General features: G+C 43.1%; 4 protein-coding genes across 7 annotated transcripts; all 4 read left to right on the top strand.

Annotated features, from left to right (window-relative positions):
- Nucleotides 1-19,735: 19,735 nt before the first annotated feature.
- Nucleotides 19,736-20,650, top strand: LOC124003256 (myeloid-associated differentiation marker-like). Its single transcript, XM_046311353.1, has one exon. It carries the CDS (start codon nucleotides 19,736-19,738, stop codon nucleotides 20,648-20,650), a length of 915 nt encoding a protein of 304 aa, XP_046167309.1.
- Nucleotides 20,651-24,371: 3,721 nt separating this feature from the next.
- LOC124002603 (testis-expressed protein 2-like) lies at nucleotides 24,372-82,473 on the top strand. 3 transcript variants are annotated; one of them, XM_046310146.1, is made up of 13 exons: nucleotides 24,372-24,574; nucleotides 25,364-25,453; nucleotides 58,486-60,049; nucleotides 64,188-64,388; nucleotides 64,668-65,010; nucleotides 65,267-65,505; nucleotides 65,704-65,868; nucleotides 66,593-66,692; nucleotides 73,792-73,918; nucleotides 78,129-78,242; nucleotides 78,404-78,613; nucleotides 79,001-79,121; nucleotides 79,400-82,473. In XM_046310146.1, the coding sequence occupies exons 3-13, from the start codon at nucleotides 58,511-58,513 to the stop codon at nucleotides 79,559-79,561; spliced, it is 3,321 nt and encodes a 1,106-aa protein (XP_046166102.1). In that variant the 5' UTR covers nucleotides 24,372-24,574; nucleotides 25,364-25,453; nucleotides 58,486-58,510; the 3' UTR covers nucleotides 79,562-82,473. The 3 variants fall into 3 exon arrangements, with proteins under 3 accessions (XP_046166102.1, XP_046166103.1, XP_046166101.1); XM_046310147.1 differs by having other exon boundaries at nucleotides 25,361-25,453; nucleotides 64,668-64,992; XM_046310145.1 differs by having other exon boundaries at nucleotides 25,361-25,453.
- A 2,043-nt stretch (nucleotides 82,474-84,516) lies between these two features.
- Nucleotides 84,517-88,397, top strand: LOC124004061 (coiled-coil domain-containing protein 40-like). Its single transcript, XM_046312824.1, has 5 exons — nucleotides 84,517-84,540; nucleotides 84,939-85,048; nucleotides 85,300-85,466; nucleotides 86,723-86,803; nucleotides 87,064-88,397. Exons 3-5 carry the CDS (start codon nucleotides 85,350-85,352, stop codon nucleotides 87,367-87,369), a joined length of 504 nt encoding a protein of 167 aa, XP_046168780.1. The 5' UTR covers nucleotides 84,517-84,540; nucleotides 84,939-85,048; nucleotides 85,300-85,349; the 3' UTR covers nucleotides 87,370-88,397.
- Nucleotides 88,398-103,234: 14,837 nt separating this feature from the next.
- LOC124004285 (caspase recruitment domain-containing protein 14-like) lies at nucleotides 103,235-115,364 on the top strand. 2 transcript variants are annotated; one of them, XM_046313076.1, is made up of 20 exons: nucleotides 103,235-103,581; nucleotides 104,834-104,971; nucleotides 105,282-105,607; nucleotides 106,194-106,352; nucleotides 106,539-106,655; nucleotides 106,811-106,936; nucleotides 108,151-108,231; nucleotides 108,348-108,482; nucleotides 108,601-108,704; nucleotides 109,402-109,460; nucleotides 109,805-109,868; nucleotides 110,244-110,460; nucleotides 110,617-110,743; nucleotides 111,472-111,706; nucleotides 112,000-112,063; nucleotides 112,311-112,416; nucleotides 112,828-112,992; nucleotides 113,233-113,351; nucleotides 113,576-113,694; nucleotides 113,893-115,364. In XM_046313076.1, exons 1-20 carry the CDS (start codon nucleotides 103,368-103,370, stop codon nucleotides 114,098-114,100), a joined length of 2,883 nt encoding a protein of 960 aa, XP_046169032.1. In that variant the 5' UTR covers nucleotides 103,235-103,367; the 3' UTR covers nucleotides 114,101-115,364. The 2 variants fall into 2 exon arrangements, with proteins under 2 accessions (XP_046169032.1, XP_046169031.1); XM_046313075.1 differs by having other exon boundaries at nucleotides 106,539-106,658.
- The last annotated feature ends 28,815 nt before the right edge of the window (nucleotides 115,365-144,179 follow it).

Here is a 144,179-nt window from a genome sequence, read left to right as displayed (position 1 = left end):
AAACTCTTTGGCTTGAATGCCAAGCATCACATCTGGAAGAAACCTGGCACCATCCCTACGGTGGAGCATGGTGGTGGCAGCATCATGTTGTGGGGATGTTTTTCAGCGGTAGGGACTAGGAGACTAGTTAGGATCGAGGCAAAGATGAACGGAGCAAAGTACAGAGATCCTTAATGAAAACCTGATCCAGAGTGCTCAGGACCTCAGACTGGGGCTAAGGTTCACCTTCCAACAGGACAATGACCCTAAGCACACAGCCAAGACAATGCAGGAGTAGCTTCGGGACAAATCTCTGAATTTCTTTGAATGGCCCAGCCAGAGCCCGGACTGGAACCCGATATAACATATCTGGAAAGACCTGAAAATATCTGTGCAGCAACGCTCCCCATCCAACCTGATAGAGCTTGAGGATCTGCAGAGAAGAATAGGAGAAACTCACCCAAATACAGGTGTGCCAAGCTTGTATCGTCATACCCAAGAAGACTCAAGGCTGTAATCGCTGCCAAAGGTACTTCAACAAAGCACTTAGTAAAGGGTCTGAATACTTATTTAAATGTGTTATTTCAGTTTTAATAAATTATCAAACATTTTTAAACACCTGTTTTTGCTTTGTCATTATGGGGTATTGTGTGTAGATTGATGAGAAAAAAAATAATAAATCCGGCTGTAACGTAACAAAATGTGTAAATAGTCGATGGATCTGAGTACTTTCCGAAGGCACTGTATGTGCATGCATGCATGTGCTTGCTTGCATATTTGTGTGTGTGTGTGTGTGCGTGCATGTGTGTAACCCAGAAACCCCTTTATGACTGAGGCGGTGGTGTTTCATGGGAACCTGCGTTTGGGTAATCCCGCATTTGGCTGGAGAGGGCTTCTCCAAACAAACCCGTCCACTCTAAGACACACTACTTCTCAAGTGGCTCCTGGGTCTACATACCAACCCTCACCAAGACCCAAGTCTCCCTTTCTTTCATTCTCCCCCCCTTCTCTCCTTTCTTCCCTCACGTTTCATATAAAACAGCAACCTACCATGAGGCAAATACCCCCCACCCCCATCTCTGTGTCTTTCTTTCAGGAGAAGAGGGGGAACGAGAAAGGAATGGGGTGTGGATAAGCCGAGGCAGCGGGGGATTGTCAAGCTCAAAAACTAGCTTGCCTTTTTTTGTGGGCATTTTCTGTGGGCCCCTGAATAATAGAGTCTGGCTGGCAGAGAGGTCTGGCCCCTGGTCAAACAAGAGAGCGGGTGTTGGAGAGATCCTATTGGACTTTATAGTGCTGCCAGCATGGCTATGGATACCATGGGACCTTCCCTGGACTGGCCTGGTGATAATGCTTAAGGGTGATGTTTACCTTAGAAACAGATCTTGGGTCAGCTCTGTAACTGTAACTGTGCTGTTTGTCTTGTTACAGCCGACCAGTACATTCTATGGCCACAGAGATACGAGAGTCTCAGCAAGCTACAATAGGCTATATTGTTGTTATTACTGTGCTGTAGCTACAGTAGAATTCAATAGATTCTTGACATTACGTGTAGCTAGATGCAACTCAGAATTTGAATAACGTCTATCACAATTCAGAGAAGAACACAGAAGTGTACATACGTAGGAGCTTCATTTGGTCACTCTTTTGTTGCTGAGGATTTTCCTGCACCGCATGAAATGCTAATGAGATTTGTGATTTACATTATTTCACTGAACCCACACTAACACGATGATTTTAACAGTATTGCACTTTTCATGTAGCCTACTTTTGGCCAGCTAATAGCCCAACCACTTATCAAGCATCATTCTGGACTCAAAGTTCAAAGCCTGACAATATAGCTCAAATTAAGATCCTACATCTGTAGCTAACTTGCCTGAAATCCAGACCTGTTATCTGCTAACATTTCAGTCCTTGTACTCTGTGTCATGTAGGGTTGACGGTAGGGAGGGGTAGCTCCTCTTGCTGCTCTGTAGGCAAGCACCATGGTCTAGTAGTTGATGCAAAGCCAGTGGAGTGTGCAGAGAAGCAGGGTGCCATGGGTAAACCTCGGAAGGTTGAAAGCCCGGCGGGCTGTAGCGTTCTTCATAAGGTGCTTGGGTTTGATTGCACAAACAGGGAGCCCAGCCAACAGTGAGTTGCTGTAGGCCAGACGGGAAATGACAAGTGCCTGGATTAGGAGCATGAATCTGCAGGAGCGAGTCACTGCTTTGATGTTTGCAGAGAATGAGTGTTGTCCAGGGTGACATCAATGTTCTTTGCACTTTGGGAGGGCGACACTGGAGTTGTCAACCGTGATGGAGAGGTGTATGATCGGGTAGGCCTTCCCAGGTAGGAGCACCAGCGCTGTCTTGTCGAGGTTGAGCTTGAGGTGGTGGGCCGATATTCAAGCTGAGATAACTGCCAGGGATGCAGAGATTGGTGTCGCCACCTGGGGATCAGGGGGGGGGGGGTAGTTAATTGCCTTCCACATAGCAATGATAGGAGAGACCAGAGCTGAGTGTCTTGGTGTATAGTGAGAAGAGGAGAGGGCCTAGAACCGAGCCCTGCGGGACACCGGTAGTGAGAGTACGTGGTACAGACACAGATCCTCTCCACGTCACCTGGTAGGAGCGGAGTGTGAAGTTTGCAATCCAAGAGTGTGCAGCCTGAGATTCCAAGCCCTGAAAGGAGGAGGATCTGATGGTTCACAGTGTTGAAGGCAGCCAATAGATCTTGGAGGATGAGAACAGAGGAGAGAGAGTCAGCTTTGGCAGTGAGGAGAGCCTCCGTGACACAGAGAAGAGCAGTCTCGGCTGAGTGACCCATCTTGAAGCTGGTCAAGAAGATTTTTCTGAGTGAGATAACGAGGGAGTTGGTCAGAGACAGTGTTTTGGAGAGAAAAAAAGGGATACAGGTCTATAGTTTGACATCATATGAGTCAAGTGTTTGTTTCCTCAGGGTATTTTGAAGTCAGCACAACCAGTGGTCAGGGATGAGTTGATAAGGGAAGTAAGGAATGGGAGAAGGTCTCCTGAGATCGTCTGGAGAAGGGGACCGGGCCGAGGTTGTCATGCGGCCAGACGTCACTAGTCACAGGATTTCATCTGGAGAGAGAGGGGAGAAGGCGTAGGGTAGTTCTGTGGCTGTGGAACCAGGGAGGAAGAGGCAGAATCAGGAAGGAAGATGGATTTAGCAGAAGGGAGAGGTGATAGGATAGAAGAGGAGAAAGCAGTGGGAGAGAGAGAACAAGAGAGCCTGGTGGGTGATAGATGACAACAATGTTAAGCTTGAGTGGATAAGTGACAGTGACAGCATGGAATGGAAATGAGGAGATGGACAAGGTGAGAGAAGGAGAAAAGAGAAGAAGATCAAATCTCCAGTTAGGAGAAATGAGTAGCCCTGTGCCACCATCACAACGACCAGATGCTCTTGGACTATGAGAGAAAACGTAGTCCGATGAGGAGAGCAGCTGGAGTAGCAGTGTTCTCTGTAGTGATCCATGTTTCCTTCAGGGCCAAAAAGTCCAGGGACTGAAGGGCAGCATAGGCTGATCGCTGATTGGCAGTTGAAAACGCTGCCAGACACCCAGAATTCCACATGGGTTGTGCGTGCAGGGTACACTAAATTAGAAGGGTTGCAGCCAAGGGGTGGGGAGCATCTGTCAAGCCTACTGGAGAGGCCTACTGGAGAGACCTACTGGAAAGGCCTACTGGAGAGGCCTACTGGAGAGGCCAACTGGAGAGGCCTACTGGGGAGGCCTACTGGAGAAGCCTACTAGAGAGGCCTACTGGAGAGGCCTACTGGAGAAGCCTACTGGAGAGGCCTACTGGAGAGGCCTACTGGAGAGGCCTACTGGAGAAGCCTACTGGAGAGGCCTACTGGAGAGGCCTACTGGAGAGGCCTACTGGAGAAGCCTACTGGAGAGGCCTACTGGAGAGGCCTACTGGAGAGGCCTACTGGAGAAGCCTACTGGAGAGGCCTACTGGAGAGGAAACACTGATTTGCCAAAGCTACTAAAGAGTAAATGATATCATCAGAAAATAACGAGGTAAGATACTACAGTGAAAGAGTCGTGTGGAGCTTTGTTTTGGCAACGGTCTTAGTTTTGCCGACAGGACTGACACGACCGCCGCTTGCAGCTGCTGAGAAACCAGGGGAGATTGAAGTACTAACACTAATTACCTAGCAGAGGTGAACGTCACGCCACCTTCTACTAATTGCTGATTGCCTAGGAGAGGAGAAACCACTCCCCCTCCAAAACTGTCACTGGTTATCAAAACAAGTTACAAAATGCCCTGCCCCTTAATTCTGGTTGATATGTCAACAACCATCTGCAAATGACGAGCAGTCAACAGTTCACACACCAAGTAGGCTGATGGGAAGACAGGCAACACTTAAAGCAGATGGCCCTATCGAGCAAAAAGACAGTACCAGACAACAGATAAAGACAAAAAATGATACTGGAGATACCAGGAGTCCTCTAGCTATAGAATGAAGCACATGTTCTCCATCTCCTCGTCCACGTGGAGCTCAATACATCACTGGTGATGACTTCACTAGTCAATGTGTCGGTCCCAAATGGCATACTATTCCCTACATAGTTTCTGACCAGTGCCCTGTGGGCCCTAGTTTGCCCTATAGTGAATACATATCTAGTTTGCCCTATAGTGAATACATATCTAGTTTGCCCTATAGTGAATACATATCTAGTTTGCCCTATAGTGAATACATATCTAGTTTGCCCTATAGTGAATACATATCTAGTTTGCCCTATAGTGAATACATATCTAGTTTGCCCTATAGTGAATACATATCTAGTTTGCCTAGTTTGCTATAGTGAATACATATCTAGTTTGCCCTATAGTGAATACATATCTAGTTTGCCCTATAGTGAATACATATCTAGTTTGCCCTATAGTGAATACATATCTAGTTTGCCCTATAGTGAATACATATCTAGTTTGCACAATAGTGAATACATATCTAGTTTGCACAATAGTGAATACATATCTAGTTTGCCCTATAGTGAATACATATCTAGTTTGCCCTATAGTGAATACATATCTAGTTTGCCCTATAGTGAATACATATCTAGTTTGCACAATAGTGAATACATATCTAGTTTGCACAATAGTGAATACATATCTAGTTTGCCCTATAGTGAATACCTATAGTGAATACATATCTAGTTTGCACAATAGTGAATACATATCTAGTTTGCACAATAGTGAATAATACATATCTAGTTTGCCCTATAGTGAATAATACATATCTAGTTTGCCCTATAGTGAATACATATCTAGTTTGCCCTATAGTGAATACATATCTAGTTTGCCCTATAGTGAATACATATCTAGTTTGCCCATATAGTTTGAATACATATTTGCTAGTTTGCACAATAGTGAATACATATCTAGTTTGCACAATAGTGAATACATATCTAGTTTGCCCTATAGTGAATACATATCTAGTTTGCACAATAGTGAATACATATCTAGTTTGCACAATAGTGAATACATATCTAGTTTGCCCTATAGTGAATACATATCTAGTTTGCCCTATAGTGAATACATATCTAGTTTGCCCTATAGTGAATACATATCTAGTTTGCCCTATAGTGAATACATATCTAGTTTGCCCTATAGTGAATACATATCTAGTTTGCCCTATAGTGAATACATATCTAGTTTGCCCTATAGTGAATACATATCTAGTTTGCACAATAGTGAATACATATCTAGTTTGCACAATAGTGAATACATATCTAGTTTGCCCTATAGTGAATACATATCTAGTTTGCACAATAGTGAATACATATCTAGTTTGTGAATACACTAATAGTGAATACATATCTAGTTTGCCCTATAGTGAATACATATCTAGTTTGCCCTATAGTGAATACATATCTAGTTTGCCCTATCTAGTTTGAATACATATCTAGTTTGCACAATAGTGAATACATATCTAGTTTGCACAATAGTGAATACATATCTAGTTTGCCCTATAGTGAATACATATCTAGTTTGCCCTATAGTGAATACATATCTAGTTTGCCCTATAGTGAATACATATCTAGTTTGCACAATAGTGAATACATATCTAGTTTGCCCTATAGTGAATACATATCTAGTTTGCACAATAGTGAATACATATCTAGTTTGCACAATAGTGAATACATATCTAGTTTGCCCTATAGTGAATACATATCTAGTTTGCCCTATAGTGAATACATATCTAGTTTGCCCTATAGTGAATACATATCTAGTTTGCCCTATAGTGAATACATATCTAGTTTGCCCTATAGTGAATACATATCTAGTTTGCACAATAGTGAATACATATCTAGTTTGCACAATAGTGAATACATATCTAGTTTGCCCTATAGTGAATACATATCTAGTTTGCACAATAGTGAATACATATCTAGTTTGCACAATAGTGAATACATATCTAGTTTGCCCTATAGTGAATACATATCTAGTTTGCCCTATAGTGAATACATATCTAGTTTGCCCTATAGTGAATACATATCTAGTTTGCCCTATAGTGAATACATATCTAGTTTGCCCTATAGTGAATACATATCTAGTTTGCCCTATAGTGAATACATATCTAGTTTGCATATCTATAGTGAATACATATCTAGTTTGCCCTATAGTGAATACATATCTAGTTTGCCCTATCTAGTGAATAATACATATCTAGTTTGCCCTATAGTGAATACATATCTAGTTTGCCCTAGTTTGCAGTGAATACATATCTAGTTTGCCCTATAGTGAATACATATCTAGTTTGCCCTATAGTGAATACATATCTAGTTTGCCCTATAGTGAATACATATCTAGTTTGCCCTAGTGAATTGTTTGCCCTATAGTGAATACATATCTAGTTTGCCCTATAGTGAATACATATCTAGTTTGCACAATAGTGAATACATATCTAGTTTGAATACATATCTAGTTTGCCCTATAGTGAATACATATCTAGTTTGCCCTATAGTGAATACATATCTAGTTTGCACAATAGTGAATACATATCTAGTTTGCACAATAGTGAATACATATCTAGTTTGCCCTATAGTGAATACATATCTAGTTTGCCCTATAGTGAATACATATCTATCTAGTTTGCCCTATAGTGAATACATATCTAGTTTGCCCTATAGTGAATACTATTTGCCCTATAGTGAATACATATCTAGTTTGCCCTATAGTGAATACATATCTAGTTTGTGAATACATATCTAGTTTGCCCTATAGTGAATACATATCTAGTTTGCACATATCTAGTGAATACATATCTAGTTTGCAGTGAATACATATCTAGTTTGCCCTATAGTGAATACATATCTAGTTTGCACATATCTAGTTTGAATACATATCTAGTTTGCACAATAGTTTGAATACATATCTAGTTTGCCCTATAGTGAATACATATCTAGTTTGCCCTATAGTGAATACATATCTAGTTTGCCCTATAGTTTGAATAATACATATCTAGTTTGCCCTATAGTGAATACATATCTAGTTTGCCCTATAGTGAATACATATCTAGTTTGCCCTATAGTGAATACATATCTAGTTTGCCCTATAGTGAATACATATCTAGTTTGCCCTATAGTGAATACATATCTAGTTTGCCCTATAGTTTGCCCTATAGTGAATACATATCTAGTTTGCCCTATAGTGAATACATATCTAGTTTGCCCTATAGTGAATACATATCTAGTTTGCCCTATAGTGAATAATACATATCTAGTTTGCCCTATAGTGAATACATATCTAGTTTGCCCTATAGTGAATACATATCTAGTTTGCCCTATAGTGAATACATATCTAGTTTGCCCTATAGTTTGAATGAATATCTAGTTTGCCCTATAGTGAATACATATCTAGTTTGCCCTATAGTGAATACATATCTAGTTTGCCCTATCTAGTGAATACATATCTAGTTTGCCCTATAGTGAATACATATCTAGTTTGCCCTATAGTGAATACATATCTAGTTTGCCCTATAGTGAATACATATCTAGTTTGCCCTATAGTGAATACATATCTAGTTTGCCCTATAGTGAATACATATCTAGTTTGCCCTATAGTGAATACATATCTAGTTTGCCCTATAGTGAATACATATCTAGTTTGCCCTATAGTGAATACATATCTAGTTTGCCCTATAGTGAATACATATCTAGTTTGCACAATAGTCGCTCACGTCCCCTTACTTTTTCTTCTGTCTGATATGACAGTTTCCTGTCTTTAGATGTTGTTTTTTTTAAACACATACACAGAGCTGTACATCAGTGTAGAGAAACACACTGTAACACACATGGCAGGGTTTGTCAGTGCATGAGATTCTGAAATCCATGAGATTGAAACAAACCTTTCTGGGGAATGCATGTCAATATGAAGTCCAACACGACACAACAACAAACTACATTGTGGTCTAAAAATCTGGTAAGAGAGAAGATTGTACTGTCAACATTTCTGTATGTTAAGATTAAATATCCAATACACTGATGTTGTGTTTTTTTGTGAAGCACTTAATCTGTATCTGGGAAACCAGACCGATTTTGAAGTTATTAACTGCAATCCAGCCATGTTCAGTGGTGCTGGGGCTGTGCCGCAAATGCCACACTGTTCCTTATGTACTGCACTTCTTTTGACCAGAGCCCCAGGGAATCGGGTGCCATTTGAGGCACAGGAGAGTAATGTGTAATGTGTGTGTTGTTCCTCAGGTCCTAGAGGTAGAAGACTCAAATTGTATTTGTCACGTGCGCCGAGAACAACAGGTGTAGACCTTAGAGCTTACAAGCTCTTTCCCAACGATGCAGAGTTAAACAAGAAGATAAAATACAAGACCAATAAAACACACAAGAATGAAGCTGTATACAGGGAGTACCAATACCATGTCAATTGAATTGAATATCTCAACCCAGGTAGTCTGGTCTCTTATAAGGCACTGACGAGAAGTGAGGTGAGCGAAGCCTCATAACCAGGTTTGAGTGGGTAACTCTAGTGATGTCATAACCCAGGGTTGAGTGGGTAACTCTAGTGATGTCATAACCCAGGGTTGAGTGGGTAACTCTAGTGATGTCATAACCCAGGGTTGAGTGGGTAACTCTAGTGATGTCATAACCCAGGGTTGAGTGGGTAACTCTAGTGATGTCATAACCCAGGGTTGAGTGGGTAACTCTAGTGATGTCATAACCCAGGGTTGAGTGGGTAACTCTAGTGATGTCATAACCCAGGGTTGAGTGGGTAACTCTAGTGATGTCATAACCCAGGGTTGAGTGATGTTTGATTGAGTGATAACACATCTAGTGATGTTTGGGCCTTCCGATACAGCTACAGTGTGTGTGTTGACCCCTGGAGCTCCTTCCATCTGATCAGACAACCTAACAGCTGCTGACCCCTACAGTACCTGTGTCTCTGTGTGTGTGTGTGTGTGTGTGTGTGTGTGTGTGTGTGTGTGTGTGTGTGTGTGTGTGTGTGTGTGTGTGTGTGTGTGTGTGTGTGTGTGTGTGTGTGTGTGTGTGTGTGTGTGTGTGTGTGTGTGTGTGTGTGTGTGTGTGTGTGTGTGTGTGTGTGTGTGTGTGCTTGCCCAGTCCCAGAGCAAGGTGCTGATCTGGTGTGTCATCTGATCCCTGTAACACTGTAACAAAACTCTACTGCGGAGCTTCACCATCCACCTTCACTGATCTCAGTCCAGTTGTTCTATGGAGGTGATCAATCCTGTTTTAAAATGCAGGGGAGATACAGATCTGTTCTGGTGTCAGTCAATCCTGTAAACTTACTCATTTGGCCCTACCTATTATTCACCTTGTGCTACCTTGAGAACAGTGCCATTCAACCATTCCATAACCGCAACATGACGCCACATCACTGATACAGAACCAGAGACTTAACCTTTACAGTACGTTTCTATTACATAGATACATAGAAACAGTATTCCCGCAACACGGCTATAGGAGCCTGCGGCCTAACTGACGATTGCTCAAATATCCACTTTCAATCTAAATTTAAAGTCACAAAGGGTTATTTTAAGAACATTTAAGTAACGTCCTAAGCAGATCAACTGCCATTATATCATCCTGAGGTGGTTACATGAAGCACACCTAGTTTGATTGTGGTTATTGTGTTGCATTATTGTGTGAATATAACTATTTTTGTATTCCAACTGGCTAAACATATTATATCTAATGAGAGACAGAATAGTTTTTGGAATCATTACATAGTACCAGCAGCAAGAGCTGAATTACTTTATTCAATGAACCATTTTCTGATTTAAAAGACCATGTTAGTTGCTCTCTTCAGTTAGAGGGCGCCCTCTATAGACTGGAAGACTGTATGTGGAAGAATGCCCAATCCCATATCAACCCGTCCCCTACCCCTCAGCATGTGTAGGTCATGACGGAGCATTTACCATATTCCTTATCCAATCCTCTCAGGTCTTCACAAGTGGATGAGAGTAGGGGTAAGGGATAGAAGCTAGTGGCTGTTTTGGGATGAGCACCACATGAATGTTCAGTTACAAGGACATCCCCTATTATATTGCACTCCCAGCTATCCCTGCGTCTTAAAGCCCTGTTTGTGTTGCAGTCCTTTCAGTCAGAAAGAGTATGACTATGAAATGCAAATGGGAACAGTGGAGCTTTTCATTAAGATACGCTACTGGAAGCAAGGTGACATCAGACAGAACGAGGGATTTACTCCATTACTCCATTAATCCATTACTCCATTACTCCATTACTCCATTACTATACCACGAACACATGCAAACACACACATACATTCACACACAACAAACACACACACCTACTGAAGACTTTGATTTGATGAAATGAAAGGTTCCTAACAAGACTAAAGGGGACGGCGTGTTTGTGTGTGTGTCACAGGAGGCTGCTGAGGGAGGACGGCTCATAATAATGGCTGGCCCCGAACGGAGTAAATGGAAAAGCATCAAATCATGTGTTTTATGTATTTGATACCATTCCACCTATTCCACTCCGTCTATTACCATGAGCCCGTCCTCCCCAATTAAGGTGCCACCAACCTCCTGTGGTGTGTGTGTATGCGTGTGTGCGTGCCTGCCTGCACTCGTGTGTGTACGTGTGCATGTGTGTGTGTACGGGTGTTTGGGTTCATGTGTGCGTATGCATGTGTGTGTCGTGTGTGCATGCGTGTGTGTGTGTATATGTGCGCACCTGTGTGTGTGTGTGTGTGTGTGCGTTTACATGTGTGCTTGCGTGCGAGTGTGTGTGTGTGTGTGAGAGGTTCTGACCAAACCTGATGCTACCCTGTGGTCTTATAAGGCAACTTCAATAGTGTTCTTCATGTCCGTATCGATCGAGGTAGACAGTGTGTTTGCGAGCCTGCCTGACACGCTCACTGTACACTGTGACAAAGCTTTGATGTCCCCTTCCAAAAAAACACACACACACACACACACACACACACACACACACACACACACACACACACACACACACACACACACACACACACACACACACACACACACACACACACACACACACACACACACACACACACACACACACACACACACACACACATGCCTTCTCCCAGCCCCAGCATGCAATACAATGTTGTTTGGTTTAAAGCGGAGAACAGAGGCGATTCTCTGCTTTTGAATGATTAGCTTCCTAAGTCGGACGTAATGATATAGTTCGACTGAAGTGTGCTGTTTATTAACTGCATAAAGACGATGATATTAGTGCTGGGGAGAAGGCAATCGGCGGGCTTTGCCTTTCAGCTTAGCAGCGGGAGTCTGTGGCTCTTTGATCTGAATCATTGCTAAATGTCTTTGTACGATAGTGTGAGCTGCTGGAACCAGCACCGGGACCGGGGCCACATCAATTATTCACTCTCCTCTGCTTTTCCTTCCCTTTCTTTCCCTCTCCCTCCCTTCTTTCCTTCCTTATTCTATCTTTCCCCCTCTCTCTCTCCAAAATGAAAGAGTTGCTCATCTCTTTTTTTGTGTGTTAGTTAGGCTAGTGGGCGACAACTCCTCCTCTTTCTGTGAGGCGTCTGTGTCCTTGTGGGTAGTCAGTGGTACCCTTGGTCGTTTCTGTGTTATATCATCCACGGCCAAAGATATAAACACTCAATAATAAGGGCCCCAAAGTTCTTTTCCTGGTCAGATCACATAGTCCTGGAAATAGCAGATAGTTCATAATATAGATCAGTCAGTGTCTGTGACTCCCTATAATGCACAGCGGTAAAGGACACAGTGCACTGGAAACTGCAGTGCAGGGACTTGCACAGCATGAGAAAATAATTCTACCTGACTCATGTGAAAGCCACATAAAGGATACGGTCTACTCTCAGTCCTCTGGTTGCGTCTTACATTCGGTTGCAGAAAGCCGCAGTTGATTTTCACACTTTGTAAACCCAGTTTCTTCACTTTTGTCTAATGCCTATAGTCACTGTCTGCATTCATTGGTTACCTTTTCCAATCTGTATTTTTTTATCGTCATTTTGAAACAATTACGTGATGTTATTAATATGATGTGTATGAAATATTGATTCAAATAGACTGAATAACAATGTTAATTTGTACACAGAAACTATGGATGGTTGTAATGAGTAAACTTGTATAGAGATTGTAAGGAGTGTGAGAGTTCACCTTATAGTGATACATTGGGGGTCCCCTCCAGGCCTGCATTAGTACGAGGTCTGGCTGCTCTCGAGAGTCAGTGTAATTCATATATCTACCACATAGTGTCACTGTTATCCAAATTATCACCTTATACACAGATTGCAGGTAATATAGACCACGTTTAGCGTTGTAGATATTGAAGACCAGTCATACAACAGATGCACCTTCTTTACAAAGCTGCCTTGACTGGCAGCTTTGTAAGAATGAATCCAAACAGCCACCCAATTAATAGAAGGGGGATTTGACTAAAGTTCCTTAAAACCAACTCACTCTGAGATATTTGACATCATCCTTTATTTAACTAGGCACTAGGTCAGTTAAGAACAAACAACACTAGGTCAGTTAAGAACAAACAACACTAGGTCAGTTAAGAACAAATTCTTATTTTCAGTGACATATCAATTATAAATTGAACTCATTGAAATCAATGGACAATTTCTACTTTAAAAATTAAATTAAATTCCAGTTCATCTAATTCAAATGTAATAAATTCATCCCCAACCTTGAAGTTCTAAAGTCTCATACATTACATCCATACAGAGAACAACAATGCCAATCTACCTTGCATTGGCATTGGTTGGTGGTTCTGTTGTTTATCTGCTATTGTGTGGCTTTGTGGAATGTGTCTTCTCTTCTCACAAGGCCTGTTTTTGAACTTGAGCAGTGTGACACATGGGAATTGAAGTATCCCGCGTCTATATATAACACAGAAAGCAGGTTCACAACTGAAGTGACTGTGTGGGATCATGACAAGACAAAGACACACACACACACACGCACATGAACAAACGGATGCACACGCACACACACACACACACACACACACACACACACACACACACACACACACACACACACACACACACACACACACACACACACACACACACACACACACACACACACACACACACACACACACACACACACACACACACACACACACATCATAAACAGAACACACCAGAGGTGGGACCAATTCACTATTATTCGAGTCACAAGAAAACCTCAAGTCACAAGGTCTCGACTCAAGTCCAAGTCACGCATTCTAAGAGCAAGTCAAGTCATGTCAAGTCACGTTTTTCCAAGTCAAGTCAAGTTAAAAAAAGAAATCTATACATGCAACGACTTGTTCAACTACAAATCGAGAGCTTGGGACTATACGGTTCCGTCTGACATGTCTGTCCGAAATGAGTTAGTCACATTTCATAGATCTTTAGATGGTTCTTCATGTGTCAGTGAAGTTAGATTTTAAGTGGGGAAAAAAATGAAAAACTACAAAGATCTGCATATAGCTACTTAAACTTGGCACTATAAAGTTCTATCTGCAGTCCAATCACAAGCCTGAACAATTAGAGATCGCCCAATCAGGACACGTCTTTACCATCTCCCTCAAAGTATGGTTTAGGCTAGTCTAGACAGCAATAATGGCACCCAAGCAAAAAAAAAGTCAATGATGTCAGTGTTCAGTGACAGTAATTCGTCTGATGATCATAATACATTTCTTAATGTATTTGATGATGTGTTCTGTCTCTATTTTGGTAAAATGGTGTTGTTCTATCATTTATGTCGTCAAATAGCTACTCTTCTTAAGAACTGAACGTGTCTAATGTGCACACATACATCATGAACAGAATTCACGGACGCATACACGCACGCACAGACAGACAAATAAACCAATGTACACACACACTAACACATTGTATATCGTTTTATACACACACACACACACACACACACACACACACACACACACACACACACACACACACACACACACACACACACACACACACACACACACACACACACACACACACACACACACACACACACACACACACACACACACACACACACACACACTCATTTATCTGCACACCTCAAGCACACATACAAGTGTTGTCAAATGAAAGAGCAACTGAGAAATTCTTCTCCACCTCCGGTACTACTCCCCAGAGGACTGTGTAGAATCAAATGTTCCACATATTGCTCCTCTGAAAAGCACTTCAGTCAAATGATCTACAACACCCTCCAATTGTCAATGGGCCTTGGCTTGCATTAGGAGTACCCAGCTGTAAATCCAGACCTGATATATAATACATAGACTCAAACACCATGTAAACAACATTCAGTTCACACTGACCACATTTATGCCTCCATAAACCTGACCAAAGGGATTGTGTGTGTGTGTGTGTGTGTGTGTGTGTGTGTGTGTGTGTGTGTGTGTGTGTGTGTGTGTGTGTGTGTGTGTGTGTGTGTGTGTGTGTGTGTGTGTGTGTGTGTGTGTGTGTGTGTGTGTGTGTGTGTGTGTGTGTGTGTGTCAGTAACACATTATTTACAGTAACCAGAAATGAATTGTTCGGAATAATACTAGAAAAGGGAACAGCATGTCATGCGAACTGTGTCAGGGAAAACGATAGTGATGTTTGCGACTGTGTTATTGCGGTCACCTGCAGCCACCTACACCATGAGACTGAGAGTGCTGCAACCATAACAGGAAGTGGAGCCAGTGGAGTGAAGAAGTGGGCGGATTTAGCGGGGTAGGGTGGAGGAGAGAGGTGTGGGTATTCAGCCTGGTCTCAGAGAATTTCATATTATTCTCAATGTAAATCCAAGAACCTCCATTTAAAATCACATTTTATTTGTCACATTTGCCCGAATACAACAAGTGTAGACGTTACAGTGAAATGCTCACATCCAAGCCCTAACCAACAATGCAGTTTTGAGAAAAATATGTGTTAAGTAAAAAATAGGTAAATAAATACATTGGGGAGAACAAGTATTTGATACACTGCCGATTTTGCAGGTTTTCCTACTTACAAAGCATGTAGAGGTCTTTAATTTTTATCATAGGTACACTTCAACTGTGAGAGACGGAATCTAAAACAAAAATCCAGAAAATCACATTGTATGATTTTTAAGTAATTAATTGTATTATTTTTAAGTAATTAATTTTATTGCAGGACATAAGTATTTGATACATCAGAAAAGCAGAACTTAATATTTGGTACAGAAACCTTTGTTTGCAATTACAGAGATCATACGTTTCCTGTAGTTCTTGACCAGGTTTGCACAAACTGCAGCAGGGATTTTAGCCCACTCCTCCATACAGACCTTCTCCAGATCCTTCAGGTTTCGGGGCTGTAGCTGGGCAATACGAACTTTCAGCTCCCTCCAAAGATTTTCTATTTGGTTCAGGTCTGGAGACTGGCTAGGCCACTCCAGGTCCTTGAGATGCTTCTTACGGAGCCACTCCTTAGTTGCCCTGGCTGTGTGTTTTGGGTCGTTGTTATGCTGGAAGACCCAGCCACAACCCATCTTCAATGCTCTTCCTGAGGGAAGGAGGTTGTTGGCCAAGCTCTCACGATACATGGCCCCATCCATCCTCCCCTCAATACGGTGCAGTCATCCTGTCCCCTTTGCAGAAAAGCATCCCCAAAGAATGATGTTTTCACCTCCATGCTTCACGGTTGGGATGGTGTTCTTGGGGTTGTACTCATCCTTCTTCTTCGTCCAAACAGAGTGAGTGGAGTTTAGACCAAAAAGCTCTATTTCTGTCTCATCAGACCACATGACCTTCTCCCATTCCTCCTCTGGATCATCCAGATGGTCATTGGCAAACTTCAGGCGGGCCTGGACATGCGCTGGCTTGAGCAGGGGGACCTTGCGTGCGCTGCAGGATTTTAATCCATGACGGCGTAGTGTGTTACTAATGGTTTTCTTTGAGACTGTGGTCCCAGCTCTCTTCAGGTCATTGACCAGGTCCTGCCGTGTAGTTCTGGGCTGATCCCTCACCTTCCTCATGATCATTGATGCCCCAGGAGGTGAGATCTTGCATGGAGCCCCAGACCGAGGTTGATTGACCATCATCTTGAACTTCTTCCATTTTCTAATAATTGTGCCAACAGTTGTTGCCTTCTCACCAAGCTGCTTTCCTATTGTCCTGTAGCCCATCCCAGACTTGTGCAGGTCTCCAATTTTATCCCTGATGTCCTTACACAGCTCTCTGGTCTTGGCCATTGTGGAGAGGTTGGAGTCTGTTTGATTGAGTGTGTGGAGAGGTGTCTTTTATACAGGTAACAAGTTCAAACAGGTGCAGTTAATACAGGTAATGAGTGGAGAACTGGAGGGCTTCTTAAAGAAAAACTAACAGGTCTGTGAGAGCCAGAATTCTTACTGTTTGGTAGGTGATCAAATACTTATGTCATGCAATAAAATGCAAATTAATTACTTAAAAATCATACAATGTGATTTTCTGGATTTTTGTTTTAGATTCCGTCTCTCACAGTTGAAGTGTACCTATGATAAAAATTACAGACCTCTACATGCTTTGTAAGTAGGAAAAGCTGCAAAATCTGCCGTGTATATATTTTTTACATTTAAGAGCAGCAGTAAAATAACAATAGTGAGGCTATATACAGGTGGTACCGCACCGGTTTGTCGGGGTAATTGAGGTAATATGTAAGTAGAGTTAAAGTGACTATGCATAGAAAATAAACAGAGAGTAGCAGCAGCATAAAAGGGGGGAGGGGGCCGACAATGCAAATAGTCTGGGTAGCCATTTGACTAGCTGTTCAGGAGTCTTATATGGCTTGGGGGTAGAAGCTGTTAAGAAGCCTTTTGGGCCGAGACTTGGCATTCTGATACTGCTTGTCGTGCGGTAGCAGAGAGAACAGTCTATGACAAGGGTGGCTGGAGTCTTTGACAATTTCTTTGGGCCTTCCTCTGACACTGCCTGGTATAGAGGTCCTGGATGGCAGGAAGCTTGGCCCCAGTGATGTACTGGGCCGTACACACTACCCTGTGTAGTGCCTTGTGGTCTGAGGCCGAGCAGTTGCCATACCAGACAGGGATGCAGCCAGTCAGGATGCTCTCGATAGTGCAGCTGTACAACTTTTTGAGGATCTGAGAACCCATGCCACATTTTTTCAGTCTCCTGAGGGGGAATAGGTTTTGTCGTTCCCTCTCCACAACTGTCTTGTTGTGCTTGGACCATGATAGTTTGTTGATGATGTGGACACCAAGGATCTTGAAGCTCTCAACCTGCTCCACTACAACCCTGTCGATGAGAATGGGGGCGTGCTCGGTCCTCCTTTTCCTGTAGTTCATAATCATCTCCTTTGTCATGGCATGATGACTCCTTGCTGTCCCCAGTCCACCTGGCCATGCTGCTGCTCCATTTTCAACTGTTCTGCCTGAGGCTATGGAATCCTGACCTGTTCACCGGACGTGCTACCTGTCCCAGACCTACTGTTTTCAACTCTCTAGAGACAGCAGGAGTGGTAGAGATACTCTTAATGATCGGCTATGAAAAGCCAACTGACATTTACTCCTGAGGTGCTGACTTGCTGCACCCTCGACAACTACTGTGATTATTATTATTTGACCATGCGGGTCATTTATGAACATTTGAATATCTTGGCCATGTTCTGTTATAATCTCCACCCGGCAAAGCCAGAAGAGGACTGGCCACCCCCATAGCCTGGTTCCTCTCTAGGTTTCTTCCTAGGTTTTGGCCTTTCTAGGGAGTGTTTCCAAGCCACCGTGCTTCTACACCTGCATTGCTTGCTTTTTGTGGTTTTATGCTGGGTTTCTGTACAGCACTTTGAGATATCAGCTGATGAACAAAGGGCTATATAAATACATTTTATTTTATTTGTCTTGATCACATTGAGGGAGAGGTTGTTGTCCTGCCACCACACGGCCAGGTCTCTGACCTCCTCCCTATAGGCAGTCTCATCGATGTCAGTGATCAGATCTACCCTTATTGTGTAATCGGCAAACTTAATGATGACGTTGGAGTCGTGCCCGGTCATGCAGTCATGAGTGAACAGGGAGTACAGGAGGGGACTGAGCACGCACCCCTGAGGGGCCCCCTTGTTGAGGATCAGTGTGGCGTATGTGGCGTTACCTACCCTTACCACCTTGTGGCGGCCCATCAGGAAGTCCAGGGTTTAGTATGATATGTTACGTTTCGTACGGTATGTGTGGATAATTTGTGGTAATTTGCGGATGTCCTTCAACCATTTTGTATGATATGTTACGAATTTCAATTTATATTATAAGTTATGAATTTGCAAAACGTACAATATGTTACGAATTTGCAAAACTTATGATATGTTACGAATTCTAGTTATGTGGCTAGTTGCTCGGCTAGGGGTTAGGGTTAGGGATTAGGGTTAAGTATAGGAGTTAGGTTAAAGGGTTAGGGAAAGGGTTAGCTAAAAGGGTTAGGGTTAGGGTTAGGCTTAGGAGAAGGGTTAGCTAACACGATAAGTAGTTGCAAAGTAGCTAAAAAAGTAATAAGTAGTTGAAAAGTTGCTAATTAGCTGACATGCTAAAACAGTCCATGATGAGATTTGAACTCAATAACCTTTTGGTTGCTTGACGTTTGCATTATATGCCCACCCACCCTATTTTTGTTTTTTGCCTTATGTAACCTTACAAAACGTAATATATTATAATAATTTGAGTGTTCCTGCTTTATGTTTACTATGTTACGTTTAGTCTATGAGACCAGGCTGGGGTATAGGAAGCAAGGGATAGAAAAGTGGGGGTTTTAATCAGGTTTGCATTGTCAAAGTAATTGGTGGTATGGAACAGAGTGGAGATGACCGCTGGCTCATGCGCTAAACTGTCGGTTTATTAGATTTTTGGGGCCTTTCATTTTGGGCTTACCATATTCTAGTTCTGGAGGGTTCTTTCCTGGATTTGGAGTTAGCAGAAATGAGAAATGTACAAAGGGGTTTGTCATCTGACTAAAAGAGCTCAACACAACAGCGTTCTTAGATTTTTTTTCTCAGTTGGTGCGAAATCTTTTTGTGAGTTGACTCCTCACTGGTGTAGTACATTGTCCTGGTTAAGGTTGTTGACACACTTTTCGGAAGGTGGAAGCAAATTTCTGTTTTAACCTAAATAGACATTACAACTTGAATTTGAGCTTGTCCAAACTGAGGTTTGGATATTTATTAAAGGAAGAAAGACACCATTTTGTTGCTTTACAGACAAGCCCGTTACAACATTATAAACCTCTGTCTACAGCCTTTTTGGACTTTCTGGTTTTGGACTTTGTTTGGGAACCACCACCATGCCTGTAATTGTACTGGAGGCCAGTGATCTGACCAGCCCTCTGTCTCTGGTGCGCATGTGGGCTCTCCTGTCCGGTTGCCTTACCTTCAGCCTGGTAGCCTCCCTGGTTCCCTCGGAGCTGACCTCTGACACCCACCAGTACTCCTTCAGGATCCTCTGCATGTTCACCTGGTGCCTCTTCTTCATCCTCACCCTCCTAATCCACGTGGTCAACATCATCCAGTTCCACAGCCTGGTCCCCATCTCCTGGAAGAACCTGACCGTGACTGTGGCGGCTCTCGCCACCCTCATGACCTTTAGCGCCACAGTCACCTTCCCCTGGGCGGTCATGTGTCATGAAGGTGCCTGGCCCCGTCCTATTGCCGCCTCCTTGGCGTCGTGTCTCACCTTCCTGGCCTATGCAACCGAGGCCTATCTCATCTGCAACCAGACCCAGGACCAGAAGGGCTACATGGCCAGCGTGCCCGGCCTGCTCAAGGTGCTCCAGCTCTGGGGAGGATGTGAGATGATCGTCCTGGTGGTGGAGCAGGTCCGTGGAGCTTTGGTAAAAGTAGGTTTGGCAGCTGTGGGTTGGCAACTATGGGTGTCTGGGGCGTGGTATGCCCTCTGTCTCCTAATGTCCCTGGGTACAGTGATGGTGGTTCTAGGGGACTGTGCTGGGCGATGCCCCCTGCCCTTTGACCGCCTGCTGGCTGGCTTCAGTCTGACAGGGGTGCTTCTCTATGTGGTCGCCACCATACTGTGTTTTACCAGAGTCCTGGAGCTACGGAAACGCGACCAAGACCTCACAGACAGGAAAACTGGGCCCACCCTTGTTGTCATGGAAGCGGTGATGGCCAGCATTACTCTGTTAGCTTACACAGTGGACCTGGCCTTCTCTATCAAACTGCTGCGGGATAGGAGTCATGCCTGAAGAAGACACACCCTGGATAGTTGACCTTCAGAACACATAGCATGTACATTATGGATATTAACTTAGTCAAAGTGTAATATAGGAGAAGGGGACACATTGCCATGAAAGATTAACTTCTGTTGATGTCAATTTTATATTGATTCTAATCAGGGGTACTGGAGCCCTGAAAAATGAAAAACAAATGTCATAGATATTTTCATGTGCATTATCATGTGCAGTGTTGGGAAGTAGTTTCAGGACATGTAATTCATGTAATTCCACTAGCAATCCAACTACTGGTGGTAGTTGAACTAAATTCAAGTCTTTGTCGTGTTTTCAGTAGTCAGTGACCTGTTTGCCATGTAGTGGTGTAGCTATTAGTACAACTTGGTGGTTCCACCTATTCGGTGCCTTTTGAGATGGTTTAACTTGGTGGAAAAAAAACATGTTTGATTTCAACTAATTTGAACATTCTGTTATAAAGGGCACATGTTCAACTTAATAAAAAACAAGTTTTCCTATATGAAAAGGTTAAATAAATAAGAATGATTATAGTAAGTGCCTATTAAGTACCAAATGAAGTAACAGGGTTGACAGTAACGATTTCATCTTAAATCAGCCATTGTGACAGGTGGAATAGAAGCTTGTTGTGTGCAACAAGTAGGGGCAATTGAACGCAAGCGTCACTCAAACAATGTAAGTGTTAAAACATTTCTAGCCTATCTATGAGTTACTGGGTTGAGGTGTTATGCTCGACCCACTCAGTTTTCCTCCACAAAAAAACAGAAATAGCTAAATAAAAAGAGTAGAACCAGCCCACCTACGTTCACAGAGGATTGAATAGGTTACTTTCTAAATGTAATCCGTTAGTTACTAGTTACCTGTCCAAAACTCTAATCAGTAACGTAACTTTTGGATTACTTTAACTCAGTAACATAATTTGATTACTTTCCGTTTTTGGATTACTTTAACTCAGTAACATAATTTGATTACTTTCCGTTACTTTTGGATTACTTTCCCCTTAAGAGGCATTAGAAGAAGACAAAATAAATCCATCAAATGTAGTTTGTGTGTCATCATAGTGGTCTCAGACTTGTGGTCAGACTCAGGTGGAACGAAGTTATGCTGCATTTGCAAACAAGTGGGAAGTGCGAATTTACCACCTACGACTGGGAAAACCCCACTTTAACGACCCCCCCAAATGGTCGTTACTAGTGGGAAACTCGTCCATCATCCTGAGCTGCAACTTCTTTCACATGCTGACTTCTGACGACACCTACTAAAGACATTACCTTGATAGCAGCATTTCCTGCAGTTAAATGCAACAAAACATTATTCATAAAAAGCAATCTATTGATATGATTTTGAACACTATAATTACTTTACAAGCATGATAGCTGTACTTTTAGTGTATTAGTATATGCAGCTTGTTGGCCTTTGGCCAATCAGCAATTCTCAACGAGTTCAAAGTACATGAATGCATCCAACTGGTAGTTATGACTTCACAACTGGTAAATTCATACCTCTCATTTGGTTAGACAACAAGCATGAAACTTGCACCTTTTATCAATGCTGAATTGAATGTCATTGAAAAAACTTAAAGGTGTCATAATGTATTTTTTTTCTGTAAACACCCTTTCTGAATTTAAAAGTAATCCAAAAAAAGTGTAATCTAGTCTTCCAAAAGTATCTGTAATCCGATTACAATGATTTTGCTGGCAGCATAACAATTACAGTTAAAAACATGTTTTAAATCAGATTACTACCCAACCCTGCCTTAACACTCTTATTTGACTATTAGATGTTCAATATTTCCTTAGTAAAAAAAAAAATCAGCAGGAATAGTTTCACCATATTAAAACAAGAGTTTATTTCATGTAACAGGGTTGACCTTAAAATGAGGCACATATTTCTTAAAACAAATCACTACTAACATGAAACAAATAATAATCTTTAGAAATGACAAAATAACTAAGGCTTTACAATGATGGTGAATAAATACTTGGACATATTTTGGGGTTAAGTGGGTTACAATCTTCCTGGAAGTCACAGTGGGTGCATGGAGTGTTATTTGAAAATGCTGGATTTTTGGCACTTTAGCAAATCTTTATTCAAATAAAAAAATTGGATTTATTGAATTCTCCATGTTTTTTAAAATGTAATATTGGTGCACAATTCCTTCTTAAAATATCAAAAGAGATTCATTTCGTGGAACAACCTAACTACCAACTGCATTTCCTACATTAAAAAAGGTTCTTAGATTTGTAAAATGAAGTTGAAATAATCAATAATTTTCATATATTGAAACGGACATAATACAAATACATTTGACTGATCCTGAGACATACACATATACATAAGAAGATTTCAGTCGAAGAGTAAAGTCATATTTCACTAACAGTGAGTGGGGCTTGACGGACTTGAGAGGCAGCGAGGACTTATTAAGGGAATAAATAAAAACAAGACAAACATTACATTTATTCTGTGTCACAACTCATTACCATAACCCCACCGGGGGAGTTGGTAGGCAGACGAACGTCATCACACTGCAGATTTCAGATACTGTGCCAACTGCCATGTTTCTTTCTGGGCAGAATGCTCCTTCAGCTTGTCTGCATGCAAGGGGCTTAGTGATTTAATTTAGAATACTTTGAGTTTGTAACATATATTGCTTGTGGTTCTGTATTTGAGAGATGAAAGATACAGAGTTAGGAAGGGAGTGATTGAATTGATTAAAGACATTAAGTACAAGCAAGGTATGGTGCGGAGTTCTTTCTCAATTCTCTTTGTTTATTTTTGGTATTCTATAAGAGTTCGACTAGAGTCTGTGACTAATGTAAACATAGTCTAAATGTCATTTGTATAGAGTAAAATGTGCATTAAATGTAATGTAGTAGTAATGTAATGTAGCTGTAATGTAGATTCCTGAGATGATTTTCTGTAGTGGATACAAAACATGTCCCAAATGAATTGGGAGAGTAGCAACAGTTATAAGTTATTAACACTAGATGGCAATGCTTCATTACCATACAAGCCTTTATTCCAATCAGTGAAGTCCATTTAAATTGCACTTTTCTCAACCAAGGACAATCTCAAGCTGTGTGAAAGTCATAAAATGGGCACAGCTTTCAGGAGGTAGTGAAAAAAATCCAAATGTGATTTAAATTACGTCATGATCTTGATTGTATTCAATACCGCATCAATGTCATGGTCATCAATAAGTTAAATAAAATGTAAAAAATCAAGATAGAATCCCATTATATTATATGAGAACAAGCAATTCCCACAAAAGTTATGTTTATTTTTTCCAATGGATTCAATGACACAAATAATAATCTACTCTTTGAAATCAAGAGATGGACTGATGCATAATTTCAAGTAAATGCTGTGCATTTAGTGTGCATGTTAGTGTATTTGATGGCTAGATAGTCAAGTATAATTATTTCTTATTTTTGGTAGTATTATGAGACAATCCACAGTGGAAAGATCTAGAGACCAAAGTTACAAAGTGTATCTGTGTGCTCTAACTGTGCTCCATTTATAACCTACAAAGGTCAATATCATTTTCATTTAACATTTTTCATAAACCTTTTATCTGTGACATGTATTTCAAGTCCATTTTATAGTCCTAAAATAAAAAAATATTGGGAAACAATCCCAAAACTTCTGTATAATCAATCCCCGAACGGGTTCGGGTTGATGATCCTTCTTATCGACTTTGATTACTCTAGCCTTGGGAGACGTTAATGGGTATTTTCACTCAGGAACTCTGTGCTTCTAGCAGTTAGCTGTCAACAGGCTGGGCATGAAATGAGGCTCAGACAACGACGCAGTACTTGGAAGTGATAACATTACAACGTTTTGTTACTGTCCGGTAAACTGTTCATATTCATTCAGTGGATTTTGTAATCCTGCTCGCTCGAGAGATGATGAACTCGGGACACGGTAAGCTCGCGCTTGATTAGGCAAAACACACCTCTTTATCGCAGTTTCAGTTTTGACACGTTTGGCTTTGTTGTCGTGAAATGTCACGTAGCCAGCGGTGTACATAGATTGTTTTCCACAAACGACTTCGTTGTTATTTCGTAAAACAAACCATTTCAATCAGGGGTTTCACAAGAGTGAATGTTGAAATGTAAAAGCGAGAGTTGTTTTGAGATTGACGTTTGCTAGCTACTAGTAACTAGCTAAGTTAGCTAGTCATTAGGTTTAGCTGCATCCAAAACTAAACTAGGGAGTTTACTAGGGCTTTGTTTCACCCATGGCTAAACGCTAGCGAGCTGCTGTTAGCTGTCAAAGCTAGCAGTGTATGCATAGTTTATTGAACATAAGCTTACTAACCGATTAAACATTGCCCGTGTTTCCTTATAGTTAATAACACAAGCAGGAAGTTGCTTTCATATGTTTTAAATTGTTCTTTGAATCAACTAAAAAGCCAGATGGGTGACGTTAGTCATTGCATACGTACAGTAGCTAGTTATACTGTTGTGGCCAACATTTTATCTCAAATGCAGACTATGGGCAAATTAGATTACATCTTTGGAAACATTTCTCACCTGAGCAAATTTGTTAGTGATGCCATGATGAAAACCACATAGTTACACAACTTTTGACGAAAGTATTTGTGTGGAAAGTCCAACGTGAAATTAAGTGAGTGTGTGTGTGTTGTGCAAATTTACACGTTTTGATGTACAAATATCTATATGACCATTGTTGAATTGTTCTCTTTAGCAGGTCATTGAACACTGTGGACATGTGAGAGTCGACTCAACATTAATGCAGACGCCGAGACAATGCTGGATTGAATGGCACTGAGGATACGAGGTAAGCACGTTGCCAGTAAATTTCAACTGATCAGTGATCAATTCTCTGTGACACAACTGACCTTTGAGAGAGAGGGGAAAGAAAATAAAACAGAAGGAGAAAGAGAGACACTGATTTATGTAACACACAGCCTTTATTATATTGGAAACGATGGAGATTGCAGCAGCAGTCAAGGACAGGTTCTAGGCGAACCATAGTAAGACACACAGGGCGTGTGGTAATGGCCGCAGCAGAATGAGTGCAATGGTATCAAATATGTGTTTGATGCCATTCCATTCGCTCCTTTCCAGCCATTACTATGAGCCGTTCTCCTCTCAGCAGCCTCCGCAGATCAGCATGTCTCTTTTCAGCCCAAACAAATACAAGGAAATAAACATCATCATCATCAGTCATCATTGACATTCTCTGCTGCTGAGGCGAGGGCCAAATGCCCTCTGCTGTTTATTCTTTTTGAGCAGACCTGAGGTATTTTTCAGGTACCTTGAAATGGATTTGACCAATTGGCCAAGTGAAAAGTAAATGGCTGTCTGTGGCTGCCATTCAGCACTGTGATAAAATAAACACATCAAATAAACAAGTCCTGTGAAATTATTATTCAACCGTTTTCCTTAAACAAATGTGTCCCAAGAAAGACTCAACAGTTTGGGTTTCGTCAAACCTTTTGCACTTGTTGTTGGCCTAGGCTTGTTTTTCATATTCAACAAGTATTTTCCCCCCAGGGTGTTTCCCATTGGCCTATATATAAGGGCTTATCTGTTTGTGCTATTGACAATCATGCGATGTCCTGATAGTGTGTGAAACCTGCTTAATGATCCACTGTTGGTTGCACCCTTTTTACACTGCCCTCTAGCATGAGTCATTTCAAGGCTCCTCCTCACGTGTACTCAATACGATATTGTATGTGCTAGGCAAGCTACCGTAAGGCAAATTCTGAAATCAAATTCTACTAATTCCGACTCTACATCCTTTACTTCACTCTCGCAACACATCACCTAGCCTAACACTAAGGATATTAATAGAATTGCTGTGTGTTTTAGTCAAAAGCACTTTTCCCACATCTGAAAACGTCATCCACACAAGAGACGTGGCCTTGAGCAGCGTGAAATCCTCTGGATTTGTGTGTCGGGTTAGAGTTAGAACGTGTGAATGCGACAGAATGGATAGAGTGCCTTTAGCACCTGTTTTAAGACTCACTAAGCTTAGCCTAATTTGTGTAGCAGGTGCATCAAAAAGAGAAGTCACACCTGTCCATCAACAGCAAAACCGGAGGCATCGTGAAATAGATGTCTGTTATATAGTAGAAAGGGAAGTCAAAGCAAGCCTTCAGTTCCTGTCAAGCAAAAGCTGCCGTGAAATATTTTGACCACATTGGCACATATGGTCGTGAGGTCGAAGTCTTAGGTCTCATGTTAATTTTAGGCCAGATAGTGAGCCCCTACATAACAAGTTAGCAGAACACTAACTGATTTGAGTACAGGCTGAAATGTTGTGTTTTTTCCCCAAGACAAACACCCCATGCTTGTTATTTAACTTTGGCGACTGATGACGGATCTCCATCTATCCTGTTTTGCAATGTCATAGAACAGGTGTGTGTAGGCTGTTCTCTTCACAGTGCAGAGACCTCCCTGTAGATTGCTGGTAATACCACACTGCGTTATTGTGCGCGAGAGTGTCGTTAGACTGGGAAAATGTGCTGCTTATCACAGTTTTATGCTGGGCCTACGGATTACACTGTTGACTCGGCACCTGTTCATGGCTTTGCCCCTGACTCACTACTTGGCCATCTGGCCGCCTAAATATTTCCAAGATGTTGGTCTATTTTTATACTCAGGCTCATTTCTCCTCCATCAGTCATCAAATTAGCATTCACACCATTTTGTAATGGCTCTTTATAGAGCAGAGCACTGAGTTGTTGACTCAACTGTACTGTTGTTTCATGTTGCGTCATGGTCCACGTCACACGTTAGCCGTTCAGAGGCTGTAACAGGTGTGGCAGAAAGCTGAGCAATTGTGGAGGAACTTTCCATTTACGCTAAGGCACAGAGGAGAAACTCAACACATTGCCCTGCCACAGCTGATCAAGTCCAACAGGCTCTTCCTATCAACCCGAGCATGTCTATGCAAATACAGGTCAACGCTGGTGACGTTTAACTCCATGGAATGGCATTGTTGTTGGTTCTGATCTCAACAGGTTTGACTGGGATTAAGGCAGGAGGGCACAATGGCTCAATAAACAGGCATTTCTTTTGGCCTTGTTACCCATTTCTCTAGTAGTCATGAAATGCACATCTCTTATCAGATCAGACAGACATTTGTAGCGTTAGGTGCTTAGGCTAACTGAACCTTCATCTGAAGTGCAACCCAAAACAAATTATGCAAACCAATCCCCCTTATCAGTTTGTCTCTTATGAGGAAAAATACTTATCGATGTTTCTCAATGACTCATCGTTGTTGTGATTTGTTCTCTATGGAATGTGCTCATATGGAATGTGCTCTATGCAGAGCCTCATGTGAGAGATAGAGGAAGAAGTGCCAGTGCTGGAGTAATCAAGCATATTTCAAAACAGATGTTAGTTGTCGGCCGTTTATATCACCATTATTCTCCTCTTGGCAACACCGACATTCTTTCCGGAAGGTGTTGAGAGCAATGCGGCGGAGGCAGCAGCAAAGTTAGGAGACGAGCAAACAGCCCTTGCCTTATTTGTCTAAGAAAAGTGAGGAGAGAGGAAAATGTTCTCCCATCTAGTGGAACGCCTTCCCAGAAGAGTGGAGGCTGTTATAGCAGCAAAGGGGGACCAACTCCATATTAATGATTTTGTTTGATGAGCAGGTATCACATACTTTTATCATGTAGTGCATGTCTAGCTACAGAAATAGAACCGATCCTGCTTGTGTTGCCTGTTTGAGTTTTTGTTTAATAGCCTACTGATTCCGTGAGCACCAAGCCTCACGCAACCAGATAAACAATGTCAGATAAACAATTTCACAAATTTGGCTGTTTTTAATATTTGCTGTAATAAAAAGGCTTTACACTTGTTTTCCGTTAGAACAGCCTCTGTGGTGTTTACACTGTTCAAAATTGTCAGAGAAATGATATTTACTATTATAATAATAGCCTCCCCTTTCTTGATCTCCTTTGTATTGTTATTATTGCTATTACGATCATTAAAGTAAGTAGGCTAATGTCATTATCATTAGTATAGCAGCCTTGTATTAGCCACCAACCATTGAACTTTAGTTCTTTATTTCAATACTTCCAGTGCATTTGGAAAGTATTCAGAGCCCTTGGCTTTTCCCACAGTTTGTTACGTTACAGCCTTATTCTAAAATGGATTCATTTGTTTTTCCCCCTCATCAATCTACACAATAATCCATAATGACAAATTAAGAACTGTTTTTTTTTGTGACATTTAAAAAAAAAACACTCTTTCATCTCTAAGGTTCCACAGTTTGTTATAATGAATTTATTCATGTGATTGTGATACACTAACTGTCAGACCCTATTGGTCACGTGCATGCAATGCATTCATGTGTCATATAAAGAGAGCAAGGGTTGAGTGAATAGGGAATGTTTTTACTAAACAAATGACGGTTTTCAGTAACAGTCAAAAATGTCTGTAATTATGTTGCAGCTTTAGCATCATGGACAGCGAGATTAACACTGATTTTATGTGGTGGTCGCTGCAGCAGGGAGGAGAGCAAGAGAGACCATGGGTGTTCGTCACTTGCTTTCATTTGTATTTTTATTACACAACGCAGCAAGTCTGAGCCTGACCTAGCACAATCAAATCAATTGCGGTTGGACTCCCTTTAGCCTTTCTGTGTGTCTTCATTTTTAAAAATCAAACCGTGTGCTTAAAGCATCAGACAATCTCAGTGGATATAGGTGATTAGATTAAAACACGTCTATATAAATCAACTGAAGACACCTGGCTGAGACTTCCAATCACAGCGGATCACATTGTCCATTCTGTTAACAGGCCCCTCCAACACCAATGAAGATTATTTCAATATGGCAGCTATTCATTTTGTCTTCATAGCTCAGTGATTCCTCGTACTCCTGAGAGCGCTCTTGTCTTTTCCCCAGGTCTCTGAAGACAGTTGTTTGTGCAGATGGGGTCAATGCCCTCTGAGTTCCCTCAGAAATAATGACCATTACAGAAACATGTCAACCTGTTAGCTATGAGCGATAACAGAGGTGGGTCAGGCATAGTCTCTGTACCTAGCAACAGGCCGTCCATCATCTCCTACCCCTAGGATACAATTACTTGTTTACCAGGAGAAACAGCGCTGATACAAGGAGGGTGGGAGGGAAATACATATAGACAGAGTATAAATGCTACTTCCCAAGCCAATGTCTGTCGCTTTAAAAAAAATGGAGATGGCGAGGCAAGCCGTGATTAGTTGCTTTCGTTCCGAGACGAAAGCAGACAGAAATAGAGATGTCTCATCCCAGAAAGCCGAAGCACAGACGGATGAACTGTCATTTTGGACCCGAGCTGTGTCATTCCAGATCCTTCAGTACACGAGGCCACTACCTAAGTGATTAGTCATGGATATTTCTTGGCAGCTCAGTCCATTTCAGAACACATTAGTCACTTTCACTATTGATCAAAGTACCAGAGTTCTTCATTAACAGTCAGCTTAGAAATGCCTAGCCCCTTTGGTTTCTGCTATATACGGTGTTATTAGCAGTGCAGTATCACAAACTATTGATTGTTCTTCCATGTTGGTTTGTTCCTCATTTTCTACAGTCTGTCTAGCTAGGTATCAGTTCTTCAGCACTGTTGTGTGCTGTAGCGTACGGTTGCCTTGGAAGTTGGCTGTTGTGGAACTGTGTCGAAGTGGCAGGAAAACCAAATTACTCCAGACAGATAGGCTTTCACTCTCTTAGGTGTGTGTCCGTGTTTGCACACTTTCACTTGTATGCGACTGTGCGTTCATGTGCTTGTGTATCTGGATGACTGAGTGTGTCGATTAGCCAAGGGGGAGACAAAGTTGGAAGGATTAGAGTCAGTGTTGGTGAACACTGCAGCAGTAGACGGCTGGACAGAAAGGCCAAGAAGATCATCAAGGACCGCAGCCTCCCGAGCCACGGCCTGTTCACTCCGCTACTATCTAGAAGGCGGAGATGGTACAGGTGCATCAAAGCTTGGACCGAGAGACTGATGGAAGCTGTTTATCTCCATGCCATCAGACTATTAAACAGTCAACACTAGCCCGGCATCTGCCCAGTACCCTAACCTGAACCTTTTTCTGTCACTAGTCGGTTACTACAAGGTACTTTACCCTGCACCTTAGAGACAGCTGCCCTAATACATAATCATTGAACACTGGTCACTTCAATAATGTTTACATACTGTTTTACCCTCTTCATATGTGTATATACTGTATTCTAGTCAAGGCTCATTATATATAACTACTGCTGTATACATATTTTCTATACAGATAATGTCCATACTCGGAGGATCCATGCTGACTTTAAAAAAAAAATCACAGATCACGTATGCCTCTAAGTTTAATAACTTAGGAGCGCAATTCAAAATATTTGCGCTAACAAGTCGTTTTCTTTGTAGTAATGGTGCAAGCATGACAGTCATGAATCTGCTCTGTGTATTCTCCATGGTACTCGGGCTGGGGTACAGTTAAGTAATCATTGTAACAATTATCACCTGGTGTTTTTTTGGGGCACACTGGTGCTCCTAAATTAAAATTCCAATTCGCACAGCAAAATATTTTTAGGTGCAAATGTGAGTAAAATTGTTGCACTTTAGAGCCATGATACTGTGTATACACACAATTTGGTAAAAGACCAAGTCCATATTGTGGCAAGAACAGCTCAAATAAGCAAAAAGAAACGACAGTCCTTCATTACTTTAAAACATGAAGGTCAGTCAATGCGGACAATTTCAAGAATTTCTTCAAGTGCAGTCGCAAAAACCATCAAGCGCTATGATGAAACTGTCTCTCATGAGGACCGTCACAGGAAAGGAAGACTCAGAGTTAGGTCTGCTGCAGAGGATGCGTTCATTAGAGATAACTGCACCTCAGATTGCAACCCAAATAAATCCTACACAGAGTTAAAGTAACAAACATCTTAACGTCAACTGTTCAGAGGAGCCTGCGTGAATCAGACCTTCATGCTTGAATTGCTGCAAAGAAACACCTACTGAAGGACAACAATAAGAAGAGACTTGCTTGAGCCAAGAAGCACGCGCAATGGACATTAGAGCAGTGGACATCTGTCCTCTGGTCTGATGAGTCCAAATTTGAGATTTTTGGTTTCAACTGCTGTGTTCGTGAGAAGCAGAGTAGGTGAATGGATGATATCTGCATGTGTGGTTCCCACCGTGAAGCATGGAGGTGTGATGGTGTGAGGGTGCTTTGCTGGTGGCACGGTCTGGGATTTATTTAGAATTCAAGGCACACTTAACCAGCATGGCTACCACAGCATTCTGCAGCAATACACCATCCCATCTTGTTTGGGCTTAGTGGGACTATCATTTGTTTTTGAACAGGACAAGGACCCAAAACACACCTCCAGGCTGTGTAAAGGGCTATTTGACCAAGGAGAGTGATGGAGTGCTGCATCAAATGACCTTGCCTCCACAATCACCCAACTTCAACCCAGTTGAGATGGTTTGGGTTGAGTTGGACCGCAGAGTGAAGGAGGAGTAGCCAACAAGTGCTCAGCATATGTGGGAACTCTTTCAAGACTGTTGTTAAGTTATACCTCATGAAGCTGGTTGAGAGAATGCCAAGCGTGTTCAAAGCTGTCATCAAGGGGTGGCTACTTTGAGGAATCTAAAATATATTTTGATTTGTTTAACACTTTTTTTGTTTACTACATGATTCCATATGTGTTATTTAATAGTTTTGATGTCTTCACTATTATTCTACACTGTAGAAAATAGAAAAATCCTTGAATTGAGAGAGTTTGGGTGTGTCCACATTTTTGACTGGTACGGTATATATATTTATATTTTGGACTCTGGTCCGGAAACTAATTTCCTGCAATTCTATCCATTTTGCAATGTGCTTTTGTACTGTGCAATTAAATACTGTAATGATATTTATATGACTGTTCATTGCATTTTAGTTACACTGTTTATACTCACTGAGTTTTTATTTATATACTGGATTCTTGACATAGCTCACTCTATATCTACAACTGTACATATCATTCTTAGCACATCTTGTGTGTTTGCATACAGTTGAAGTCGAAGTTTACAGACACCTTAGCCAATTACATTTAAACTTAGTTGTTCACTATTCCTGACATTTAATCCTAGTAAAAATTCCCTGGTTTAGGTCATTTATTATCACCGCTTTATTTTAAGAATGTGAAATGTTAGAATGATAGTGGAGAATTATTTATTTCAGCTTTAATTTCTTTCATCACATTCACAGTGGGTCAGAAGTTTATACACACCCAATTAGTATTTAGTAGCATTGCCTTTAAATTGTTTAACTTGGGTCAAATGTTTTGGGTAGTTCTTAACTGACTTGCCTAGTTAAATAAAGGTTTAAAAAAATGAGAACATATGAAAGCTGGTGGTTCCTTTTTAACATGAGTCTTCAATATTCCCAGGTAAGAAGTTTTAGGTTGTAGTTATTATAGGAATTATAGGACTATTTCCCTCTATACCATTTGTATTTCATTAACCTTTGACTATTGGAAGTTCTTATAGGCACTTTAGTATTGCCAGTGTAACAGTATAGCTTCCGTCCCTCTACTCGCCTCGAACCAGCAACACTAAGACAACAGCCACCATCGAAGCAGCGTTACCCATGCAGAGCAAGGGAAACAACCACCCCAAGGCTCAGAGCGAGTGACGTTTGAAACACTATTAGCGCGCGCTAACCAGCTAGCCATTTCACTTCGGTTACACCAGCCTCATCTCGGGAGTTGATAGGCTTGAAGTCATAAACAGCGCAATGCTTGAAGCACAACGAAGAGCTGCTGGCAAAACGCACGAAAGTGCTGTTTTAATGAATGTTTACGCGCCTGCCTCTGCCTACAACCTCTCAGTCAGTTACTTGTATGCTCAGTCAGATTATATGCAAGACATGCTAGATAATATCTAGTAATATCATCAACCATGAGTAGTTAACTAGTGATTTATGATTGATTGTTTTAATAAGATAAGTTTTATGCTAGCTAGCAACTTACCGTGGCTTACTGCATTCGCGTAACACACAGTCAGTCTCCTTGTGGAGTGCAACGAAAGAGAGGCAGGTCGTTTTTGCATTTGGACTAGTTAACTGTAAGTTTGCAAGATTGGATCCCCCGAGCTGACAAGGTGAAAATCTGTCGTTCTTCCCCTGAACGAGGCAGTTAACCCACCGTTCCTAGGCCATCATTAAAAATAAGAGTGTTCTTTACTGACTTGCCTAGTTAAATAAAGGTATAAAAATGTGTTTTTATTTATTTTTTAAATCGGCAAATCGGCGCCCAGAAATACCGATTTGTTATGAAAACACGAAATCGTCCCTAATTAATCGGCCATTCCGATTATTCGGTCGACCTCTAATTAAAACTGCTCCAAGTTTCTAAGTGGAAACTAAGTTCCCATATCACAATAATTAGCCTAGACTATGTAGACCATGCCCCCTCAAACGAGAACTGCAATTGTTATGTCTGGAATTATAGCTTTAGTTCAAAGGAGCTCACCTGTGAGTAGCCTTTGTGTTTAATAACAACAGCGTGAACTCTTGAACCCTTGATTCAACTTGGTAGTCAGTTGCAGACCCAAATGGCTCTGTGTGTCTTCTCAGCCATAGGGAGAATAAATTAACATTGTAGCCTACCCGTAGCCGTAATGGTTGACTGTGCCAACAGCCAAGGTTGTCTAGCTGTGTCACCCATGTAACCAGAGCAGTGGAACAAGATCCCTGTGTGTCGGCAGCGTAGCAGTTCTGTCGCTGTCAAGGCCGTGTAACTCATTCAAAGATAATGTGGGCCTGTTTAGGAAGTTGAGTGGTGGTTAAGTGAGGAGTGCATTATTTAACATGGATGACATGAGTGGTCAATGAACCAATATAGCTCACATTGATTCAGCCTAAAGTGTGCATGTTAAATCCTTTCCCCTCCACTGGAGCCATGGAATTCTGTAAGTGACTTAGACAATCAGGGTTCTCATTCTTTCTCTTTAATCAAATACATTTCTATTTGTCACAGCAGGTGTAGACCTTACTGTGAAATGCTTACTTAGGAGCCCTTAATGCTATTTCTTTAACTGAATTGTTGGTTAAGAAAATATTTACTAAATAAACTCAAGTAAAAAATAAAATCAAAAATTACACAATAAAATAACGAGGCTATATACAGGGTGTAGTTTGTTAACAAGAAATTGATGCAGTGGTTAAAAAACAAGTTTTAATCACTCCAACCAAAGTGTATGTAAACTTCTGACTTCAACTGTAGGTATTACAGACTCGGTCAGGGAGAGGTTGAAAACGTCAGTGAAGACACTTGCCAGTTGGTCCGTGTATGCTCTGAGTACACGTCCTGGTAATTCGTCTGGCCCCGGGGCCTTGTGAATGTTGACCTGTTTGAGGTCTTGCTCATATTGGCTATGGAGAGCGTGATCACACTGTCATCCGGAACAGCTGGTGCTCTCATGCATGCTTCAGAATTGCTTGCCTCGAAGCGAGCATAAAAGGCATTTAGGCTGGTAGGCTTTGTTACTTACATATTGAAACCAATACCCTTGGCTTGCTATAGAAATGTAGTGCCCTATAAAATCGGTTTTTATGCCCTATAAAATGCCCTATAAAATCCTCATGCCGTTTTGTTTTTCCAGGTTTAAGTTTTTCACCTTCAAAATAGAAAAACTATTTTATTTTATGGTTTTGGTACAAAACAGTACTTAAACCACATCATTAGACCAGTTTTGAGTTCTGGGAAAAAATCTATGAAAGTCATATTCTGCTAGGTAGGCATAGGCATCTTCGTAGTTAGCATTTTTTTGAGAATTTTTTTGGGGAAAGCCTTTCCATCTACCAGCAGGCGGTTTTAGTTATTTTACTAAAAATACAAATTTACACCAAAGAAAACAAGTGAAAGACAAAACAGTACAGATTAAAAAAAAACAGGTTATCATTAGCATTATCACTAACGGCTACACCGTGTAGACTAGACACCCACAACACACACTAACGGGCATTCCTGTGCCGTTGCAGGAAAATACGAAGCTTATGCATTTTGTTCAAGTCCTGTGATTAACTTAGGCAAATTCAATGAATTGTCTAATAAGTTCAATACATTTAAGGCTCTGTTCAATCAGATCCACTTCAGGCAACGTCTGCATAGCGGATGTTTTGGCAGTGTCGAGGTGGAACTGCATTAGAGCTGTCAAATCTACAAGCGGCTCCTGTCATTAGAGGACATTTGTCTTTGGCTGCACGTAGTTGCATTATGTGAAATGCAGCCTTATTTACACGTTAGAACACTGTAATGTGAGATGTAATCTACACCTCCATTAGGCTGATAGAAATCCTCTTTTTTCATTACGCTATTTTTTTTCAATTAGAGCGTAATTATTTCTATATAGGCTACATTTTCGCGATTGGGTGATCACTGATTTTGACAGCTACCATGCAGTTCCGACACCGCCAAAACATCTGCTATGTGGGTTGGTGTCTGCTATCGCCATGTAATGCTTGCCTACTAAGTTCAATAAAAAAAAAAATAGTTGAATTCCCTTTTAATGTCTGGATTCTGTGAATCAGTCTGCGTTTTCCACAATGTGGATTTTTATAGGGCCCTAGAAATGGTCTGATGAATTCACCTGCAATCTATATCTTTACCTTGAGACTCAGACTTCAGATCTATGTTGTGTTCGTACATATCCAACATTACTAGATGCACTGTGGACTTGGGATGTCAGCGATATGGATGTTTTGGAAGTTACATGTGGAGGGACAAGCCAAGAGCATGTTTTTGGGGTTATCCTCGAGTGACAGCTTGTTTTATATTAGCATATGGTCAGGGTCGTCACAAAGGACCAGTGAACCGTGCCGGAGGCCGCTGGCGAGCGAGAAGGGACATGGAGGACCACCCACCAGCTCTCTCTCTCTCTGTCGCTCTGCCTCTGTCTCTCTCTCTCTCTCTCTCTCTCTCTCTCTCTCTCTCTCTCTCTCTCTCTCTCTCTGTGTGTCTCTGTCTCGCTGATGGACACGTCATGAGCACTCTCTCTTTGCCTCTCATAAGTTCTCACATCTAACGTCCTGCACTAAGTGTCCCTTCTCTTAGTAGGCACTGGGCATGGCGTCACATACTGTACCCATGCCAGCCAGCCCCTTTCTCACTGAAAAGAACAACTGAACCACAACAATACCAGAAATGTTGTTTGGAATGTATTGGACATCTATTGATCCTTTTTATCTGTGTAATAATGTAGCCATTTGGAAAGAAATAGGCTACTGTTATGTAATTAGCAGCTCAAACATGCGATAGGTTACCGTTAGGCCTGCAGCATGTTTGTTAATGCTGTCGGGCTTTTGTATAGACCAGTGGGTAGTGTGCACAGTAGTGCATGTACGGTATAGTATCAGGCCTGGGGGAGAAGTATCAGGCCCTCACCCGGACCTTTCCTGTTTAAAGAGAGCAAGAGAACTTCTCTAAACATCAGGTCTGTTTACGTAATTTCTTTCTACAGACTAACTATTCTGGGTAACTGAGCACGCTCTCCATTCAAGCCCTGGCCCAGAGCATTGCCCCTGGCAGCGGTGACGCAGCTTTTCCCTGGAAGATGCCTCAGGAACACAGTCGGCTCCTTGTTTACAAGTGTCCCTTTGAATTGGTAGTTAGTGAGGCTTGAAGAAACGTCCTGCACGACTGCTATACCCCCACCCCCACACCACCACCACCACTACTACATCCTCATTCCAAAAATACTGTTTAAAGCCTGTGCACATTCACTTTTGAAGTGGTATTTTCAGTATGAGGGAGTTATGACTGCATTGACAGGCTGCCCTGTGGCGATCCTGTCTCATTGACTGTTTTTTTTTACCCAGCCTGTTAGCACTGGCCGGTCCATCAGAAAACATGCACACAGGTTTTAAAATGGCTTGTGTGTCAACACGCTTTCTCTCTCTCACACACACACACACTTTCTCGCTTTCACTCTCTTACAAACATGTTTATTCATGCACACTAGTACACACTTACTGGTAAATACAACATATGCGAACAGTCAGGCCTCCAGCTCTGATCCTCTCATCTAGTGTTCTCTGTGGAGAGACACGCACACACAGCCAGGTCTAAAGCAGGCAGCCAATGGCAGGTGTTTTAGCATCTGTGTGGGAGTGTGTGTGGGAACTGTCAGGTGGTCTCAAGTTTTCTAAAAGTGTCAAACAACAATGTCCTTAGCATGTGGGTGGTAGAGCAGCTTGTCTTCTGTCCCCTGTATTTACTGGCCGACGCTGTCATCAGTTTTGTTTTAGCTAGCTGTGCTCAAGCATAAGTCAATGAAGCTTGTCTTCTTCCCTTGTCAATCGGAGCCGTGTATGTTAACACTGGCACACAGGTTGTACTCTCACACAATCAAACACTTCGTATAAGGTAATGAATGTCAAATCAAATTGTATTTGTCACATGTGCCAAATACAACTTACAGTGAAATGCTTACTTACAAGCCCTTAACCAACAATGCAGTTTTAAGAAAATCCCTAATTAAAAAAGAGCAGCAGTAAATAACAATAACGGGGTACCGGTACAATGTGTCAATGTGCGGGAGGGGGGGGGGGCATCGTTGTCGAGGTGAATTATGTTAATGTAGGTAGAGTTATTAAAGTGACTGCTTTTACAATTTCTTTGGGCCTTCCTCTGACACCTGGTATAGAGGTCTTGGATGGCAGGCAGCTTAGCCCCGGTGACGTACTGGGCCGTACACACTACCCTCTGTAGTGCTTTGTGGTCGGAGGCCGAGCAGTTGCCATACCAGGCAGTGATGCAACCCGTCAAGGTGCTCTCGATGGTGCAGCTGTAAAACCTTTTGAGGACCCATGCCTAATCTTTTCAGTCTCCTGAGGGGGAATATGTTTTGTCGTGCCCTCTTCACGACTGTCTTGGTATGCTTGGACCATGTTAGTTGTTGGTGATGAGGACGCCAAGGAACTTGAAGCTCTCGACATTCTCCACTACAGCCTCTCCTCGATGAGAATGGGGGCATGCTCGTTCCTCCTTTTCCTGTAGTCCACAATCATCTCCTTTGTCTTGATTCCATTGAGGGAGAAGTTGTTGTCCTTGCACCACAGGTCAGGTCTCTGACCTCCCTATAGGCTGTCTCATCGTTGTCGGTGATCAGACCTACCCCTGTTGTGTCATCAGCTAAATTAATTATGGTGTTGGAGTCGTGCCTGACCGTGCAGTCATGAGTGAACAGGGAGTACAGGAGAGCACACAACCCTGAGGGGCCCCGGTGTTGAGGATCAGTTGGGCAGACGTGATGTTGCCTACCCTTACCACCTGGGGTCTGCCCGACAGGAAGTCTACGATCCATTTGCAGAGGGAGGTGTTTTGTCCCAGAGTCTTTAGCTTAGTGATGAGCTTTGAGGGCACTAATGGTGTTGAACGCTGAGCTAGAGTCAATGAATAGCATTCTCACATAGGTGTTCCTTTTGTCCAGGTGGGAAATGGCAGTGGAGTGCAATAGAGATTGCATCATCAGTTTCTTTTATTGATTTATTTTTTATTTCACCTTTATTTAAACAGGTTGAGAACAAGTTCTCATTTGCATCTGTGACCTGGCCAAGATAAAGTATAGCAACACATACAACAACACAGTTACACATGGAATAAACAAAACAGTCAATAATACAGTAGAACAAAAGAAAACGAAAAGTCTATATACAGTGAGTGCAAATGAGGTAAGTTAAGGAAGCTCGTGCTACGAGTGGGTGCTGCTACGGTGACCAGTGAGCTGAGATAAGGCGGGGCTTTACCTTGCAGAGACTTGTAGATAAACTGTAGCCAGGGGCTTTGACGACGAGTATGAAGTGAGGGCCAACTATCCAGGTTGCAATGGTGGGTAGTGTATGGGGCTTTGGTGACAAAACGGATGGCACTGTGATAGACTGCATCCAGTTTGTTGTGTAGAGTATTGGAGGCTATTTTATAGATGACATCACCGAAGTCAAGGATCGGTAGGATGGTCAGTTTTACGAGGGTATGTTTGGCAGCATGAGTGAAGGAGGCTTTGTTGCGATATAGGAAGCTGATTCTAGATATAATTTTGGATTGGTTGGTTGGTGCGATATGCAAATTGAGTGGGTCTAGGGTTTCTGGGATAATGGTGTTGATGTGAGCCATGACCAGGCTTTCAAAGCATTTCATGGCTACATTTAGGCAGGTTACCTTAGTTTTTTTGGGCACAGGGACTATGGTGGTCTGCTTGAAACATGTTGGTATTACAGACTCGGACAGGGAAATGTTGAAAATGTTACTTTTAGCACTAAAGAAGTAGCCTATCAGGAGTAGGGTGAAGGGGAGTGTAAGTTCATCCTAGAATTGTGCCAACTGCCAACTTCTAACCAGAGCATAGAAGGTTTCTATACTCCCCGTACTATATCAAAAGACACAATTGATAGCCATGATCTCATTTCACTGCCTGGCATTTCTCTCTATCCTTGCCCCGCTAGTTTGACCACAGCAAGTCTGTTGGGTGAGGGAGGCTTGCTCGACTAAGATTGTCCTGACTCCAGACAGTGGTCTGGTGTAAGCAAACTCACAGGCCTTTCTATCTTCCTTTACTTCACCTGTCTATTCCCCCTCTTCTTTCTCTCATCTCTCTCCCTTCAACACCCTCCTTCACTATGCGTTCTTTCTCTCTTTGTTTCCCTACCTCCAATCCCGTCCTCCCTCTCTCTCTCCCAGGTTCTGACCTTGTACTTCAAGAAGACACACGCAATGCTATCAGCTCAGTCAGTGTTAGCTAAGCTCCAGCATACTGTGCTGCTTACACCTATTCAGCCGACCGCCCTCTCTCCCATAATCCCCTCTTTCTTATCCTTTGCCTGTGCTCTGTGTCAATGGCATTAGCACAAAGGCATTTTCATACCCAGCAGATTCGCACCCACCATTTCAATATAATTGGAAAAATTATTACGCCGTATGCTTTTATTCTACATTCTATCTCCACTCTGGTTGTAGAGGCCCGTCTTGCAGTTTATTGCAAATTTTCTGTGTATAACATCATGTAAGAGCACAAAAGCATCACTGAGAGCAACAAACATGTTTTTACTTCCCATTTCCTCCTTTCAACACCTTTCGGTAGTGTTATCTTAAATACCCTGGTAAATTGCCTTTTCAAAGGCGGCAGCAACAGGAATTGTTCACGACACATGGGGAGAGGATGCTTTCACCAATAACCAGAGGCTTTGGCTTTGGCTTTGTGTTGGTTTGTGTGGGTTGTCATTGCTTTGGGGGTTTCAGTAAGTGACTCAGCAGGTAGTTGCTGTATTAGCAAAGAGAGGTTGAATAAGTAAAGAGGGATAGTAGTGTGGGGGGATTATTGCTAAACCCTGCCTAGGAAACATGGGCTGGCATTACACAATCTCTCCAACAGGCCCTGGAAGGAATGAAAGTTAACATATGTAGGCTTTATCGTTTTATGTTTGTCTCAAGCAAGTTTGGTTGGTGAGCAACGGTATCCGTCAGTCCCTTTGGGATTGGTAATGGAAGGTAGGTTTTACTCAAAGAACACTGAAACGCTTTGCTTTGGCCAATAGTGTTTTTCCTCTGAGTTGCGTATAGATTTAAATTAATTTTAATACATTTCTCAACATATCCTTGAGCCCTAGGATCTTGAGGACAACCACCAAGCTCCTGTCAAGCCTCTGCAAAACAATGGCGGCGCTGCACATTCTGACTTCATCTTGACTCACCACTTTTTCCTAATGTCCCCTGAATGCTAGCTGCCAGAATTATCATGTTTATTCTGGATTGCCATTTGGAAAAACAGCGTTTGACATTTGAGAAGGCCTCGGAGGGGGCTGGTGATGTGAGGCTATTGTGCCATCCCTCCCTCAAGCAGCCTGTTATTTCTGTCACATGGCAGACATAAGATGACTTGCACAAATACCCCTCTCCTGAGGGTAAGACAAGCTACCATGGAAACAACATTATTTCAGAAGTTTATGGCTGTCAGACCCAAGGCAACATGCTATTAACACTCAGAAAGGATGAGACCAACTCCTTGTCCATTGCCAGTGCAAATGTTCTATATTTACCCAAAGAGCAGTATCAATAGCCCTGGGCTGTTTTTTAACCCAGGATAATACTACTATCAACATGCAGCGTGAGCCTATAATGCTGTCCCTAGTGGTTGAACCACAGGAAAGAACATCAAAATACTGGTGGTATTCCCTGCTCAGTCCCTCCTATGCCATCAAACCAAGTGAACCTTTTTTCCCACTAGATACCAGCTCAAAATGGTTTGATATGGTTCAGTTTCAAGTGTGAACTGAGAGCAGGGCTGTTGAAAGAATGTCTGGTATTGGATATCTTTACTGACATGAAATCATGTCTTTTTCTCTTTCTTTTTTTGCATGGTGAATTTTTAGCACCAGCTCCCACACGTTGACAGTCTTGTCTTATCGTCTAGCCCTATTTCTTTCTGACTGCAGCTAGCATGACCAGCGAAGACCTCAAACTCAGCAGGGCCCATTTATCTTGCTGCTGGGCGAGCTAGCCACTAAATTGATGTGAAAGCTAAGCAGATGCTAACACGCTAATTGGATTAAGGTTAACAAATGAGATATCGGGAGCGTGATGGTTTTCCTAATTTTCAAGTTAAAGCATAGACGTGTTTTTTTCCCTCCTCTGAATCCTAGTGTTGTTGTTTTCTAACACGACGTGTCACCTTACCAACAAGGTAATTCATTCCAGGAAAGATTTGTTGGTAGTGGGAGTTGTAAGGAAGTTGTTAGTTGGCATGACGACTAGATATCAGATTTTTTTTTTTTAAGTAGCTTGATGCTGAATATTGGATTAAACTGAATATAGGATTATCTGTTGTTCTTGCTCCTTCGACACAGACTTTCCAGTTGTGCATTATTTTAAGAAAGCATACAAAAGTTGCTATTGTACAGGTTATCACCTATGCTGGCGAAAGGATGAATAATATTGATACTATTGACATTACCGTGTATAATTCTGATGGGTTGAAGAGAAGGGTCGTTTTGTTGTGTCAAGGCCAGAGAAAGACTGGATAGAGGTCACTGGTCCTGGAAAGCTTACCAAGGAGGAAATTAGCTGCAGCAGGAGAGGTCGGTGCACCAGGCAGCTCATTGCCAAGCCTGTTCTGTGAAGTCGGACTAAATCCTCTTGTTTTCTCTCCCTATTGTTGTTTTTCTTAACAGGGGCAAGTTTGCATTGTTAGGAAATGTTTTTTTAGTACTGTTATCTTGAAAATAATTGTCTTTACCTAGGCCTATTTATGTTTTCCTAGTTTGTGCGTGTGTCTGTGCATGTGGTCCATTCTTAGTAGTGCGTGCACCCCTGTGAGCAATTCGCTGAGCTTACAGCCTCTTCAGAGAATTATAGTAAGTTGTATAGTTTGTCACTTGTTTGCATTACATTTAATAAGACCTATATTGGCCCCAACTTGTTATAACAATGAACACCATCCTCAGGATATTTGGATTAGAGGTTGACCGATTATGATTTTTCAATACCGAGACGATGAATCGTCCGATTTTAAAAATAAATAAATAAACATTTAAAAAATAAATAATGTATTTGTAATAATGACAATTACAAGAATACTGAATGAACACTTATTTTTTCTTAATATAATACATCAATATAATCAATTTAGCCTCAAATGAATAATGCAAAAACAAAGTGTTGGAGAAGAAAGTGCAATATGTGCCATGTAAGAAAGCTAACGTTTCAGTTCCTTGCTCAGAACATGAGAACATATGAAAGCTGATGGTTCCTTTTTAACATGAGTCTTCAATATTCCCAGGTAAAACGTTTTAGGTTGAAGTTATTATAGGAATTATAGGACAATTTCTCTCTGATTTCTATTTCATATACCTTTGACTATTGGATGTTCTTATAGGCACTTTAGTATTGCCAGTGTAACAGTATAGCTTCCATCCCTCTCCTCCCTGGGCCTGAACCAGGAACACAACGACAACAGCCACCCTCGAAGCAGCGTTACCCATGCAGAGCAAGGGGAACAACCACTCCAAGTCTTAGAGCGAGTGACGTTTGAAACGCTATTAGCGCTCACCTCGCTAATTAGCTAGCCATTTCATATCGGTTATACGAGCCTCATCTCGGGAGTTGATAGCCTTGAAGTAATAAACGGCGCTATGCTTGAAGCATTGTGAAGAGCTGCTGGCAAAACGCACGAAAGTGCTGTTTGAATAAATGCTTACGAGCCTGTTAGTGCATACCATCGCTCAGTCAGACTGCTCTATCAAATCATAGACTTAATTATAACATAATAACACACAGAAATACGAGCCTTAGGCCACGCTCAAGGTACTAAACAATATCATAACCGCCATCGATAAAAGACAGTACTGTGCAGCCGTCTTCATCGACCATGCCAAGGCTTTCGACTCTGTCAATCACCATATTCTTATCGGCAGACTCAGTAGCCTCTGTTTTTCTGATGACTGCCTTGCTTGGTTCACCAACAACTTTGCAGACAGAGTTCAGTGTGTCAAATCGGAGGGCATGCTGTCCGGTCCTCTAGCAGTCTCTATGGGGGTGCCACAGGGTTCAATTTTCGGGCCGACTCTTTTGTCTGTATATATCAATGATGTTGCTCTTGCTGCGGGCGATTCCCTGATAAACCTCCTATGCAGACGACACCATTCTATATACCTCCGGCCCGTCCTTGGACACTATGCTATCTAACCTCCAAACGAGCTTCAATGCCATACGACACTCCTTCCGTGGCCTCCAACTGCTCTTAAATGCTAGTAAAACCAAATGCATGCTTTTCAACTGTTCGCTGCCTGCACCCGCACGCCTGACTAGCATCACCACCCTGGATGGTTCCGACCTTGAATATTTGGACATCTATAAGTACCTAGGTGTCTGGCTAGACTGTAAACTCTCCTTCCAGGCTCATATCAAACATCTCCAATCGAAAAATCAAATCTAGAGTCTGCTTTCTATTCCGCAACAAAGCCTCCTTCACTCACGCCGCCAAACTTACCCTAGTAAAACTGACTATCCTACCGATCCTCGAATTCGGCGATGTCATCTACAAAATTGCTTCCAACACTCTACTCAGCAAACTGGATGCAGTTTATCACAGTGCCATCCGTTTTGTCACTAAAGCACCTTATACCACCCACCACTGCGACCTGTATGCTCTAGTCGGCTGGCCCTCGCTACATATTCGTCGCCAGACCCACTGGCTCCAGGTCATCTACAAGTCCATGCTAGGTAAAGCTCCGCCTTATCTCAGTTCACTGGTCACGATGGCAACACCCACCCGTAGCACGCGCTCCAGCAGATGTATCTCACTGATCATCCCTAAAGCCAACACCTCATTTGGCCGCCTTTCGTTCCAGTTCTCTGCTGCCTGTGACTGGAACGAATTGCAAAAATCGCTGAAGTTGGAGACTTTTATCTCCCTCACCAACTTCAAACATCAGCTATCTGAGCAGCTAACCGATCGCTGCAGCTGTACATAGTCTATCAGTAAATAGCCCACCCATTTTTACCTACCTCATCCCCATACGGTTTTTATTTATTTACTTTTCTGCTCTTTTGCACACCAATATCTCTAACTGTACATGACCATCTGATCATTAATCTGCTAAATTGTCATTATTCGCCTACCTCATGCCTTTTGCACACAATGTATATAGACTCCCTTTTTTCTACTGTGTTATTGACTTGTTAATTGTTTACTCAATGTGTAACTCTGTGTTGTCTGTTCACAATGCTATGCTTTATCTTGGCCAGGTCGCAGTTGCAAATGATAACTTGTTCTGAACTAGCCTACCTGGTTAAATAAAGGTGAAATAAAAAATACAAATAAAAAGGTCATTTAATATGGTCGAATCCGGAAACTATCATCTTGAAAACAAAATGTTTATTCTTTCAGTGAAATGCAGAACTGTTCCGTATTTTATCCATGAATCTAAATATTCCTGTGACATTGCACAACCTTCAATGTTATGTCATAATTACGTAAAATTCTGGCAAATTAGTTCGAAATGATCCAGGCGGCCCAAACTGTTGCATATAACATGACTCTGCGTGCAATGAACGCAAGAGAAGTGACACAATTTCACCTGGTTAATATTGCCTGCTAACCTGGATTTATTTTAGCTAAATATGCACGTTTAAAAATATACACTTCTGTGTATTGATTTTAAGGCATTGATGTTCGTGGTTAGGTACACATTGGAGCAACGACAGTCCTTTTTCGCGAATGCGCAATGCATCGATTATATGCAACGCAGGACACGCTAGATAAACTAGTAGTATCATTAACCATGTGTAGTTAACTAGTAATTATGATTAATTGATTGTTTTTTTATAAGATCAGTTTAATGCGAGCTAGCAACTTAACTTGGATTCTTACTGCATTCTTGTAACAGGCGGGCTCCTCGTGAGGCAGGTGGTCAGAGCGTTGGACTAGTTAACCGTAAGGTTGCAAGATTGATTCCCTGAGCTGACAAGGTAAAAATCTGTCGTTCTGCCCCTGAACAAGGCAGTTAACCCACCGTTCCTAGGCCGTCATTAAAAGTAAGAATGTGTTCTTAACTGACTTGCCTAGTTAAATAAAGGCGTCCAAAAATACCGATTTCCGATTGTTACGAAAACTTGAAATCGGCCCTAATTAATCAGTCGATCTCTAATTTGGATAGAATATCAAGCGTCCTTTCATTCTGAGAACTCAACTGACATGACTCAGCATCACCCCACTATGGTCATGCTATCCCATGAAGTCAATCACATTGATGTTATCATTACTCACCCATACACCTTCCTCACTCATTGTAGCAGTATGATAACTCTGTATTAGGGTCTGTTATTACTAGTGTGTGTGTTTATGTGGTGAGTGTGTGACTATGTACACCTGTGCCATTCATCCCACTCATCACCTTTCCAGATGTCTCTTTCGGCCTGTATGACAAATATGATGAGTCTCCTGTCATTCCCACTAGTGTTGTCATGATACCGGACTTATGCCTTTGATACCAGGTTTAGTATCACAATACTCGATACCAAAATGATACTCGATAACCAAAACGATACCACAGCAAAAGAAAACAGGGAAAAATCTGTATTCTCAGGTTTTTCGGGCCTTTAAATCACGCTCTTTACTAGAAATACAACATTATTGGATGTTCAATATCTACAAAAAATTCTTAAACCACATCAGGGGATCACCTGTCTTGGAAAAATGATAGAAATTTAGATTTTTGTGTAGTTAACCTTTTATTTCAAGTGTGCATGCGCTCAGCACTGCTGTTTGGTTAGCTGTCTTTCTGTAGCGCACATTTTAGGGAGTTTGTAAAACAAATGGCTATTGGATTGATGCAAATATGTATGATTACTCTCGGTAGGCATAGGCTTCTTAGTTATTTGGAAAGCCTTTCCATCTTTTATTTATTTATGTTATTTATCCTTTTATTTAACTAGGCAAGTCCGTTAAGAATTCTTATTTACAATGACGGCCTACACCGGCGGCATACACCTACGCTGGTGCCAATTGTGTGCCGCCCCTATGGGACTCCCAATCACGTCCGGTTGTGATACAGCCTGGATTCGAACCAGGGTGTCTATAGTGACGCCTCTAGCACTGAGATGCAGTGCTTTAGACTGCTGCGCTACTCAGGAGCCCGAAGGCGGGTATTCATTAGCATCGTTAACGGCTAGATAAAGTGGTAGATGTGTGCGCACTGTACACACCAGATGGGCCGGGCCGTATCCTCTTCAGGAAGTTACAGGGAATACGAATCACTGATGCCTTCTGTTCATGTCTTATCATAAACTTGGGCAAATGTAATACATTTAGAATAATTTGCAAACATTTAATTGATTTCCAAACGTGAGCCACATTTGATAGAAGAACCGAAAGTAACACAATTCTAGTACCAAACCATTTTTCATGTTCTAGTTTTCAGTGTACCGGACAAACACTACTGCACTGCGTGACTCATCTGGTGGGAGAGAACCTGCGTGAACAGCTGTCTGAGCTCAGAGCCCAGTATCTATTGAGGTCCTGTCACTGCAATAATTAGCTTCTCCCATTGCCTTGCATCTGATGACTCCATTTCAGTCCTACAGGCCTCCACTGGAACATCAGGGGAGGAGGGATCACTTCAGTGCTTGTATACACATTCACATTAGCAAGTGTACAGTACACACACTTGTCACATGTAACCACACAACTATAGGAGGGACTACTTCAGTTCACACACACACCAACACACTACACACACACAGCCACTTGTTGTTTTATATTGTCTAGTCATGATGATTTATTTCAGTAATATGGAACAAAGTAGTGCTGTTCTGTATTCAGTGAGAGAGAAATTGGGAAGAGACTGAGGACAAGTAACCTGTACAAGTGTGTGTGGTGTGAAATGGAAATGTTTTTTGTTGTTGTTGTATACGCCACTGCCCCTGCGATTTCAAGAGAATAAGAGCTAGTGGTGGAGAAGGAGAAAGGAAAGTGGATTAAGGGCAGGTATTTAATCCGGCTTAAGTCTGATTTCTATGTCCCAAGTGGCACCCTATTCTTTATTTTTTTTAATATATATATTTTAACCTTTTATTTTATTTAACTAGGCAAGTCGATTAAGAACAAATTCTTATCTTCAATGACAGCAGTCACTGCCTTGTTCAGTGGCAGAACGACAGATTTTTACCCTGTCAGCTCGGGGATTCGATCTAGCAACCTTTTGGTTACTGGCCCAACTCTCTAACCACTAGGCTACCTGCCGCCCCATATATAGTGCACTAGTTTTGACCAGAGCCATGTGGGCACTATATAGGGATTAGGGTGCCTTTGGGATGCAACCCATGTGTTATAATTAAGCAATAAAGCCGAGGTGTGGTATATGGCCAATATACCACGGCTTAGGGCTGTTCTTAAGCATGACGCAATGCAGAATACCACTATATAGCCATTAGCCGTGGTATATTGGCCATATATCACAAAACTCAGAGGTGCCGTATTGCTATTATAAACTGGTTACCAACATAATTGCAACAGAAAAAAGTACTTTTTTTTTGTCATACCCGTGGTATACTTTATGATATACTATGTCTTTTAGCCAATAAGCATTCATGGCTCGAACCATGCGGTTTATAATGAGAGCTATTACTTTGGTTTACAGCACACGGCTGTTGAATGGCCTCATTGTGCTGCTGCCTGCTGCTGACCCCGAGACCAGGCAGGGACAGGGGTGGTAAATGACTTGGCTTGGCTGGCTCACCCCTAACATGTGACTGTTGTCCAGTCTGAGTCCGCCCTGCTATGTCTAGGTAAACCGGCTGGGGACTGACATCACTTCATTGTCCCCATGTCAAAAAGTATTTTTGGCATCTCTTATTATTAGCAATTTTTTATGAATTGGTTATTATTGATCACGCTAACAAAAGTCAGTGGTCCACTTTAGATTGCAAATATTTTTGGGGTGGTTTGATTTTGACCAACTTTTTCTATAGAAAATCCAAGTGTAACATGGTAATTTAGCAGACACTTGTATCCAGAGCCACTTACAGTAGTGAGTGCATACATTTTTTCTTTCAACTTTTTTCCTACATTTCCCCTGTGGGAATCGAACCCAGCACCCTGGCGCTTGTGCCATGCTCTACCAACTAAGCTACATCTCCATGAAATAAAATGCAGTAGCCTCCATGGACAGACACAACACTGATTTACCACTGTGCACTGACATAATACAGCTGTTTCCTGATAAATGCAACAAAAACTGTTTAAAAAAAAAAGATAACCCCTTTTGAAATGTCATAGCAGTAGGTGCCACACATTGTCATTACCTAGGCTAGGGGACAACTTGGGGTCAGTACGGAGTCGAGGAATAGAAGTAGTCGGACATTCCTCCATTCTTTTCCATCATTAAACCACATTCTCCTGCAGAGGCGCAGAGAGCAGCTTTTAGCATCCGAGACCAATCCATAGCAATCTGGCAGTCTGCTGAAATCATGCATTATTTATTGAGGGAAGGAAGCTGATCTCAGATCAGCAGCTCTCTGTCTGTAACTGTGAGCTGGGGAACAACAGGGTAGAAATGATACTGACCTAGCCGTCAGGTATGTGCATGTTTGCCTGTGTCTGTACTTGTATGTGTATTGTTAACTTGTGGGCATACAGTTGAAGTCAGAAGTTTACATACACTTAGGTTGGAGTCATTAAAACTAGTTTTTCAGCCACTCCACACATGTCTTGTTAACAAACTATAGTTTTGGCAAGTCGGTTAGGATATCTAGTCTTTTTTTCCAGCAATCGTTTACAGACAGATTATTTCACTTATATTTCATTGTATCACATTTCCAGTCGGTCAGAAGTTTACATACACAAAGTTGACTGTGCCTTTTAAACAGCTTGGAAAATTCCAGTAAATTGTGTCATGGCTTAAGGAGCTTCTGATAGGCTAATTGACATTTGAATCAATTGGGGGTGTACCTGTGGATGTATTTCAAGGCCTACCTTCAACAATCTAAATAAATCAGCCAAGACCTCAGAAAATAAAATGTAGACCTCCACAAGTCTGGTTCATCCTTGGGAGCAATTTCCAAACGCCTGAAGGTACCACGTTAATCTGTACAAACAATAGTACGCAAGTATAAACACCATGGGACCACGCAGCTGTCATACCGCTCAGGAAGGAGACGCGTTCTGTCTCCTAGAGATGAAAGTACTTTGTGAAAAGTGCAAATCAATCCCAGAACAACAGCAAAGGACCTTGTGAAGATGCTGGAGGAAACAGGTACAAAAGTATAAAAGTAACTATATCCACAGTAAAACATAAACTGAAAGGCCGCTCGGCAAGGAAGAAGCCACTGCTCAAAACCGCCATAAAATAGCCAAACTACGGTTTGCAAATGCACATGGGGACAAAGTTCATACTTGTTGGAGAAATGTCCTCTGGTCTGATGAAACAAAAATAGAACTGTTTGGCCATAATGACCATCGTTATGTTTGGAGGAAAAAGGGGTAGGCTTGCAAGCGGAAGAACATCATCCCAACCATGAAGCACGGGGGTGACAGCATCATGTCGTGGTGGGACTTTGCTGCAGGAGGGACTGGTGCACCTCACAAAATAGATGCCGTCATGAGGAAGGAACAATTATGTGGATATATTGAAGCAACTTCTCAAGACATCAGTCAGGAAGTTAAAGATTGGTTGCAAATGGGTCTTCCAAATGGACAATAACCCCCATGCATACTTCCAAAGTTGTGGCAAAATGGCTTAAGGACAACAAAGTCAAGGTATTGGAGTGACCATCACAAAGCCCTGACCTCACAGCTATAGAACATTTGTGGGCAGAACTGAAAAAGTGTGTGCGGGCAAGGAGGCCTACAAACCTGACTCAGTTACACCAGCTCTGTCAGGAGGAATGGGCCACAATTCACCCAACTTATTATGGTAAGCTTGTGGAAGGCTACCCGAAACGTTTGACCCAAGTTAAACAATTTAAAGACAATGCTACCAAATACTAAGAAATAAAACCTGAAATAAATCATTCTCTCTACTATTATTCTGACATTTCGCATTCTTAAAATAAAGTGGTGATCCTAACTGGTCTCAGACAGGGCATTTTTACTAGGAGAAATGTCAGGAATTGTGAAGCTGAGTTTAAATGCATTTGGCTATGGTGTATGTCAACTTCTGACTTCAACTGTATATGTGCATGGTAGTGCTGCACAATATGGGAAAATAATCCAAATGCAATGTTTTTGTTATCCAAATATTGAGATTTGTGATTTTAGTGAACTGTTGGAATCATAGAAATAAAAATAGTTTTCTGGTTCTATGGTTGGTGTTTTGCATGACGACTAATGTAAATAAAACAAGTATGGTAAAAGTTGTGACAGGGTAGTAACCAAAGTGTTTATCAGTTTCTCAGGGGACCCTTACTACATTTGAATGTTTAAATTAATGGCGTAATAAAAATAAAATATTGTCAATATTGCAATTTTTTAAAATAATTAGATGAATTGTGCAGCCGTAGTGCACGGTATGCATGCAAAGGTTAAACTGTGCTTGTGTGTGCACACTGGAGGGTCAAGGTGTAGGTGTCCATTTCAACTGTGGAAGACTTGCTGTCTCAATCATTGCTTGATGTCTGGAGGTGTCTAAATATGGTGCTTGCTCTGCACTCAACACTCTATCATCATATCACATCTCTATTTCTGAAACATTCATTTTTAAATGTAAATCCAAATTTGCATTGATCCTAATGTCATGGCTTTCCACCATCGTTGAAAAATGTTAATCAAGCGTTACACGAGAACAGATCCTTTATGTAGCCTAGGCTACTGTCAGACAACCCCTTTTGTAGTCAATTACAGTCGTAATGTAATAACCGTCACACGGGTTGGAAGTGGTAATGGCTTTCACTGTCATGTTGTAAAGGTCATGTTTCAATCGTGTCACTGTCTTAAATGGGTGAGGGGGTTAGGGTTGGTTGCAGTTCAAGACTATCTCTTATACAGAACAAGTTAAACTGTGTTTTTGTCCTAGGCTCTGAGATAGGCCTATATCTTTAGCCTAATACCCTTCTTCCCATACTTTAGTCCTACTACATCATCATTGTGCGACGTGTGGTTGAGCTGCCCCAGCTCATCGACCCACTGGCTTCGTTGGAGTAGGAGCATTTGCCCCGAGGCCTACAATATATGCTGACATGACGTCCGTTTTGCTTTCTCCCTCCTAAATGGTTAAGGCAATGAATAGAGAAGGGTAGGCTGATCTTAGATCTGTGTTTACATGTGACTTCTACTTTATTTTTATTTTTTATTTTTTTCACCTTAATTTAACTAGGTAGACTAGTTGAGAACAAGTTCTCATTTGCAACCGACGACCTGGCCAAGATAAGGCATAGCAATTCGACACATACAATAACACAGAGTTACACATGGAATAAACAAAACATGCAGTCAATAATACAGTAGAAAGAAAAAAATGTATATTTACAGTGAGTGCAAATGAGGTAAAATAAGGAAGTTAAGGCCATATATATATTTTTTACCTTTTATTTAACTAGGCAAGTCAGTTAAGAACAAATTCTTATTTTCAATGACGGCCGAGGAACAGTGGGTTAACTGAAGCTATACTGTTACACTGGCAATACTAAAGTGCCTATAAGAACATCCAATAGTCAAAAGTTAATGAAATACAAATGGCATAGAGGGAAATAGTCCTATAATTCCTATAATAACTACAACCTAAAACTTCTTACCTGGGATATTGAAGACTCATGTTAAAAGGAACCACCAGCTTTCATTTTTTTTTTTTTTACCTTTATTTAACTAGGCAAGTCAGTTAAGAACAAATTCTTATTTTCAATGACAGCCTAGGAACAGTGGGTTAACTGCCTGTTCAGGGGCAGAACGACAGATGTCAGCTCGGGGGTTTGAACTTTCAACCTTCCGGTTACTAGTCCAACGTTCTAACCACTAGGCTACCCTGCCGCCCCTGATACACTGGAATGTTCGATGTGCAGAAGATTTAATATGCAAGAAGAGATACTGTGGTGCAAAGGAGCAAGATAAATAAATACAGTATGGGGATGAGGTAGATAGATGGGCTGTTTTACAGATGGGCTATGTACAGTTTTTGCAGTTCGTTCCAGTCATTGGCAGCAGAGAACTGGAAGGAGAGGCTTTGGGGGTGACCAGTGAGATATATCTGCTGGAGCGTGTGCTACAAGTGGGTGCTGCCATGTTGACCAGTGAGCTGAGATAAGGCGGGCTTTACCTAGCAGAGACTTGTAGATAACCTGTAGCCAGTGGGTTTGGCGACGAGTATGAAGCGAGGGCCAACCAACGAGGGCGTACAGGTGGTGGGTAGTGTATGGGGCTTTGGTGACCAAACGGATGGCACTGTGATAGACTGCATCCAATTGGTTGAGTAGAGTGTTGGAGGCTATTTTATAGATGATATCGCCGAAGTCGAGGATCTGTAGGATGGTCAGTTTTTACGAGGGTAGCATGAGTGAAGGATGCTTTGTTGCGATATAGGAAGCCGATTCTAGATTTAATTTTGGATTGGAGATGCTTAATGTGAGTCTGGAAGGAGAGTTTACAGTCTAACCAGACACCTAAGTATTTGTAGTTGTCCACGTATTCATAAGTCAGAGCCGTCCAGAGAAGTGATGCTGGGCAGGTGCGGGCAGTGATCGATTGAATAGCATGCATTTAGTTTTACTTGCATTTAAGAGCAGTTGAAGGAGAGTTGTATGGCATTGAAGCTCGTCTGGAGGTTAGTTAACACAGTTTCCAAAGAGGGGCCAGAAGTATACAGAATGGTGTCGTCTGCGTATAGGTGGATCAGAGAATCACCAGCAGCAAGAGCGACATCATTGATGTTCCGTTGGTCACTTCCAGTCTCTCTAGTGAAACCAGATATATCACCTGACAACTAGGGCAAATAAGTGCAAGTGTCTCGAAATGATACCTTGTTAATTAATATCTCAATCCGTTTACTTTTTACCATAGACAAAACCCAGTCTATTCTTATTAATTGGGACGAGCAGTCTCTCTGACTTCTCTTCCACGCAGTCTTAGCCCAGTGCAAACATCACATCACCATTTGCTTTGTTGCATCACTCGGAGACCATTGCCCAGGGTCTATTGCTATAATAATGGTTAAATGATCATTGAACCACAAAGGTATACAGTTAAATGATCAAGCCTAGGAAGCTTGAGATAAGGACGGACTATATTTGTTAAAGGATGGTTATGTTTGTATGCAGTTATGTTTGTAACTGTTTCTAACAGTTATGTTTGTATGCCAAAGGTATGGTTCTCATTCCAGTATGGCTATCCTACCTGTAGGCAAAAGTATCCTGTGATTGGTCCATTCTACACAGTTGAGTACCCAGTATGCCTACCCCATCCATTGTTTTTATCACTTGCTTGCCATTATTTCCTGAACAAAGTCTCTTGTTTATGGTCAATGACACAAGCAGTCATAAGACAAGCCTGTATTGTGCGTTGTCATGTGTGGGCTGGATGATGACCTCACTGTTTGCTCTCTATCGCCATCCAGACCAAGGGTCATATGATGAAACCAACAAGACATCAGTCCCAAATGTCATTCTGTCCCACACTGTTCAATCCATTCCTAGAATTACAGCTAGGGAATTAGGCCTAGATGGGACAATCTCATTATGTGGATATTTTGGTCCCTCATAGCTTGTTGTGAAGGTGTTTGTTCCCATTCTGTGGCAATCACAGAGAGTACAATCCATCCCACTTTGTTTCTATTTCCGTCCCCACATCAACAAGCTTCAAACAAGCTCCACTTTCTCCTTTTATAAAGGATTTATCTTCAAATAATTAGTCTGGCATTTTATGTATTGCTCTGAGGGGTGTGTGAGTGCATGTGAGAGAAAGACACAGAAAAGGAGGGAGAATGTCAGACACACAGTTTGAATGCTTGAATATGATGTGTGTACGTATGTGTGTGCGTGCGCTCCTGCGTGTGTGCTAGTTGGGAGTTTGTCTGTATCTCACCTGGTGGTGTCACAGTGGGGTTATAATCACTAGGTGTGGGTGGGGTGATCGGCCGGCTGGGAAGGCTGACGCAGAATAAGCACTGAGACTCAGCATGGCATTCTGTCAGCCTCTACCCACTCAACCCTTTCTCTCCTTCTCACTCTGTCTGGGAATGGGAAACAGTGGTTCATATTCAGATAACCATGTAGTCATCTATTCATCCATATAACCGTGCATTCATGTGTACCTGGTAACTTCCAGGAAAGCCTGCATTGATTTTGACGAATCTACCATTCCCCGTCTTTGTTTATTAGGCTACGTTCTAACCTCAAATGTTATTAGTCACATGCGCCAAATGCAAATAGTCTGGGTAGCCATTTGATTAGATGTTCAGGAGTCTTATGGCTTTGGGGTAGAAGCTGTTTAGAAGCCTCTTGGACCTAGACTTGACGGTCTGGTACCGCTTGCCGTGCGGTAGCAGAGAGAACAGTCTATGACAAGGGTGGCTGGAGTCAATGACAATTTTTAGTGCCTTCCTCTGACACCGCCTGGTATAGTGATCCTGGATGGCAGGAAGCTTTGCCCCAGTGATGTACTGAGCCATGCGCACTACCCTCTGGTGCCTTGCGGTCGGAGGCCAAGCAGTTGCCATACCAGGCAGTGATGCAACCAGTCAAGATGCTCTCAACCTGTTCCACTACAGCCACGTTGATGAGAATAGGGGCGTGCTCAGTCCTCTTCCTGTAGTCCACAATCATCTCCTTTATGTCTTGCTCATGTTGAGGGAGAGGTTGCTATCCTGGCACCACTCGACTGTCTCATTGTTGTCAGTGATCAGCCCTACCACTTGTCATCGGCAAACTTAATGACTGTGTTGGAGTCGTGCCTGGCCGTGCAGTCATGAGTGAACAGGGAGTATAGGAGGGGACTGAGCACGCACCCAATGGGCCCCTGTGTTAAGGATCAGCGTGGCGGATGTGTTGTTACCTACCCTTACCACCTGGGGGCTGCCCATCAGGAAGTCCAGTATCCAGTTGTAGAGGGAGGTGTTTAGTCCCAGGATCCTTAGCTTAGTGATGAGCATCGAGGGCAATATGTTATTAAACGCTGAGCTGTAGTCAATGAATAGCATTGTCACATAGGTGTTCCTTTTGTCGAGGTGGGAAAGGGCAGTGTGGAGTGCAATAGAGATGGCATCATCATTGGATCTGTTAGGGTGCTATACACATTGGAATGGGTCTAGGGCACAGGCAGTATGGTGGTCTGCTTGAAACATGTTGGTATTACAGACACAGACAGGGAGAGGTTGAAAATGTCAGTGAAGACACTTGCCAGTTGGTCAGTGCATACTCTGAGTACACGTCCTGGTAATCTGTCTGGCCTGTGGCTCACCTGTTTAAAGGGCTTACTCACATTGGCTGCGGAGAGCGTGATCACACGGTCATCTGGAACAGCTGTTGCTCTCATGGATGTTTCAGTGTTATTTGCCTCAAAGCGAGCATAGAAGTAGTTTAGCTCGTCTGGAAGGCTCGTGTTACTGGGCAGCTCTCGAATGTGCTTCCCTTTTGTAGTCTGTAATGGTTTGCAAATCTGATGAGCGTCAGAGCCGGTGTAGTACGGTTCGATCTTAGTCCTGTATTGAAGCTTTGCCTGTTTGTTGGTTCGTCTGAGTGCATAGCGGGATTTCTTCTAAGCTTCCGGGTTAGAGTCCCGCTCCTTGAAAACAGCAGCGCTAGCCTTTAGCTCAGTGCGGCTGTTGCCTTAATCCATGGCTTCTGGTTGGGGTATGTACGTACGGTCACTGTGGGGAAGACGTCATCGATGCACTTATTGATGAAGCCAATGACTGATGTGGTGTACTCCTCAATGCTGTCTGAGGAATCCCGGAACATATTCCAGTCTCTGCTGGCAAAACAATCCTGTGGCTTAGAATCTGCTTCATCTGACCACTTATTTATTGATCGAGTCACTAGTGCTTCCTGCTTTAGTTTTTGCTTGTAAGCAGGAATCAGGAGGATAGAATTATGGTGAAATTTGCCAAATGGGGGGGTGAGGGTGAGCTTTGTATGAGTAAAGGTGGTGTTTTTTTCCCCATCTGGTTGCACATTTAACATGCTGATAGAAATTAGGTCAAACATATTTAAGTTTTCCTGCATTAAAGTCCCCGACCACTAGGAGCGCCACCTCTGGCTGAGCTTTTTCCTGTTTGCTTATGGCGGAATAGTTCATTGAGTGCAGTCTTAGTGCCGGCCTCAGTCTGTGGTGGTGTCTAGAAATTTCTCTAGGTAGATAGTGTGGTCTACAGCTTATCATGAGATACTATACCTCAGGCGAGCAAAACCTTGAGACTTCCTTAGATATCGTGCATCAGCTGTTATTTACAAAAATATTTGCAGTTCTGATGTCCAGAAGTTATTTTCGGTTAGAAGAGACGGTAGCCACAACATTAGGTACTAAATAAATGACAAAATAAGTTACAAACAACGCAAAGAAACAAATGAAAAAACAATTGGATAGGAACACGTAAAACGTCCGCCGCCTTCTCCAGCCCCATCTTAGGACCATCAACCTTCCTTGCTGCTTTAGCTTCTTGCTTTCTTGTGATATCGTAGACTGTCTCTCTTACGATCGATTCAGTGCTATTTACAGGGATTGCCTTTGTGATTGCTCCCATTAATCATTGCTATAGTAGCCGTGATTTCAGTGTTAGCTACTCACAAACTAGGAAATAGTATCGGCCTCCAGGTTGGTATTTTAGGTTTCTTTCACCAGCCCTGCAAGCCAGCTGGTCCCTCAGTGTGGTGGCCATGCTTGTCAGAAGACTGTGGGTTTCCTGTAAGAGCTGTGTTGGACTCCATCCCCTATCAAAGGAAAGGGCTCAGCCAGGGGAAGTCTTTAAGGGCTTAATTACATTTCCCCTCATTGATTTGGCCCTGCTTTCAAGAAGGATATTATAGGGGCATCTCATAGGATATGGCTACTGTAACTCGGCTTGATTAACTTTTGTTAATTGCTAAGTAATACGCCTTCTAGCCCTGCTATTAGAGTAGGTTCCTTCCCCAAACCTCGTTTTAACAGTCTAATGCCCGTTGTTGAAACCGTTCTTTGTTCTGGCTGAGTTGAGGTTGTTTGATAATGGCACATGGGGACGTCATGTACTATATAGCCTACATGCCTGACATTGCCATCCTGTTTATGTAGGTTCATGTGTGTATTTGCATAGGGCTATGTGTGGTCAATATTAATACCCATTTAACGCCATATACTCTGTAGTATGAGTTTGTTTGGTAATGATACAGTATGTGGACATGTGTGTAACCTTTGCCCTCTCCCTGTCTATCTCCCTAGACTGTGACCCAGCAGGAGCACTGCGATGGCCAGCTGCCACAGTAGCCATGCAGACAACGCCAAAGCTCCTCCTCCCTCAGCCTCACGGCCGCCACCTGTGCCCAAGCTCCACGTCCAGGGCTCACTGTCCCGGAAGTCCATCACCATCCACTTCTCGCCCCTGGGCGAGGAGGAGGAGGAAGAGGAGCTCTATGGGGCAGTTGCGTCCTCTCCTCATCCCCCTGCTGCACCCAAGGAGGACCCAGGCATTGTGAAGGCCCTGGAGGCCAGCGAGGATCTGATCCTTGATGGAGCCGGGTTGAACTCTGAGGCTCAGGCTGCAGTTCTGCCTATGTCATCCTCAACTGGTCCTCAAAGCTCCATTACCTCCACATTACCCTCTGAACCGAAGAGCTCCTCTCCTTCCCCTGCCTCCAACTGTAAATCCACTTCCTCTCCCTCCAAGTCTAGCGGCAAACTTTTCTTCAGCCTGGTCAAGTCTCTATCCTCTGACATCGTCGAGCCTTCTGAGATTGTCTCCATCTCCCCCGCTGCCCCCACTTCCGTGCGCCACCGCCACCCGATGAAAACCCTGGTCAAGTCACTCTCCTCTGACACCTCCCAGGAATCCTCTTCCTCCTCCTCCTCGCCCTACCGCCTCTCGGACTCCCGCCTCCACCTGCAACTCTTCAAGCAATTCACCCAATCCCGTGCCCCGGTGGGTGTTGTTGCCGGGGGTGACTCCAAGACTGCACCCTCCTCGACGCTCACCTCCCCAGACAGCCGCAACTTCTTTAAGGCGTCTGTGGAGGCGAGCATCGAGGACACTAAGCGCCGTTTCTCAGAGGCCATCTACGAGCCTCTCCAGATGTTAAATAAGATCATGGAGGACAAGAGCGGAGGCATTGGCAGCAGTGCCTTCCGGTCCAAAGCGCTCTCGTCCAGTGCTTCGGAGCTCACCTGCCTGGCCTCCCTCAACAACGGCCAACCGGAGAGCAACAACAACTACAGCATCAAGGAGGAGGAAACCGGGGATGACTGGGAGTCCGAGGGAACCGGAAACGGAGCCAGCTTGCCAAATCCCACCGCTGACACCAGTCACACCAGAAGTCCTAAGATGTCCTCCTCCGTTTCCGCCTCTCTCGGCCTGGACAAGTGCTCCATGTCGGCCCTGGCCAAGCTGGAGGATGAGGACTTCTGTGTCCTGTCTAGTGAGGACTTTGAGGATACCGACGGGGATTATGTTGACAGAACGAACAATACATGCAGCCAAGTGAGACTTCCCTCTAGTGGCAGTCCGGAACTATGCAGTGACGACAAGTCAGAGGGAGAAGATCCACCACCCAGCATTCCACACTACACCCTGATCATCATCACAGCGCTGGTCTACGGGTACTTCGTGTTGCCCCTGCCCACCTACGTTGGGGGTATGCTGCTCGGAGTGGGACTAGGGTTCATGCTAGCTATTGCTGTGGTGTGGTTGGCCGGACCCAAGCCTTCTGGCAATCGCTCCAGACATCCCAGACACCAGGGGAGGCTGTGGAACATGGCCCAGATGGGCATCAAAGAGCCAAACATCTTCAAGGTGAGGAACTCCATGGTCTTCTAACCCCTCCTCAGGGACCCCCAGATGTTTCACAATTGAGTTGTACCCCGGAAATACCACTCCGGATTCACTAAGCAAGGGCTTAATGATTAGTCGCGAAGTGGGATCAGTAGTGCTAGCTCTGGAATAGAGCAAATTCATTGGGCAGTCTGGGGATCCCAGAGGGGAGGTTTGTAATCACTGTAAAAACCAATTAACTGAAGATATGCCGAAATCCATGGTCACACGAATAGGCAGTGGTACTGAACACAGCCCCAGAAATGAAAGATTCATAACACCATGTCATTATTACCTAGCTAATGGCCGGATTTCTATTTGTTAACAATGAGAGACCTGCTGTGGTAAGGCATCACGTTGAACTTTCCCAATACTTGTGTTATATCAGAGCAAATCTGTTTTCGACCGAACATTAGAGAGATCGATTTCTCAAGGTTGACCTGTAATTCACTAGCCTTGATCTCATTAGTGTTCATTGTAAATTTAAGAAGAAGCTGGATGACCGTCTTGTAGCCTGGTCTTTAATAGCTGAAAATTATTATTTTAGTTCCTGCTGTTGTCAATGTAATACTGTTTTCATAAAAGCACCTTTAAAATACTTTCACATGAAACTTCTAATATTCCCAGATTTTTCAGAAATCCTAGTTGGAGGATTTCCTCCCTGCTTATTCTCTCCTAATTCCAGGAATCCTCCAACTGGTGACTTCTTAAAGAACCTGGGAATTTGGGAATTGTGCAAACCTTGTAGAGAATGAATTGTAAGAGCACCGTGAAGTAGGCCTAGATCAGGTCTCTTTTTAGACTGACTGATCACCTACATGTAACTGACAAAATAAAGGCAACACCAACAAAAGTGTCTTAACAGGGCGTTGGGCCAACGTGAGTTGCCAGATCAGCTTCAATGCACCTTGGCATGGATCCTAAAAGTGTCTGGAACTCTATTGGAGGGATGCGACACTATTCGGACATGGGAAATTCCTTAATTTGGTGTTATTTTGTTGATGGTGGTTGAAAATGTCTCAGGTGCTGCTCCAGAATCTCCCATAAGTGTTCAATTGGTTTGAGATCTGGTGACTGAGATGCACACAGACACCCTACCCTTTGAGACCCCACTTTCAAAGTCACTGAGATCTCTTCTAGACATTGTAGCCAAAATAATGGCACAAGGGCACTAAGCATGATGGGAAGACAATTTCTTAATTAACTCAGGAACCTCACCTGTGTGGCACCACCTGCTTTCAATATACTTTGTATCCCTCATTTACACAAGTGTCCTTTATTTTGGCAGTTACCTGTACAATGTTTCAGCACCCATCATGATCCTTGACTGGCTTAAAGGCATACTTCGGGACTTTAGCAATGAGCTGATTTATCTACTCCCCCAGAGTCAGATAAACTAGTGGATACCATTTCTGTGTCTCTGTGCCCAGTATGAAAAGTTCCAGGTAGTTTTGCAAACTAATGCTAACTAACGTTAGCGCAATGACTGGAAGTCTATGGGTATCTGCTAGCATCCTCTCACAGCCTCTTCTATTATCCTCCTCTAGACTACTGACTAGTCTCTAGACAAATGCAGATGCCTGTTGTGACAGACCACATAAAGTGCCATTCAGAGAAGAAATACACCTATTTGAGCATCAAATGAGATCGTCTCGCTCACCACTTTGATGTCAGAGGGAACAAAAGAGTGAGGCTCAGAGGCAAATATACCTCATCCTCCATTGTTAGCGCTAATAGACAATAAATTACCTGAGGGGGGTTGTTTTAGCACTAGCCAGCTGCCTCATTCAGCAGCATTAGCACTCAAATGGATCAGACAGACCATACCCACTGTGGCTATATATCATACTCAAAGCCTGTTAGCCTACTTCTCTTCACTGCTAATGCCCTCCATAGCTTGCCAGACAGTAATAGACTCTGTGGTAGAGTGGTCACCCCACGTCCCGTGGCCCTCTTCCAAATGATGTCACCTCTGGACTGGCTGTGAAGGCCAGTCGGTCAGTCGCATAATATAATGGAGAGGGTTCACTGTCTTGTTTGACCCCCACATATTGGAAAGCTGATGATAACATCACCGGCAGACAGCACACAAGCACATTAACTGTCAGGCTTTACTGTCCTGGGCTTGGCCTTGTCAGTCAAAGGGACAGTGAATGGTGGTGTTTGGGACACAAAAGGGATAGGCTTTGTTCATGACTAAAATATGAGAATTTGGTGACAACGGTGTCTTCTCTCTTTCTGTGTCTCGCTCTCTTTCTCTCATTCTCTCACATTCCCTCTCTGTCTCTCTTTTTTTCTGTCTCTCGCTCTCTCTCTCTCTCTCTCCCTCCTCACCCTCTTCATGTCTAGCTGTAGGAGCAATAGAACCAGCACATCTAGGCCTATATCAAGTTTCCTGCTGGAGACTTGTGTGTCTGTGATGGCAAAGCTCTAGGGGCCGTCTTGATCTCTGCGAAGAGGAAGGGACGAGATGCGACTGGAAGGTTGCATCCTAAATGGCACCCTATTCCCAATATAGTGCACTACTTCAGACTCAGCTGACGAGGAGAAGAGGCAGCGAGTTACTAGATGACTGCTGTCGCGATTTTACTATCCTCTTCATTCTACTGCCGTTGGATGATGATTGTCTTAGTGGTTCAAGGCCAAACCGGCAATTAAATATTTCACATGGTGGCATGAAATAACGTGAACAATATGCACTGGTTGTAAAAGCGATGATAGCAACTAGGAGCACTATACCTAACAGTGCAGACCATCAGGGTTGAGGTGAAGTCGTGGATAGTTGTGTGTTTGAGTCTGTGATGGCATCACCGTTGTTTGAAGGTTAATCATTTTAGAAGTTACTGTTCCCGTCTGTGGCATAGGGCATGTCCAGGGATTTAGACAGACTTCATTTCCACCCCTTAGATTTGATTACGCCTAGTAGTTTAATGAAGCTGTTGGTAGCAGTGACATTAACACACACACACACACACACACACACACACACACACACACACACACACACACACACACACACACACACACACACACACACACACACACACACACACACACACACACACACACACACAGTGTGCAGTCTAAGCCAGCAGGAGTGATTTCTGAGGGGAAAACATCTAGATAAATCAACACAGTTCATTTTCTACCATAAAGTTTTATAATTGACATCTACACCAAATATGTTTGGAAGCTATTTTTCAAAAACAAATGATGACCTTTTTACCCACCAAACTACATCATTTTGGTCTAACTACACACATGGTGCGCCCTAGCTCACAAAGGGACTGGCTTTTCATTTGAATTCTTATTGTATGTTCATCATTTGAAATGACAACGCAAACAAACCCAGGAAAGGAGCCGAAAGGCTATCTACTAAGCCAAAGAGACTCAGGCTCAGGTCCATTGACAAGACATGTTTCATATTTCTCAGCAGCCTACTTTGAGCATTACCAAAGCCATCTTATCTGTTCCAGACCATTTCTACACACACACCGGAGTTGTGATCTCAATTTTGACACAATGATTGTGATCTAGTTTCTATACGTTGACGGAATCGGATGTTCATGCATTTAACATTAATTTGCTTTGTCAGGTGCCTAGAATCATCGTAGTGTCTTTCCGGAAGGGTTCAGCAGTACTGGAGGTTCATACAGGGCATTCAGAAAGTCTTCAGACCCCTTGACCTTTTTCTCATTTTGTTGCTTCACAGCCTTATTGTAAAATGGATGCAATTATTTATTTGTCTCATCAGTCTACACACAGTACCCCATATTGACAAAGTGAAAACAGGTTTTTATAAATGTTGTAAATGTATTCAAAAATATATATATATTTACATAAGTATTCAGACACTTTGATTCCATTGATCATCCTTGAGATGTTTCTACAACTTGATTGGAGTCCACCTGTGGTAAATTCAATTGATTGGACATTATTTGGAAAGGCACACACCTGTCTATATATGGTACCACAATTGACAGTGCATGTCAGAGCAAAAACCAAGCCATGAGGTCGAAGGAATTGTCCTTAGAGCTCCGAGACAAGATTGTGTCGATGCGCAGATCTGGGGATGGGTACCCAAAAAATGCCTGACTAATTTCTCTATCTCATCCTGCAGGGCTGGATGAACGAGATAGTGAACTACGACCCGGAGACATACCACGCCACTCTGACCCACTCTGTGTATGTGAGACTAGAGGGCTCCATCCTGCGCCTGTCCAAACCCAACCGCAATATCGCCCGGCGGGCCACGCATAACGAATCCAAGCCCGACGTCAGCTACATCAGCCAGAAGATCTACGACCTCACTGACAGCAAGGTGGGTGCATTTCTGCCTAGGTATAGATCTTAGATCAGCTTCCCCTACCCCAATCCTAACCGTAACCATTTTAATGTGTAAAATGCAGATTGACCCACGATCAGCTACGGGCGGGGGTGAAGAGGGGTTGTGGGTGTATGTGTCACCATCTGCTATATATTACATATAGTATATGTGGTGTGTGTACTTGGCCTTTGGTCTTGGAGTCCATTTCAGTTTTAAGTTCCCATTAGGCCACACACACACCCAACTCAATCAATCCTTGTATTCCCTCTGTAGATCTTTCTGGTTCCCCAGAATCTGGCCAGGAAGCGCGTGTGGAACAAGAAATACCCTATCTGCATCGAGCTGGCCAAGCAGGACGACTTCATGTCCAAGGCAGAGGGCGACCGCAGCGAAACCACAAACGAGAGAACCACGACCACAGGAGAGGCCACCGCGGTGACGGAGGAGGCCAAAAGGTCCTGTGGTCCAGAGCTGACCCTGTACCTGTTTGGTCGGACAGGGAGGGAGAAGGAGGAGTGGCACCGGAGGATCCTGCTGGCCTCCAAGCCCCCCAAGACGGGGATGACGAGAGCCACCAGTCTGCAGGGGATTAAGACCGGTCAGTGGATTGATCTAGGTGACACACACACTCACGGACCAACTTACACGCACATTCTTCCATACTAGTTATTTACAGGAAGTTGTTACTTGTTGAGTCTCTTAATTCAACAATCATGTCTGGCGCTAGCATGCTTGCACATATATAGTGTGACAATGTGAATGCACCTGAGGAAAGTGCAAGACTACATTTGTATTTCATAATGCACATGTAATATTTTGATCTAGCTGCTTCTTTATAATATCTTGTTCACCTTTGACCCCCCCACCGTCAGCCTTGAACTCTCACAGCCGCAGCAGCAGCCGCAGCAGTCTGGACGAGGTGCTAGCGTCTCAGCCAAGGACCAAGGACTCAACAGCAGGCGTAACAGCCAAGACCAAGTCCCTACTGGACTACAGTGTATACATGGCCACCCTGGTGCCCCCGGAGACTGGCACTGCCACTGCCACCCCCGTCGCTGCCACTAGTCCCGTAGTCCAGAGTCCACAGAGTAGCCCTGGGTTGGGCAAGAAGGTATACCATCAACACTCCCTTATTTATTTTTTTGTGTCTTAAAAAAAAAGAAAATACTTTACTGTACTATACTCTATTATTAAATTAATAATTTGTTTTTATTATACATCATTTCAGTAAATTAATCCAATTACAGTGCTAAGTTAAAGTTTATCATGCTTCCTTATTTTTCTCCTCGTGTCCCTGCCTCCCTACTAGTTGCTGAGCAGCAGCAGCTTTGTCCCTGTCTTGGTGCTGGGGGAGGAGGAGCCTGTTGCCTGGGTGAACTCTCTGATTGGCCGGGTGGCATGGGACTTTCTGGGCGAGCCCTACTGGGCCGACGTGGTCTCGAAGAAGATCCAGATGAAACTCAGCAAGATCCGGGTGAGTGGCCTTTGACCTCTTGCCTCTCACCTATGGCCCTGTTGTGACAAACTGCTTGTGTGCTTAAGAGCATTCTTACACTGTTGTATATGTACTGTATTCTGTTACCACTGAGCTCCAGAAGGGATGAAGAAGAGGGAGAGTGCAAGGTTTATTTGGCTCAGAAGAAGAGTAGAGAGCGAGAATGGGCCATGCATGACTAATAATGAAAAAACAAAATAAAAATTGACCAGGGGACTTAATGCCTCACAGTGGATCCTTCCGACTCTGCAGGGACACACACCACACACACACACCCACTCTCTAAATGTCAGACACTTCCGCTGTGCAGCCCCGCCACAGGACTCAGAGACTCCACACTGGGCTCAGAGAGAGACCCTCATTCCTCTCTCTCTTCATCCCTGTTTTGTATCCTGGTCCTTCGATTACCCCCATTGTTTCATCTTTGGAGTTGTTACTAGCCCCACGATAGCTCTTCGTCTGGTCATATTCCCAATGTCATGTGGTGATGTTGGCTGTTAGTCTTGTTGTCTCAGCTAGCCGGCGTGAGGGAGTCGATAGGGGCCTTTGTGGCAGAAGAGAATGACTAGTAGAATGTGGGAGATGTCGAAGGAGCGAGTGAGTGGCCTGTTACCATCAACCTCTAACTTGCACTTACTATCCCCTGCAGCTGCAGATTGTGTGTGTGTAAAGAGATCTGCTTGACTGTTTCCTTCTCCTCCAGCTCCCCTACTTCATGAACGAGCTGACCCTGACAGAGCTGGACATGGGCGTGGCCACTCCCAGAATCCTTGGCGCCTCCAAACCCTCAGTGGACCATCAAGGCAAGAACCCTGGATGTGTGCTACTGTACTGTCCATCAACCAAATCCTGACCAATGAAGATCATTGCAATACATTGTGTTTATACACGCACTCAAACACACATACTCTGCCACTAACACACTCGCTCAGCCATGCTCCCACTGTGCAATGTGGTTTGAATTCTACTTCACACCGCCCCTGCGTTGCAATTGATCCCCTCCGCTGCGTGGTGACATTGTGGCAGAGCCGTGCTGTGCAATCTGTTTATTAGAATCACTGTTTCATTCAGGAAGGCCCTTTACGAGAAGGCATGAACTGTAGATTCAGGCCAGCATGGCTCTCTATAAACATACGGGCAGTTTTGTGGGTGTTTGTATGTCGTGTCTTGGAATTATTGCAATCAAAAGGAGAGACCTCCCACATTTCTTCAAGACACATCAACTTTATTATTTAATTCCATCAGTAATGGAGCTTGTCAACGAGCACCCCCCCCCCCCCGTAGTTGATTCATTGAGAGCCCAAACAGCAGGACTAAGCCACAGCATTTTATAGTAACGTCCATCCTCCTGGATGTTCAGGACAAATCACAGATGAGAGAATTTCTTCAAAGGCACATTTTGCTCTCATGCAACAGACGTCAAGATTTACTGCTCGCTTGTACAAAAATGCTAACGCAACCTAGAATAAAAAATATTTTATTTTGAAAGAAACTGGAGATTAGTTCTCCCTGTTACCGACAGACAAATACAGACACTAATCATGAAATGGAATAGAAATCCCCTATTCTGTTGCATAAAACAACCATTTTATGCAATAACAGTATTATAACAATCTTGTCATTTCTGTTCTGACAGGCGCAGTGTTTATTTACATCCTCTGATTTATTCGCATTACGTCGCTACTGTTTAACACATGTACATTTTCTCTCTTTGCTCTGTCCTAGTACGGACGTGTCGGTGTGTTTTTGTGATGACTCCCCACCGCTCCCTTATCCAGCCCCTTTCTCTGATTAATAAGATTGTAATATTAGGGCTCTGTCATAACCCCTGGACCAGGGGACAGCAACACCACTGAGAGACACCGTGTAATGCTAGCTAACCGTGCTAACAACGACCAAGCGACCACAATGACACAGTAGGTCATTCATTGAACGAGACGCCAGACTGGTCCGTGTCGGTGATGACTTTATGCTTCCATTCTATATTGTAAGACTAAGAATTGTAACATTTACATTCATCAACAGGAGGAGCATTTCCAATCCCAGTAGGGGCAATACCTCAACTCAATGAATATATCTATTAAGAAGAATTTGATCATTATGTTCCACAGGAGTCTACCCAATCCTGATAGGCGTTTACTCACTCAATATCACTCATTGACAACATTATCGACGAGTACCGTGCTATGTTAATCAAGCTCTTGTTTAGAATATTATGCTACTGTGATGGAATGTGTTTTGCGGGAAAATGCCTTACTAAGTACAATGTAATCAAGTCCTGAGCTGTTGAGTGGGTCACATGGTTATCTGTTAGACTGAGTAAATAAAGGCTGAGGTACACTAGAGGGGCCATAGACTTGGCTGTTAGTTGCACGACCAGCTTCTCAGTACAAACACACTGCAGTTTGTAGAGTACAGTTGAGCAGAAGTTTGGACGGTACATAATATGAATCAGCTCATAATATGAATATGCCTCAACTTTAGTGGAGTGACTGTCGGTTGGTTGCTTTCTAGCAGAAGTGGAGTGTCTCTCGTAACATCTAACCGTCAAGGCACCTTACCTTTCGTATTTGCACAGTAGGTAATCATTATTGGGTGCATACACAGCACATGTCATTTCTGGGTACATACACCCTTAATGAAGTTATGCCCCACAGTGTAGATTTTCTTGCATCTTATTAGTGTGTGAATATTAGGAGAGATGGTTTCATGTGACATGTAGATCAGGTACTTTACATTCTAGCAATTGCCAAAGATGACTGGCCCACTGAAGGCCCCACTCCATTGGGGCATGGCCCTCCTATGGCCTCCATCCTATGGCCTCGAATTTTAATTGATGTCATCCTCTCTTTTAAATTGCATATTCAATAACTTACAAAAACAATTGAGGCTGAAATGGTGAATTTTATCTTAGGCATAAGGCCTAAGCTACATTTTTGCCTTTACTAGACTATGGGGATATTTTATATATGAATGCTTCCGCTCAGTGTTTGAGATCAATTGACACCCTTTACCATGGAACTTTGAGATTTATTTTAAACTGCAAAACCCTTGTGCACCACTGCACTTTGTATACCAGGGTTGGCTGGCCTTCTCTAGTCACTCGTAGGCTCAATCACTGGTATACTTTTAGTTATGCCAGCAGTATACCACCCTGCATACCACTGCTGGCTTGCTTCTGAAGCTAAGCAGGGTTGGTCCTGGTCAGTTCCTGGATGGGAGACCAGATGCTGCTGGAAGTGGTGTTGGAGGGTCAGTAGGAGGCACTCTTTCCTCTGGTCTAAAAAAAATATCCCAATCCCAGTGATTGGGGACACTGCCTTGTGTAGGGTGCCGTCTTTCGGATGGGACGTTAAACGGGTGTCTTGACTCTCTGAGGTCCATTAAAGATCCCATGGCACTTATTGTAAGAGTAGGGGTGTTAACCCCGGTGTCCTGGCTAAATTCCCAATCTGGCCCTCAAACCATCACGGTCACCAAATAATCCCCAGTTTACAATTGGCTCATTAATCCCCCTCCTCTCCCCTGTAACTATTCCATCGTTGCTGCAAATGAGAATGTGTTCTTAGTCAACATACCTGGTAAAATAATGGATAAATTAAAAAAAATACAAATCCAGTTTGGGTTTACTAACTTTTTATTTTGGGCATTTTTATTTTTCAGAAATGTGGTGGGTACTCTCTTCGTTCGCTGGACTTTATCCTGCTAACTGTTCCAAATGTCCGAACTGGATTTGGTAAAAGGGCTTTTATGTACTCTGCACCATCGTCTTGGAACGCCTTAAAAAATACTTTTAAACTGGAAGAACTTGTCCCGATTGGTGTCAATGTTTTTAATTTGCTGTTTTTGCTCTTTTATACTCTTGTGAATTCTATGGTTTTTACTAGATTACTTGTAGTTTTTCATGTTTGTCTGTAATTTTTGTAATGACTTGGTGCTGCCTATCTTGGCCAGGACGCTCTTGAAAAAGAGATTTTAAATCTCAATGAGCCCTTCCTGGTTAAATATAGGTGAAATGAATAAATTAGCTAGGGCCCAGTCTTGAATCTGCTTCCCCATGGGGCTGAGTTACAGACAAGAAGAGTTGAACACTAGTGAAAGAATGTGTGTTTCTGTCTGGCAGTTGGATTGTCGATTCTCTACACTACCCATCTTTCTTTCATTCTACCAGTTTCTCTGTTCCTCTCATACCATTTCTTCCTCTTTTTGCCAAACACTCTCTGTCTCTGTCTCTCTGTATCTACCTGCTGTTCCTCTGAGTCACTGCCTCCAGTGTTTTGTCATTTCTATTACCCGGCGCTCTGAGACTTAATGGGAGAGGAAATGGATTCCACCACAGGCTGAGGGGAACCGATTCTGTTGGATCGGAGTTGGAGGAATGCACTTCCACTACACTCAGGGGGACTGGGTTATGTTCATTAGTCACCAAACAGTAAAGTATTGAGTGAAATGGGGAGGGGCTACTTACTCTTTTCCAATAAGAATGAACACAACCCAGGCTTCCACAGACAACCATTTTTTTTGTGGGTTGTTAATTGTGTTTTTGTGTGAGTTATGGGTTTAAAGAGTAATCAGCATTCTGGGAAAATACTGTGTTATTGCCTGATGTTTTGCAGTGGAAGATGTTGTCAATGATATAGTGGTTCGATCCAACTAGGTTACAGAGTCCCACTATCTCGCAACCTAATGTTACTTAGTAATGATCATATGCTGCAACCGTTTCGAAATAGGCCCCGAAGTAAGTAGGGATTAGGTCAATATTGAACTCTCACGAACAGTAGAATTTGCTGACGAATCTATCTGGAAAACCTCATTCATTTTACATCAACAAATAACCTTAAATTCATTACATTTTCATCTCTGAAACTTTATTTTATATTTTGGCCACCCCCACCCTGACCACTGAATACCACTGTTCTAGACTGAGGCTAACACACAGCTGAACTGGCAATGTGCAGGTTAACAGACACATATTTGCTAGAGTTCACCAACGTTTCAATCATTTTCATTGGAACAAGAGTATGCAACTATAATCTTTCTTAAGGAAAAGATTCCTCTAGCTTACATTCTAAAGAAATGTTTATATAATCCAGGACTATTAGAGAGGCCCAGTCTGTCCTCCAGGCAGCTCAAGGTCTCTGCCTTCTGCCCTTACTGGAAACTGCTTGGCAACCACGATCAATAAAACTCACTGGCAGTGGAATAGACGGTGGACCTAAGGACCCACATCTTTCTCTCGGTCGGTCTGTCTGTCTGTCTGGTCCTGCTCTGCTCATCTGTCTCGTCACCATTCCAGCTCACCCCAATTAGGACAGAGTTGGTCGTTCAATACATCTCTCGCAGCTAGCGATTTGGTGCTCCTCCCCCCACGCTATCGGCCTTGCCCTCCCTTAACCCCTAACGCTGTCGGGCACAGCCTTATTATCACCAGGGCCACACAGGGTTTGGCAAGGGCCACAAGTCCCCTGGCTTTCTCTCTCTCGCACACACCATGGGGATGTGGTCTGAGTGGACAGGGCTGGGGCGCGTTTCTGTACGTTTTGCGTTGTCTTGTGGTCACTTAGCACAGCTAACGTTCAGGCTTGGCGAGGACGCTGTGGAGAAAGAAGCGCAACTTCTCCAATTCTCTGAGAGTGTTCACCCTGTAGGTGAATGGTGTCACTAGTTGGTTTTCATGCATAGTTCCTCGTTTTTTCTACCTGCTGTGTTTCTGTGAAATCAACAGGAACAGTGAGGCTACAGGTCAACTCAAATGTTACTGTTCATGATTTTTCTCTCTTAAGCTTAGTCCTAGGTAAATTACCTTGGATGAAAGCCCACTAAAAAACTGGCCAACAATAGTTGAAAATGTATATAATACTCTATGCTAATTACGTTTGTACCAAAACTTTATCTGTCTAGTTATCAAGTCTCTTTTAGCTGTAAGTAAACCTAACCTCTTTCATTTCAAAGCAGTGTAGTGCCATACAGGAGACATACAGTTGTCTTTCTGTACACAGTGTTCTAAAACACGCCATGATAAAGGCCCTGTGATATAGAGGATGTGTGTTATTCAATTACAGACTCATACAGAGCTTCACTGTTCATTGAAGGATCTCTTTACTTCGCTCCCTTCGTCTTTCCCTCGATCCTAGTCTCCCAGTCCCTGCCGCTGAAAAACATCTCCACAGCATGAATGTGCCACCCTCATGCTTCACTATAGGGATGGTATTGGCCAGGTGATGAGCGGTGCCTGGTTTCCTCCAGACTTGAGGCTTGGCATCAGGCCAAGGAGTTCAATCTTGGTTTCATCAGACTAGAGAATCTTGTTTCTCATGATCTGAGAGGCCTTTATAGGTCATGTGCCTTTTTACTGTGGCTTACGTCTGGCCACTCTACCATAAAGGCCTGATTGGTGGAGTGCTGGTTGTCCTTCTGGAAGGTTCTCCGATCTCCACAGAGGAACTCTGGAGCTCTGTCAGTGACCATCAGGTTCTTGTTCACCTCCCTGTTCTTCTCCTCCGATTGCTCAGTTTGGCCGTGCGGCCAGCTCTAGGAAGTATTGGTGGTTCAAATCTTTGTCCATTTAAGAACGATGGAGGCCACTGTGTTCTCGGGGACCTTCAATGCTGCAGACATTTTTTGGTACCCTTCCCCTGATCTGTGCCTCGACACAATCCTGTGTCGGAGCTCTACGGACAATTCCTTCGACCTCATGGCTTGGTTTTTTAATTTGAATTGAAATTACCACAGGTGGACTCCAATCAAGTTGTAGAAATATCTCAAGGATGATTAATGGAAACCGGATGCACCTGAGCTCAATCTCTCATAGCAAAGGGTCTGAATTCTTATCTAAATAAGGTATTTCTGTTTTCACTTTGTCTTTATGGGTTATTGAGTGTAGATTGACGAGGAAAGAAATGAATTTAATACATTTTGGAGTAAGGCTTTAACTTAACAGAATGTGGAAAAAGTAAAGGGGTCTGAATACTTTCTGAATGCACCGTATGAGTCTGTGTGTCATCTATTGATCGACTGTCTGATTAAGCCGGTTAGAATTCCCATCATTCCTGCTGTGGGAGAGATACAACTGGTGTGTTAGTGTGAAGGCTTACTGTGTTGCTAAGAGAGAGTGTATGGTCTCTCACTAACGCACATACACGCCTGCATCATCTATCAACCCAGGAGTGCCCCCTAGTGGTGTAAAGTGGCTCTCTCCCAAAGTACAGTTCCATGATGTGCGTGTGTGTTACCGTGTATGTGCTAGTGTGTGTCTGTATTCCCGTGCTGCTGTGTAATAGTGTGTGTGATGGTCCCCCTGTTCGGAGAACCCAGGTCTGCCCCATGTGAGGGAGGCTTTGGGCCGGGGCCTTGATAGGGTATTTCTCTAACCCAGATTAACAGAGCTGGGGCTTTCAGAAGAGACTCATGTTTATGCAGCGAGCAGCACCCCGCTGACATCAAACGAGCCCTGTGAGGGGTATCGCACGGTGTCCAACTGTTTCCCCTCTGTTCAAAGGGTCATGTGATCTCTCTCTTTTTGTATCCCTCACTTCGGTTCTCTTCCACTGTCTGGCAATAGTGTCCTGGAGCATTCGCCACAGATTGAGAACCTTTAGCCAGATCGACTCAACTTTAGGCTCTGCAGATCTGGAAAGTTCATCACTTACTGTAGTTTCCAATGAATTGACCTGAAGCGTTGCTATTTGTCTTCATGCTACGGTCAATGGTGGTAGATTACTGTTCAATGCTGGGTCAAGTAGTTTGCTTTGTCAACGTGATCATCTAATATGTGTTCCTCCACTCCATTGGCATTCTTCCAAACCGAGATGTGTAATTTCGACTACACACACAGGAACACACGCACACAGACTTGTCATCGCCTGCCCTACACACACACCAACCTCTGTCTGTCTCCCCCAGGTCTGTGGTTTGACTTGGAGATTTCGTACAGCGGCTCCTTCCTGATGACCCTGGAGACTAAGATGAACCTGATCAGACTGGGGAAGGACGGAGATGGCGTACGCATCAGAGACATCAGCAAGGATGGGTAAGGGGATGGAACGGTCCTCACTAAACACAACACTGACTGGTGTGTGACCTACTCTAATAATGATTTATAAACTTTCATTCTAGGTTTACAGTGTAGGGTTAACAGTATTTTAACTATGAAACATTGAATGAACATAATTACTCTCGAAGGTGGTTGCACAGGGTGGAATAACCTTCATTTCCCACAGTAAACATTTGTGTAGCCATATGGGAAGTATGAGACATTCTCTTCACTATCCAGTGGGATATTAACCTTATTAATAGCTGCTTTGTTGACAAATTTGCACTGACGTTCTTGAAACAACTGTTAAAGGTTTACACCGTTTTCCACCTCTGAACACATAATGAGAGAATTAGCTTTCCACAGGATCAGGGGTTTAGCGACCTGTTCTCTTAACTGGTCTTCTGTACACTCTCCCTTTTTCTCTGTCGTTCCTGGACGCACCCTTACATGGATATTTCCTTCACCTGGTGAGTGCTGAGTTTCTCTGGGGCCTTCTCGTTTCCATTTTCCATTTCAATCTGTTTTTGTGGTCATTTCATTACCGATGGCTTCCATCCCATCTAACTGACATTGGGGATCTCAAGAGGACGCATCAATCCATACTCAGTGTTTTCCATTAGCGCCGGCTGATGCTGTCGGCTAATCAGCCAGCTAGACTCATTTGTAGCTTGCTACATTTTCCATTTCATATTAACTAGGTTACTTTTCATTTTAAAAGTTTCAATTCGCTAGTCCGTTGAGCCCTGTCCCGCTCGAATGAACCATATGATTATTTTACAGATCTATTGATAGGATAGGCTCCTGTCAGAAAGCGAGCGATGACCGGAAACGCAGCAGAGAGGAAGAGTCGAAGCGAGAGGTTTCACCCTCTCCAAAATCTTTCTAAAATAAACCCAATGCGTTTCTATGGGATTATTTTAGACCTAAGCTTGTCGCTTGTCTTCCCTTGTTTGGGACGACTCCCCCCATTGGTAGGGAGCATCTTGTCATTATATACAGATCTCTGGTTGCAGTTAAATTCCTTTACACGGAGTAGGTAGAGAGAGTGATGCTTGTGAAATCCAGGACTTAGTCTATTTTAATTTCTGACACACATTTCTTTTGGGTGTTTCCACATAGCCAGCCACGCGGAGTCGTGGAACGTTGTAGACCATTTACTGTGCATTGATTAATAACTGAACAGCAAGTGTTTACTAGTTTATCATAGGTGTCAAACTGACTGAATATAGTCCTTCTCCTATATACCTTTGCCATTCATAAATCACACAACGTGGTTATATGTACATGGTATCACATGGGGACAAGTAAACCAAAGGATTTCCTAGGTTTCCTTTCCTAGGATGTCGTGTCTTGCCAGACAGTGACGCTGAAGTGAGTGACTCTCGTCTGTCAGTTGTAGCCTACCGAATCGCATCAGTGAGAGAGTCGTTCACTTGTCTCCCTAATTTTCATAGGCTACTGATAGGCCGAGGCTTTTTGCCGCTTACATGCAGACAAATTATGAAAACATTCGATGAAGATGGCGATTCATCATTTCAGAAACAATAGGTAGTGGAGAGCCTCATTCTGGTCCAAATATGATAATTAGGGCCCTCACAAAATGCAGGCATTAAAATGGAATTCAACAATATTTTAAAAACTACATGTATTGAACTGTAATTACTTTTCCCAAGTTTATCATAAGACATGAACTAGAGGTGGACAGATTATGATTTTTCAACGCCCATGCCGATTATTGGAGGACCAAAAAAAAAAGCAGATACCGATTTAATCGGACTATTTAAAAAATATATATTTGTAATAATGACAATTACAACAATACTGAATGAACACTTATTTGAACTTAATATAATACATCAATAAAATCAATTTAGCCTAAAATAAAATGAAACCTGTTCAATTTGGTTTAAATAATGCAAATACAAAGTGTTGGAGAAGAAAGTAAAAGTGCAATATGTGCAATGTAAAAAAAGCTAACGTTTAAGTTCCTTGCTCAGAACATGAGAAGAATATGAAAGCTGGTGGTTCCTTTTAACAGGAGTCTTCAATATATTCAATATATTCCCAGTTAAGAAGTTTTAGGTTGTAGTTATTATAGGAATTGTAGGACAATTTCTCTCTATACGAGAGAACGCACTAAAGTGCTGTTTGAATGAATGCTTACGAGCCTGCTGGTGCCTACCATCTGTCAGACTGCTTTATAAAATTATAGACTTAATTATAACATAATAACACACAGAAATACGAGCCTTAGGTCATTAATATGGTCGAATCCGGAAACTATCATCTCAAAAACAAAACGTTTATTCTTTCAGTGAAATACAGAACCGTTCCGTATTTTATCTAACAGGTGGCATCCATAAGTCTAAATATTCCTGTTACGTTGCACAACCTTAAATGTTATGTGATAATTACGTAAAATTCTGGCAAATTAGGCGGCCCAAACTGTTGCATATAGCCTGACTCTGCGTGCAATGAACGCAAGAGAAGTGACACAATTTCACCTGGTTAATATCGCCTACTAACCTGGATTTCTTTTAGTAAAATATGCAGGTTTAAAAATGAATACTTCTGTGTATTGATTTTAAGAAAGACATTGATGTTTATGGTTAGGTACAGTCGTGCAACGATTATGCTTTTTTCGCAAATGCGCTTTTGTTAAATCATCCCCCGTTTGGCGAAGTTGGCTGTCTTTGTTAGGAAAAAATAATCTTCAGAGTTCGCAACGAGTCAGGTTAGCAGGCAATATTAACTAAATATGCAGGTTTAAAAAATATATACTTGTGTATTGATTTTAAGAAAGGCATTGATGTTTATGGTTGGGTACATATTGGAGCAACGATAGTCCTTTTTCGCGAATACGCACCACACCACATATGCAACGCAGGGCACGCTAGATAAACTAGTAATATCATCAACCATGTGTAGTTAACTAGTGATTATTATTGATTGTTTTTTTATAAGATAAGTTTAATGCTAGTATCAACTTACCTTGGCTTCTTACTGCATTCGCGTAACAGGCAGTCTCCTTGTGGAGTGCAATGTAATCAGGTGGTTAGAGAGTTGGACTAGTTAACTGTAAGGTTGCAAGATTGAATCCCAGAGCTGACAAGGTAAAAATCTGTCTTTCTGCCCCTGAACAAGGCAGTTAACCCACCGTTCCTAGGCTGTCATTGAAAATAAGAATGTGTTCTTAACTGACTTGCCTAGATAAATAAAGGTGTAAAAAATGGCCAAATCGGTGTCCAAAAATACAGATTTCCGATTGTTATGAAAACTTGAAATCGGCCCTAATTAATCGGCCATTCCGATTAATCGGTCAACCTCTAACATGAACAGAATCCATCAATGCAACTTTCTGAAGAGGCAATTAAAATGCCCGTCTGTATGCGTGTGGTGCACGGGTCTACCACTTTGTGTAAGGCATTAACAATTATGCTAAAGAAGTCTTCTGGTAGATGGCTTTCCCAACAACCTGCAAGGTTAAATGTTAACTACAAACTACCCTATGTTTACCTGGAAAAATGATATCATGAGTGGGCATTTGTTTTGCAAACTCTAACATCACACTACTTGCTTGCTTGCTGTGCACATGAAACTACACACAATTATTTTATTTTTTTCAGACCTAAAGTGGCCTCTTGATGTGGTTTAAGCGTTATTGTGGACTTAGAACACTCACATTTCTTGTTTTTCTTTTAAATTGTGAATTTGAAACAAATGGAATCCTCTTAAAAACAATCTTTTTATACATTTTTCTAGATAATGTGGGCTATTTCATATTTCTGTTTTCATTAACAACATAATTTGAAGAACAAACATCATTGTGGCAATTCATATCTTGCAGTTAAACTGTAAATAAGACTTTAATCTCAAATGTTTAATGTTCTCTTAATCTTAGTCCTGATCATATAAACCTAGACTGAGACACTGTCCAAAACAACTAACAATACACTGAACTCATGCATTTTCAGTAACTTAAATTGTCATGTCTTACTACACAATACCACAACAAATGTTTAAAATCTGTGAGAAACTCAATAATATAGTATTCAATAATTCAATGTGCTCAGGGGGGGGTACTACAAAGGGTCTAAATAACACTGAAAAACACTTGTATTTCCTCGTGTGAACAGGGTTTGTAGTTCATCTCCCTCTGATGAATCCATACTGAATCGTGTGTGTGTGTGTGTGTGTGTGCCAGGTACAGACCACGGACGTACTGCCTGGCGGACAGTGATGAGGAATCATCCAGTGCAGGGTCCTCTGACGAAGAGGATAGTTCAGAGGTCACCAATGATGTCCCTGGAGCAGAGGGGTGAGACTAATTACAGTGTATTTACTTTTACCCTGATTATTGACCTTGTTTACCTTTTTAAAGTACCTTTCTGTACTACTTGTATGTAATCCAGACTTTTACATAAATCAAGGTAGATTTGCGCGACAAAGTAACACCCCTAAATCTCTCCTCACTATTAGATACATGGGGGGCCGCCAGCCCAGTAAGATCATGCGCTTCGTGGACAAGATCGCCAAGTCCAAGTACTTCCAGAAGGCCACTGAGACGGAGTTCATCAAGAAGAAGATGGAGGAGGTGTCCAACACACCCCTGCTGCTCACCGTGGAAGTACAGGCGCTCAGAGGAACGCTGGCCGTTAACATCCCACCCCCACCCACTGACAGGATATGGTATGTTCTTAACAGCTTCATATAGTTATACATCATACCTCCACCCACCAACCGGATATGCTACACCCCCAACACATTCATACCACCTCAATACATAATGAATACACTTTAATATAGTATTATAGGGGTGCCAATCAAACACTTGTTGGCATACTGTTGTGCATTAGTTAATGCTGTTCTTCAATGCACTTGAGCCCTCTGCTGGTGACTGATCACATCCCTGGAAAACTGACATTTTATGTACCTTATTATTCTGAGTAACCTTTACCATTAACTTGCCCACACAGTACAATAACCAATGACCCAATGAGTGCTGCGTGATCTGTTATAGTTGAAATTTACACCCTGGTGTTCCTCTAGTGTGTTTGTTGACTGTTTGAATCGCAGGTATGGCTTCAGGAGTCCACCCCACCTGGAATTAAAGGCTCGGCCCAAACTGGGAGAGCGAGAGGTCACACTGGCCCACGTCACCGACTGGATCGAGAAGAAACTGGACCAGGAGTTTCAGGTGTGTGTGTCTGCATGCCTGTGTCTGCATGCCTGTGTCTGCATGCCTGTGTCTGCATGCCTGTGTCTGCATGCCTGTGTCTGCATGCCTGTGTCTGCATGCCTGTGTCTGCATGCCTGTGTCTGCATGCCTGTGTCTGCATGCCTGTGTCTGCATGCCTGTGTCTGCATGCCTGTGTCTGCATGCCTGTGTCTGCGTACTTAATCCAAACTGTATGTCCGCTTACTACATCCAAATGGTATCACCTCTGAATCTCTCCCATCTTCTCTCCAACGTAGAAAATCTTTGTCATGCCAAACATGGACGACTTGTGGCTGACCATCATGCACTCGGCCATGGACCCCCGCTCTTTTGGAACGCCCTCCACCTCCACAGCCGATACGACCCAGGGGGAAACAGAGCCCTCCGAAACAGAGGGGGGCGCCACTAACGGCATATGAAGGATTGTTTACAGTATTTGCCTGAAACGTGTGAATTAGAATGGGAGCCAAGGGGCCTTGTAGTAGTATAAGGCTTGTCGGTGTATAAGGACATACAAAAAGACATCCGTTACCACAGACATTCCAATAGCTCCATACCCAAGGGTCTTTTTTTGTCACTGGCAGAACAGGATGAACTCATCAGATGAACTTTGACCCTTTAACAAGCTCACTGACGGACTGAGACAGAGGTCAGTCAACCAACCAGGAAGGACAAACACTAAAAATAAAAACTGTCACTGCTGTTGTTTGTTGTTGTTGTTTTTTAAATCTGTGTAGGATGAACAGACTTAGAAAATTACATTTTTTAAATAATGTCACATGTAACAGTGATACTACCTTTGACAGGGGCAGGTTAGAGGTTAGTGGTATAGGTGGAGAGTTTCTGTGGGTTATAAGGTTACACAGTGTCCTATGAACACATGGTTATTTCGCATTCACCGTTCACCTTACGTCCTAGATAGGAAACAACTTTTGTTTGGGGACCCGAATCAAGAGAATAGCGTGAAAAGAAATAGTTGAATGAGACATGTAAGCCCTAGATTATACTTTTGTTATTGTACAGGTGTGTGTGTGGAGCCTGACACTAAAAGCAGGAGTGGATACTTTTGACAATGTCACATGTATTATTTGCCATATGATTTGAGGCATCAATGCTACCCTATGCTTTGTGTCCTAATGCTCATGGTCTGTGTCCAGGTGAACACTAACAGTATGTACACTTGCTGTGACCCCACATATCTTATTGCTCGGGGTAGAAGTTCCCCTTTACTACAGGTCTGGAATCAGATTGCTCCACCCCAAATTCTAACTGTTTTGGGGATGAGAATGTGTCTGACCCTACTGTATATCAGTGGCAAGGGGGGAAGTTCTACCTATTCCCCTCTTTAACTGTACACCACCTCTTTATATGCAAATGATCACTGTGTCCATATCTATATGGAAGCAGCTATATGAAGCCCCTCCCCTCGTTTGTCTCTGGAAGCCAATGCTATAGGGTTAGCCGTCATTACCTAGGCAACACGTGTCTTTAATTCACTAATGCCTATGCAAATTCCTTGCTAACTATGGACATGAGGTGAGCAATGAGAAAGTAGTATATATATATATAATCTTGTGAAGATATATCTCATAGAAATGTATTTCTGAAGAGGTGTACATAAGGGGCCTAACACTTTTGTTGAATGTATGTATGGCTATATTGACAGATTGTTGGACTGTTTTATTGTTTGTTGTATGGAAACTATTCCTAACCAATCACATGGATCATTTTGATTGGGGTATGCCAAGTATTGCACAACTTAAACAGAAGTTTTGATTAATTTTTTCCTTGTAAACAATAATGCAATTGTATCAACAGACATGTATTGCATCTTTGCAGTGCTATTGTGTTATACTCTCTCTAGCATGTACAATACCCATGGCACGTTGAGACCATTCCTGTGGTGCTCGGCACCACATAGGTTTTCATTTATTCTTTCAAATGATGTAGGAAGTGTTGTGTTTTTTAAAAAGTTTTTTTTGTTTGTTGTGTATTTTCAAATGGCCATCATCAACAGTTGCCAATGCTTGGAAATGAGCCACCTTGCCAGATGTGCTCCATGACACTTGGTAGAGTTAAACTAAATGATGTAGTGTACCCTTTGCCAAAACTATCATTAATACTGGGAAAATAAACTGTTAACTCCAAAAAATAATTTAAATCTCAAAAATCATCACTATTGAAGTCTGAATAATTTTCTATACTGTACTGTTATGTTTTCTTAATTTTGCAGTTAAGTTTTAAATGCACAGTATTGGATTTGTTTACATGAATTCCTATTTTTTTCATTCCTTTTATTTGTCAGGACACTAAGGCACTGTTGTAGAATGTCATTGAAGGAATATCTCGTTTTTCACTTTCCTTTAACAGTACTTCTAATTCGTTTCTTTCTTTTTTGTTTTATTGATTATTTGGTTGGTAATATTATTATTATTGGAACCCTTGATAAAGATGGGCCAAAAAGACTATCAAATAAATTATACAAATACTGCACTATATTGCATGCATTTATTTGTTTGTTGAAATTGTGATTTATTGTATATTAACACAATTGCTCAGAGAAAGAGCTTTAGTTGAAAAAGTATTAAATCGATTATCAAAACGGTAGGCGTCAAAGTAATTGGCACCCCGGTTTTCAGTACCCCAGCACCGTACCTTTGAGAATAATGACACTGAGCCTTTAAAGAACATTTTTAAAAGATTGGAGAACACAGTGGGAGGGATCTGGGGAGCGTGCTAAAAGTATTGAAAACAGGGGTGGCAATAATTTTGACCCCTCGTTTAAAAAATTAGCAATTGTATTCTCTGAGCAATTGTATTAGTATAAAATAATTACATTTTCAAATGTTTTGGCGTATACAATATAGCTCAGTATTTGTTATTTATTTTACAGTCTCTTTGCTCATCTTTATCAAGGGTGCCAATAATTATGGACCTGAATGTAGACATAGTACCAGGTTGGAATTAGAATATTTTGTAGAGCTTTGTCTGCTTTTCTGAAAGACAATGTACAATGACAGAATGATATGAATATCACATCAGATTTATACGATAAGAGTTGATGATTCTGCAAATGGATGGATTATTTAGATTTTTAAGGACTAATTTGTTGAGCCTCATCCATGTCTCCTGCTTGGCTGGAACATGTCTCTTAGTTGGGAGAGACAAAGTTTCCCTAAAGAGGTTCTCTAAAATTATGCCTTTTTATTTTTACAAAATGTTATTTGTTGATTTAGCAGGCTTTGTTCGTTTCTGTTATCGATTTTGTACGACTATGAATTGCAATGGTATTGTGGTACAAATTATTAAAAAATATCAGCTGGCTTTGTAATTATTCGCTCTTGATTGAAAGTTTTTTTTTTTTATGAACCTATTTTTTTTTGTCATATACAGTAGATATAACTGCCACACTCACATACCCATGCATCAATATTTAAAATGTTCAAATTCATTCATCTCTGAAAACCCATGTACTGCAAAGCTTGAATTGTCCACAAATTTCAATCATGAATATTCATGAGGGGCGGCTCTATTCAATTACTAGGCTCTAACCCCCTTATCCCTTCACGGAAGTGTATCGTTTCCTAGCAACGCCTGACCGGCTGACAAACAGTGGTGAGTGCCTGTTTTAAGTTTGCAAATTCAATTTCGTCCGACTAGCTACAGGATTATTTGTTGTTGCTGAAGAGGTGATAAAGCAACCGTAAGGTTTAGTAATTTATGCATTCGAGAATATTCCAAACGTTCTGGTATTTTAAGGTGTTAGCTGTCAAATGAAAAATATGCTATTCAGTTAGCGTTAATAGCATATAACCGATAAGCACGCCAACTTCAAGACAAGTGGATAGCCGCATGCAATGAGAAACATTATGCGTGTAGTAGGCATAGCCATCATATCTATCTTATTTCATTTTGAAGCAAAGGTATGAGGGCCTAATAGATTATTATTTCGTCAACTTCATAACGTTAGTGAATCAAATTATTTGTGTCTGCTCTGTCATGTCTTCCCAGGTGATGACAGGAGGCTTTGTCAGCCAACTTTTACATTTTCATTATTGTTTCAATACATTATTTTCATTCTCTGACCTTTCTTTTGCCTTAATAACTCAAGAAGCAGGTAAGGCTTTCAATGAAAGGGTGTTAAATGAGCAGGTGACATTATTTAGCAGACACTCTTATCCAGAGCAATTATGGTTAAGTGACTTGCTCAAGGGCACATCAACTGATTTTTCACCTGGTCGGCTGGGGGATTCAAACCAGCGACCTTTTGGTTACTGGCACCAAAGCTCTTAATCGGTTGACTACCTGCCTATATGACTGCAATCAAATCCAATGTTGTTGTGACTTGGGTGTCACAAAGATAACCTTCTTGTCGTGCTGACAGAGTCAACCATCTTGGTCTCCACCGCATCCAATGGAGGGTGGGGGAAGTGAGGGAGGAGGGGAACCCCGCCACAGGAGGAGGAGATGAACAGCCAGGTGGTGCTGACGAGGCAGCAGAGGACTCTGGCGTTACTGTGCTACCTGTGCAGGAGGTTTGTGAAAGAGACTACTCTACAGCACAGAATATGTATTTTCTCACCTTTCTCAAGTTAGGATTTGTGAGTCTCATGATATTGTATCATCGGCATTTTATTTGTAATCATTCAAAGTCATGAAATTATTTCCAAAAGACGATTTAGACGTGATTTAGCCGATGGTCAATGCACAGAATTAAAAATAAGACTTTATTATTAGTATTATATTGTGTCTCTATGGTTCAAAAAGTGACTTCCTGAGTGTCCTCCTGTCTGTCCTCCATGCAGGGTGGATCAGCAGAGCAGGCTGAGGGCGGGGACTGATCACCCAGTGTCACAGTCAGGAGACAGTGGTACAGGTGCAGCCTTCAACCCCACCAGAAACTCAGGTCAGCTGGGTTTCAATAAGAGGGAGGGATAGAACAATGGTGGAAATTTTAACTGATTTCTTTCATCTTTGAAATTGCGTTGAGCACTGACTTGTCAAGCACGGTATCTGTTGAGGTTTGATCACGAAACATATTTTTGGGGGTTCCAGATAACGAAACGATGCCCTTTCCACCTCACCCTTCATTGCACCTCTCAGACCCCCTCTCTGACAGCGACGGGGACGAGTTACGCAGGGCGGCGGAAGAGGATGATGGTGCAGATGAGCTAATCGTGCTGGACCCCTGAACACGTAAGCAGTTTCCCCGCTTAACATCACTGATAACATTGTTTTTAATTACCTTAAGGTTTAAACCCTGTTATGCTTATCAGATGAACGTCTTAGTATGGCTTCTCCTATCTGCCTGTAGCCGCTGATGAGAAGGTTCCAGACTGAACTGAAGAACCACCTCCATAAGCAACTGGGGAGACTCAACGTGGAGTTGCGGGAGAAGGTACAGTAGGTCTCTTCTTCTGAAGCAAAGACTTTAAATCCTTTCCAATGGTTTACAATCAAATCAGCATGGACATCCACTTTACAGTACACATGCAGTACGATTCATACCATTTATGGGTCCCCGTTTTGAATTCACTCTTTTCCCAGGAGAGGGAGCCATTGACTTGTTTTGGCTCAATCTCGAAACATGACCCTGTGCTTTCATTTCAAAATACAAAATAAACTAATCTGCAACTAGAAATGATCTATAAGCAACAACAATTGATTTACGATTAATCACTATTGTTATAACATTAAGAAATATCCATAGTGCATTTGCCATAATGCATTTGCCATATGTAATTCGGACCCCAAGCTATCCTCTCTTTCCCTCCCCTCCTCCACCCATCTCCCTAGATGGCTATTTAGACCGCAGGCGGCCACCCAGCGCCAACAGGCCCAGGATCAGCTAGAGGGGGTCCGAAGACAGTACCGCACCAGCCAGGCCGGCAAGCAGAGGTCACACGGTGAGACCCATAGAGATATTAACCACCGATCAAGCAACATTATGCACTTATTTTGCTGTGATAATATAGGTCAAATTAAGATCCTATATCTGTACTATGGCTTGGGCCAGGAATTTTTCTTGACCTAATCAAGGAAAAAAATCAGTACCCTAACCTAGTTATAATAGTCCATAACAGTCACCTAAAGGTTTTCCTGGTCAGGTGACATAGTCAGGTAAAACTCTAACTACGTCTATCACCTCCTTCCTCAGTGTCCCAACTGCAGAGTGAGGTAGAGAACCTGGCACTGCGTCTGTTCTACATGCAGGTGGTTAACGCCGACCTGCACTCCGACATCACAGCCATGAAGAACACCTCGCGCAAGCCCCACTCCGAGAAGCCCCAGGCAGAAACACACCTGATTCGAGATCAGCCAAATGTTAGTTCTAATGTTAACCTTTCTGAGCCAAACAGCAAAACTGGTCCTGGACCAGTTGCTAAGGGTCTAGAAATAGAATTTAAAATAATTCGTATTACTATGGCTGAATCTTCTCTCTCTCTCTCTCTCTACCCCCCTCTCAATTCAATTTCAATTCAATTTAAGGGCTTTTTTGGCATGGGAAACATGTTAACATTGCCAAAGCAAGTGAAAAATCAATGAACAAAAGTTGAATAAACAACAACAATTTTCAGTAAACATTACACTTACAGAAGTTCCAAAAGAATAAAGACATGTCAAGTGTCATTATGTCTATATACTGTACAGTGTTGTAATGCTGTAAAGTACGAAAGGGAAAATAAATAAACATAAATATGGGTTGTATTTACAATGGTGCTAGTTCTATACTGGTTGCCCTTTACTTATGGCAAGAAGTCACAAATCTTGCTGTTGTGATGCCACACTGTGATATTTCACCCAGTAGATATGGGAGTTTTGTGTATCTGTGTAATCTGGGGGAGATATGTGTCTCTAATATGGGTCATATATTTGGCAGGAGGTCAGGAAGTGCAACTCAGTTTCCACCTGATTTTGTGTGTGGGCGGTGTGCACATAGCCTGTCTTCATTTGAGAGCCAAGTCTGCCTATGACAGCCCTTCTCAATAGCAAGGCTATGTTCACTGAGTCTGTACATAGTCAAAGCTTTCCTTAAGTTTGGGTCAGTTACAGTGGTCAGGTATTCTGCCACTGTGTACTCTATGTTTAGGGCCATGGAGTATTCTAGTTTGCTCAGTTTTTTCGTCAATTATTTGACACATTGGAAAGAATTCTCTTTTTCTTTTCTCATGATTTGGTTGGGTCTAATTGTGTTGCTGTCCTGGAGCTCTGTGGGGTCTGTTTGTGAACAGAGCCCCAGGACCAGCTTGTTTAGGGGACTCTTCTCCAGGTTCATCTCTCTGAAGGTGATGGCTTTGTAATGGAAGGTTTGAGAATCGCTTCCTTTTAGGTGGTTGTAGAATTGATCTGCTCTTTTCTGGATTTGATAATTAGAGGGTATCGGCCTAATTCTCCTCTGCATTTGCATTATTTGGTGTTTGACGTTGAACACACAGGATATTTTTCCATAATTCAGCACGCAGAGTCTCAATTTGGTGTTTGTCCCATTTTGTGAGTTCTTGGTTGGTGAGTGGAGGGCTATGGCTTCTATAACTGATTCTCCCTCTCTCTACCCCCCTCTCTCTACCCGGATCACCAAGCACGTCACCGTCATCGAGCGCAAGCAGGCCACCATCAACGTTTACAACAAGACGATTGAGCAGCTCGTCGCCAGCACTGGGGTGAGAGTTAACTTACAACCAAGCACTGACCAGTAACCAGCTGAATATTTTGGGGTTATTGTCTAATAATAAAGGACTATAGGTACTGAATATAAAATAGGTGGCACCTACATATCTAGAATGATATTCTATTTTTATGGTAGCACCATCCTCTACAATAAGACTGGAGCTAGAATGGATTTGAAACGTTTCAGCTTTGAAAAATGCCATTTTCCTGACTTTCTATGTTGTCTTGATCACGTCCCTACGTACGTCAACAGCACGAGGACCTGGGCCCATTGGAGATCCAGGCCAGTACTCTGACCAAGCAGCTAGGGGGGGTGGGAGGAGAGATCAAGGAGCAGCAGCAGCTCTGGCTGCTAGTGAGACTGAGCCAGGAGAAACGGCCCGGATCGCCGCCCTGCTCACACTGCAGGCCCAATTCACCACCCTACAGCAGAGGAAAGTCTGCACCGAGAGTACGTAAACTCCCGCGGACCCGCACACACACTGACCCAGGAGAAACGGGCTCAGAGCACCACCCTGCTCACACTACGGATGCAACTCTCCATCTGCAACAAGAGTAAAACACACGCACAGTGGATATAGAGAGAAATATGATTTATTTATGTGTCATACACCTACCAGTACCCAGCCCACAGGTGGTTCTTTGTGACCCTGACCAAACAAACACACTCCCGTCCCCAATACACCCTAAGCCATGGTCTCCCCCAATACACACACCCTAACCCATGGTCTCCCCCAACACACACACCCTAAGCCATGGTCTCCCCCAACACACACACCCTAAGCCATGGTCTCCCCAACACACACACCCTAAGCCATGGTCTCCCCAATACACACACCCTAACCCATGGTCTCCCCCAACACACACACCCTAAGCCATGGTCTCCCCCAATACACACACCCTAACCCATGGTCTCCCCAACACACACACCCTAAGCCATGGTCTCCCCCAATACACACACCCTAACCCATGGTCTCCCCCAACACACACACCCTAACCCATGGTCTCCCCCAACACACACACCCTAAGCCATGGTCTCCCCCAACACACACACCCTAAGCCATGGTCTCCCCCAACACACACACCCTAAGCCATGGTCTCCCCCAATACACACACCCTAACCCATGGTCTCCCCCAACACACACACCCTAAGCCATGGTCTCCCCCAATACACACACCCTAACCCATGGTCTCCCCCAATACACACACCCTAACCCATGGTCTCCCCCAACACACACACCCTAAGCCATGGTCTCCTCCAACACACACACCCTAACCCATGGTCTCCCCCAACACACACACTAACCCATGGTCTCCCCCAACACACACACCCTAAGCCAGTGGTTCTTAACCTGGGTTCGATCGAACCCCAGGGGTTCGGTGAGTCAGTCTCAGGGGTTCGGTGGAGGTCAAGACACACATCCGACTCATATGATTTGTGATGACACGCCCTGCTTGGCCATTATTGGCTGCAGGTGATCACGCTACAACGCTTGGCCTATCTGTGCTGCAGGGAATTTGGTGTGCCCAGTAGTCTACTTGTGACTGTCGTGATGGTATGTCTTGTGATTTCTTTCTTAATATTTGAATCCCTTCATACTTACTATGTCGAGCAAAAAAAGAAAGTGGTCGGACGAATATGTACAATATGGATTCACATGTATAACGGAACGTGATGGGAGTCGGCGTCCTAACTGCATGATTTGCAATGCCAAGTTGAGTAATTCTAGTCTAGGACCAGCAAAACTAAGAACACTTCCTTAAGCTGCATGGAGATGGAAAATACAAGAACACAACGCTCGCTGAATTCAAGGTGAAGAGAGCCAGATTCGATGTAAAAGCTACTCTGCCTGTTCTCGGCTTTGTACCCATCAACAAACTGACAGCATCGTACGAAGTTGCTTACCTGATCGCAAAGCAGGGCAAACCACACACCATTGGTGAAACACTCATAAAACCAGCTGTGTTGAAAATGGTGAATATATCATGCTGAGCAAAGAGGCTGAAGTTAAGTTATCCCAAATTCCTCTTTCAAATGACACCATCAGCGACAGAATAGAAGACATGAGCAAAGACATCTTGGCTCAAGTAGTTGCAGATCTGATTTCAAGCCCGGCAAAATTCTGCCTTCAACTCGACGAGACCACAGACGTTTCCAATCTAAGCCAGCTTGCTCTATTCGTGCACTATGTGAAAGACGACGTGATAAAGGAAGATTTTGTTTATTTTGCCTCTTACAACAACAACTAAGGCAGCCGATGTGAAGAAACTTGTGGATGACTTCTTCAAAGACAACAATCTTTCGTGGGTTTCTGCAGTTTGTTTGGACGGAGCTCCAATAATGCTGGAAAGAAAGTCTGGTTTTGGTGCGCTAGTCAAAGCTGATGCACCACACATCATTGTTACGCATTGGATTCAGCACAGGCATGCGTTGGCAACAAAAACCTTGCCTCCAAAACTGGCAGAAGTATTAAATATTGTAGTGGAATGTGTGAACTATGTGCCAACTAGTGCTCTGAGGCACCGCATCTTCAGTGAGCTGTGTAAAGAAATGGGCTCTGAATTCGAGGTACTTCTGTACCATTGTAATGTTCGGTGGTGTTCCGGGGACAGGTGCTGAATCGTGTTTTTGCCGTGCGTGTGGAATTAGCCCTGTTTTTGCAAAAGCACCAACATTGTCATGCAGATTGCTACAAAAATGAGTTCATTCTCATTTTAGCGTACATGGCTGATATCTTCGCAGCTCTCAATCATCTCAATCAAAAGATGCAGGGCGGTGGAGTCAACATCATCGAAGTGGAGGAAAACCTGAAGGCTTTTCAAAAAAGCTACCGTTATGGAAACGACGAACAGAGAACGATAACTTCGCAAACTTTCCCCTGCTGGACGACTGTGTAAGTAAGATCGAAGATGTATCTGGAATCGGAGACATTTCTGCACCTGCGGAACTGAAGCAAGCAATGGTCACACACTTAGATGAGCTTCCAAAGTCTCTCGACGGATACTTCCCTACAAGAGAGTCATATCCAGCATGGGTGAGACAGCCGTTCACGTTTAGTGTTGAGACAACAGATGTCAATGATGAATACCTCGATGAAATCATTGAAATTCAGCAGAGCTAGGTTCAACAGCAACTCTTTAGAACAACAACGCTTTCAACATTTTGGTGTCAACAAATGGTAACGTACCCTGTTATTGCTAAGAAAGCTCCTGAGATTTTCATACAACATATCTTTGCGAGCAATCCTTTGAGGATGCTGGACATAAACGAAGAAAAGGAACAGACTTTGTTGCGAAAAGGACATGAGAGTGGCACTTGCCAAGGTGAAGCCGCGCATTTCTGAACTGGTCTCTGAAAGGCAACAGCAGAAGTCACACTGATTTGCAGTAAATATTCATTATTATGTTTTTGTTTTTGTGTGAAAATCATGTTTTGATGATTTTGTTCTTTGAACACAGTGATGTTGACGCACGGTTCATTTTGTGCACCAGTAAAATATATACCTATGTTTTGAATTTGAAAAAAAATCATAATTTCTTTTTCCAATTAAGGGTTCGGTGAATGCGCATATGAAACTGGTGGGGTTCAGTACCTCCAACAAGGTTAAGAACCACTGCTCTAGATTTTGCTCGCCTGAAGTAGAGTATCTTGTGATAAATTGCAGACCACACTACTTGCCTAGAGAGCTTTCAGCTATACTTTTCGTGGCTATTTATTTACCACCACAGACAGATGCTGGCACTAAGACCGCACTCAGTCAGCTGTATAAGGAAATAAGCAAACAGGAAACCGCTCACCCAGAGGCGGCGCTCCTAGTGGCCAGAGACTTTAATGCTGGGAAACTTAAATCAGTTCTACCTAATTTCTGTTAAATGTGCAACCAGAGAGAACAAAAATTCTAGATCACCTTTACTCCACACACAGAGACACGTACAAAGCTCTCCCTCGCCCTCCATTTGGTAAATCTGACCACAATTCTATGCTCCTGATTCCTGCTTACAAGCAAAAATTAAAGCAGGAAGCACCAGTGACTCGATCTATAAAAAAGTGATGAGATGAAGCAGATGCTAAACAACAGGACTGTTTTGCTATCACAGACTGGAACATGTTCCAGGATTCATCCGATGGCATTGAGGAGTACACCACATCAGTCACTGGCTTTATCAATAAGTGCATCGAGGACGTCGTCCCCACAGTGACTGTACGTACGTACCCCAACCACAAGCAATGGATTACAGGCAACATTCGCACCGAGCTAAAGGGTAGAGCTGCCGCTTCCAAGGTGCGGAACTCTAACCCGGAAGCTTATATTGAAATACTGCTACTCCCTCCGACGAACCATCAAACAGGCAAAGCGTCAATACAGGGCTAAGATTGAATCATACTACACCGGCTCCGATGCTCATCTTATGTGGCAGGGCTTGTAAACTATTACAGACTACAAAGGGAAGCACAGCCGTGAGCTTCCCAGTGACACAAGCCTACCAGACAAGCTAAATCATTTCTATGCTCGCTTCGAGGCAAGCAACACTGAGGCATGCATGAGAGCATCAGCTGTTCCGGACGACTATGTGATCACACTCTCCGCAGCCGACATCAGTAAGACCTTTAAACAGGTCAACATTCACAAGGATGTGGGGACAGACGGATTACCAGAATGTGTGCTCCGGGCATGTGCTGGCCAACTGGCAGGTGTCTTCACTGACATTTTCAGCATGTCCCTGATTGAGTCTGTAATACCAACATGTTTCAAGCAGACCACCATAGTCCCTGTACCCAGGTACACGAAGGCGACCTGCCTAAATTACTACAGACCGGTAGCACTCACGTCCATAGCCAAGTGTTTTGAAAGGATGGTAAGGGCTCACATCAACACTATTATCCCAGAAACTCTAAAACCACTCCAATTTGCTACCGCCCAAACGGATCCACAAATTATGCACTCTCTATTGCACCTCACACTGCCCTTTCCCACCTGGACAAAAGGAACACCTATGTGAGAATGCTATTCATTGACTACAGCTCAGCGTTCAACACCATAGTATTGTCACGTCCGGATGAAAAGTGTGCCTAAAGTAAACTGCCTGCTACTCAGGCCCAGAAGCTAGTATTAGTAGATTTGGATAGGAAACACTCTGAAGATTCTAAAACGGTTTGAATAAAGTCTGTGAGTATAACAGAACTGATTTGGCAGGTGAAACCCCGAGCCCAATCCATCCAGGGAGTTTTTTTTAGGTCAATCTGTTTTCTATTTGTTTTCTATGGCAAGCCCGTTTTAATAGAAATATGCTTCCAGTTCCTATCGCTTCCACTAGATGTCAACAGTCTTTAGAAATTGGTTGATGTTTTTCCTTTGAGTAATGAAGAAGTAGCCATTTCCTATCTGGGTGGATAGCCAAGTGTACTGTTGTGGTTGGGGCGCACGACCTGAAAGGTCGCTCCACTTTGTTTTTATCCGCTATTGAACGCAATTTACCCCGTCTTAAATTTAATTGATTATTTACATAACAAAATACCTAAAGTTAGATTAGGAAAGTTGTTTGAAATGTTTGGACAAAGTTTACAAGTAACTTATTCGGTAATGTGTAGTCATGTCGGGCGAGTTGGAACCAGTGTTTTTCGGGATCAAACACACCAAATAAATGGACATTTTGGAGACATAATGACAGAATTAATTGAACAAAAGGATCCTTTGTGATGTTTATGGGACATATTGGAGTGCCAACAGAAGAAGCTCTTCAAAGGTAAGGCATGAATTATATTGTTATTTCTGACTTTTGTGTCGTGCCTGGCGGGTTGAAATATGATTGTCATCTGTTTTTATGATGGGGTGCTGTCCTCAGATAATAGCATGGTTTGCTTTCGCCATAAAGCCTTTTTGAAATCTGACATGGTGGCTGGATTAACAAGAAGTAAAGCTTTCATTTGGTGTATTGCCCTTGTGATTGTATGAAAGTTAAATATTTCAAATTATTTTATTTTAATTTGGCGCTCTGCCATTTATTTGAATTTAGCGCTCATCCATTTGACGGGATTTGATCCCGAAGACGTTTTTAAGGATCCTGCAACTAGATGCTGGACTTCCTGAGGGGCCGCCCCCAGGTGGTGAGGGTAGGTAGCAACACATCTGCCACGCTGATCCTCAACACTGGAGCCCCCCAGGGGTGCATGCTCAGTCCTCTCCTGTACTCCTTGTTCACCCACGACTCCAACACCATCATTAAGTTTGCAGACAACACAACAGTAGCCTAAAGGGAGGTCAGAGACCTGGCCGGGTGGCACCGCAAGGCAGTACAGAGGGTAGTGTATACGGCCCAGTACATCACTGGGGCTAAGCTGCCTGCCATCCAGGACCTCTACACCAGGCGGTGTCAGAGGAATGCCCAGAAAATTGTCAAAGAGCCCAGTCATAGACTGTTCTCTCTACTAATGCATGGCAAGCGGTACCGGAGTGCCAAGTCTAGGACAAAAAGGCTTCTCAAAAGTTTTTACCCCCAAACCATAAGATTCCTGAACAGGTAATCAAATGGCTATCTGGACTATTTGCATTGTGTGCCTCCCCCACCCCCCTCGTTTACACTGCTGCTACTCTCTTTTTTATCACATATGCAGTCACTTTAACCATATCTACATGTACATACTACCTCAAATCAGCCCAACTAACCGGTGCATGTATGTAGCCTCACTACCGCTATAGCCTTGCTACTGTATATAGCCTTGCTACTGTATATAGCCTCGCTACTGTATATAGCCTCGCTACTGTTATTTTTCACTGTTGTTTTATTTATTTACTTACCTATTGTTCACCTAATACCTTTTTTGCACTGTTGGTTAGAGCCTGCAAGTAAGCAGTTCACTGTAAAGCAAACAGCTGTTGTATTCCGCACACATGACAAATAAACTTTGATTTGACATATGATCATTCACAGGCTGGCTTTAGTGATTCCATATTTAAGATTTAGCTAGTTTGCGGATATTAAGTAAAGAAAGAATATCAAATGTTGGCTTTAATGTTTATATACTGTACATGTATCTTCAGTTTATCCATGGACAATATTATTTTCACACGCTGGCAAGATGTATCCGTGTATATATTAAATCAACTCTTCATTTTATCAACTGAAAATGAACTGAAACAAAATAAACTGAAATATTCTGAAAACCTAAATTGCCCAATCAAGGCCAGGAGGACAGCTTCCACCCCAAGTCCAGCTCCCTAATCCTAACAGTCAGAGTAACATAGAACACCATAGAGCAGTAAAATCCGACAACTATAATGGATCTACTCCGTGGGTGATCCTATGATGGGAGTTTTCACTCATGTAATAGTCAGTGGGTCTCCTGACCAAGCGGTGTCAGCAAGCACGCGGCCAGGGCTAGGGAGAGGCGTCGTAGTGCCCCTTGGTGCTGGGGGAACTCCTGCTGGACACGGTGCAGGATGGTGGCCACAGCGTGCAGACGCTCCTCCTGCAACGCAGGCTCCAAGGCTTCGCCGGTGGACAGGGCGCTGTAGCGACCCTCATGCACCGCTTGGAGCTGCTTGGCCTGGCCCTGGAGACCAGATGGGCCAGTTTCTAGAGGAATGGAAAGAGGAGAGATGAAGGCGACGGAAGAGCGGGGGAGGGAGGAGAGAGAGACAGAGACAGAGAGAGAGAGAGAGAGGGTGAAAGGGAGGATAGAGAGAGATTAGGTGTGAGAGAGAAAGAGACAGAGCGAGAGAACCAGACCCGAGAAAGGAAAAGAAGGATGGATAAGAGATTAAAAATAACATGGCATGAGATGAAAAGAGATATTCAAACAGCTATGCACAGTGAAAACCACTTCTCAACTATGGATAACAATAAGTTGGGCGGGAATAATGTTGAGAGTGAATGGGTCTACATCACGTACCCTCTCCTTGGTGTCCTGCAGACAGTGGAAGTCTGAGGTGAGGACAGTTCTGGCTCTGTGGAGCTCTCCCAGCTGCAGCTGTTTGTCCCGCAGACTGCTGCTCAGACTGGCCTGGCCGTGCTGCAGCTCTCTGAGGCCCTCACACTCCTCCGCTTTGCTGTTAGGGTGGGGACACACACACGCAACATAGACACACATATTAAGCATAAAGTATGTGTACTGTACGTATTTGACTGGGGGACTGATGAACACCAGTTTGACCTTGAGTCTGTGCAGGAAGTCAGTCTCCATCAGGACATTGCCCTGCTTCAGGGCCTGGTTGAGATGCCTGTTCTAAATCAGTAGGAAGTTGAGCTTCAACATGTCCGCCATCAGCTCCTTCATGTGTCTCTCCAGCTCGGCCTGCTCCTGTTGCATCTCACCTGGACGGGAGGCAGCGGAGAGGTGGGGAGACCATGGCTTAGGGTGTGTGTGTGTTGGGGGAGACCATGGCTTAGGGCAGTGGTTCTTAACCTTGTTGGAGGTACTGAACCCCACCAGTTTCATATGCGCATTCACCGAACCCTTAATTGGAAAAATAAATTATGATTTTTTTTCAAATTCAAAACATAGGTATATATTTTACTGGTGCACAAAATGAACCGTGCGTCAACATCACTGTGTTCAAAGAACAAAATCATCAAAACATGATTTTCACACAAAAACAAAAACATAATAATGAATATTTACTGCAAATCAGTGTGACTTCTGCTGTTGCCTTTCAGAGACCAGTTCAGAAATGCGCGGCTTCACCTTGGCAAGTGCCACTCTCATGTCCTTTTCGCAACAAAGTCTGTTCCTTTTCTTCGTTTATGTCCAGCATCCTCAAAGGATTGCTCGCAAAGATATGTTGTATGAAAATCTCAGGAGCTTTCTTAGCAATAACAGGGTACGTTACCATTTGTTGACACCAAAATGTTGAAAGCGTTGTTGTTCTAAAGAGTTGCTGTTGAACCTAGCTCTGCTGAATTTCAATGATTTCATCGAGGTATTCATCATTGACATCTGTTGTCTCAACACTAAACGTGAACGGCTGTCTCACCCATGCTGGATATGACTCTCTTGTAGGGAAGTATCCGTCGAGAGACTTTGGAAGCTCATCTAAGTGTGTGACCATTGCTTGCTTCAGTTCCGCAGGTGCAGAAATGTCTCCGATTCCAGATACATCTTCGATCTTACTTACACAGTCGTCCAGCAGGGGAAAGTTTGCGAAGTTATCGTTCTCTGTTCGTCGTTTCCATAACGGTAGCTTTTTTGAAAAGCCTTCAGGTTTTCCTCCACTTCGATGATGTTGACTCCACCGCCCTGCATCTTTTGATTGAGATGATTGAGAGCTGCGAAGATATCAGCCATGTACGCTAAAATGAGAATGAACTCATTTTTGTAGCAATCTGCATGACAATGTTGGTGCTTTTGCAAAAACAGGGCTAATTCCACACGCACGGCAAAAACACGATTCAGCACCTGTCCCCGGAACACCACCGAACATTACAATGGTACAGAAGTACCTCGAATTCAGAGCCCATTTCTTTACACAGCTCACTGAAGATGCGGTGCCTCAGAGCACTAGTTGGCACATAGTTCACACATTCCACTACAATATTTAATACTTCTGCCAGTTTTGGAGGCAAGGTTTTTGTTGCCAACGCATGCCTGTGCTGAATCCAATGCGTAACAATGATGTGTGGTGCATCAGCTTTGACTAGCGCACCAAAACCAGACTTTCTTTCCAGCATTATTGGAGCTCCGTCCAAACAAACTGCAGAAACCCACGAAAGATTGTTGTCTTTGAAGAAGTCATCCACAAGTTTCTTCACATCGGCTGCCTTAGTTGTTGTTGTAAGAGGCAAAATAAACAAAATCTTCCTTTATCACGTCGTCTTTCACATAGTGCACGAATAGAGCAAGCTGGCTTAGATTGGAAACGTCTGTGGTCTCGTCGAGTTGAAGGCAGAATTTTGCCGGGCTTGAAATCAGATCTGCAACTACTTGAGCCAAGATGTCTTTGCTCATGTCTTCTATTCTGTCGCTGATGGTGTCATTTGAAAGAGGAATTTGGGATAACTTAACTTCAGCCTCTTTGCTCAGCATGATATATTCACCATTTTCAACACAGCTGGTTTTATGAGTGTTTCACCAATGGTGTGTGGTTTGCCCTGCTTTGCGATCAGGTAAGCAACTTCGTACGATGCTGTCAGTTTGTTGATGGGTACAAAGCCGAGAACAGGCAGAGTAGCTTTTACATCGAATCTGGCTCTCTTCACCTTGAATTCAGCGAGCGTTGTGTTCTTGTATTTTCCATCTCCATGCAGCTTAAGGAAGTGTTCTTAGTTTTGCTGGTCCTAGACTAGAATTACTCAACTTGGCATTGCAAATCATGCAGTTAGGACGCTGACTCCCATCACGTTCCGTTATACATGTGAATCCATATTGTACATATTCGTCCGACCACTTTCTTTTTTTGCTCGACATAGTAAGTATGAAGGGATTCAAATATTAAGAAAGAAATCACAAGACATACCATCACGACAGTCACAAGTAGACTACTGGGCACACCAAATTCCCTGCAGCACAGATAGGCCAAGCGTTGTAGCGTGATCACCTGCAGCCAATAATGGCCAAGCAGGGCGTGTCATCACAAATCATATGAGTCGGATGTGTGTCTTGACCTCCACCGAACCCCTGAGACTGACTCACCGAACCCCTGGGGTTCGATCGAACCCAGGTTAAGAACCACTGATCTAGAGACTTCCTTAGATAATAACAAACAGAGAAACAACATAATTCAATGCCTTTAAGCGTCACTTAACATAAATTAAAGGATATGTCCATCAAAGTCAAATATCAGATAATATTGGATAATTGTCTGGTTCCACCATCCAATAAGCAGTCACTGACATCATAGTCAGGAAGTTTTTCCCAAATGGTCCCCTCTCTCCAGGGGTTTCTTTGTGAATCCACACCGGGCCCCTTTGGAATATATTCTCTATTCAACTCTGGATATCTAATCCATTTATAGAACTAGATTATCACCCTAATCTCATGCGTTCCTGAAGTGCCTTTTGTCACAGTTTGGGGATCCAGCAAGGGAAGGGAGCTCCCAAACTGATTATTTATTTATTTTTACCTTTTATTTAGCTAGGCAGGTCAGTTAAGAACAAAATCTTATTTACTGTGACGGCCTAGGGACAGTGGGTTAACTGCCTCCTTCAGGGGCAGAACGACAGATTTTTACCCTGTCAGCTCGGTGATTCGATCTAGAAACCTTTCGGCTACTGGCCCAAAGTTCTAACCACTAGGCTACCTGCCGCTCACCCCTATTACCAGCCTGTTCAACCTCTCTTTCATATCGTCTGAGATCCCCAAGGATTGGAAAGCTGCCGCAGTCATCCCTCTCTTCAAAGGGGGAGACACCCTGGACCCAAACTGTTACAGACCTATATCCATCCTGCCCTGCCTATCTAAGGTCTTCGAAAGCCAAGTCAACAAACAGGTCACTGACCATCTCGAATCCCACCGTACCTTCTCCGCTGTGCAATCTGGTTTCCGAGCCGGTCACGGGTGCACCTCAGCCACACTCAAGGTACTAAACGATATCATAACCGCCATCGATAAAAGACAGTACTGTGCAGCCGTCTTCATCGACCTCGCCAAGGCTTTCGACTCTGTCAATCACCATATTCTTATCGGCAGACTCTACAGCCTCGGTTTTTCGGATGACTGCCTTGCCTGGTTCACCAATTACTTTGCAGACAGAGTTCAGTGTGTCAAATCGGAGGGCATGCTGTCCGGTCCTCTGGCAGTCTCTATGGGGGTGCCACAGGGTTCAATTCTCGGGCCGACTCTTTTCTCTGTGTATATCAATGATGTTGCTCTTGCTGCGGGCGATTCCCTGATCCACCTCTACGCAGACATTCTATATACTTTCGGCCCGTCATTGGACACTGTGCTATCTAACCTCCAAACGAGCTTCAATGCCATACAGCACTCCTTCCGTGGCCTCCAACTGCTCTTAAATGCGAGTAAAACCAAATGCATGCTTTTCAACCGATCGCTGCCTGCACCCGCATGCCCGACTAGCATCACCACCCTGGATGGTTCCGACCTTGAATATGTGGACATCTATAAGTACCTAGGTGTCTGGCTAGACTGCAAACTCTCCTTCCAGACCCACATCAAACATCTCCAATCGAAAATCAAATCAAGAGTCGGCTTTCTATTCCGCAACAAAGCCTCCTTCACTCACGCTGCCAAGCTTACCCTAGTTAAACTGACTATCCTACCGATCCTCGACTTCGGCGATGTCATCTACAAAATGGCTTCCAACACTCTACTCAGCAAACTGGATGCAGTCTATCACAGTGCCATCCGTTTTGTCACTAAAGCACCTTATACCACCCACCACTGCGACTTGTATGCTCTAGTCGGCTGGCCCTCACTACATATTCGTCGCCAGACCCACTGGCTCCAGGTCATCTACAAGTCCATGCTAGGTAAAGCTCCGCCTTATCTCAGTTCACTGGTCACGATGGCAACACCCATCCGTAGCACGCGCTCTAGCAGGTGTATCTCACTGATCATCCCTAAAGCCAACACATCATTTGGCCGCCTTTCGTTCCAGTACTCTGCTGCCTGTGACTGGAACGAATTGCAAAAATCGCTGAAGTTGGAGACTTTTATCTCCCTCACCAACTTCAAACATCAGTTATCCGCGCAGCTAACCGATCGCTGCAGCTGTACATAGTCTATAGGAAAATAGCCCACCCATTTTCACCTACCTCATTCCCATACTTTTTTTATACTGTTTTTATTTATTTATTTTTCTGCTCTTTTGCACACCAATATCTCTACCTGTACATGACCTGATCATTTATCACTCCAGTGTTAATCTGCAAAACTGTATTATTCGCCTACCTCCTCATGCCTTTTGCACACATTGTATATAGACTGCCCATTTTTTCTACTGTGTTATTGACTTGTTAATTGTTTATTCCATGTGTAACTCTGTGTTGTCTGTTCACACTGCTATGCTTTTATCTTGGCCAGGTCGCAGTTGCAAATGAGAACTTGTTCTCAACTAGCCTACCTGGTTAAATAAAGGTGAAATAAAAAATAAAAAAATAAAAAAACTGTCCCTAAATCAGTGATGATCCGGAACCAGGCCAGTCACAAATGACATTCCCCCTCTTTTCAACAACTTTTGCTGTTATATATGTTTCACTGATGGATCAACAAGTAGTTTGTGTACTTACTGTCAGAGAAACCTTTGTTATAGGAATCTTTGTCAGTGATGGCTGTTATTTAGAGGCTTGGCCTCAATCTCTCACATAGCTTTGCCAGTGGCTTTGTTTGCCTGTTACATGACCGGTTTGCTGCTATTATAATACACACAATGAATTGAATTGGAAGGGTGAGAAGGCCAGGTTACACATTAGTGAGGCCACAGCCCTTCAGTTGGCACAGATCAATATCAGCCGGTGGACCACCCACTAACCTGTTATGTTTCGTCCTAGGATGCGTCTCTATAGTCTATGAAGGCTTCCTTTCCTCGCATCCTCTCGCTCATCTGCTCTGATCTAAGGGTGCATGATAGGTGAAAGCATATAGTTGATGCCTACTAGGAAGTTGCTTTCAAATCAGTGAATTACAATTTTACAGCGCAGGAACAGGAAATGTATAATTTTTCCATACTTTGGGTTTGATTGAATTTATTTAAGTAACACTGAAACACTGAACACTTACTTAAATCATCCAGGTATAATTCTTTATAACTTGTTATAAGTATGTTTAACACTTTATTATGTAAGAAGGCTTGTAATGTGTTTGTGTATGACCTGTATTCCAAGGCCTATAGCCGCACTTGCCGTCTGGTCTAACAGGTATTGTAAACATAAGTGTACATTAAGGTGTACATTAAGGCAGTCCAATTCTGATCTTTTTTTCCTCTAGGTGGTCTTTTGACCAATCCCATCGGATCTTTTCACATCCAATCTTTTTCAGAGTTGATCTGATTGGTCAAAAGAGCAATTAGGGAAGAAAAAAAATCTGAATTTGGCTGCCTGTGTAAACGCAGCTTTGGTGTCCGTGTCGACGGATGAAGGGACACATACCGAAGTGACAATATATATTTAAAAATAAGTAGTTAGTATGTTCTGCACTTTTCCACTGTGACACCAAATGAATTTATACCAGTCTAGTCAGTCTCATATATGGGCATCTGTCAGTGTTGATTGGGAAATCAGTCACAGTGGGGTGGATTCATATTGTTTCTCATAACTTAAACTTGTTGTTGATGGTTTCATTGGTTGTCACAAAAACAACATCCAAGTTCCATTGTTATTGAACACACAGTGTCTAGGCTACATTACATAAAGACCTTTTATAAGACAGGCTATGATTCACAGAAGCTCTAAGTAAATAGCCTACATGCAGTAGGCCGTAGGGAAGTAACTCAATGGAATGAATATGGTTTTGAAGGTGCAACTACAGATGTGTCATCTCAATGACCATTTGATTTTCCAGTAAAGTTACGACGCCATTGCAATTGTAATATATTTAAATAGCAACCAGGATTCCACATTATTCAAATGCATTTTCCATGTGACATCTCATGATCCAAAAATTGACACAACATATATACAAATGTATGTGGACACCCCTTCAAATGAGTGGATTTGGTTATTTCAGCCACACCCGATGCTGAGAGGCGTATAAAATCGAGCACGCAGCCATGCCATCTCCATAGACAAACATTGGCCGTAGAATGGCCTTATTGAAGAGCTCAGTGACTTTCAACGTGGCACCGTCATAGGATGCCACTTTTACAACAAATCAGTTCGTCAAATTTCTGCCCTGGTCAACTGTAAGTGCTGCAATTGTGAAGTGGAAGTGGAAACGTCTAGGAGCAACAATGGCTCAGCCGCGAAGTGGTAGGCCACACAGACTCACAGAACGGGACTGCAGAGTGCTGAAGTGCGTAGTGTGTAAAAATCGTCTGTCCTCGGTTGCAACACTCACCACCGAGTTCCAAACTACCTCTGGAAGCAACATCAGAAAGCTTCATGAAATGGGTTTCCTTGGCCTTAGCTCCAGTGAAGGGGAATGTTAACGCTACAGCATACATGACATTCTAAATGATTCTGTGCTTCCAACTTTGTGGCAATAGTTTGGGGAAGGCCCTTTCCTGTTTCAGCATGACAATGCCCACGTGCACAAAGCGAGGTTCATACAGAAATGGTTTGTCGAGATTGGTGTGGAAAAACTTGACTGGCCTGCGCATAGCCCTGACCTCAACCCCATCGAACACCTTTGGGATGTACCCAGGCCTAATTGCACAACATCAGTGCTCCACCACACTATTGCTTTTGTGGCTGAATGGAAGCAAGTCCCTGCAGCAATGTCCCAACATCTAGTGGAAAGCCTTCCCAGAAGAGTGGAGTATAGCAGCAGAGGGGAGACCAACTCCATATTAATGGCCATGATTTCGGAATGAGATGGTCGACGAGCAGGTGTCCACCTACCTTTGGTCATGTAGTGTATGTTCACTTTCCCAAGGAATAACCCAATGGCCCTAGAAATGTTACCATGAACAAGCTTCATGTTTTTTGTTTGTTTATTTTTTAGGCTGTGGTCCATCAGTAATAATCCAAATTAGTTATTTTTTGATTGGTTGGTTAGTAACTTTGTACGATTAGTCGGTTTAGTTGTCCTCCTCGCCCGTGCGCTGTCATTGACGGGAGGAGCGCTGCTCGCCCGAGTTGGGTAGATCATGGTGATTATACAGAGGCTACACTTGCAACTCCAAAGAAATGGTAAATGGTTTTGTACATGTTATAAGAAGTCATTCTACGCTTTAAGTAGGCCTGTGTGTATTTGACTTTAAATATTTGCGTGTGAATTGTACTCAATTTCTGAAATCCCTCATGGTTATTCAGTAATATCTCTGTATTCCTGTTTCTCAGTATTTCCTCCATGCATTTGCCAGTTTTGTAGCCTACTTGAATACATGCTATCGTGTACAGACCAAAGTCAAATAAGATGTAGCCTACCCTTTGTATCTAGGGTGTTGTTATTATAGACACACTTTGGCATAGTATTAGTTTACTAGGCAACGTGGTAATAACAGTCACATATGGTAACAACACAATACCAAACATATTGCTTGTGGTGCATTTCCAGTGAATATCCCCTCTCTTGATCTATTGTTGATCTTGTTCCCCAAGATGAAATCTTGTCCGTTTGTTTAGTCACACGCAATATCTCATGGCACTGAAGAAGATACTATTTGACGAAACTTGGGTGAAGTAGCGTCTTGCTAGAGATCCGGCATTTATTAGTTCAGTAATAAAGGGCATGCATGGGTTGGCGTGGGCACTGATTCACTGGGGTGTATGTTTCTTGTCTTTCAGGTTATCTCTCACACACACACACCCTTGCATGCATTGACGCCTACACCAGCCGGGCGTGGAGTCCCTGTGTCTCTGACAGTTAGCTTTTTCCCCCAGCATTGGACAGTGATAATACTAGGTGTGTGTGTGTGTGATTAAGTGTGTGTGTGTTCAGTGACTGCGTCTGCCTGCGACACTCACTCGAAGTGACTCGCCTCACACACACGCCGGGCATTCACCATGGCAGCGGAATGTGTTCCGGAGGGGCCCGACCTCAAGGAGATGGGTGAGGAAGATGTGTGGGAGCTGATCAACGACAACCGTCATCGTATCTCCCTGGGTGTGAAACCATGTATGTTGATCCCCTACCTGCGCCAGGCCAGGGTCCTCACAGAGATGGATGAAGATGAGATCATCTCCTGCCTCAAGCTCAACAACAGCTCCATGAGGACCAGTAAGACTTCTATTCTATTCGTTTCTATGATTTCCTATTGTATTACTTTAGATGTTCTTCTGTTGTATGCTTTCTGTATTTTTTCTGTTCTGTTTAATTCTATTTCATTCTATCACTGTTGATTTTTTTCCACTTGGTTTTGTTTATACATTTTGTTGGGGGAGTAAGTAGAGCCAGAACGGCCCATATGGGCAGGAGCCTATGTCCTGTTTCTGTAGCATGAGGGAGCCTGATGTACAAGTACACCCCCTGGGCAGGACACTAGTGGCACAGCAATCCATCTCCTTAATGCTGAGTCCCAAGCAGAGAGGCATCAAGGTCCCATTTGTAGAGTCTTGGGTAGGAATCAACCAGGAACCGGCCGGCCATTCAACCTTGCAATCTCAAGGTGGACACTTTAACCACAAGGCCACTGTATAGGGTGTCCACCTACTCTGCCCAGCTTTGGTGATGAAATGTCACTTCCTTATGTTATAAAATACATTTTACCAAGACAAATATGATCATTTATGTTCTGAATCATTCTTTCTCTAACATGTCATTAGTATAAATGTTTAATTTTTTAAAAGTTGGATTTCGTAACCTAATACATCCGTTGGTAAGCACCGAGCTCTGTTGACATAGCGGTGCGGGTTTTTAACAACCTTTGAGGATTTTACATTTTGCGGTCGTCATCTTCAAAGTTGTTTCCGCGGGTCGGGAAAAAGTAAAATTAGCATAACACAAGCTGAATTAAATGTAAAAGGATTTGAAAATAAAAATCTTTGTATACACTCAGTTGTTAGGTGCCTCCTAAGAAGAGGTAGGTGCAGGAGTCAGAAGCAGGAGAGCATAGGGATTTCCAGTGGCACTGTCGTTCATGATGAAGTCCCAACCCAACAACAACAGGTGGGGAAACACACCCCAACGGAGTCTCCTGTCGAACGCTTTTGACACCTTCTAGAGTCCATGCCCTGACAAATTGAGGCAAAAGATGGTGCAACTCAATATTGTGTGTTCCTAATGTTTTGTACACTCAGTGTATATCTACATACTTGAGCATGTCTTATAACTGGTGATGAAAATGAGTTATGCGATTCATAAATGTTTATAACTCAGCATGTCCATAGTTTAATAGTCTGTCCCTATAAAACTACTAAATGAATGAGGAAATTCAACAGCACATTTTTATGAATAAGTCCATAAAACAGTCCATCTTCGTCTTTGATTTACGTTGTGCACTTCGTCCTATTTAACCCTTTGAATTCTTTAGGTCACATGCTGGACCTGCTGCGTATCCAGGGGAGGAACGGCGCAATGGCCCTGCTGGAGAGCCTGATGATCCACTACCCCACCATCTACACCCAGGTTACAGGCCGCAAGCCCAGCACCGAGCCCTCCGGCTTCAGTGGTGAGTAACACACAACACATGACCTGTTTCCCATCTGGCTCATTTAGGCCCTGTGTTAAGGAGAGGGCTGGGTTACCTTGTGTGAAGAATGATGGTTCTTTTTCAATTTGCCCTGTCTGCTTGAAAACCAGTGCAATGTGGTCATTCTATTCATCAGTAAACAGTATTCTAAATATAAAGTATTCATATAATCCCCATTGGAGAAAATCATTTGGTAAAAATATTTGGTGGGAAATTATAAATAGTCCAATCAGTAGTCCTGGGTTAGCAGTAGCTGTAGTGTGTCCATCCTAATCTGATTTCCTCCCAGGCCTGATTAAGTACTCGGACTTGACGGAGTACCTGGTCAAAGCCTTGACAGGGATGCAGAAGGAGCTGAAGGAGGCTCGGCAGGAGGCCAGTCGGCTGGGGTCACGTTGCACCTCCCTGGAGGCGCAGCTAGGTCAGACTCTGGAGCGGCAGGAGGAGTCTCGCCGTCTTAAGGCCGACCACGGCCGCATGAGGAAGAACTTGGCTGCCGCGCACCACGACATCTTGAAGCTGAAGGACGAGAAGTGTGGCCTGTATGCGCGGTACACCGCCGTCATCGAGGAGAGGTCGGCCGCCAACATCCACTGCAGCGACCTCAACCTGCAGGTCAGGGTAAAAGGGCTAGCTGTGTGATATTCCGGAGTGGTGATGACTGCGTTTACATGAAGTGATAAATTACGGTATTTACAGGGTTGACCAAAAGTATGGTAAAGTTCATTGAACTAATAACAGCATTATTTATGATGTAGAAACGTGTTAAAGCTTCGGCATCCCTGTCCACATTGTACATTTGTTGTATATGTCTGTTACTCAAAAGAAATTCAATTCAAAGAGCTGGAATCCTTAATGGTGAAACTGACACGTCCGTTTGCGATATTACAACAACAAAGATATTACTGCAAACAACAAACACAGTTTTTCCCCCCTCGGACATCATTGCATATGTACCACACTTCTTTTAAAAACTGTACACGATGTTCCCCAGCTCTGTTTCGTCAACAAAACAATTACAACAGCCATGGGGCGGACAGTGGCGCTGTTTCCCCTACTGCGGATTCCATCTTTAAGTGATACATTTCATTTACTGTAAGAAACAACAAGGGACAACAGAAAACATGTTGAAGCAACTGTGGTCAAATACTGCGGTCACAGAATTTGTGACAGTAGTCTTCTGTTTTTCAATGATGGGCAGGTATATCAGCTTCAGTTTGAGCTGCGCAAAGCCCAGACAGAGACGGACTTTGAGAGGCAGCGCTCGCTCAAGTGCCCCGCCCCCAGCCAGACGCAGCGACTGCAGGAAGAGATTAGCGCTCTGCGCAGGCAGCTACTGGTGGCCGAGACATTCACCCCGGTGAGTGAGGAGGACACAAGCTCAGACTTCTACAAAGAAACTAGAATTTCTCAGACACACTGTGGTTCTGACTGTCACGTCCTCTTGTCCTTCTGTTTCTCTCACTATCCCTCTACCCTTTATTTTTCTCCAATGTTCTATCCCCCATTCTCTGTATCCCCACACCCCCCCCCTCTCTCTCTCCAGGCGCGGGAGGATATCCTGGGCCAAGACCTGGTTGAGGCGAGGGATGTCCATATAGAGCTTGCTGAGCAGCTCAGGTGCTACAGAGAGGAGAATGAGCAGCTGACCCGCGAGAGGCAGGAGGTGTGTGTGTCTAGGAGATTGCGAACAACCCTTTTGAGTTGGCCATTTTATTCTGACAGCAAACATCTGCGGAAAGGCAATATAATTTGTTACACGGGTACATTTTTGAGTGGCCAAACTTTAAACGCCGCCTGGTGTGTGTTTGCTCTTAGATGGTGGAACATAAAGAGTGTCTGGCGCTGCAGGTTCAGAAGCTGACTCTGGACTGTGAGATGTATCAGCAGAAGAGTACTGTCTTACAGAGCCAACTGAGGGAGCTACAGGCAGAGAGAGACCACGTGAGGAGCGATTACCTTATGGCATCATTGCTCATCCTGAAATCAGTATTGGAATGCTGTACCTTTCTGTGTGTCCGCCTGCCTGTCAGACTGTCTGCCTATATCCACCTATTTGCATACTGACCTGCCTGCATGTCTGTCTGTCTGCCTATATCCACCTATTTGCATACTGACCTGCCTGCATGTCTGTCTGTCTGCCTATATCCACCTATTTGCATACTGACCTGCCTGCATGTCTGTCTGTCTGCCTATATCCACCTATTTGCATACTGACCTGCCTGCATGTCTGTCTGTCTATATCCACCTGTCTGTCTGTCTATATCCACCTATTTGCATACTGACCTGCCTGCATGTCTGTCTGTCTATATCCACCTGTCTGTCTGTCTATATCCACCTATTTGCATACTGACCTGCCTGCATGTCTGTCTGTCTATATCCACCTGTCTGTCTGTCTATATCCACCTATTTGCATACTGACCTGCCTGCATGTCTGTCTGTCTATATCCACCTGTCTGTCTGTCTATATCCACCTATTTGCATACTGACCTGCCTGCATGTCTGTCTTTGCTCGTCCCGCCACATACACTGAGTGTACAAAACATTAGGAACACCTGCTCTTTCCATGATGTACACTGAGCAAGTGAATCCAGGCAAAAGCTAAGAGACAACGGAGACGTGCGTATGTGTGCCATTCAGAGGGGGAATGGGAAAGACAAAAGATTTCAGCGCCTTTGAACAGAGCATGGTAGTAGGTGTTCAACATGGTAGTAGCTGTGCAACAGCACCTACTACCATGCTCTGTTCAAAGGCGCTGAAATCTTTTGTCTTTCCCATTCACCCTCTGAATGGCAGACATACGCACGTCTCCGTTGTCTCAAGGCATCAAAAACCTTCTTTAACCGGTCTCCTCCCCATCATCTACACTGATGAAGGTGGATTTAACAAGTGACCTCAACAAGGGATAGCGTTTACCTGGATTCACTTGCTCAGTGTACATCATGGAAAGAGCAGGTGTTCCTAATGTTTTGTACGCTCAGTGTATGTGGCGGGACGAGCAAATACAGACATGCAGGCAGGTCATGCGCACCGGTTTGTGTCAAGAACTGCAACACTGCTGGGGGGGTTGCAACTCAATATCAGGAAGGTGTCCTTAATGTTTTGAACACTCATTGTAGGTATGTCTGTCTTATCTGTCTGTCTGTCCATCCCTCCAGGCGTGCCTGTCCAGGGACGAGGCCCAGGCCCAGATAGCCAGGAGCCTGGCTGAGAAGGACACGCTGCGCAGCGCGCACACTGTACACATGCAAATGCACATTGTGTACACACCCACGCACACTCCATACACACATTAACATGCAGAGCAGATTCTAAACGAGATACTAACGACTAACGTGTGTCTGTCTGTCTCCAGGAATGGAAGTTTAGCTGGGAGAGCCAGGGCTCCAGCAGTGACAGCCTCCCCTCCAGCCCCTCCCCTCGTCCCCGCCTCCGCCGCATGCATGCAATTTGCCCCGATTCCGATTCCGTGAGGGGATGCAATATAAAGGTGTGCGTGCATGCAGGATTTATATCAGTCATGTCAGCTGTTTATATCATCTGATTTGTCTTTAATGATTTGCATCATAAACTTGACATCTGGTAATTGTGTGTGTGTGTGTGTGTAGAGTGGCGATATCACTCCAAGTAGTGTCCGGTCCCAAAATGTGGAGCCTCCATGCCCAGAGTCACTGCAGACACGAGAAAAGACCCTATGGTACAATCGAGACAGGTAAGGTGTGTGTGTGTGTGTTTTAGACTCTGTGTATGTTTAAGATACAGTCTGACTCCTCATTCAGAACCAGTTGGACTCTTACACAGTAGTACACTTGGCATGCTTCCTTCTATATTCTGAGTGATGTGATGTCGCTGTCCAAAGTCTGCTTTTTTACCAGGAAGGCCATGTGTTTACTCTGTGTTGCCGGGAAGAGCTTCATTTCAAGGCTTTCCCCCCCCAGGGTCCCTAGCCCTGCTTTCTGTTCTAGTATCATGAGATCATTTCATTATAAAGGTAGATTTGATCTTCCTGTAAACTATGTGGGTTCTCTGGCTGTGTTCCAAATCTCTATATAGTAGTGCACTATATAGGGATTAGGGTGCCATTGGAAACGCACCCTTTGTGGTCATATTTGATCGAGGATTCAGGTGTTATTCTTGGAACTTAATCATAGGTTGTTTTCACAGGTGAACGGCTGCCCGTGCTCATGTTTATTGTCGTGGTTTTGTGTTTACAGTGAAGACAGTCCGTCCAAGTGCCTTGATGGCAATTCTGTATTTCTGCAGTCCAACTCACTCAGCCAGTTTATATGTCGCTGCATACATGATACCGAGAGAGGGAGGGAAGGAGTGGTTAGAGAGAGAGAGACAGAGAAAATAAGGACGAAATAAGAACACAGCATTTTGTAAACAAGTGTTATCCCCTCTTCTAGCTCGGAGACGGCTGAATGTGACCTCTTACTTGACAATGACTTTGTGTTCATCCCCAGTGGTACGTAACTGAATGAACTCCAACCTTTAACAACCTCTCACCTTACTGGGACTTAGCAGCTTCCGTGTGTGCATGTGTACTTTCGAGTGTGTTTGTGTGTTTGTGTGCTTACATACATGGATATAAGAGTGTGCTTGCGTGTTTGTCTTTGAAGGGAACACCCAGATGAGACTTCCTGGAAACAAATATAAATGTTTTGGTTGGCCACTCTCCGAGCAGAGACGAAATTAGCCTTGGGTGAAGTTTGGATCCTGGCCTGGTAGCCTAGGTAACACATTCACTGTCGGGCGTTCTCTCTGTGGACACATTCTTGAACAGTCTCTTTTGTTTTATTTGATTTACAGGCAATGAGGTTGAACAATCTGTTATGTCAAACATGCCTTCCTGCCAAAGCAACAACAGTGATGGGTGAGGAACTTGAATTTACCGTGATGTACTGAAATCTATGGGATGTGCTCACATTCCCTACCTTGAATTTTTGCTGGAGGGAAGGCTGAAGCAAGCAGACGAACAGAGGAAGAAAGACATTTAGCCTGTATATTGCAAGGAGGTGGTATTATGATGATGACACATGAAAATGATTTGCTCCTATAGGGCGCCATTACCAAACTCAAAGTACCTTACGTACATCGTATGCATTTAACAATAATCTTAGTTAACCCGAAGCTAAAATCACACGCATGTTGGTCAGATGCTCGATTGTTTATGAACTTTCCGTAGCCTCTCCAGGATAGATTAATGTGACAATGAAATACTCTCATCTCCTCTCCATCTCAACCCCAGTATCTCCAGGGCATCAGCCCCCCCGTTCCTGCTGCGATCCCGGCCCCGGGCCATGCGCATCACTGGCCGAGTCCTGACCATCTCCTTCCAGGGGGAGGCGCTGCTGAGCCAGCTGCAGGTGGTGGGGGGTAACAAGACGGGAGTGTTCGTCCACCAGGTCACTGAGGGCTCCGCCGCCAACACAGTGGGCATTAGTTCGGGGGCACAAATTCTGGAGGTGTGTGTGTTTGTGTCTGTCTCCACAACTCCAGTCTCCTATCTACCTGACAGATCGATTCATGGCAGCCATTTTGTGTCATAACTCCCCGCTCTTCTTTATAGTTTCTGTGAAGGCACTATAATTCTAATTGGTGTTTGTGCTACTGGGTTCCAGGTGAAGTATGAGCAGGCTCAGCAGGCTCTAAGAATGGTTCTGGAGGACACCACCCTGGAAGAGGCCAGGTGGGCTCTGGGGCAGGTCCAAGGCTTCTGCCACCTCTCCCTGAGGCCCAACCAAGATGGTGAGACCCTGGCCCTATGTTCAAAACAGTCTGTTTAAAATAATTGTACGTTATCACATTCAAATACCATACCCAGTGCAAATACTTGTAAAATGCATCCTTTCTTTCTCCCTTGCTTGACATTATCCTTCTGATGTGACAGAATTGTATAAGCAAGGAGGTACTTCAAAATGTAAACGTGACTTTAGCGTCAAATCGCCCAGATCAGACACTAGAGAGAGAAAAATGTGTTCTTAGCTGATTATAAAAAATGTTTGACTAGTGTGTGTCTCTGTATCTCGTCACAGAAGTGCCTCATTCTCATGATTTAGGTTGAAAGTCGAGGGTTGTCCGTTTCATGTTTCATAGGTATTTAGGCTGACTGTTTGTTTTGAGGTAACATAGCAACATAAGGGTGAAAAACAGAGTGACATACTGGGGACACTTAACCCATGATAACTTCAAAGTAGTCCATTTCAGCACCTGGCTAATATTCACATCAGCAACACAGAGAGTGCTCTCTTTTTTTCTCGCTGGAAAGCTATTGGGATGCTACGATAGCATTGCATAAGTACCGTTTTCTGTGTAATATAAAATATGCTATTTTAATGTTTCTGTATTCATGTTGGTTGGTCGCGTGTGTGTATATATCACACCTGTAACATTGGTGCCGTGACCCAGATCGTCACAGTCATAATCCTCCATGGTCCCTCCCCTTTTCTCTCTCTCTCTCTCTCTCTCTCTCTCAGCCTATGAGAAGCTCCTGCTGCAGAGTGGCGAGGCCATGTCAGGTGACTCCTTCTACGTGCGCGTCAACATGACGTTACCCGGGGGCTCGCAGGACGCTCTGTCCGTTTCCTGTAACGACATCCTCCACGTCACATGCACCCTCCCATCGGGCGCTGACCGCTCCTGGAGGGCCAGCCACGTCCACCCTTGCCAACTGCTGGATCTCAAGACTGGCAACTTGCCCAACTACTACAGGTAGTAGGCCCAGTACCCACCATGTGGGATTGGATTGTTGACATGGATTCTTTCTAGTCTAGCCTGGTTCCAGATCTGTTTGTGCGATCTTACCAACTCCTATGAGCACTATAGTGCAGACAGATCTGGGACTAGGCTATATCTGTCCCCCTCTGGAGACCTAACATCTACTACATCTAATCTATGTTTGATACAATGATGTACTGATAATGATTACTATAGGATTTGAATTGGCCAATACATGAATGACATCATGTATAAATGATATTAGTGAAGATGTGTTGTCATTGCAGGGCCCAACGCCTGCTGATCAGCGCTATCGAGGACATGAGCATCCAACCCATGGCACTTAGAAAGGTAACATCATTCACTCGTTTCATAGTTTGCAGAACTACTCGGACCAAAAACCAACTCGCTTTAGGGTTTCTGAGTTTACAGTCAGGTGACACTCCTTTCCCGCGAATGTTTTCCAAAAATGTTTGTTTTTGACGTCTCTAGAACGTGTTAACCGAACATTCATGAAGAAAACGTTGTAGTCGTGTGAATATCCCTCCGAACCGCTGTCAAACGTTCGGGTTAACACGTTGTTTTGCTGGGTCCTCAGGCCCAGGACAAGAAGAAGACTGTGAGGATCGTCAGTACGGGGAGGCAGGGGAGGAATCCTCTGTGGGTCTGTGTAGAAGACAGCAAGGACAAGAGCACTGGGCCAGGTATATATCAGACACAGTCAACGTTGGATTGGAAGTCATTTTTGTACACAAGAATATACAAAACATAACAGAGCCAGAACCATAGAGGTCGTATCATAAGACTGTCCTCCATGTTGGAGCCAAACACATTGAATTGTCAACATGGCACCCATTGAAGTTCTGCATCAAACCAAGTTTGCTAAACTGTGCATAAACATTGCTAAAGCAGGTTGGATTAACTCCAGCCCTATCATATTACCATACCTATTAGGGCTGGGACGATACGGGTATCGTGGCATGTATTCGTGTTTTCATTTTTGCCAAGGTAAAAATATTGCGTTCCTGGTATCGTCACAGCTCTTATACCTGTAATAATGTCGCCTTGGTTATTGACCTGAACCCGGCGTGTCCTAATATTGTCCTCTGCTCTAGGGGATGCCTCTGCACCCAGAGGCTGTTTGACCCTCATGCCCTACACCCTGGTCACGCCCCACTACCCACCCGTCTGTCGTCCAGTCCTCCTGCTACCCACAATCCTCGGCCGTGTCCTGGATCAGAAGCTGGCCGAGTGGCAGGGCTTTCAGTTGTGTGAACCAGGTTAGGGAGGAGTCTTTCTTTTTTCCTTTTTCTGGGTGTTCTTTCTCTTTTTTTCTTCTTTCATCCATCACCTGCCCGATGCCCAGAGCGGAATTCCAATGAGATGATCTACTATTTGCACAGTAGCGGAAGGTGATGTTAATGAAGATGCATTTGTTTGTTTTCCTCCTACCTGCTGTCTCACCTTATCCTATACCCATCTCTCCCCCTCTCTCTCTCCCTCCCTCCCCCTATCCCCAGAGTTATTGAGTTCCAGTGAGCACGCTGCCAGGCTGCAGAGGTCTGAGGTGCTGGAGGAGTGTGAACAGGGGGGTCAGCGGTGTTACACCTTGCAGAGTGTTGAGAGGGTCATGAAGCAGGTGGGATATTCAAAATGACAACACCGTATTTGACATACTGGTATTAGGGGGAAAAAATGGTTTATGACTTACTTGAACCGTTTTGCACAAACGTCACAAAAATAACCGATAATACCTCCCTTATTTTCAGTGGTCCTGTTATTTGAGGTACCCTGTGTTCCAGAAGAATCTATGCAGCTGCAGTATTGACCGTACCGAAACTCCTCTCCTGTCTCTTCTCTCAGGGTACTCACTGTGTGCTGCCTCTAGGTCTGGACTGTGTACGCCGCCTCCACAGGGCAGAGATCTTCCCCATCATCATCTTCATCGCCCAGTCCAAGTCCAGAGCAGCACGCAAACTCAAGTAGGCCGTTGTGTGACTTTTGATACGAAATATGAATGGTAGCAATATTGTTCCATTACCCCTCCTACATGGTGTGTCTTTGTGTTTATTTATCTTGTTCTCTCTCCCTCCATCTCACCTTCTACCCTATTTTGTCTTTATCTTCTCTCTCGCTATCGCCCCCCCCCCTCACCCCTACCTCCTCCCCCTCTCTCCCAGGTCTAAGGTGCAGCGTCAGGGCTGGTCCGAGGAGCAGCAGCTGGAGTGTTCCCGCAGCGAGGAGTCCCTGCTGGACAAGCTGCCCTGCCTCTACCGCATCGTCAGCCCTGACTCGTGGGACGACAAAACCACTCTGCTCACCACCCTGCACTCCATCGTCTTGGTGGAGCAGAAGAAGATTGTGTGGGTGGAGCCTGATTTGTGGTGATTTTTAAGGCATCAGAGGCACCAATGTGAAGTTTGTTGATGAGGTACTCGTGGCCAAAATTGGATGTCTTTGAATTACAAATTTGTAAAATAAATGATTTGTATTATTTGTAAACGGATAAGATGGAGAAGAGTTCCAATAGGCATTACATACCTGACCATTATGGGACAAGGGAAATGCATTGTGTACCTATGATAGCTACCTATACATATGGATTCTGTAATCAAGGTAGCATGAGGAGATGTACCTGCACTTTGGTTTAGCTTCATTAAGTTCTTGTTGTTTTTTTCCAACCTATATTTACTTGTATTGTTTTTGGGAATCGTTTTTCAATTATCTTTATCATAAAGATACGATAGTGTTAAATACTGTGTATTGTGTTATACACAGGATTTCAACAAACCTGTGCAACCATGGTCATACCCAAGTCACACCTGAAATGTAATGTAGGAATTCCAGTCCGAGTATGTTGACTAACTGTCCGACACAGTTAAAGTTTCCATACAATGAGGGATTTAATGACCTATTCGGAAGTGTGCAACTCAAGATGGGGTTGAAGTGTAATGATTTTAGGCATTATATGGATTTATGTTGGAACATGTTTTTAAAGCAGTGGTATTGAAAGTCTGTGTTAAGGACCCCTAAAAATGAAGAGTACAGATTATTTTATTTGACAATATACAAACGTTTTTGAGAAAGATCATTTGAAAAATGTAATGGACTAAATGTATTTATTGATTTATTTTCATTTTGATAAGAGATGTAATAAATTGACGGTTATTTGATTAACAGATTTGAAGGACAAAAACCTCAAATGTTTTGAATACCACCTTTTTTAAAGGGTGACAAAGTAACTGATATTACATGACATGATAACTCATTGTATTTTACGATATACGATGACTGTACACAGAGCTCAGGTATCATTGACCCTTAGTCACTCACTCTAGGAATGAGAACAAATCTCAACTTCCTGTGCAGCGCTTAGCCCCTCCCTCTCTCTTCCACTGACATCCTCTCTTTATGATCTTTCCCTGCCCTCCTAAAGAACCACCAGGTACAGTATTAGTCACGGTCCCTGAGCCAGCTGTCTAAAACCTGCTTATTGTGTTCTGAGATTTATATGCATGTGTTGTGTCAGTTGTGCCATCATCTCTCATAAGAATGTTTATGATATTGACTATGGAATGAATGAACAGATGGTGGTGGATTAGAGATATGGCAATACTTTTTTTATTTTGTGTAATTAAAATGTTTAAGATGTGTTTGTCTTGCCATCCGATTGTTATAACGTGTGTTTACAGGTGCATTACAATCTTTTGGCCACTAAAAAGAAATAATACTATAAAATATGTAAATATTTTGTGTCTAAATATATTTCATCATATTCCTTTCGTATTTGCACATTTATGTCAAAGCAAAGTCCTCAAGAATAATTTATTGTTTGGTTTCTACCAAATGTCATTCATTTTGTTAACACTTGCAATTAATTAGCTTTTAAGCTTGAAGTGAGTGTGTTCAGGTACATTTGAACGTTTAATGCTCCAATGTAACCAGCAGAGGGGGCAAGGTTAAACGGTAGGCAACCCGCAACATTTCTGTTTCTCCAATTTGTCAAACATATTCTATTTTATAACTAAATTATGTTATAGCCTATTACTTATCCAACGTTTAGGTAAAGCAACAAGTACGCTTAACGTGGGAGCATAGGTAATTGGCGTCTTTAGGAATTGTTGACAACGTTACAACCCTAAAAACACAGGTATATTAACAAGAAAATTACTGTACTGGTATTTTAAAACTAGGTCATAGCAATAGACACCAACAACATGGACGTTCATATCAAGATTTGTATCGAAATACTTTGAGTTTGGCTGAATAAAGTGTCTACAGTAGTATTTGCAATGCAAATACTTCCCAATATGTTTAATTTGGGGTGTCTTTGATTTGCCAAAATATCTATAGAGCAATGATGAAACTGAATGGAACAAGTGATATTTTTACAGACCTTTGCCTGCATTTAGACAGGCAGCCCAATTCTGATCTTTTTTTTCCACTAATTGGTCTTTCGACAAATCAGATCAGAATCTGAAAAAAATCTGATGTTGAAAGATCTGATGTGATTGGCCAAAAGACCAATTAGTGAAAAAAATATCTGAATTGGGCTGCCTGTCTAAACGCAGCCTTTGAGTGTAGGATCTTAATTGGATCACCCTGTTGCAGGGGAACCATCATGCAATGCAGGAAATGTCAAACTTGTAGTGTATTTGAGGTTTAAAAAGTTTGTAAATTGTTCTTCACTTCCAAAAAAATGTAGAAACCACTACAAAAATGTACATAGATTATTATCCACATAATAATCCTTTCGCTGCAGGATTATTTTCCTGCTGTAGAAAACTCTCAAATTCAGCTCCGCCACCGGTAGCATAAAATTGGAGATGCTTGGAGAACCGCTTGTTCATTTTTCTACCAAAATATATTAGATGTGTGCTAAATTACTTTATAATGATATAAAATAGTCCATTTAAGTATTTTACAATTAACAGACCTCATGACCACAACCTCTGGCGTATCACTCACATTTTATGGGTTTTCTCACAAGATAAACATGTGATATGACAACATACTCTTAACTTTGGAGTTGGGAGGTATGAGTTTTCACCACTTTCAAATTCTGCCTCGAATTAAAAGTCAACTGTCAAATGTTGGTTTGGGTTTCGGCTGCATTGACTGCATTCCTGCCTATAAAAGTCAACGGCCACACGGGGGAGACAGAAAGAAATGAATAACAGTTTGTGGGAGTGGTTGAAAGAGAAAAAAAGATGGTGAGAGAGAGGGAAGATTAAGAGTGAATGGGAAATAGATTTGGGGATTTCACCACAATGTGAAAACAGCACGTCTTTCCTCTCTCTGACATGCATGTGGCAGACTGGGCAGGCATTTCTCTGGCCGTATGTCAGAGTTGACTTCTCTGATATCCGTCTACTGGCAGGAAAACAGAAGACTGAATCAATGTCCCCCTTTAGCTCTTGTGGTGGTTATTGACTTTGCTGTTTATCTGTGAAGACTTCCACTGAATCAAATTCCCCAGTGGAAGACGGTTTTGGCTCCAGCGGGGTCCAAAATCCCCTCCAGTTGCCGAGTAACCACTCCAGTGATTTGTGTGATGTCAGAGTTTGCTAAAGACAGTGACATGCCTGCACTGTGAACGCAGCCAAGACCCTGCTATAGAGGGGAGAGGAGGAGGAGGGGTTTGGCCACAGCCCACACACCCTATCCCCCATGCCTCTCACACACACACTGTCTCCCTCGCTCACACAGACACATACACTGCCCCCCCCCCCCACACACTCACACATACATACTGTCTTCCCCCCAACACCCCTGCACCATAGGGCTACTTTAACATGCTTTGATTGTTTTCTTTCTCCACGCTAGCTTGGGAACTGGGCTGGGTTTCAGCATTGAGGATTAAAGCAATGAAGAACGGGTTTGGCAGGGAAAACTATGGTGGAGGATCAGGATTTGATGTTTAATTGATCGAGTTTGGATGTCGGAGCTGCAGGCATGTCACTTGCAATCCCTCCAGATTTATTTCAGTGTGTCTAAACGCTCCCCCATGCTGCCTGTGCCTTTTCTATACTGGTTTCCTCTCATTTAGCAGTGCAGTCTATCAAAGTAAATGGTTTCACAGCCAAGCATTGCATATTTAAACAAGGGAGGGAAACCGTGGCTCTAATTGAAAACAACAGCTCACTCATGACTCTGAACTAGAACTTAAAAATGTGCTCTTCACTTCATTCATTACAAACCAAAACACATCGAAAACAAACGCTCTCTCATTTCAACTCTTGCCTTTCGTTTCCTTTGGTACTGTGCCACGGCTCCCGCTGCTATGTGCTGTACAAGAAATTAATGTTTGATCTTTCTCTCTCTCTCTCTCTGCCTCTCTCTCTCTCTGCCTCTCTCTCTCTCTCTCTCTCTGCCTCTCTCTCTCTCTGCCTCTCTCTCTCTCTGCCTCTCTCTCTCTCTCTCTCTCTCTCTCTCTCTCTCTCTCTCTCCTCTCTCTCTGCCTCTCTCTCTCTCTCTCTGCCTCTCTCTCTCTCTCTCTCTCTCTCTCTGCCTCTCTCTCTCTCTGCGTCTCTCTCTCTCTCTCTGCCTCTCTCTCTCTCTCTGCCTCTCTCTCTCTGCCTCTCTCTCTCTCTCTCTCTCTGCCTCTCTCTGCCTCTCTCTCTCTCTGCTTCTCTCTCTCTCTGCTTCTCTCTCTCTGCTATTCGTTCTCTCTCTGTACAGCTACACTTCACATTTTTTCTCTCTTATTTACACTCAGGGTTCTGTCATTCTCTCTCTGTCTCTATCTCTGTCTTCCTTGCTTAGTGCTGACCCACTGCTGACCTGGCATGGTGTGAAGCAAGTGACCAAGGAGTGGCAGCTCCCTCGTGTGAATCTGTCCAGAAACCTGTCATACACACACTTATTCTCTCTCTCTCTCTCACACACACACACACACACACACACACACACACACACACACACACACACACACACACACACACACACACACACACACACACACACACACACACACACACACACACACACACACACACACACACACACACAGAGAGAGAGGGAAAGAACTCAGCCAGCTCCCGCCCCTGTGTGTACCAGCATGGAGCTAGCCCTCATGTTCTGCTCCATCAATATTTTCTGTACACACAGTTATAGAATTGGTGGTGTTTTTTTTAAATCCATTACAGATCAGAGCATTGCACTGCTCCAGCAAGATTCTATCATTTGTAGCCACCGATTTCCATGGAGCACACTTTTGGTTCACTGTGCACACCTGTAGTAGGTTACAATAAATAGTACATTCTCTCCCTCTACCTCTCTCTCCCTCTGTTTCTCTCTCTCTCCCTCTCTCTCCCTCTGTTTCTCTCTCTCCCTCTCTCTCCCTCTGTTTCTCTCTCTCTCTCTCCCTCTCTCTCCCTCTGTTTCTCTCTCTCCCTCTCTCTTCCTCTGTTTCTCTCTCTCTCCCTCTGTTTCTCTGTCCATCCCTCTCTCTCTCCCTCTGTTTCTCTCTCTCCCTCTCTCTCCCTCTGTTTCTCTCTCTCTCCCTCTGTTTCTCTGTCCATCCCTCTCTCTCTCCCTCTGTTTCTCTGTCCATCCCTCTCTCTCTCCCTCTGTTTCTCTCTCTCCCTCTGTTTCTCTCTCTCTCCCTCTCTCCCTCTGTTTCTCTCTCTCTCCCTCTGTTTCTCTGTCCCTCCCTCTCTCTCTGTATCTCACCCTCTCCCTGTGTTTCTTCAAGTGAATACCGAGGGTGCAGTGAGGCTGGTGACAGTGTGTGAAGCCCCATTGTGTGAGGGGTCGAGGAGAGTCAGGGTCAGAGAACTCACGGGACGGAGCGGCCATCCACAGAGCAGTCAGTAGTGAGTGAGAGAGAGAGAGAGAGAGAGAGAGAGAGAGAGAGAGAGAGAGAGAGAGAGAGAGAGAGAGAGAGAGAGAGAGAGAGAGAGAGAGAGAGAGAGAGAGAGAGAGAGAGAGAGAGGAGAAAAAAGAAAGAGACCGAGAAAAAGAGCGGAGGGAAGTAACAGAGCGCAAATGGGGAAGAGAAAGAGGAGGGATAGATGGAATGGGGTAGATAGAGAGAAATAATGAGAGAGAGAGAGAGAGAGAAAGGGGGATTTAGGGGCTTCCATAGGCTGTGTAGGAGGCCTGAATGGTGTTGTGGTAACAAAAACAGACGGATGACAAAGAGAAGTAGTTGCTCAGCAGAGTGAACCAGCTTGGTCAGCAGAGTGAACCAGCTTGGTCAGCAGAGTGAACCAGCTTGGTCTGCAGAGTGAACCAGCTTGGTCTGCAGAGTGAACCAGCTTGGTCAGCAGAGTGAATCAGCTTGGTCAGCAGAGTGAACCAGCTTGGTCAGCAGAGTGAACCAGCTTGGTCAGCAGAGCGAACCAGCTTGGTCAGCAAAGCGAACCAGCTTGGACAGCAGAGCGAACCAGCTTGGTCTGCAGAGCAAACCAGCTTGGTCAGCAGAGCGAACCAGCTTGGTCAGCAGAGCGAACCAGCTTAGTCAGCAGAGCGAACCAGCTTGGTCTGCAGAGCGAACCAGCTTGGTCAGCAGAGTGAACCAGCTTGGTCAGCAGAGCGAACCAGCTTGGTCAGCAAAGCGAACCAGCTTGGACAGCAGAGCGAACCAGCTTGGTCTGCAGAGCAAACCAGCTTGGTCAGCAGAGCAAACCAGCTTGGTCAGCAGAGCGAACCAGCTTAGTCAGCAGAGCGAACCAGCTTAGTCAGCAGAGCGAACCAGCTTGGTCAGCAGAGCAAACCAGCTTGGTCAGCAGAGCGAACCAGGTGGACTAGTAAGAACCAGGCAGTCAGTCTCACTACTATCCTTTTCTCACTACTGAGCCAAGCTGAACTGGTCTTGCCTGGTTACTCATCCACTTTAGTGGCTGCTTATATTTGTCCTATTTCACACATATACAATTGTGTGTGAATACAGATGTGAATTGGAAATGTGTTTATCCCACTCTCCCTAAGACACTCTGGGAGAGTGGGGTCACAGCCAGGGTCAGCCATTATTAACGGGAGACCCTGGAGCAATTAGGGTTAAGTGCCTTGCTCAAGGGCACATCGATGGATCGTTCACCTTGGGGATTCAAACTAGCGACCTTTCGGTTACTATCCCAACACCCTCAGCACTAGGCTACCTGCCACCCTATAAAGCTGTTGGAAGCATGCTGGTACAGGGTGAGCATACTATACCAGCGCTAGCAGTCTGTGGTTGGGGTCGGCACCATAGAGTGAAAATGGTATATGAGTGGACAGGTCACCATGGAGATAGATACTCTGACCAGCACGGTCATCGTGGCTCTACGATGACCATGTATTAGCTGACCTGCTGAGCACTGCTGAGACCCTGAGAGAAAATACCAATACCTTTTAATTATGACATCATTTCCTCTCAAGCAATCCCTGGATCCCTGGATAGCGTCTGTTGATACTGCTTCTTTTGGTGTGTATTACTTAGGTCGGTCACAGTGTTTGGGATATTTGGTTATGCAATTGATTGCAATTTATGTAAACGTATGTAGGTTATTCAAATGAATCTAAATTGCCTCCTTAAATTGCTTTCAGTGGTATTTGTTTCATGCATGGTTGTTATGTTACATGAAAGAAAACATTATTTTGAAAGAAAGAGTATTGGTCAGTCTATCCTTGAAGAAGTGTGTGTGTGTGTGTGTGTGTGTGTGTGTGTGTGTGTGTGTGTGTGTGTGTGTGTGTGTGTGTGTGTGTGTGTGTGTGTGTGTGTGTGTGTGTGTGTGTGTGTGTGTGTGTGTACGCGTGTTGACTTGAGGGGAGCCTTCATCCCTTGGTTGATCTGTGCTCCATCTGACACGGAGCAAGGGGGATTCTGAATATCTGCCCACAGCTAACTGACCCCCCTCCCACCACACACACACACACAGGCACACGCACCCACAGACACACCCAGACACACACACATCCCTCCTCCTCAGGTTACCACCACAGCCCACCCCCTCCTCCAGCAGTCTGAATTGGATGTCAGAGGGAATTAGATGAAGACAATTTGATTTCTCTGTCTACCCTGCTTCCTTCTTTCCTCTCCTCCATAGAGATGGAGAGCGAGAGAGAGGCAGGAAGGCAGGCAGGCATCAGTGTCAGCCGAGGAGTTGATGCTCGCAGACAGCAAACAGTTACTGAGAGAGAGAGAGAGAGAGAGAGAGAGAGAGAGAGAGAGAGAGAGAGAGAGAGAGAGAGAGAGAGAGAGAGAGAGAGAGAGAGAGAGAGAGAGAGAGAGAGAGAGAGAGAGAGAGAGAGAGAGAGAGAGAGAGAGAGAGAGAGAGAGAGAGGCAGGAAGGCAGGCAGGCAGGCAGGCAGGCAGGCAGGCATCAGTGTCAGCCGAGGAGTTGATGCTCGCAGACAGCAGACAGTTACTGAGAGAGAGAGAGAGAGAGAGAGACTGGCAGAGAGAGGGAGAGAGATGGAGTTAAAAAGAGACAGAGGAGGGGGAGGAGACAGACAGAAAGAGAAGTAGGAAGCAGCAGCCCATCCAGTCATTTAATAGTCCTCCCACTCTGAGTCCAAATGGAGAGATTGACACGTGCTAGCAGGAGCTTTAATAGCCATTGTAATGGTCCGCAGTGCAGGTGGGCGGAGTGACCAGGCCTGAACCATCTTACCCACCCAAAGTAACTCAATTCTCCCACTCACACCCATTTTAGAAACCCTTTAGGAAATGGCAAGAGTGTCGAGTTAGTTACCTTCCAATTCCATGTTGCTGGTGCTCTTAACCACTCTAGGAAAGTGAACACATTGCTGCGTCCCAAATGGCACCCTACTCCCTATACAGTGCTCTAGCCTTGACCAAGGCCCATAGAGCATTAAACTGGGAATAGGGTACCATTTGAGACACAGCAATAGATTTCCTACAAACCACTGAAGAGGAGGCAGGGGAGGGGGATTAGGGTGAGAGTGGCCACTCTGTGGTAATGTGTTAGGGGGTTTGGAGGGTTGGGGGTTGGCGTCCCTGGTGGGTTGTGGGAAAAAAGCTGTGGTAAGGCAGGTGGTAGTGGGGCTGGATGGAGCCTTCTAGGACTAGGACAAGGGGAGTAAAATGGTTAGCCTCGATTAGCCATGCCAACCAAATACCTCCCACACACACTGGAAACAAGGTTATCCGTTTGTTTTAGTGTTTATATAGCAGTGTGGTGACTGTTGAGTTGTTGCACTTGTATTTCACCATAGCTGCGAGTTGCCAGATCCCAGCAGTGCGCTGCAGATCCCCCTCTCTGGGTCCCTAACACCCTTCGGCTATGGGGCTTCCTGCAGGGGGTGCAATCTCTACCGCAGACCTCCGAGGTTGCCAGATCCTTGAAACTCTCCATCCGAAGGTTGCCAGACCCCAGTAACCCCTTATTGCGGTCCCTCACTGCTCCCCAACCCTGCGTCTATGGGGCTGACTGCCAGTAGAGCATGAGTTGCTATCCTCCTCAGTCTCAGGTTGCCAGATCTTCTCCCAGTAAGCCGAAGCACGGCAGAGAGGAGGGAGGCGTAGCGCTGGCTGTGGTCTGGTGCCACGCTGGGCCTGGTTATTATCTCCAGATGACATCAGCATGAGCAGCAGATGCCTTTTTGGCCACAGGGGCTGGAGTGAGTGAGTGAGTGAGAGAGAGAAAGGGGAGAGAGAGAGAAAAGGCTGTTCACGCCTGGATTGGGCTATTTATTACCTCTACTTATCAGGCCATCTCTCACTCTACAGGGAAACACTGCCTGGTTCATCCCAGAATGGCCTTGCTAACTCGTAATAATGTCATCAAGATAAATGTGTATTTAGAAAATATGTATAGATTTACAGTATACGACCAACTCTACGTACAACAATATTTTTTAGTAATACATTTGAAGTCGGAAGTTTACACACACCTTAGCCAAATACATTTAAACTCAGTTTTTCACAATTCCTGACATTAAATCCAAGTAAAAATTCCCTGTCTTTGGTTAGTATCACCACTTTATTTTAAGAAAGTGAAATGTCAGAATAATAGTAGAGAGAATGATTTATTTCAGCTTCTATTTCTTTCATCACATTCCCAGTGGGTCAGAGGTTAACATACACTCAATTAGTATTTGGTAGCATTGCCTTTAAATTGTTTCACTTAGGTCAAACGTTTTGGGTAGCCTTCCACAAGCTTCCCACAATAAGTTGGGTGAATTTTGGCCCAGTCCACCTGACAGAGCTGGTGTAATTGAGTCAGGTTTGTAGGCCTCCTTGCTCGCAAAAGCTTTTTCAGTTCTGCCAACAAATTCTCTATGGGATTGAGGTCAGGACTTTGTGATGGCCACTCCAAAACCTTGACTTTGTTGTCCTTAAGCCACTTTGCCACAACTTTGGAAGTATGCTTGGGGGCATTGTTCATTTAGAAGACCCATTTGCGACCAAGCTTTAACTTCCTGACGGATGTCTTGAGATGTTGCTTCAATATATCCACGTACTTTTCCTACCTCATGATGCCATCTATCCTCCTGCAACAAGCATGCCCCACAACATGATGCTGCCACCCGTGCTTCACGGTTAGGATGGTGGTCTTCGGCTTGCAAGCCTCCCCCTTTTTCCTCCAAACATAACGGTGGTCATTATGGGCAAAGTTATATTTTTGTTTCCCTAACCCTAGTCTGGCATTTATATGGCGGTTTTGGAGCAGTGGCTTCTTCCTTGCTGAGCGGCCTTTCAGGTTATGTCGATATAGGACTGTGGATATAGATACTTTTGTACCTGTTTCCTCCAGCATCTTCACAAGGTCCTTTGGTGTTGTTCTGGGATTTATTTGCACTTTTCACACCAAAATACGTTCATCTCTAGGAGACAGAACGCGTCTCCTTCTGTAGTGGTATGACAGCTGCGTGGTCACATGGTGTTTATACTAGCGTGCTATTGTTTGTACAGATGAATGTGGTACCTTCAGGTGTTTGGAAATTGCTCCCAAGGATGAACCAGTCTTGAATAATTTATTTGGATATTCCCATTATGTCAAGCAAAGAGGCACTGAGTTTGAAGGTAGGCCTTGAAATGCATCCACAGGTACACTCGAATGATGTCAATTAGCCTATCAGAAGCTTTTAAAGCCATTACATAATTTTCTGGCATTTTCCAAGCTGTTTAAAGGCACAGTCAACTTAGTGTATGTAAACTTCTGACCCACTGGAATTGTGATACAGTGAATTATAAGTGAAATAATCTGTCTGTAAACAATTGTTGGAAAAATGACTTGTGTCATGCACAAAGTAGATGTCCTAACTGACTTGCCAAAACTATAGTTTGTTAATTAACAAGAAATGTGTGGAGTGGTTGAAAAATGAGTTTTAATGACTCCAGCCTAAGTGTATGTAAACTTCCAGACTTCAACTGGACATTTGTAGTAGTGATATCTAACACTAACATTAATATTATTATCAAATGCTATTAAGACAAATTAATCATTATAATTATGCGGACTGTTAATAATAGTAATTAGTAATGACAATAATGATGTAATATACCAGTTAATTACTGCATGGGTTTGTAGGTCTGACAGCAGTGGTAGAATCTTTAAAATAAATAGGTCACGACCATGGCGTTAGAAAATAGAGTGGGTGTTCGTGTGCCTGGCTGGTCTCACAGTAAAGCTGCTGGTTTATTTATGCTTGGGTTTTATCTGAGGGACAGAAGAGGCAGGCGAGATTAAACTACCGTGGAAACAAATCACAGCGGCGAGGGCAGAATTAGATTTAAGCGCCTGCGCCACGTGCCCGCCATCAGGTTGTAGCTAGCGTTTTGTCACTGTGTGTGTGTGTGCGTGTGCATGTGTGCATACAAGGAACTCTGTTCATGTGCATGTGCATGTACATGGATGAGTGTGTGTGTGTGCATGTGATTGAGTGAGTGAGAATGCACTCTCTGTCTATCACCCCTCTGTTATTGTATACCCCTCTCCAGGTTATTATATATATCCCAGGCCTACATCGCCCAATTTAATGAGAGAAAAAAAGCAAGACTCAGGAAATTATATTTCTAATCAGTCTCCTGCAAAAGGCCTCTTTTATTAACGCAGTGATGGTGCTCTCTTGCTTCTTCTCCCTCTCCTCCCCTCCCTCTCTCTCTCGCTTGTTGTCCCTCTCTCTCTCTCTCTCTCTCTCTCTCTCTCTCTCTCTCTCTCTCTCTCTCTCAGCTTGTTCTCCCTCTCCACCCCTCTCTCTCTCTCTCGCTTGTTCTCCCTCTCCTCCTCTCTCTCTCTCGCTTCTTCTCCCTCCTCCCCTCTCTCTCTCTCTCGCTTCTTCTCCATCCTCCCCTCTCTCTCTCTCGCTTCTTCTCCCTCCTCCCCTCTGTCTCTCTCTCTCTCTCAGTTTGTTCTCCCCCTCCTCCCCTCTCTCTCTCTCTCTCACTTCTTCTCCCCCTCTCCTCCCCTCTCTCTCTCTCTCTCTCGCTTGTTCTCCCTCTCCTCTCCTCCCCCTCTCTCTCTCTCAGCTTGTCCTCCCTCTCCCCCCTCTTTTCTCTCTCACTTCTTCTCCCTCTCCTCCCCTCTCTCTCTCGCTTCTTCTCCCTCCTCCCCTCTCTCTCTCTCTTTCTCTCTCTCTCTCTCTCTCGCGCTTCTTCTCCCTCCCCTCCCCTCTCTCTCTCTCTCTCTTGCTTCTTCTCCCCCTCCTCTCCTCCCCTCTCTCTCTCTCTCTCTCTCTCTCTCCCCCCCCTTCTCCATCTCCTCCCCTCTCTCTCTCTCTCTCTCTCTCTCTCTCTCTCTCTCTCTCTCTCTCTCTCTGTTAATGGCCTAGTAGCCAGCTAGACTACTCATCCTATTAAAGCTCTCAGCTCTGAAATACACACTCCTTCCACTCTCTCTCTCTCTGTGTTTCTCACCTTCCCTTCCTTTCTCTCTCTCTGACCCACCTCTCCTACAATAATTAGTACTGAAAGAAAATGTTATTTCATTGAAAGAAAAACCCCAGCATACGGGTGATCTCGAAGCTTCAAAAAATTGTAATGGATTTTATTTCGCTAATGTTTCGTTCTCAATAGAAGTGCGCCGTTGTGAGAAAAGTGCCAATATGTTATTTCTTCGGGGAAATACTACAGTAGACAGATTTTGCACCACGGCAGAGGTTTGCATCAGAGCTCTAAAAGGCCTCGTGAATTGTATAGCAATAACGTTAGCCTCCAAGTCACAATCCAAGATGGCGTAGCAGTAAGTCGTCCTGTCGTATCGTGTCCCTTGTATATATCGTTTCTTTTTAGTTTTTACATATTTTTCTTCGCATATCTTTAAAAACATTTTGCTAAACCTAAGCTTCCAAATACTCTCCTGCAACCCGCCTCACCCAATGTAGCTACTTTTTCCTAAAGTATTTATATTTACTTTGGAACCGGAACCCCTCAACTGAAGCAAGCCAGCTAACCACCAGCTATGCTAGCGGTCTTCAGCTAACCGGTCATCAGCTAACCTTTAGCTCGGAAAGCTCTCGCCAGTTCAAACAATTCCCACTGCAAACGGAACATTTTTCAGCTGGATATTCACAACTAGCTATCTAGCTAAACCGCAACCCCGGATGATTACTCCTGGCTAGCATTTCCACCCACTTAGCTTGAAGCTAGCCCGGTCAGAGCACCTGTGCTTACCACCGTAGCATACTCCTGGGCTACAATACCCGGGCCCACAACCGGTCTATCGATGTCACCGCATGAAGAGGAATAAACAGACTCACCCCATCGCGACGTCCCCCAAAGGCTAACTCTCTAACTCTCTGGCTATCTCCTTGCTTGCTAATTCGGCCTGCTAACTGCATGACCTCCAGGCAGTTAGATTTGGGTATGTCATTTTAGCCGAAAATTGAAAAAAAGGGGCCAATCCTTAAGAGGTTTAACAATTTTATTCGTATTTATAAATGGCATAAAAGTTTGTTGTTAAGGCACATAAAAGTTCACATGTTCCAGAAGGCATTTCTGCCCCCCCCAAAAAAAGGTGTACGTTCAAATGGCTCTCCTGTGAAGTAGTGGCGCGCGACATACGCCTAGTTTCCTGAAATTAGTCACATATAGCCATTGATTCTTGAGGAAAACAACGTAAAAATGCCTTATGTGCTTAGTTCAATTGTCATACCCCATCAGAACCCAAATTATAAGCTTACACCGTTGTTTGTAAACAATGTACGTGTAAACAAACACAGCATAGCCCTCAAACAAGGTTAAAACTATGCTTTTGATATCATGGATGGTCAGTATATGCATCCATAGTTCTGTCTATGAATTTGAGAGTGGTTACATACCTCCAGCACCATCCCTCAGCTGTTTACGATATCAGTGGCGGGGTGTCCTCTTTGTTATTGTCTGAACTTCAGATTGCCTCTTTGAATCACTGTGTTAAGTTTAATTAAAGTAAACTACTGAAAACACCATCATTAATGTGGGCCCTCGACTTTGAATCATTGAATTTGGCTTAACAGCATATTTAAAAGTAACCCATGTCATTATATTAAGATATTGGGAATCTCCTAGATATCTGATTATCACAACAGTCTAATGACAACTGTGATACACAACTAATTTTAACATTAAAAAATGCTCCTGATTAATAACAGAGTTTAACAGAAAATGTGCATAATATAAATCTTAGCTGGTTACCCATGATGTGCGTAGATAAAACCCCCGCATAGATGAAGGCCCTCTGAAACATCTCATACCATTCAATAACCCTAATGGGTAATACTTCCCTCACCATCCTCATGTTTCTCCCAAAAATGCATTCGACAGGAAGACATTTGGGCTGCCATGTTGTGTTTTCAAACACTTGTCTCCATATATTCCTTTCTGCGGTGCTCCCTCACCATTTTCTGCATGGTTGTGTCTGGCTTGAGGTCAGTTCGTCTTAGAAGTTTCTTTATTTTTGGATCAGTCCTTTGCCTGTAAAAGGATAAGAGTGTAGACCATTCTCACAAAAAATGGGGTCAATTCATTTATTAATTTAGCTAGTTCATTGTAATGTTTATGTAACGGATGTGAAACGGCTAGCTTAGTTAGCGGTGCGCGCTAAATAGCGCTTCAATCGGTTACGTCACTTGCTCTGAGACCTTGAAGTAGTAGTTCCCCTTGCTCTGCAAGGGCCGCGGCTTTTGTGGAGCGATGGGTAACGATGCTTCGAGGGTAACTGTTGTCGATGTATGCAGAGGGTCCCTGGTTCGCGCCCGGGTATGGGCGAGGGGACGGACGTAAAGTCATACTGTTACATTTACAGACATAACGGACTACAAAAGATTCTCCCAGTCCAGCAAATACTTGTTTATACTTCTTGTTTGGAGAATATTGAGAGAAAAAAACTCAATCAAACTCAATGTTGCTGTCAATGTGTTGCTTCAGTTCTACAGTTGTGCACATAAGGAATGACAAACAATTGATTCCGTCACTACAGAAGGATCAAAGATTTACTTGTTGTAATAATTTGAGTGCACTATTAGTAGTAGTACATGAATGTATCATTCTAATCAATCTTCAGAATCCAGCAACACACTTACATTTGTAGATGTTTCTCAATGTCCTTTCGCTCATAAACTGTTCCATCCTGGTTTTTAACTGGATCAATGAACATCTTCTTGGATAGCAGACAAATTAGATGTGAGGGAGTGAACTTCTTAGTCAACTCTTCACCCACCAATTTCTGTTAGTAAACAATACAGGATTATCTTACCGTGTATGCTGTTAAACAAAAGTACTTGCTGTTCAAACTAATGTAGAACCTGACAAGCCTGGAAACCAAGAAGCTGTGCTGCTTATATACATAGTAGTATACTACACACAACAGTGGTATGTGTTCCAGCATTTTATTCTTATTGATTTTTTATTTTATTATATATATTTCACCTTTATTTAACCAGGTAGGCTAGTTGAGAACAAGTTCTCATTTACAACTGTGACCTGGCCAAGATAAAGCAAAGCAGTGCGACACAAACATCAACACAGAGTTACACGTGGAATAAACAAGCGTACAGTCAATAACACAATAGAAAAAAGAGTCGATATACAGTGTGTGCAAATGGAGTGAGGAGGTAAGGCAATAAATAGGCCATAGTAGCGAGGTAATTACAATTTAGCAGATTAACACTGGAGTGATAAATGAGCAGATGATGATGTGCAAGTAGAGATACTGGTGTGCAAAAGAGCAGAAAAGTAAATAAAACCAATATGGGGATGAAGTAGGTAGATTGGGTGGGCTATTTACAGATGGACTGACTATGTACAGCTGCAGTGATCGGTTAGCTGCTCAGATAGCAGATGTTTAAAGTTAGTGAGGGAAATATAAGTCTCCAGCTTCAGCGATTTTTGCAATTCGTTCCAGTCACTGGCAGCAGAGAACTGGAAGGAAAGGCGGCCAAATGAGGTGTTGGCTTTTGGGATGACCAGTGAGATATACCTGCTGGATTACATGCTACGGGTGGGTGTTGTTATCGTGACCAGTGAGTTGAGATAAGGCGGTGCTTTACCTAGCATAGATTTATAGATGACCTGGAGCCAGTGGGTCTGGCGACGAATATGTAGTGAGGGCCAGCCGACTAGAGCATACAGGTCGCAGTGGTGGGTGGTATAAGGGGCTTTGGTAACAAAACGGATGGCACTGTGATAGACTGCATCCAGTTTGCTAAGTAGAGCATTGGAAGCTATTTTGTAGATGACATTGCCGAATTCGAGGATCGGTAGGTTAGTCAGTTTTACTAGGGTAAGTTTGGAGCAGTGAGTGAAGGATGCTTTGTTGCGAAATAGGAAGCCGAATCTAGATTTGATTTTGGATTGGAGATGTTTAATATGAGTCTGGAAGGAGAGTTTACAGTCTAGCCAGACACCTGGGTATTTGTAGTTGTCTACATATTCTAGGTTAGAACCGTTCAGGGTCGTGATGCTAGTCAGGCGGGCGGGTGCCAGCGGCAAACGGTTGAAAAGCATGCATTTGGTTTTACTAGCGTTTAAGATCAGTTGGAGGCCACAGGAGGAGTGTTGTATGGCTTTTTTTTAAATGGTTTAAAACTTTATTTAACTAGGCAAGTCAGTTAAGAACCAATTCTTATTTTCAATGACGGCCTAGGAACAGTAGGCTAACTACCTGTTCAGGTATTTGTACCTTGTAAGCTCGGGGATTTGAACTTGCAACCTTCCGGTTACTAGTCCAACGCTCTAAACACTAGGCTACCCTGCGCTCGTTTGGAGGGCCAGATGTATACAGAATGGTATCGTCTGCGTAGAGGTGGATCAGGGAATCACCCGCAGCAAGAGCGACATCGTTGATATATACAGAGAAAAGAGTCGACCCGAGAATTGAACCCTGTGGTACCGCCATAGAGACTGCCAGAGGTCCGGACAACAGGCCCTTCGATTTGATACACTGAACTCTGTCTGCAAAGTAGTTGGTGAACCAGGCGAGGGGGTCATTTGAGAAACCAAGTCTGTTGATTCTGCCGATAAGAATATGGTGATTGACAGAGTTGAAAGCCTTGGCCAGGTCGATGAAGACGGCTGCACAGTACTGGTTTTTATCGATGGCGGTTATGATATAATTTAGTACCTTGAGAGTGGCTGCACCCGTGACCTGCTCAGAAACTGGATTGCCAATCGAAGAAGGTACAGTGGGATTCGAAATGGTCAGTGATCTGTTTATTAGCTTGGCTTTCGAAGACTTTAGAAAGGCATGGCAGGATAGATATAGGTCTGTAACAGTTTGGGTCTAGAGTGTCACCCCCTTTGAAGACGGGGATGACCGCGGCAGCTTTCCAATCTTTAGGGATCTCGGAGGATACGAAAGAGAGGTTGAACAGACTGGTAATAGCGGTTGCAACAATGGCGGCGGATAGTTTTAGAAAGAGAGGGTCCAGAAGGGGGGGGGGGGCAGGGCTGTTGGCCGGGGTTGGGGTAGCCAAGAGGAAAGCATGGCCAGCCGTAGAGAAATTTTTGATTATCATGGATTTATCGGTGTTGACTGTGTTACCTAGCAGTGGGCTGCTGGGAGGAGGTGCTCTTGTTCTTCATGCAAATTTCTGTTTGAAAAAGCTAGCCTTTGCTTTCCTGACTGACTGCATGTATTGGTTCCTGACTTCCTTGCACAGTTGCATATTGCTGGGACTATTCGATGCTATTGCAGTCCGCCACAGGATGTTTTTTTTATATCAAACAATTTAACCTTACCCTAACCCTAACCACGCACTAGCCTGCCTCAATTTAACCTTACCCTAACCACGCACCAGCCTGCCTCAATTTAACCTTACCCTAACCCTAACCACGCACTCGCCTGCCTCAATTTAACCTTACCCTAACCCTAACCACGCACTAGCCTGCCTCAATTTAACCTTACCCTAACCCTAACCACGCACCAGCCTGCCTCAATTTAACCTTACCCTAACCCTAACCACACACTCGCCTGCCTCAATTTAACCTTACCCTAACCCTAACCACGCACTAGCCTGCCTCAATTTAACCTTACCCTAACCCTAACCACGCACTAGCCTGCCTCAATTTAACCTTACCCTAACCCTAACCACGCACTAGCCTGCCTCAATTTAACCTTACCCTAACCCTAACCACGCACACAATTTAACCTTCCCCTTACCCTAACCACGCACTAGCCTGCCTCAATTTAACCTTACCCTAACCCTAACCACGCACCAGCCTGCCTCAATTTAGCCATACCCTAACCACGCACACAATTTAACCTTACCCTAACCCTAACCACGCACTAGCCTGCCTCAATTTAACCTTACCCTAACCCTAACCACGCAATAGCCTGCCTCAATTTAACCTTACCCTTACCCTAACCACACACTAGCCTGCCTCAATTTAACCTTACCCTAACCACGCACACAATTTAACCTTACCCTAACCCTAACCACGCACTAGCCTGCCTCAATTTAACCTTACCCTAACCCTAACCACGCACTAGCCTGCCTCAATTTAACCTTACCCTAACCCTAACCACGCACTAGCCTGCCTCAATTTAACCTTACCCTAACCCTAACCACGCACCAGCCTGCCTCAATTTAACCTTACCCTAACCCTAACCACGCACTCGCCTGCCTCAATTTAACCTTACCCTAACCCTAACCACGCACTAGCCTGCCTCAATTTAACCTTACCCTAACCCTAACCACGCACCAGCCTGCCTCAATTTAACCTTACCCTAACCCTAACCACACACTAGCCTGCCTCAATTTAACTTTTTTCTTTGCGAATCAGAAAGTGTAAATGTTGTAAATGTTTCCCGGCTGTTGCGATTTAGACAATGTTATAGTTTCTCGTGAGTTTGGATAATTATGATGTTGTGGAAGCAAAACAATTACTTTCACATGCAGGTAAATTCCACCATTTCTGAAAATGTAGAAGTCCTGGGTAATGGGAATAAATTCATTGTAACAGCAGTAAGCAGTCACAGAATACAAAATACACTGTCTTCATTTATTAATTTGTGTAAAAGGATACAGGTGTGACAAAGCACACAAGTGGAGGTTTGACAGGTTACTCAGCACCAAACTGACAGTACAGTTCAAAGGCTCCATTCTCATAAGGTGTATCAGGGGGGCCTTGCATGAGAATCTTCCAAAACGAATGAAAAGGTATGGAATGAGATACAGGGATTAAATGTTTGAGACAAGATAAACAACGATATTATTGTTTTTTGGGAGCAGGAATCCTGTTAGCATACGGGCTCCCGAGTGGCGCAGCGGTCTAAGGTACTGCATCTCAGTGCTTGAGGCCTCACAACAGACACCCTGGTTCGATTCCAGGTTGTATCACAACCGGACGTGATTGGGAGTCCCATAGGGTGAGTCACAATTGGCCCAGTGTCGTCTGGGTTTGGCCACCATTGTAAATAAGAATTTGAGTGAAGTAAGCATACCCATATCTTGGGGTTGTGACGACTTGTAACACTCCCTAGGAATTCCCATCATTAAGTATACTTGTAAAACTTTATTTGCTGTGCCACTGAACCACTTTGTTTCATAAGGAAATTTTATTCCTGCTCATTTATCAAATCAAACCTTGTTGGTCACATACACATATTTAGCAGATGTTATTGCGGGTGTAGCAAAATGCTTGTGTTCCTAGCTCCAGCAGTGCAGTAATATCGAACAATTTAAGTAATATCTAACAATTCACAATGCTTTATTCATTCAGTTATAGATGTATAGGCAATTATGTCTATAAACATCTGTGACGTGAATTGTAAGGCATTATCCTAAGCATATTAAGCATTGAGAACGTCATTATAAAGCAAAAGGGTAGTCGTGGAAAATGTTATCAAATCAATAACACTAAAAACAATACCCCAATACTGCTTACTTACTGAAGTCTGACTCTAATGGCAAAACTGTGCAGAATGGATGTGGGTCACAATGCAGACTCTTCAGCTCTTCCAGAATGCGTTTGTCCTTCTCCAAAAACCGACTGCTCTTGGATTCCTTGATGTTCTTTTTCAATGAACTATTTTGGGAGATGTTTTTGTGATTGAGACACAGCAATCCATATTTTGAGACTTTTACCAAACCCACTGCCAAAGAACAATGGGCTTGAACAGGTAGAGATACTGTGCATGCAGAAATCACCACACAATGAAATGGAACATCACTTACTTCTCTGTCACAGTGACTTTACTGTTTAATTCACTTGGTAGAGAAACCTCTGGCTGCTCATCATAGCCATTTTTGGCGAAGAGAGAAATTAAAACACTCTGTAAAGAATCAATAACAATTTAGCATTATTCGTTACAATCCGTATAATATCAGTGTTACTAATTTCCATTATAAAGGGACATATCACTTTTTTAAAAATCAAATCAAATCAAATTTATTTATATAGCCCTTCGTACATCAGCTGATATCTCAAAGTGCTGTACAGAAACCCAGCCTAAAACCCCAAACAGCAAACAATGCAGGTGTAAAAGCACGGTGGCTAGGAAAAACTCCCTAGAAAGGCCAAAACCTAGGAAGAAACCTAGAGAGGAACCGGGCTATGTGGGGTGGCCAGTCCTCTTCTGGCTGTGCCGGGTAGAGATTATAACAGAACATGACCAAGATGTTCAAATGTTCATAAATGACCAGCATGGTCAAATAATAATAAGGCAGAACAGTTGAAACTGGAGCAGCAGCACAGTCAGGTGGACTGGGGACAGCAAGGAGCCATCATGTCAGGTAGTCCTGGGGCACGGTCCTAGGGCTCAGGTCCTCCGAGAGAGAGAAAGAAAGAGAGAATTAGAGAGAGCATATGTGGGGTGGCCAGTCCTCTTCTGGCTGTGCCGGGTGGAGATTATAACAGAACGTGGCCAAGATGTTCAAATGTTCATAAATGACCAGCATGGTTGAATAATAGTAAGGCAGAACAGTTGAAACTGGAGCAGGAGCATGGCCAGGTGGACTGGGGACAGCAAGGAGTCCTCATGTCAGGTAGTCCTGGGACATGGTCCTAGGGCCCAGGCCAGTTGAAACTGGAGCAGCAGCATGGCCAGGTGGACTGGGGACAGCAAGGAGTCATCATGTCAGGTAGTCCTGGGGCATGGTCCTAGGGCTCAGGTCCTCCGAGAGAGAGAAAGAAAGAGAGAAGGAGAGAATTAGAGAACGCACACTTAGATTCACACAAGACACCTGAATAGGACAGGAGAAGTACTCCAGATAAACAAACTGACCCTAGCCCCCCCACACATAAACTACTGCAGCATAAATACTGGAGGCTGAGACAGGAGGGGTCAGGAGACACTGTGGCCCCATCCGAGGACACCCCCGGACAGGGCCAAACAGGAACCTTATACAGTACATTCTGAAAGTATTCAGAAGCCTTGACTTTTTCCACATTTTGTTACATTATACATTAATACATTCTAAAATGTATTAAATTGTTTTTGTCCCTCATCAATCCACAAACGAAGCAAAAACAGGTTTTTATAATTCATAAGAAATAAAAAACTTTTACATAAGTATTCAGACCCTTTACTCAGTACTTTGTTGAAGCACCTTTGGCAACGATTACAGCCTCGAGTCTTCTTGGGCATGATGCTACAAGCTTGGCACACCTGTATTTGGGGAGTTTCTCCCATTCTTCTCTGCAGATCCTCTCAAGCTCTGTCAGGTTGGATGGGGAGCGTCACTGCACAGATATTTTCATGTCTCTCCAGAGATGTTAGATCGGGTTCAAGTCCGGGCTCTGGCTGGGCCACTCAAGGACATTCAGAGACTTGCGTTGTCTTGGCTCTGTGCTTCGAGTCGTTGTCCTGTTGGAAGGCGAACCTTCATCCCAGTCTGAGGTCCTGAGCAGGTTTTCATCAAGGATCTCCCTGTACTTTGCTCCGTTCATCTTTCCCTCGATCCTGACTAGTCTCCAAGTCCCTGCTGCTGAAAAACATCCACAGAGTATGCTGTTGCCACCACCATGCTTCACCGTAGGGATGGTGCCAGGTTTCCTCCAGATGTGACGTTTGACATTCAGGCCAAAGAGTTCAATATTGGTTTCATCAGACCAGAGAATATTGTTTCTCATGGTTTAAAATTCCTTTAGGTGCCTTTTGGAAAACTCCAAGCGGGCTGTCATGTGCTTTTTACTGAAGAGTGGCCACTCTACCATAAAGGCCTGATTGGTGGAGTGCTGCAGAGATGGTTGTCCTTCTGGAAGGCTCTCTCATCTCCACAGAGGAACTCTGGAGCTCTGTTAGAGTGACCATCAGGTTCCTGATCACCTCCCTGACCAAGGTCCTTCTCCCCCGACTGTTCAGTTTGGCTGTGCGGTCAGCTCTAGGAAGAGTCTTGGTGGTTCCAAACTTCTTCCATTTAAGAATGATGGAGGTCACTGTGTTCTTGGGAACCTTCAATGCTGCAGAATTATTAATATTTGTTTGCCTCGACTCAACCCGGTCTCGGAGCTCTACGGACAATTCCTTCGACCTCATGGCTTGGTTTTTGCTCTGTCAACTGTGGGACCTTATATAGACAGATGTGTGCCTTTCCAAATCATGTCCAATCAATTGAATTTACCAGAAGTTGACTCCAATCAAGTTGTAGAAACATCTCAAGGATGATCAATGGAAACAGGAAGCACCTGAGCTCAATTTTAGAGTCTCACGGCAAAGGGTCTGAATACTTACGTAAATAAGGTATTTCTGTTTTTAAACTCAAACTCTAAAAAGCTGTTATCGCTTTGTCATTATGGGGTATTGTGTGTAGGTTGATGAGGAAAATTGTTTATTTAATCCATTTTAGAATAAAGCTGTAACATAACAAAATGTGGAAAAAGTCAAGGGATCTGAATACTTTCCAAATACAGTGTATATCATTATGTCCAGCACCATACCTTTGTATGGCACGTTTCTACGTTCTGTAGTCAAAACGATAAGAAAAGGTCCTGAGAAAAAACATTGTGATTTTACAAAACGACAAGAAGTTTCCAGCTAAGTCTCCGTGCCACAATAAACTTGTGGTCTTTGAAAATCATTGTTCAGTTTTTTTAAATCCTCTGGAGTCATTTTATTAGGACCTTTTCTTCTTATCTGGATGTCATAAGGTGAATGCACCAATTTGTAAGTCGCTCTGGATAAGAGCGTCTGCTAAATGACTTAAATGTAATGTAAATGTTATCTATAGAAACTGTATAAACTCGTCATTTTCACATACAGTGGGGCAAAAAAGTATTTAGTCAGCCACCAATTGTGCAAGTTCTCCCACTTAAAAAGACGAGGCCTGCAATTTTCATCATAGGTACACTGTAAGTCGCTTTGGATAAAAGCGTCTGCTAAATGGCATATATTATTATTATATTACACTGACATGGTACAGGGGTAAAAAAGTGGTGAAGTGTCCCTTTAACTTATTTCATATCAAATACATGGAAACAAACATTAGTATCCTGTTTGAATAGATTTCACTTTTGATAAGTCCTACCTCGCTCGTAATGGAGGATGGGTTCATTTTTTCCTTAGGCTTCCTCATCTCCAAAGATAGAACTGTTTCCATTTCAAAGAGCTTCAGACCAGCTGTACCTGTCTCTGGTTTGAAACAGCACCCTCCTACAAGGCATGGACGAAGTAGAATTATAGTTGCCTCACTTTTATTACTTGATGCAAATATGAAGGAACAAATAGGGCATCTGTTGAGCCCCATAAACACACCAGATGGCTACAACACATTTCAATAGACTCTAGTCTAGTCTGATGTGTCCTCTGAATTGATCCAAATGCAATTTAAGCTTTCAAAAAGATGCACACTGGTTGTAAAATAATGCATCATAATGACAATCAGACAATTTAGAGCAGAAAAGTGATTTAGAAGCTAAGTCATAGTTTAAAAACAAACTAATTCTAAACCCTTTACAATCCCTTTCTAAAGTATACTTCAAGTGTTACTATTACGTTATACTGTGGTATTACAGTAGGGGGGCGAAAGGTTGCAGAATGCGGTTTGAATGTGTGAAGGGAAAAACGACTCTGGCATGTGTAGTAATAGGAAGTATTATTGGAATAGGCACTTAGGTCGTTTATTAGCAGAATTGCAAGCTACTGTAGTTCGAGTTGAGGGGCACATTCTCAGGTTAGAATTTGTCCCAATTATTGCGATGAAATTTGCCTACTTGTAAATATTATCACAACCTGCGTCTTGACTAGTTTCTGAAAGGCGTTGCATGTGTAATGATTTCTGTCACATTTCGTTACTGACTGTAATATTGAATGCTGACACCAAACACCGACACAAATATTTAATAAATGCCATGTTGAAACATATGGAATGTTGCCTCTCTTCCACTTGCTTAGGCCTTCTTGTGTAAACGTTTGAGAGAAGCAAAAATAATGAGAAAGTATTAGCACAAAAAGAAATGCATTCATTCTGACCTTCATCCAGATTTGAACCACAAGGAAACCATAATTATGATGTCCTATGCTCACTGGGATGAGCTAGAACCTCCTTAGACATTAGACATTATAATGATGACCTAAGCCCACTGGGATGAGCTAGAACCTCCTTAGACATTAGACATTATAATGATGACCTAAGCCCACTGGGATGAGCTAGAACCTCCTTAGACATTAGACATTATAATGATGACCTAAGCCCACTGGGATGAGCTAGAACCTTCTTAGACATTAGACATTATACCTGTTGCATTGCTGATTCCATGGAGCATGTGGTTATCCACCTTTCCGACAACGATGGCATCAAGAGTAATGTTAAAGCCTATCAACTTGGTTGTGACTTCATCTGGTTTTGTCTTTGACCTACGAACACAATTCTTCATAAATACAATCCCAAATGGAACACTACCCTTTATGTTATTGCATTGCATGTAAAACAATCGAAAATATAAAGATATCCACAAACAGATTGTAATCACTGTTTTCCACACTGAAAAAAGTCTGAAGATAAATAAATCATTTTTTTACCCCACATCATTCCCATCTGTGAGACATATGATGCGAAGTCTGCAGTCTGGAAATTGCTTTCCAACTTTTTCCAGTTCAGATGTGCCATGATTCAAGGCATCATACAGCACAGTGCGTCCATTTGCCTTAAGATTGTGTATGTGCTCCTGAAAGTGCCAAAATGGTTTACATGTAAATCGACTGTTTGTTTTTTTAGAGAGAAAGACGCACACTCTGTATACTCCCAAACATCTAATGGGGATAGCCAACATTATTTGTTTTACATGTAATAAGCTGACATAATATACCAGATTAGATCTTACCTCACTTGAAAAAAGGTTAAAGAATGATACCATGAATCCCACAAAATCCCATGTTTGAGGGGAGTATGAGTATATGATCTCAGTACACCAAGGTCAGTATTTTATGGAACTGCTTTGCTATTTTGCATTCAGAAAATAGACATTATGAGAAAAATATATTTACCTTAAAGGTCTCCAGAGTCTCTGTAAATGTGTGGAGAGTCTTAACTGATGAGTTACTTCACCAACCCAATGACATGATGGAAATCGTAAGCCATGCTTCTAGTTGTGAAGTTATCAAACAGCTGTTTGATTGCATCCAACCGTGTCATTTTGTCATCTGAATCATAGCATGTCTTGTTCGTGGAGGAGCTTGAATCCACTAGCACCTTAACAATGTTGGATGGAGAAAACAGCAAAGGAGGGGCTAACTTCACTGTTATAATGTAGAATGTTGTTACACCAACATACGTGTCATTCTAAGGTGAAGACCTTGGGCTGCTACTTGGTCTTTGCCAACATCTCATCATTGGAGCCATATCAATGGCTCATGCTTGCAGTGTCAACTGACCTTAGATGCAGAAATGTAAATGGATACAGTATATACAAATATAATCTATCATAAATTAACAATATTGCCTCTTTAGGAGTCCTGGTGGTCATGAAAGTCTGGTCACTTCTGGTATCTCTCATTCTACAGAGAAATTCAAAACATACAATAAGCATTAAAGGAGTATGATGGAGATTATAGGTACATCCATTAATTGAACTCATTATCAATGTGATCCATGTTCATGAACTGCCCACCAGTAATTATGAAGCTTCATATAGTTTCAAACAGAATGTTTGACTTGTTTTCATATTATAAGTATCTTACTCATGTGCCAATTCGTCCACATTCAAAGTTTTGTGTTTCCCAGCTAAGCAATCAAAAACAACGAACTCCTGAGGAGATCCTTTGGCTTTTTCAATGTAAACACCCAGGTTATCTGTAAAACAACAAACAATTATTCATAACCAAGCAAAGGATAAATGGCAAAACAGCAGAAGCAATGATTCAAATCTATATTTTAAGCAGCACTTTAGTTTACGGTGCTGAAATAACATGGCAACAACTGGGAGGTAAGAGTAAACAACAGGGAAATAAGATGACAACAAATGGGAAGTAAGAGGAAACAACAGGGAAATAAGATGACAACAAATGGGAAGTAAGAGGAAACAACAGGGAAATAAGATGACAACAAATGGGAAGTAAGAGGAAACAACAGGGAAATAAGATGACAACAACTGGGAAGTAAGAGGAAACAACAGGGAAATAAGATGACAACAACTGGGAAGTAAGAGGAAACAACAGGGAAATAAGATGAAAACAAATGGGAAGTAAGAGGAAACAACAGGGAAATAAGATGACAACAAATGGGAAGTAAGAGGAAACAACAGGGAAATAAGATGACAACAACTGGGAAGTAAGAGGAAACAACAGGGAAATAAGATGACAACAACTGGGAAGTAAGAAAACAACAGTAAGATGACAACAAATGAAACAACAGGGAAATAAGATGAAAACAAATGGGAAGTAAGAGGAAACAACAGGGAAAACAAATAAGATGATGACAACAACTGGGAAGTAAGAGGAAACAACAGGGAAATAAGATGAAAACAAATGGGAAGTAAGAGGAAACAACAGGGAAATAAGATGACAACAAATGGGAAGTACAACAACTGGGAAGTAAGAGGAAACAACAGGGAAATAAGATGAAAACAAATGGGAAGTAAGAGGAAACAACAGGGAAATAAGATGAAAACAAATGGGAAGTAAGAGTAAACAACAGGGAAATAAGATGAAAACAAATGGGAAGTAAGAGGAAACAACAGGGAAATAAGATGACAACAACATGGTAACAACGTGGGAATAACCCATTCATAGTTAGTATTTAGCTGCTAAATACAGATATGCAGAGTGATGAATTTTCCTGGTTGTTACATAGAAATAATGATTTGTTAAGAACTATAAGAAATAAATAATGAATAATGATTTGTCTAAAAAACTATAAATAATAGAGGCTAATATGTACAAGTTATGTAATAAATATTTATGGCCATTTCACCTCTTCTCATCAGCACCGTACGTATTATGAATACACTTGGAACTTTTGTAGAAAGAATGGTTATTTAACAGAATCATTTGAGAAACTATATCATACTTATAATGTATGTGAGCCAATCTCAAAATGTACCTTTTGGATCTGTGCTTGTTGTGCATAATTATCCGGTCCTTACCATGTTGTTATTGACTATACTTAATTATTTATTATGTCAATTCTGAGCCTGCTCCCTGGGCGCCGATGACGTGGTGGTAGATTAAGGCGACCCCCCCACACACACACACACACACCTCTTTGATTCAGAGGGGTTGGGTTAAATGTGGAAGACACATTTCAATTGAATGCATTCCGTTGTGCAACTGCTAGATCCCCTTTCCCTTCACTTGTTTCAGCACTGTAAACTAAAATGCAACCAAAAGTTCATATTCCCATAAAATAAATAAAATAGACGCATCAATAACAAGCATGTGATAAACTGACAGCATGTGAAAGTGCTATCTGTAAATGCAGTGTATCATATGTCTGATGAACCAAAGACATCAATAGTTCTGCTGCAATGTGAATGAATTGTGCACATATTCATTTGCATAGGCCTAAGCAACAATAAGCAAACACCGTGATATAGGACTTTCCATGACCATAATAATCTCAAACATGAATGATACATCGTACCAAGACTTGAACTAGTAGGCACAAGGCCTGGTAGCCTACCTTCTTTCAAAAGAACCAGACGTGGCCCATCCACTCCTACACCCTTCAACTGCAGTGGTGGAGTGACTGTCAGATGAGGGTAAGCATTCAATTCTTCAGTCATCTTTGCAAATGTCTCATCTAGTTTGATCTGAAAGCTTTAATTTGATTAAACAATAAATCATGAATTACCAGTTACACTATCGATGCAGATAAAGTATTGAATCAATGAAAGAATCATTTTTGACCAGTCACAAGTCCATATGAAACCCAAACAGGGAATATTTTGATGGATGGAGGCAGACTGAGTAAAATCTTTTCGACATCGGTAGCTCTCCACATTGAGGTTTCTGTCAGGATCTCAGCAGAGCAGTTTGGGATTCTTTCTCCATCTTAGCAGTGGTAAAACACGTTATGCAATTACAACATTTGAACATTAAACTACTGTACATGTCAAAGCTTAATTCACATTTCAAAAGTGATACATTTTTCTGTTTACAAAAAAACTAGGCATTATTAGCTGCTCTTCCAGTGCAGACATTAACACATGTCACCAATCATTAACATAGGTGCATGACTATTAGTTCTGGGTTTGACTAAGAAATCAAATTCACACTCTATAGAGAGCCCTGTAATTCTTAACTCTGAGGGAACATGCCAAAGTTTTAGCAAACCCGTTCCTATGTTTAACATTATGGCTGCAGTGAGCCAGTCAAGTCACAGCTATTGATGCAAAATCAATGTTTAAACTCTAGAGCCAATTGATCTTGCGTTATGGAATTTGGTACATGATATGATGGCATTTGATGGCATTTGACATATATTTTTGATGTACTGTAGAATTGAGTTGTGCAGAGCAGTTTCCCATTAGTATGGTACTATTGTAGCCTGAGTACCAGTCTGTTTATCTATCCATTCACTCCTTGCCACTCCTTGTTATGCCGAACATGTTTGGCATCACACAGAGTGGTGGTTGTGGCAAGTAAGCACAAAACGGGCTCCGGATTTCAGGCCAGTACTGTTGGCCATTGTGCCACATGTAGATGAAAATATATTGTGCCCACAGTGCTGTGCATATTACAAACACCCACATCTGCTGATGTTTTACCTTTAATTTTCTGTAGGACATACTCTCTTTCAAAGACATCTGGTAGTCCAGGTACTTGAACTGGGTCGCAGAAGCGCACTCCTGGTTGAGAGGTCAAACATATCGGTGCAAAGACCTCATGTTGTGAACGCTCTTTCTAGGGTAGACAAATAGATAGAAAACACATACATATTGTGGCCATTTGTTTTTGTTACATGCCAAACAAATAGAGGTGCAGTATCTCAGTTCCCCATTAAAAACATTTTATAACGTGCAATACAATATGATCCATAATGTGTTATCAATGGTATCTAAAACAGAAAAACACAAAAAAACAACGGGCATACCTCTGCTTTAGATATCAGGTAGGCCCAGCAAACTGGTGCATTCTCAAACACGTCAGGGTCTCCAATGATCTTGTCACCTCTTTTTCTATCAAGGCTTGGCAACAGCTCTCTGGAGAGAGTGTACAATCCCTCAACAATGGCAATCTAAAACAAATCAATGTTATGAATCTATTTGTGGCCGTACATGATATTATATGTGTACTGTACATTAAGTTTGTGTTCAAAAAATAAGCATCACCTTCTGGGTCCTACTTCCACTTTCATTTCTGCACAACAGCTGATACAAACTACTTTGTGCCAGGGGATTACATCCACTGAGCTTTCGAATGTACGCATTCACTTTCTGGAATCCCTCTCCAGAATGTTGAACTTTCTGTAAGGATATGAGGGAAGATCATTTAATGCATGATGGGTGGCTCGATGGGGCAAGGTACTGTACATTGAACATCCAATAGCACAAGCATAGGAACATTGTAGCACTCTTAGTCTGGACATGGTAATACCAACATCTGAAGTTTTAATAAATGGTTCCCACGTCAACATGACTGTAACAAGACGATATAAATACCTGAATATCTCACAATGGTATATAGTGAAGAAAAGAAAGCACTGAGTCCTTTCTGGGTTT

This window comes from Oncorhynchus gorbuscha, linkage group LG18 (genome assembly GCF_021184085.1).
Source record: "Oncorhynchus gorbuscha isolate QuinsamMale2020 ecotype Even-year linkage group LG18, OgorEven_v1.0, whole genome shotgun sequence".
NCBI classification, from domain to species: Eukaryota; Metazoa; Chordata; class Actinopteri; order Salmoniformes; family Salmonidae; genus Oncorhynchus; species Oncorhynchus gorbuscha.
Note: the sequence above shows the minus strand (reverse complement) of the source record. Positions and strands in the feature narration are given on the sequence as shown.

Coding starts and splice junctions, on each gene's coding strand:
- LOC124004285 (XM_046313075.1), top strand. CDS start 103,368: ATGGCAGCGGAATGTGTTCCGGAGGGGCCCGACCTCAAGGAGATGGGT. Junction 108,483..108,600: donor TGAGGGGATGCAATATAAAG/GTGTGCGTGCAT, acceptor GTGTGTGTGTAG/AGTGGCGATATCACTCCAAG. Junction 112,417..112,827: donor GGACAAGAGCACTGGGCCAG/GTATATATCAGA, acceptor CCTCTGCTCTAG/GGGATGCCTCTGCACCCAGA.
- LOC124002603 (XM_046310146.1), top strand. CDS start 58,511: ATGGCCAGCTGCCACAGTAGCCATGCAGACAACGCCAAAGCTCCTCCT. Junction 66,693..73,791: donor ACCCTCAGTGGACCATCAAG/GCAAGAACCCTG, acceptor TGTCTCCCCCAG/GTCTGTGGTTTGACTTGGAG. Junction 73,919..78,128: donor AGAGACATCAGCAAGGATGG/GTAAGGGGATGG, acceptor TGTGTGTGCCAG/GTACAGACCACGGACGTACT.
- LOC124003256 (XM_046311353.1), top strand. CDS start 19,736: ATGCCTGTAATTGTACTGGAGGCCAGTGATCTGACCAGCCCTCTGTCT.
- LOC124004061 (XM_046312824.1), top strand. CDS start 85,350: ATGCAGGTGGTTAACGCCGACCTGCACTCCGACATCACAGCCATGAAG. Junction 85,467..86,722: donor TGATTCGAGATCAGCCAAAT/GTTAGTTCTAAT, acceptor CGGATCACCAAG/CACGTCACCGTCATCGAGCG. Junction 86,804..87,063: donor AGCTCGTCGCCAGCACTGGG/GTGAGAGTTAAC, acceptor GTACGTCAACAG/CACGAGGACCTGGGCCCATT.